This window comes from Labrus bergylta, chromosome 12, assembly GCF_963930695.1.
Source record: "Labrus bergylta chromosome 12, fLabBer1.1, whole genome shotgun sequence".
Classification (NCBI taxonomy): Eukaryota; Metazoa; Chordata; class Actinopteri; order Labriformes; family Labridae; genus Labrus; species Labrus bergylta.
Genome location: NC_089206.1, coordinates 16,640,065 through 16,766,525, shown reverse-complemented (window position 1 = coordinate 16,766,525; position 126,461 = coordinate 16,640,065). Strand labels below are relative to the sequence as shown.

General features: G+C 40.7%; 5 protein-coding genes across 18 annotated transcripts; 4 read left to right on the top strand and 1 right to left on the bottom strand.

Annotated features, from left to right (window-relative positions):
• Positions 1-18,446: 18,446 nt before the first annotated feature.
• On the bottom strand, positions 18,447-24,158 carry idh3g (isocitrate dehydrogenase (NAD(+)) 3 non-catalytic subunit gamma). 2 transcript variants are annotated; one of them, XM_020657265.3, is made up of 13 exons: positions 24,015-24,158; positions 23,719-23,766; positions 23,388-23,399; positions 22,298-22,395; positions 22,095-22,210; positions 21,896-21,956; positions 21,594-21,726; positions 20,815-20,948; positions 20,594-20,696; positions 20,359-20,505; positions 20,133-20,227; positions 19,968-20,028; positions 18,447-19,565 (listed from the first exon to the last, which is right to left on the bottom strand). In XM_020657265.3, the coding sequence occupies exons 1-13, from the start codon at positions 24,093-24,095 to the stop codon at positions 19,464-19,466; spliced, it is 1,191 nt and encodes a 396-aa protein (XP_020512921.1). In that variant the 5' UTR covers positions 24,096-24,158; the 3' UTR covers positions 18,447-19,463. The 2 variants fall into 2 exon arrangements, with proteins under 2 accessions (XP_020512921.1, XP_065817161.1); XM_065961089.1 differs by lacking the exon at positions 23,388-23,399.
• Positions 24,159-24,365: 207 nt separating this feature from the next.
• fam3a (FAM3 metabolism regulating signaling molecule A) lies at positions 24,366-29,948 on the top strand. The gene is made up of 10 exons (XM_020657266.3): positions 24,366-24,652; positions 25,147-25,178; positions 25,273-25,380; positions 26,017-26,040; positions 26,165-26,291; positions 26,640-26,698; positions 26,792-26,842; positions 26,954-27,038; positions 27,615-27,741; positions 28,736-29,948. Exons 2-10 carry the CDS (start codon positions 25,166-25,168, stop codon positions 28,832-28,834), a joined length of 693 nt encoding a protein of 230 aa, XP_020512922.1. The 5' UTR covers positions 24,366-24,652; positions 25,147-25,165; the 3' UTR covers positions 28,835-29,948.
• A 900-nt stretch (positions 29,949-30,848) lies between these two features.
• On the top strand, positions 30,849-66,853 carry wnk3 (WNK lysine deficient protein kinase 3). Of its 9 annotated transcripts, none has more exons than XM_065961225.1 (25): positions 30,869-31,476; positions 38,929-40,105; positions 47,980-48,152; positions 48,814-49,034; positions 49,522-49,679; positions 49,838-49,926; positions 50,034-50,253; positions 50,473-50,800; positions 50,932-51,050; positions 51,501-51,701; positions 52,159-55,467; positions 55,694-55,737; positions 56,298-56,433; positions 56,529-56,645; positions 56,741-56,842; positions 56,967-57,015; positions 57,118-57,270; positions 57,379-59,504; positions 59,668-59,914; positions 61,586-61,671; positions 61,772-62,103; positions 62,256-62,491; positions 62,594-62,757; positions 62,844-62,945; positions 63,720-63,856. In XM_065961225.1, the coding sequence occupies exons 2-24, from the start codon at positions 39,389-39,391 to the stop codon at positions 62,934-62,936; spliced, it is 9,420 nt and encodes a 3,139-aa protein (XP_065817297.1). In that variant the 5' UTR covers positions 30,869-31,476; positions 38,929-39,388; the 3' UTR covers positions 62,937-62,945; positions 63,720-63,856. The 9 variants fall into 9 exon arrangements, 8 of the variants coding, with proteins under 8 accessions (XP_065817297.1, XP_065817295.1, XP_065817294.1 ...); XM_065961223.1 differs by lacking the exon at positions 62,844-62,945 and having other exon boundaries at positions 30,880-31,476; positions 57,379-58,391; positions 58,431-59,504; positions 63,720-66,853; XM_065961222.1 differs by lacking the exon at positions 62,844-62,945 and having other exon boundaries at positions 30,880-31,476; positions 50,935-51,050; positions 63,720-66,853.
• Positions 66,854-71,057: 4,204 nt separating this feature from the next.
• phf8 (PHD finger protein 8) lies at positions 71,058-81,436 on the top strand. Its single transcript, XM_020634268.3, has 22 exons — positions 71,058-71,351; positions 71,967-72,268; positions 72,781-72,866; positions 72,962-73,088; positions 73,425-73,585; positions 73,749-73,890; positions 74,076-74,262; positions 74,389-74,551; positions 74,653-74,740; positions 75,244-75,350; positions 75,452-75,543; positions 75,809-75,898; positions 76,018-76,299; positions 76,402-76,484; positions 76,575-76,744; positions 76,999-77,084; positions 77,545-77,666; positions 77,998-78,329; positions 78,446-78,541; positions 78,630-78,739; positions 78,854-79,214; positions 79,764-81,436. The coding sequence occupies exons 2-22, from the start codon at positions 72,171-72,173 to the stop codon at positions 79,850-79,852; spliced, it is 3,072 nt and encodes a 1,023-aa protein (XP_020489924.1). The 5' UTR covers positions 71,058-71,351; positions 71,967-72,170; the 3' UTR covers positions 79,853-81,436.
• Positions 81,437-88,934: 7,498 nt separating this feature from the next.
• On the top strand, positions 88,935-123,990 carry huwe1 (HECT, UBA and WWE domain containing E3 ubiquitin protein ligase 1). Of its 5 annotated transcripts, XM_065960894.1 has the most exons (81): positions 88,935-88,991; positions 89,186-89,255; positions 89,534-89,632; positions 90,135-90,341; positions 90,463-90,615; positions 90,711-90,773; positions 91,521-91,598; positions 91,695-91,742; positions 91,832-92,000; positions 92,088-92,188; positions 92,281-92,431; positions 92,533-92,660; positions 92,739-92,879; positions 92,990-93,095; positions 93,208-93,315; positions 93,398-93,499; positions 93,686-93,766; positions 93,988-94,094; positions 94,485-94,662; positions 94,750-94,841; positions 94,929-95,149; positions 95,281-95,338; positions 95,462-95,638; positions 95,851-96,096; positions 97,115-97,248; positions 97,332-97,444; positions 97,534-97,716; positions 97,821-98,037; positions 98,129-98,251; positions 98,377-98,614; positions 99,009-99,356; positions 99,687-99,743; positions 100,191-100,313; positions 100,407-100,502; positions 100,929-101,198; positions 101,423-101,575; positions 101,682-101,809; positions 101,914-101,995; positions 102,992-103,168; positions 103,304-103,846; positions 104,011-104,206; positions 104,343-104,510; positions 104,609-104,757; positions 104,839-104,905; positions 105,000-105,223; positions 105,339-105,550; positions 105,681-105,863; positions 106,001-106,173; positions 106,258-106,397; positions 106,584-106,659; positions 106,900-106,998; positions 107,888-108,015; positions 108,094-108,253; positions 108,538-108,766; positions 108,897-109,075; positions 109,170-109,259; positions 109,445-109,605; positions 109,718-109,760; positions 110,604-110,972; positions 111,153-111,363; positions 112,002-112,126; positions 112,223-112,443; positions 112,556-112,947; positions 113,090-113,756; positions 113,880-114,591; positions 114,710-114,801; positions 115,105-115,261; positions 115,368-115,497; positions 115,738-115,940; positions 116,037-116,272; positions 117,250-117,352; positions 119,690-119,839; positions 119,930-120,175; positions 120,267-120,384; positions 120,478-120,618; positions 120,701-120,988; positions 121,168-121,273; positions 121,533-121,650; positions 122,021-122,202; positions 122,840-123,030; positions 123,129-123,990. In XM_065960894.1, the coding sequence occupies exons 2-81, from the start codon at positions 89,211-89,213 to the stop codon at positions 123,229-123,231; spliced, it is 13,782 nt and encodes a 4,593-aa protein (XP_065816966.1). In that variant the 5' UTR covers positions 88,935-88,991; positions 89,186-89,210; the 3' UTR covers positions 123,232-123,990. The 5 variants fall into 5 exon arrangements, with proteins under 5 accessions (XP_065816966.1, XP_065816970.1, XP_065816968.1 ...); XM_065960898.1 differs by lacking the exon at positions 99,687-99,743 and having other exon boundaries at positions 94,929-95,131; positions 97,537-97,716; XM_065960896.1 differs by lacking the exon at positions 99,687-99,743 and having other exon boundaries at positions 94,929-95,131; positions 116,037-116,119.
• The last annotated feature ends 2,471 nt before the right edge of the window (positions 123,991-126,461 follow it).

Below are 126,461 nucleotides of genomic sequence, written 5' to 3'. Positions count from 1 at the left end.
CAAAGAGAAAGGGCGTTAGCTAGAAAACCAAATCATCAAGTTCTTTTTTTTTACAAAGTTGTTTTGAAGAAGAAGCCACCCTAAAATGAAATAATCTATTTGGGAACATGTCCACCCAAGTTATATTACTATAATCTATCAACAGGTAGATCATCTCTTGCACATCATGATCGAGCACTGAGCAGCACTAAAGCTCAAAAGGAATGCCGAGACCTTTAAATATCTCAATCTATGAAGCCTTTTCCACTGAGATTTCTGGCTGGACATTCTCCCACATGTTGGGGCTTATTTCCAGCTCCTAGTATTGTGCCAGAAATAAAAAATGACAGCTGTTTGCCTCTGAGAGGGGGTCTCTTCTGTAAAGACCTTTTAGTGACTCCTCCCAGGGACCTCTTTATCCCAACAGAGGTGTTGACAATAATAAAACATCTTGCATCGGGATTCTGTGAAACTGCTCTGTGGTCAATCAGGGGCACTCCGTTGCCAAAAGAAGAGAAAGATGGAGGCTGTCCTGGAATAAACTGAACCAAGTACAAAAAAAAGTAAATCGATTAAGTTACATTTTTTTAGTCCAACGTGTTTGGATTACTGTCCAAACTCAAACATGGCCCCCAGACCTGAAGTCGGACTGGATGTTCACTCAAGAGGGACAAAAAGTTGAACAAAGTCGTTCATCTTTCTGCTGGACAGCCTGAAGTAGGACATGGCTTAGATTTAAAAGTGCAGAAAGAGAAGAACAAACACCTGGTTTGACAAAGTTGGCCCTGAAAAGTGAATGAAACATCTGAGGGAATCATTAACTGTCGGCCATCCCATGAATAACAGAGACAGATGAAGAATTTGGTATTTTTCCTTGCGTGAATCACTTATAACCCGGAAAGATTCTGTCGTAGATTAATATGCCAATAAAGAGCAGTTTTATTTCTGTCAAAGGCCCCATTATTATCATTATCCCCTGAACGGAGACTATAAGCATAAATCATTTTAACGAACTTCTTACCTATGTAAAAATAAAAACACACATTACACTTGTATTTTCTATATAAAAGTTACTGCTACGGAATCACCAAGGTGAAAAAGAAATACATTTAAGTTGATTTTAATATCCCATAAAAGTACGTAAGTAAGTTGGAAAAGGTTAAGTTCACTCCTATCACACATGACTTAAGATTTATTTATTTAGTTTGATGAGTTCCATCTGATTTTCCTACTTCTCTGCCTTCAGCTCATTGTGATAATATCAGAACACATCTTGTCCGCACTTAACATTACCTTTGAAAAATCAATGGGAGCATCTCTTTCCACAAGCAGTTTCCTTTATAAAGTACTCTAGCTTTTATCAGCGCTGCTCACAGGGGACTGTTTCTTGGTAGACAGTAGTTCCACTGAATTTTACACATCAAACTGTTTACGGGCTAAGTTGCTTCAGACTACATATGCTTCTCCTATAGCATCAAATGGTGGTTTTATGTTCGTCACAAAGAGGAAGGTGTGTGGTGAAAAACAGAATATGTCTCAGATTGTGTTCCTGCAACGTGAATCCTCGTTTAACTGTCCATTCAGAGTCCAGCATTGTTATACATGTTCTTTCTTAACCAGTAGGAAACTCATCAAAGCATAACAAGTAAAATGATTGACCAACTCCAAATGTATAAGAGTCTATTAAAAATCTCCTTCAAAGCAAAAATGCAAACACAGCAAGATTGAAATATCAAATTTGAAGTCTTATGAGACAAACAAATGCACAGCATGGTCAAACTTTCAGAAGGAAACTGCGCTGTGAGACTAATAAGGGGAAGTCAAGACTTTTATTAAAGATGAGCTTGGGCAAGACAGGATGCTGTTAATTACAATCAAATTTGAGGTCTTTGAGATACAAGAGCTCTGTAAACATAAGGCCGCTTGCTGGAAAGTGTTGACATCTTTTGTTTACTTCTTGTTCATTTCAAACCAACATGTTTGTTTCAGAAAAGTAGCCTGGAGTGATGACTTAATCTGTCACAGCAAGCTCTACATATGGTCACAGTATGATAGCCATTACACTTTTTTCAGAGAGGAATACAGCTTTTTACCTCTGTGTTCTTTGTCTCACTAATAGCTGCAGAAAACAAAAGATGAATAAGTCGCATGTAATTCTGCTGAGTTGGATGAGAAATAGAAATTTATGAGGACAGATCTGATCAAACATTGTGCATATCATGTTGAAGATAAGAGTAGTAACTAGGTAGAACATGTACAAGGATTAAACAAATGCATAAGACTTGAAAGACATGTTGACGATCCCAATAATTCAAATATTGGCTTAAATATCCCATTTTTCTGATATTTTATTTTCTCTAGATACGAAGTAGAAAAATTCTTTCCATGCATTTTTCATAGGACAGTTGCATAAGAATGTAATGAGTCCATCAAAAAAATGAAAAGTAAACTCCTGCACATTGACTTGCAAACAAACATTTATTGGCAAAGTTTCAGTTCTAGATCTTCACCAGGCAAACAGTTTGTAAAAACAGGCAGGACATCTTAAATATGAAGTGCAACCAATCAGCGTTATGATCAATAGCATTTTTCGTTTGCATTATCTAGTCTTTGGGACATTTAGTGTACTCTGAACTTAAATGTATGAATTGACATGTTATTTGAGAATAGCCTCTCAGGCTTTCCGTAGTTGTTTTGGTATGTGTGCTCTTAATCAGGAAGCTGATGTTTATCTGTTTGTAAATTTGCTAATTCAGAGATGACGTCATAATGCTGATTGGTTGCAGGCTTGTAGCCACTTCCTACATAAGATGTCCAGTTTGTTTTTACAAACTGTTTGCCTGATGAAGGTCTAGAACAGGAACTTTGCCAATAAATGTTTGTTTGCAAGTTTGACAGTGTGCCGGAGTTTACCTTTTAAGTTTTCTTCAGAAACACCAGAAGCTGACTATCTCTTATCCTCAACTCTAGTAACATCATGTATACGGCCATTCTTTCTAAATGCAGCTACTGCTTAAAAAGTGCATTCAAACTTAACTATCTAAAGAAGAAAGTTAGTCTTAAATCTGTAAAACTTTCAGACCAGGAGAATTGCACATGGACCCGTCCCACGTCTTTGTATTCTAAATGTATTATCTTGGCTTAATGTTATATCTATTTAGGATCTTGTATTCTAATACATTTTATTTCTTTATGTATTATTTTTGCTCAACGTGTCTTTTAATCCTCCACATGTTCTGTTTTTGTTGTATTATAAAATCACCTTCAAAGCATATTTGACTGATCAAAATGTACAGTTTGTGTATAAAGAGGTCCTAAGAACTGGCCTCTTCTGCAGAACGGTCTGGGATATGTGTACTTTCTACAAACTGTCAAGAATTCAAACCTTTTTTTTACTCATCTTTCTCATCTGTTTCTCCTCTTCTCTGTGGCCCCTCGCTTGGTTTATTGGTCTTTTCTTCCTACTCAATCTGTCAGTGCTGCCTTACTGCTGGGTGGCAATGATGGATTCTTTGTGTGTGCAGCAAACACACAAAAGACTCAGATAAGGGAAAGATAAACAACAAGGCAAATATATTGACGGAAAAGAGGACACGACAGAAAAAGAAGCAGGTAGAAAAATGCACAAGACAAAAAAATAAAGAATTTTAGAAGGACAGGGCAGTGAGGAAACAAGGATTTAATGGTTTTAAGCTCAGCAAAAGGATGCTTACAAACTTCTTTTGAAACTGTCCTGTCTTTTGAATCATTTTAAACGGTCAATGGGGGGAGGCTGCAACAAAAACAAACTCTGAAAGTTCTGCGCTGGGGAATATTTACCTGCATTCTTTCCTCTGCTTACACTTTTTGTCCATCCATCCTCTCTAATCCTGCATCCCCATTGAGGCAATCTAAGTGGTTGGAAACAGGAAAAACTGGATAGTTTGTAAGTAGAGCGTGTAAGACGGATAGAAGGCCAGTGGGTGGCAGATATCTGCATCCTGGAGAAATAAAAACAGACAGCATGAGGAGAAAGAATTAGAGGGATTAGCTGAAAGGAAGAGAGCAGGGTAAATTAGAGGAGGAGGGGGGACTTAGTGTCAGTGTGTACCGATGAGAAAGAAAGAAGTGGGAACACCGGTGACGTCACAGTGGAACAAAGTGCACGTCTCAGGAGTTTTGTGTGCGTGGAGCGTTGAACGTGATGGTCCAGAAAAAATAGACTGTAAGCACAACGTGATGGTGGCGGGAAGAAGGCGTGTGCTTGTGTGTGCACATGCATGTGAACATGAGTGAGAAGCGCAGTGTGGCGCATGTTTCCACACACATGGAAGTTTGTTTAGAGTAGCGTGAGTGTGAGAAGTGAGTATGCAGATGGAGATGCAGATGTGGTGAATAGCGCACTGTGCGCTTCAGGGGGACTCTTAGATAAACTGGCAGTGTCGAGATGTTTTTACCCTCCAAATGTATTCATTTTTTCTCAATGTCAGCCAACAACCCCCTGCACAATCTGGACACATGAACTGGAACGTGTGTGTTTTTGTGTGTGTCTTAGTGTTTTGCAGGATCGGAGACCTTACATTGCACCTTTATGAACGTCGTGCATGCATACATATTCATAGGCCGCTCCTTGTTTTTGACTGCATTTTTGACTGGTCTTTACTCAATCTGCGACAGAGACAACTCAGGATTTAGTTTTTAAGACTGGTCTTAGGACCACAGCTGTTGGGATAACACTGCATTTGCTCCAAAATGTGAAAATTGCATTTCTGATATTGTATGCAAAAGGTTCTGCTTTAAATCAAGTCCAATAACTTACCCTTGATAAACAATACCAAATAAGACCCCATGTAGCGAATTTTCTAACATGTACAAAGTAATCCTACATCAACTCATAAGCCAATGTCAACTTTAACATAAATGCCAGACACCACGCTACTATGAACTGAGATGTGACAGAAACAGGTGGATGAACCAATAACAACTTTTATGAAACGTTTCCATATTAAAAAGGCTGCTTTGTTTGGCCATAATGTTACTCAAGAGAGCAAATTTTGAGTTTGAATCCACAGTTGCTGGTCAATTATAAGATTGTTACCAAATCAAACACTGTCTCTCTCTCTCTCTCTGGCTCGCTCATCACCCAATCTTTCCCATACTTGGTGTTAGATACTAAAAATAAAAATACACATCTACCTCCTTTCTGTGGTTCTTTGTATAGCAGTGTTATGGCAGTAACATTATCTGGTCTAAGTGGGTTAAAAATGGTTCACATGGTTCACTTATTCACAAGCAAAGACTGTATCAGCTACTTAAATGGCAAAGAATGAGGTGAAAGGGGAGGAATCCATTTTTTAAAATGTTTTAGTGGGAATTTGGATCTTTTGAGAAATGCTTATGTTGACGCATTATAGTATAAGTGTGTCATGCAGTGTGTGATTCTTAGTGGACTGGTTGACTCAATACATTTTTAGGTCTTTGTCATCTGTCATGATTTTGGTTTGGTTGATGTTTTTTTGACTACTACACTCATTTTCTGTATTGAGTATTATGGGCTCCCAAATGCCAAGAGTCGCCTCGCATTAATATTAGTATTTCTGTTTTGTATCACCTCAATCAATGCATCAAAAGGATTGAAGGATCACATTGTGGCAAATGTGTGTTACATGAAATTGGGCTAAGTGACTTTGATTTGACTGGACATAAGTTGTATTAACTTCTAGTGTTTTTATTCTATGCAGATGAGAAGATTCTGGTACCTTTCTAGAAGCTAGGTTAGCTTAGTTTAGGAGAAACAGTGGATACATGGTAGACAGCTAGCCGGACTCAATCCAAAGGTAAGAAAATCCAGCTGCCTGGACCTCGAAGGCTAACTCAATGATATGTAATGTCTTGTTTGTTCACTCATACAAAATAATAAGGGGTAGGTTATTTCTTGGCCAGACACATGTGACCCATGTTGTACCAGTGTGTTAAATGTGTGTGCTCATTGAATGTAACCTGAATAACCATTGAAACCACCTTTGTATGCTAATCAGTCTGTTTGGTGAGGAGGTATTAATATGTAATAATTTATTTTATATTTTGCATTTAAATGTATACACTTGAGTTTATAGTTACAAAATTAACTGAAACCTTGCCATGACCTAATCTTATGACTCTGTCTTGTGGTTTCTTGTTATAGGTCCTTTTAGTTGGTATTTTGCTTACATGGCCCGTATTCCTGAATAAATTTGTCTTTGATCGCATAACCATTAAATGCACAGTCAACCTTGGGTCAGATGGTATTTCAGCAAAAGAGTAATAGTTGCTTTCTGGAGCTCTAGGCAAAATATAATTAAGCTGCCAAGTGTAGTCGGTTATGTGCTTTGTACTTGATTGATACTTGGAGGTGAAAGTGAGTGTGTATACACAATGCACAGAGAGTGGGAGGAGTAGGATTCAATAGGAGCCCATTAGCTCAATTTTGCTTTGAGTCTACCTATAGCGAGTTGTTCTGGCCATGTGCCGCTGCATGTCTAGCACAGATTTTAAAAATCGGGAACAGTAGTACGCGTGGAGAGGAGCGGCAGAGGAGAAGAGATAACCACCAGATGAGCTGAAGCTATTTGTTTAGACAGAGCTCCCTGGGTTAAGGGACATCACTCTGTAAACCCCAAAAATGGGCCGAGTTAGACATTGTTAAACAAACTGGAAGAGACGGATGAAGCCCTGCAGCTGGAAAGAAAAAGCAAACATTGACAATAGAGATATATCAATTTCACTTTGGAAATACAAGTAGTCATCAAAGAGGAAACCCAAGGACAAGCCTTCCACTCAAGTGTTTCAGTGAATGAACGCAACATAAACAGTATCAGGGTGAAGTAAATTTACCATGGAAACCATCTATGGATGTCTCCCCTACAAAGTACTGAAACTGATTTTACCCTGAAGGTGGACACACACATACAAACACAAACTAACGTCAAAATTAAGGTGTTGTGCTTTCTATCAAAACGGGCATTTGTTTATGTCATACCAAAAAACAAGGATTCCCCCGTGTACAAGGACCTGTTCAAATCCAAAATGTGTGTTTGAGTTCATTTCTGTGCACGCGCATGTACTATATGCATGTGCTGCCGCGTGCCCTCTCATGCGTGTTACATACTTATCATGCCCTGCGTGCACAAGACTGCTCACGTCATAGTGTTAATGGTGATTACGATGATGGTGTTTATTCATCTGCAGAGGTGGAAAAAGGTAGATGGCAGCTGAATGAGTGCAGTGTGAGGGGCAACAGAGATCGAAGCCTGAGCCAGGAAGAGAGGAGGGAGCAAGGAAGATGGAGAGAGGAGAAGAGGGGGTGAATAGTTCTCTGTGTGGGGAGCAGGAGAAAAGAGAGAGCCTCTTGTGGTGTGTTTACATGTCAATGTGGTTTCTTGGCTGATTAATCGTATCTGTGTGTTTGTGTGGCAGTGTGCATTTGCAAATTACACAGAATAGATTTTGAAAGACTAGGCTCCCCTATACCATAAACAAGTGGGAACATTGTGTCTATTATGTATTAAGTGCTATGAAATTATATCTCGCTGCATGTAATTTCGTAACTCATTGGACTCAGTACGTAATGACTGGCCTATGGTAGGAAGGGGGAGTGTGTTATCACCATTGTGATTTATCATGGCGTAAACCTACAAACCAGCTCCATGTGGCGGGCAGTGTAAATCCAAGCTTGGCTAGTTGCTAATTTGGACTGAGAGACACCAGTGGAGGTATATTTAATAGGAGAATGGACCAAATTTGAAGTGCATGATGGAAATGAAATGTAACCAAAAGTAATAAATCCACAAAACCCATGTATTCATATCCAAGGTTATAAAAGCTGTATTTGTATGCTTAGTCCACGTTTCCCTGAGCTGCACCAACCACCAATCAGTCACTATAATCAATCTAATTAATGAGACATATGTGTTGATGCGCCAGTGCTGCAAAGAAACAACCCATCACTGGGCATAAGATGCTCTGTTCAGCTTTGAAGCATGGTTCAAATAATGTGGGAACAATTGCTGTGAGTCGTATCCAAGATCCAATCATTTCTTGAGTTGAGGAGCTGTTTAAATCATGCTGGTTGTCATTATTCAAAAGGCGAAAAAGGTGTAGGAATAGAAGAGTTTTGGGGATGGAAGGGTTGATGGAGTATGGTGGAGTGGTAGAGACCGAAAATTAAAATCAGAGAAAGGGGAAAAGAAAAGGAGGTTTTTTTTATTTTGGTCCAGGGGAAAAGTGTTCAGTCATATGGTAGAAAATCTCTGAAATAAAAAAAAATACCCAAGAAATGTAGGAAACGTTATGAGGATGTTTCAAAAAGTGGAGGCAGAGTGGACACACACATTCAAGGACACTGTTGAGAGGCACAACCTGGGTACATTAAAGTGGATGTTTAGGCGGATGGTGTTGATCTCCTGTTACAGTTAATGAAACTTTAAGTGTGTCAGTCACCATTGTGGGATTGCGAGTATCAGGTTAGCACCCTTGCAGAGCTGCTGGTCGCATCTTAGCGTTTGCCGTGTGTGTATGTGACGTAATGAGCCTATTTCTGTTTGTTTAATGGAGCCTTCTCATGCGTAAAATGAGTCGTAACACCTGATCGGCTCAGGGTGTCAACCTGACTAAGGAGTGCTAATCTGAGAATAACTTGGTCAGACCATGTCTAGACACAGGTATATGCGGGTTAGTTTTGTTTGTGCTAAGCATGGTAGTTGTATTAAAATAGACTGTTGGCAGTTAGGCACACATCAATGAAAAGCTGAAGGTGCCAATGTTTGTTTAAAGCAATAAAAAGTACGATTTTTCACAAAAGAAAACTGTGCCATTAACCAAATTCGCCAAAATTTAAGTTGCAGACTGTAATATTGAAACTTGTAGTGACTCGCTATCAAGCAGGTGAACCAAAGATGCTAAAATGCACATTGCTTTTATATAATTGTATCTCTAGGGGGTGGGATTATGTGTTATTGAGCTCCACATTTGGGTCTGCTTGAAAAAACATGAACCTAAACGTGATGAAACGCTTTCTAACTGTCTGAATCTATAATTCAGTCTAACATAGTTCTCAGTCTTTTTCCCTCTTGTATAGGGTGTTTAGAGACCAATTTCCAAATTTTGCTTTCCAGGAACTTCAAGTGTATACTGTTGTGTAATTTAGTTTATTTGAACCTATGAATCTCTAGTGTTTAAGGGCTGGGATCTGTCAGTGCCATGGAGAGGAAACTGAACCAGCTGTGGAAATCCAGCAACAGTTTGACCATTTAAGAAATTCGCTAACCAATTTTCTATTCTTCTTCTCCTGGGACAGGAGGCGTCTTGTCTATCTATAAGCTTGAGAAAATGTTTACAGGGTGTAACAGACCGTGCATAAGTCGAGTATGGTGAAAACCCAACATGATGCCCAGCTGCAATGTTTTCTTTCATTTGTTACTGCTCAGTGTGGGATTCTGAGTTTAAAACAAGGCTGTAACAGTGAAGTATGACGCTGCATCATCCACCAAATTGGATGGACGACCAGTTTCTGTACCATTCCCAGTCTTCATCAATGCTTTGATAGTTACAATCCTGTGAAGAAGTGAATGTTGTCTTTATTTGAGGCAAGCCAGGTTAATCCTTTCACAACAGAAAGAATACACTAGGGTATGAAAATGTCTATTGCTCTATTGGGGAGTGATGTTAGTTTCTCAATACAAAGTACACCATCCCTGGGTGGCCCCTCTTCTCCTTAGCTCTTCAGCGGATGTCCTGAGTACAATAGGGCTCATATAGCGTAGTTAGGAACACAAACAACCTTTCCCACTCATAGGATCATATGTTAGTCATCATGCAGCCAATTAGCTGGCGTAAGTCCATGGTTATAAATACAAACCAATTCATTTGTCACTGATGTCGAAACATTTTCTCTAAACAAAACGGGATTGATTCACTTTGTGAAGGAGTTAGTGTATAACATTAAAGAAAGAAATAGTATCTATAGGGGGAACACTCTCCAGTGTCTTCTGAGGATTGTTTCAAGTAACAGAGCAGGGATTAGACCAGATCTTATTTCTGTATTATATTTCCATTGTAAAAGAGCAGGTGATTTAGGGAGCAAACAAAAGAAGACAACCTTAAGCTTTGGGATTGTCCTGATGGCCTGGCATTTTGTGTCACGTTATAAGATCAGTTTCTTGTATTCTACCTACCTGCTAAAATGACTCCCTCCTGTTTTTCCTCCCTATGCTGTATTTCCAAAATCGAAAAGCACCCTTTGCGTTGACACATAACACAAAGCTTGTCTGAGGTTTCTTTTCCTAATTTATTGTAATCCTTTCATTATTTAGTTTTCAGTGTTGACACAAAGGGAGCGCACAGATGATGTGTTTGTTGGCTTGTAGTTCGCTGAAATGAACCAGAACACTCTAAGTGTGCAAGCCTAAAGTAAGTGTAGGTGAAGAGATATGTTTACCCTGTACATAGACAAAATCAGTCACTCTGCATTCAGGGAACTACAACATACAGTAATTGCCTGGAAGATTACTGCATGAGGTCATCGCAAAAATCTGAAAAATAAAAGCCATATGCTGAACACTTAGTTTATCTTCAGTTGGGCTCTGAGTGTTGTTTGTCTAAGATTAGGCAATAGGATGATAGGAAGCCATGGATAAGGTTGGTGGATGAGCTTTGAAGTAGGTAAAAAGATGAAGGCAGGCAGGTATGTGGATTTGAGGGGTTGCTGAAAGAAACATTGGGTCAGTGGCAGTGAAAGAATGTGAGGAAAAAAAAAAAAAAAGTGCCAAACTTTTACCCTCAGAGCCAATAACAACAGAGCTGCTCTTGAGGATATGAATGTTGAAAATCCTATGTATTTCAAAAAGCCAGAGTGTTTATATGTGTTTGAGTTTATAAAAGAAATACAGGGGAAACATGTAGGATGTCACTGACCTGGATGGGTCCATTATTCCCTCTATATTCAATCATTACCCCCCACTCTTCCATAGGATAACATAAAATGTTGTAAAGTAAAATAACTGCCACTTTATTGTGAGAAAACATAATGGCAGCATGTTAGTTGAGAAAAGTCAAGCCAGACACAGGAAATGCTTACTATTTCATTCTCTCTGGATTTTCCAAAAGACTGCGTTGGCTTCTTTAATATGTTGATATAAAGCAGGAGATGGGGGTAGGTGATCACAAGACTATGTTTTCACTTCTTCCTTTTTTTATGGGGCTTTATAGAAGGTCACATCAGGTATGTCCCTGTCTAGCTTGCCCAGGGGCTGGGTGACTTTCTGCTTGAAATCACAAAATACTTAATGTCTGCAGACTCACAATGTTTGCCATGGATAAAGCACACAACAAATCCACTCCTGTAGCTGCTAAATATAATTTTCTCAGAAAAAAAAACACCCCCACCCCACGAAACATTTATGAGGAGCAACGCAGACAAGAATCCTGCCTGGCTGCCATAGTGAATATAGACATGTAATCAAAGTTGCGTTTTCTGGTGGATTTGCAGAAATTTGATTTCATCAAACTCTTTAGAAATGCTTCACCTGAGGAGAAACAGGAAAGAAGCTCAGACATCCATGACAAGGGAGGGAGGCAGCACAGAAGGACAGACAGAAAAGCACAAACAAAGAAGAAATATAACTTGTTTTTTGTTTTTGTTATAAATGAGATATGGGTAAAGAACTGAAAGTTTGGATTTGAACTTCCTATTTCCCATTTTAGGAAGTTTAGGAGTGATTACACGCGCCTTTTTCATTTGCCATATTTACTCTCTTAATAGAATGTGTCTGGCAACAAGTTGGAGATGGAAGATTGCACACCCTGCGCACAGATCTGAGTCACTGGCTGTAGATGGGACTCAAAGATTTATCAGATTAAACTACACGAGTGTCGCTGGGAAATATGCTTTGCTTTGGCAACCGAGAGAACACACTGTTTTCCAACCTGTGAATACAGAGCTGAAAAAGTGGGGGGTTGCTGAGCTGTCAAAGCGCCAAGAAGCTCCAATTTCAGGGGCGCAGAGTTGTAATGACATCAGGCCAGTGTAATGCAGGTTGTCATGAGTGCAGCATGCTTGCCTTGATGTAATGTAACTCTGGCAGTGCCACCTGAACTCCCAGCAAGGGCACAGACGGTAAAACATTTAATAACATAAGAGATAGATTAAAAAAAGAGAGTGAGAGCAGCAGTGCAATATCGACCAGGCTGGGAGAATTGTTTCAGATGGAACAAATATCTCATCAATAAAAAAACAATTGCTGCTATAACCTCTCGTTTCACCCTTCCTTTCTTCCTTCCTTCCCAGTATACATCTGGCCAAAGTGCTGCATTAACTCTGGAAGAGACAACTCTGTTTTAGAAGACCCAACAAGCAGCACAAGCTAGTTCATCATAAACATAAAACCGAGCAGAAATAGCTCACACGCTTTCCTCACTCATACTTTGCCAAGAGGCTTTGAGTGCCGGGGAGAGGAAGGAAAAATTGTGTTACGTGGCTGAGGAAAAGTGAGCAAGACAGACAGGTTCCTATTTAGACACAATGCAATAAAGCACCCCCACATGCATGCTGACCCCCCCCCCCTCCATAAGCAACATTTTACCACTGGACCTCTGACAGGGCAGAATGCCAGGGCAGGGCCATGGAAAGGGCTTGCTCGTGTAGCACAGGTGGAATCAGTTTCCCTGCCTGCAGCTAGGAACATGCACGGCTCCAATGAAAGTGTATGCAGATGTGTACTATATAGGACATATGTAGACATATAATTATATACACACCTGCATACACATACCAACAGCTAGGCCTGCCTGCAGACTCAGATTTCCTCCCCTGGGGATAAAATAAAAATCACTGTGGACTTACACATTTGTTGAACAAGGCACGAGATAAGTGGTGCAGTCCCATGACAGTGTGCATGTTTCTTTTCAAATATGAAGCTATGTTTTGGAAACGAGCTCTGACTGGGGAGTCCTCTGTTACTATGTAGGGCTTAGAGGGATATCCGAGGTTCAAGCACCACGTTGGCCCGCATAAGCTCTCTGGAGTCTTCTCATGTGAAGTAGTGCAACCCCAACAGATAAAGCGGAAAAAAAAAAAAAAAAAAAGAGATGGAAAATGGGAAAAATAAAAAAACATTCTATTGCATATTAACAAAGTATTCATTCACTAGAAGCAGTGCTGTGATGATTGCCATTCTATCATTTTTAAAAGGTGGTTGAAATCAGTCAGAGTGCAGCTCCAGATAAAGAGTCAGGCTTGAGTAAGATGCTCCACTGGCTCCTTCACTATGAGAGATAAGATGGTGATGATGAAGTATCTCAAAAGCAGATGGCCCAGTGAACTCCCTGGTTGTCAAACTAAATCAGCCATTTATCATACTTTTGCTTCTCCCACTCCCAACTAAAACCTTACCAATCCTCCCCAACATTAACTAGCCTGTTACCCTGCCTGTCCCCCATCTTCTTCCCCACTTTCTTCTCGATATTTCTCTGCATGCCAACCCTCTTGACCTCCTTGCCACATCCATTTTTTACCAAACAAACATCAGCAGTAACTTCTTCATACTACTTTGTTCACAATTCTTCCCCTGATAGGAGCTTTCTGAGGAAGACACTAAAGAAGCCTATAGGACACACAGAGAGGCCAGAACACAAACAGGTGGTAAAGAATAGCTATCTGCTGACGTAACTTAATGTAGTTTAGACCGAGCTTTAATGGGGGGGAAAGTCCCATTAACTGAGAGCAAAGCTGACTGACTGGATGCAGCTGTGCTCTGCAACGTCTGATCAGAGGACAACTGATAGATGACAGTGTAAAAATATTGGAGATGGTCTACATGACAATGAGTGACATGTTCATATGAAGTTGCATATACCCAACGTGTGTGTGTGTGTGTGTGTGTGTGTGTGTGTTGTGTGTGTGTGTGTGTGTGTGTGTGTGTGTGTGTGTGTGTGTGTGTGTGTGTGTGTGTGTGTGCGCGCGTGTGTGTGTGTGTGCACGTGTGTTTGTGGATTAAAATGAAAGAGGAATGACTCTAGAACAGATCAGGAGCAGGCTACAGGGGGAAATGATTGCCAATAATAGAAATAAATGTTGAAATAGCGGTGTCATTTCTTGTGGTTTGACTCAACCTTTCAGATGAGCACTTATCTTTGAGAGGCTGATGAAAATAACTCAACATGGAGTTTCAAAGACACTCAAGAGGAAGAGGAATGAAGGAGAAGGAGCAGAAACACGACAAGCAGCCTTGTTAGCGAGTGCTACCACTCCATGAGCGTACATTATATGAGAGATGTCGCATAGAGGGTTGCAAGGGAAGATGGTACAAAATAAAATGACAGAATCAGCTTTTTTTATAACTGGAACATTGGAGGCTTCACTTAAGCAAAGGTTATGAAAGGATCACCTCTAAAGTTTCAGATCTGTTGATAGCAGCCTTCTCCCAAGGGGATGTGAGTGATGTGTTGTCACCTTTGCTAAAACTGGTAAACTGGCATAGAATCACCACACGCAGCAAGGCGTTGAAGGTTTTTATTGCGAGCAGCTCTAAAATTGGCCAATTTGACATTGTTTTCCGACAGAAAAACACATGTCGCAAAGTGCCACCAATTCAGAGGCATTAAAAATAGCTGTTAAATTTGTCATTATGGAAGGTAGGTATAATTAACAATTTCAAATGACAAAATGGGCTACATGGAATATGGTTATGGAACGTGATTAGACATGTTAAATAAATTGTGCTCAATTTGGACTCTTTCTGAGTGTTTTCTTATCCTTAGACTAGTTGACTAGAAAAGGCCTAGATATTTGACGAACAAAATCTAAGCCAATCCAAGTAGACTCGACTGATGGTTTGAATTGTCAACTTTAAGGGGGATCTAATGTGCTAATAGAATTAAACGTTTGATAATAATAATAATAATAGCAACATATCCTCGCATTTTACAAAATGTCTGCAAACAGTCCTCATAGGGACTAAATCCAGCTGTGTAAATTATGGAGATAACGGGGTGATTTTTCAGTGCTTTGATCACCACAAATTCAAAACACCTCATTTGTTCTGATATGACGGCTCAAATCAATGATAGATAGCTACAAAATGGGCCACTGAAGGCTAGATTTGTTAGGCTTTTGTTTGGTTTGATATATTTTGGAGAATCACCCCTTTAAAGGCAGCTCTTTCTGCAGCTTGTGGCCCCTTCACAGATTTATAAAAGCATTGAATGGTCGCCCATAAAGATCAAGTGGCAGCTGTTTGTTGCAACATTTCCCTTTCTGGTTATCTGCCTAGTGGCCCTGCTCCAGCAGAAGCAGTTCAGAGTGAACAGTGAGACTATGAGTAGAGAGGGGGAGGTGAAGGGGGTATGAGTGAGTGGCTCCATGAACAGTGACACAAGTGACTCTTACTGATATAACAAAACAACAAACAACTCTCAATTTCTCAATTTTCATGCAAATGTTCTAACAGAGGAAACTTTCCCGCTAAATTTGACACTTTTCCTACGAGGTTTATTCTTTAAGTCCATGAAAAATGCAAGGCAGGAGCAGACAAGATGGACTTATTGATCTTATGATGCCATGCTTAAACATTTGCATGTCGATGGATTTTGTTTAACGATGTGGAATTGCAATGGCTCACAAAATACGACAAAGGCCGTATTAAAAATATATAATAAAGTCTGGTACTTTGCAGATTCAAACAAATACTTGAAAATATATGAACCAATAAATGATGGTATTCCATTGAGATAAGACACATTGATAACTGTGAAGACAGTGACAAACTATCCAGCAGCACACAGTGGGCTTGGCCTTCACCAGCTGTCATATAAAATAATCACGCATCAATCATTTTAAACCATTAATATGATACAGATTTCTCTAAATTGGGCTTTTCTCTATATTGTACTTAAGCTTCAAGCTTTTCAAGGCTCTGACGGCTTTTACTTCAAACAGAGTGCTACACTGTGGTAACATCAATTTGATATTATATTGGTACTGCTACAACCACAGAGGTACAATTTCAACTATCTTTTTTTCTTTTTAATCTTATCTTCATAAACACCCACCTCTTGCACTTTGGCCCTCCTCCTTTTTGTGTTTGCAGAGAAAAAATGTTTTCTGCCCATCCTTGCCTGCTGATAATAAATATAACTTCAGTGTTATGCTATCTATAGTGTAATAATAGTGCTGGAAAAACAACGTTTGCTCACTCCTGATCAACATAAAATGTGTAGTCTAGCTAAGTAGCCTATGCTATTAATAACATCTATTGTTAGCTAGCAAGTCAAACAACTAGGCTAAATGCTCTTCAAGAGCGACGGCTCATAACTTTTGCAGATTTTTAATAAAAACGTATTCAGTTTTGTATCTACATTTCCAAACAGATCAAAATGATTGATGCTTTAGTACTGACCACTTCAGCAACACAGCCTTAAGTTGATGCTTAGCCCAACATGTGTCACCACTTTTGGGAGAAACCAAATGTAGGAAGAAAAGGGGAAAGAGGAGACTTTTTGAGGTATGATCCGTGAAATAATTGGAGGAACACTTTATTTCTATACACTTTACTTATCACAACTGTGTAGGATAAATTAATATAGAATTTTTTTTTTTTTTAATTCTAATGAAAACTAAAATTATTTGGTGGGACACGTTTGAATGTTTCTGACCCTGATGTGAGAATAGCTACAGGTCATGTTAATGCATTTCGGTTACATTCCTTTGAAGAAATCTTTGATTAGGCTATCTTTATAGCCTATTAACTAACTAATCTAACCTAGCTCTGGACAAATATTTTTTTTACACTATAATGTTTAATTCCATACCATAAAAATTCATTTATCAAACTGGAATAAAAAATGTATTCAGGCTCTTATGTAACCACAAAAACGGAGAGCACAAGAACACTAATTATAAGGGTAGTATATCGTCAGCACATAATTAAGCTAGTTTACTTTTAATTAAATAAGATAAACATAGATCAATATTAAAATAACACCCTTTGAGCTGCTCTTAAAACTCCTTCCTTACTTCCTTGTCTGTTTTTTTAGCCGTGTCATCCAGACTGTTTTCAATCCACTCCCATATTTACTCCTCTATCTCTTCTGTAGTTTTTGACTGGACTCATCCTGTTGCTCATCCTGTTTGCTAATCTGGAAGATCTTTATGTGTCTCACAGAAAGCCAAATAGATCAACAGAGACCATGTTATATATATTTGACTTTTTTATTGCTTGCAATGCTTAAAACAACAATACAACTACAACAGATTTAACCCATAAAAAAACAATTCTGAAATAGGACCTTAAAGACATTATTTTTTATATCACATTCACTGGAAGAAAACAGAATTGGTTAAGACTCAAAATTAACTTCCTTTGTCTTACAAGGTGAGAAATTTGAATTCGGTTGCCAATAGGTAATGAATTACGGCCCAATTCAATCTAGGAATACAATGTAGTGCATCAATAAATGTTATTAGTAACACCTGTGTTAAACAGGGCTAAATATATGATTCACAAAATAGAAGTTCCATCCTCTCTCTGCCAACCAGTATTATGAATTCTCACAGAAAAGAGTTGGCTTATTTTGTGTTTTAAAGGAAAACCGAGTAAGGCTTCTGTTTCAGGCTGGGATGACTTGTTTGATATTAACAGTCTTTTTTATTCGTTATCATTGAAACATCTAGTGCTCCTTCTCCTGTGCAAGTTTCTCCTTTGAATCTGTGGAGTATTTAAAAAAAACTAATGCAAGAATAAAAGATCATTTATTAGGTTGCATTTCACACCATGACTCAGGAAAAAAAAAGAACAAAGCCAAAATCCTTTACATGTAGCCTAATCCTAACACTAGAGCCTCATTCCCATCGGTCACATGAAAAGAATAAGAATCAACTTCATTTTCCCAGTTATGTGGAACAATCTGGCTGCCAGATTGTCAGGGTCCCGTTTCTCCTGCAGTTTTTTAACTCTTAAGTCTCTGTAGTAAAACGTGCATTTCTACATTTTGTCCTTGTTAGTTATTGTCTCAAAGAGTACACTGGACTCACAAGTCCAGAATTGCAGTTTAGAGGCAACTTATGAATGCACTATTGCCCTCTTGTGATGAAATGTAAAACTGCAGCTTGTCATCCAATGTTGGAAGTAAGACATTGATGGGGCGTGAAATTGTAAAACAAACGGAAGGATCAGTTAGCTTTATCTAATTTGGAGCAAATAATCTTTATCCCCAGCAGGAAGCCAGAGCAAAGATTTCTCTTTGATGCAGATGCTCAGTCAAAATGTAAATTTCTGGACTTGAGCAAAAATAATTTTAGCATGTTTTTAATGTCGAAGTGCACAGTTTTCAGATTATCTGCTAAACCGAGCTAAAACAATGCAGACAGATACAATATTCCTGTTATGTTCATTTTTTAAACTGATTTAGAGGAGAGTTTGATCTACTTCTTAATGATTTGTGAGGGAATAGTCAGATGTCGTTCTGTTAAACTTTATTGCATTAAATAGGTGTTTTTTTTTTTATTAATACACAAGGTGACAACAAAAACGTTTGTAAATTCAAAGTCACAAAGTGACTGCTGCCACCAAAATGAGTGATTTCCAAACAATTCTTGAGTTTTATGATTGCTGTTCCCATTAACCTTGCTACTAAAATCTATTGATCTTAATAAATCCGTAGAGAAATGTTTCACATTTAAACCTCTCTGTCCATAAAGTTCCCTTTTACATAGACTATTTCTTTATTGATAATATTTGTGTTACAGTATTTATTCCCATCCACAGACATGTTACAGTATATTTTCACATGATAAAGTAAAAATGTAATAATGGCACAAACATTAAATTTGACCTTTGACAGTTATTTGATGCACACCTCTTCTGATGTTACCGTTAATATCTGACATTAAAATACGGTTGATCTGATGTGAACACATGGGACGTTACAGAGTACAACAGGCAACATATTACAATGTCAGCTTGACCAATAACAAACAACATTTAAGGCATTAAATCTAAATTGCACAACAGAACTGTAATTTAAAAAATAAATAATGATTCACAATGAAGAAGGCAAAGTTGATACCTCATGGCCATATTAGGATATTATGGATATTTCTTAGCCCAACATGTGTTTGATGAATCACATGCTGCAAGTTTTGCACATTGTTGAACATTTGTAGGAGTTCAGATTTTCAACAGACTGAACCTCATGAACTCAGGAAATACAAGAAGGCAATGCTTTTTAAATCAATAGTAAACCGTTTTAGCATCAGTTGGGAACATACATGAAACTCACAGCTGTGGACAAATGGTTGTTTGTGCGCTGAATTGGTCAGAAAGCTGTTTGAATATGAACAAATAAACAGGAACCATTCTGATGTCTGTGATAAGACGTGGCTTGATGGAAACAATCATGCATGGACATCCTCTTTGGTACTCTGCACCTGTCCCAGATACACACACCTCTTCACCTTTAATGACTGCGTGAGTTTACAGGTCAGACGTAAGCTGCCCTTTACTCTGGATGTACCTCATGATGGACTGGACCACCTCTGATGTGGTGCCCTGACCACCGATATCAGCTGTGTGCAACTGCAAGACAAAGAAACAGCTGAAATTAAAATTCTGGACTGAAAGTGAATTACCACTTGGGAAAATTAAAAATACACATCTCTCAAAATTTCTGCCAAAGCAGCTACCACTCTGCTGCCTTCAATAAAATGCAGACCAGATTTTTTTTTTTTAAACAAACCAAAGGACAGTCATGAATGCCATAAAGTGTAAAATCAGATACCATACAGTGAAGTACTTAATAAAAGCTGTGTGACATCAAAAGCACACAATGGTGCTTTGTGTAAACGTTTTGTGATGTCCACTAGGAAGCATGCCAGACCTGTCACCAGGGCCTCTAAGCCTCTGTCAAACAACAATGGACCAACAGCTTATGGCAGCGAGACAGGTGGAGGGGAGGCCTATTAGTGAAGAAAGACTTACCCGAGTTTCATTCATGGTAATAAGGACAGCGTTTCTGATTGAAGTTGCGTGATCATAGAGCCTGAAAAATCAAGAGAAAGAATTGTTTAAATTACTGCTGTGCCACATTTACAACTGCAAACACAGAGGACTTTAACTGAAAGTATTCAATCTGAAAAGACCTACTTAAGGTGGTCCAGCATCATGCAGCTGGCGAGCAGCATGGCAGTGGGGTTGGCAATGTTCCTGTCTGCAATACTCTTCCCTGTGTTCCTCGTGGCCTGAGAGTAACAGAAAAAAATAGGGCAAGAACCAGGCATAGGTCACAATGATGACTCATGTAATGTTCCACTCTTCCAAAACAGAACAGAGGTAATAGTGTGCTAATTACCATGAAGTGCAAAACACTCACCGTTTCAAAGACAGCATAGTCACGGCCAAAATTAGCCCCTGGCACAAGGCCAGGCCCTCCCACCAGGCCTGCGCACACGTTGCTCACTATGTTCCCGTAGAGATTGGGCATCACCATCACATCAAACTGCTGGGGCTTGGACACCAGCTAAAAACCCCAGACAAATAAATCCCCATTAATAAACATGCATACATTTTTTTCCAAACTCAAAATGTTCAGCCATTTCTTCGGTGACCTGCATGGTGGTGTTGTCCACAATCATGCTTTCAAATGTGATGTCTGGGTACCCAGAGGCCACCTCTCTGCAACACTCCAGGAACAAGCCATCACCCAGCTTCCTGTTAGAGCAGAAAGTCTTTACTTAACATTTCCAGACCAAAACAAAACATGTAACATTATGTAGGACTCATTAGGCCAGACAGCTCTGGCATTACATTTGCGTCAAGAGAAACTCACATGATGTTGGCCTTGTGTACAGCAGTGACCTTACGGCGACCTTTCTCCTTGGCCAGGCGGAAAGCGTACTCAGCAATCCTGAGGGAATTGTTCCTGGTGATGATCTTGAGACTCTCCACTACCCCTGATACACTCTGGATGAAGTCAGGGAGGAAGACAGAGAGGAGTAAGACTGAAATATGTCAAAGTAGACTGTGCTGTAAACAGAGTAGTAGTTGTAACATTGTTTTGAGTCAGTTGCCTCAGTATTTAGTATTACGTTACATAATAATGTTATATTATGCTTAACCATCCACTTTGTGCAATAACATGTTACACTTTATGTGCACTGTGTGCATGTCTGTGTTACACTGAATATTACGGACTCCACTTTTGTCAAATGGCTGATTATTTTTTATTTTTAGTATCTATTTTTTTGTACATTCTTAATTGTTTTATTTAAATTGTACTGTGTTCACTTTTTGTCTGCAATCTTTGCTCTTTGCTGCTGTAACAATGTAAATTTCCCCATTGTGGGATAAATAAAGGATTATCTTATCTTATATTTTTGTGCCTTGCCAAAACAAGTCTGCTCAATAGGGCTCTCATCTTTAACAAGTACTAATCAGGGACAGCAGACCATTGTTTTCATTTGGTAAACTGTGGAACTCATGAAAATGTTTTCATATTGCCTAGTTCCCATTTTGAAAGGATAAAAGAGAAGGAGCGGCAAAAAGGACTCTACTGGAGAAAGTTTCAGCAATCAATAGCATTGATTAAGTATTCCGGCTCTGTCTGACCTCGTGCTCCAGGCTGCTGTACTCTCCCTCTGTGTTCTCCCTGATGATCATGATGTCAATGTTCTTGTGACGAGTCTGGACTCCAGGGAGGGACTGACAGTGCATCACATTGGCGTACAGGTCTAAGCTCGTGCTGGTCATGCACACATTGAACAAGAGAAAGGGGAAACAGGGGGATTCCATAAAAATCAAACAAAAAAACAGTGGAGACACCAAAGGACCAAATTAAAGGAGAAATGTAAGCCATGTGAAAAAAATAGAGCTTTTACAAAGAGAACTGAGTATTTCCTTAAAACTCTTACCGAAGGAGATTATTTCTGGATTTAACAGATGGTGCCATGGTATGTTTGGTTTCAATGTTACCTACAAGGACAGTTAAGTAATGTCACAGTTTAGTTTGTGTCAGAGTCTCATTATACAATACTCATTTATCACAGCTGTTCTCTGCCTTTCATGTTTCCATGCTCTGCCTGTCAAACAGAACAACGAGGGCTTGTTTACCTTTGAGGGCCACTCCATTGCGACGGATGGCAGTAATGGCATTATTGATATCACCCTCAGTCTCCAGAGCAGAGTTCACATGCACCACCTCAAAGTCCACGGGAACACAGCTAAATCTACAGAATGAATACAAACCACATTGAGAAGGCACTCTACACTTGTGTGTTGTTCCATACTCAAGATTCAGCTTTCATTTTACCAACCTGAAAACCTCTCTGACATGATTGAGCAGCTCTGGGCCGATTCCATCTCCAGGTATGAGGGTCACAGTGTGTCTCCCTCCATACTTTGCTGGAGGAGGCTGTAACATCAGCATTTTGTTTTCATTGACTGTACTCAATGAAAAGGACAACAACAGTAATTGCATGTTTAAACTAGGGCCGTCAAATTAGTAATTATTTAAATCGTGATCAATCGCTGTATTTCAAAAGTTGATTGCATGTTTAGAATTCCATTATTTGGCATTTTAAAAGTTTTCTTCATATTTTATCATTTCAAAAGTTCAGAAGCCCACCGGCCCAAGCGTCACAGTTTTCTTTTAAAGATGTTTTTAAACCACAGCCACAGCGAGGCAGGTAAGCTGGAAACACTCATACGGAAAGGTCACTATAGGGTTGCTTGGATGAAACATGAACACTATCAAACTGTGGCAGGAGGAAAACTCTGATAGTGTTTTCATTGCTGGTCGTTAAAAAGGTTTTGGTTGGTATTTTTTTTCCCTTTTTATATTTAATTGCTCCATTTTATCTTAAAGTCATATCAAGTATTACACCATACTATACCATGTTTAAATGTTAAACTGTAACACTACTGTTTACCTCGCTGCTATTAAATCATACTGTCACTATATCACCACTTGTCACCTTACTTTGTCATTCACCAATACCCATATACCTCCAATTTTTCTTATCTATTCTTATTTTACTTTTAATCTGTATTAGAGGCTATTTTTTGTTGCTTTTATGCCAGAATTTAACCTTTGGAGCATCCAATCTTATCTTATTTATACTTAACATTGTACTGTAGGATTGACAATTATAATTCAAAATACAACTACGATGAAATCATTGGCCAAATACATTATCTGTCATTGTTTTTTGTCATGTTATATTTCATGACAAAATACTGTAATCAATGCAACTGTTGAAAGAAGTTTTTTTTCTGCTACGTGTTTTAATTGTTTTTTTATTTAAATATATTTCACAGCCTTACAAAAAAAAAAGTCACTATTCTTTCTTGTAAGTGAAATGATGCACTGCAGTCAAATAGACCACATCAGAATAAGCTACTTACAATATTTCCTCCCTGTTGTTGAAGATGAACAGCAATGAAAGCAGAAGGACAAGAATCAGTTGGACAGCAGCATAAAAGAATCCACGTAGTAGCAAGTACAGAAGCACAATGTTAATAACCTCTCCTCCCCCAAGAGGGTTGAAAACAGATAAAAAAAGCACTCCAAGGTTATTTTAAAACAGAGTTACCCATAGCCAACCCCAAAGGAATGCAGCTGGGAAATGAGTGTTTTAATGAATAGCAGTCATCCTTATTGCTTTACTAGTAAATGTCTGGCAAATTGACAAAATCACTTCTACTCATTTGAACAGAAACAGTCAGATTCACTCACATTCAGCATGGTCTTACTCCTGTGACTTGTCAGCGTTGTTCCAAACACCTGGAAAACACAAGAAAGAGACATTGTTGAGTGTGTTTATGAGCGCAATTCGTTTACAGAATTTACACATTTAAAACTTAAAAATGCTTATGATGAAGCCTGCTAGCTTGCCAATTGAATAACCAAAAAACTACATGACCTTGTGCTCGGATGAAACTGCCCCTTCGTCTTTCACATAAAGCAAACGAACAACAACAAACAAACAAACACGCACACCTGACAGATAAAGCCAACGTGTCATGTCTTACTTTGACAGTATTCCCAAGGCGTCCACCCCAAAAGGGATTCATGATTTTGGACATGGAGAGCACAGCACCGGGGGTCGCCATCTTGATGTAGAAGAAGTAAAGCAGTGCACGCACGAGGGGCGGGGACGTTGTGCTCGCGCGTCGGTTTTTAGCTTTAAAACAAAAAAACAAAAAAAATCTGTAAAATGTATTCTTAATAAATTGTGTGAAACATCTTTTTTTTATGTTTTATTTGTTATCAATCGCGTGCTTCTCGAGTCACAACAGATTTGTTCAACAATTATGATAATATATTTATTAAATCAACGTTAGTCACGTGACGCTCCTCGCGCAGACTCACTCGGGGTTGAAATTATATCCGGAAGACAACCAGATGGGGGGAAAACGAACATTTAACTGTGTTCCTTGGTAAAGCGGAATTAGAAAACTTGTGAAAATGGTACAGTAAGCATATCGACCCCGGTCTGTCATCTCGTCAAAAGACTATTTATGCAAAAAGGTTAAATGCGGAAACAGCGCAAGAAATAGTAAAAGTCCCGAGTGGCAGAAGCAACAGCTCTTCTCTTCTGTATCGTTCATTACATCGGAGAAAAGGTGACAAGAATAGGCAATTCTGGCCTGAAACGTGGACTCAGCAGGTATGACGTGTTGCGTTTTTACTTGTAAATGAATTTACGAGATTCAATATATTGTAAAAAAAAAAGGTATTTCTGCAGTGCCATCTTGTAATGCCACTGTATGGCATTGCAAGCTTACTGTTTTCGCAAAAGTTGAATTAAAATTAAATATTTAACTCTTCTAGGATTTTACGTAGTTGATTGTTGATAGTTACATGGAAACAAACTTGTTCGCGATATACATTGCGTAGTGATATTTCGTTTGATTTTATTTCGTTGCGTATTTGTAGTTTTTTCTCCTGTAGGCTACTTAACGTGTCTCTTCTTGTTTACATTTGTTTCTGCAATTTTATTCACACTCTTAAAATATTGCGTTATAATGAATGGATTGTGAAAACGTTGATACATTTGTGATTCTAAAAAAAAAAAAAAAAAGTCATTATATTAGAAAGTCATTTGCTGATAATCAAAGCATCCATATGTAACTACTTCATTTAAACTTTATCCCTCTCCAGGTCTATGAAAGGGTGAATCATGAGATTAACAGGTTTGTTGTGCTGCATTTCTCTTAAAATGTGTAAATCTGTCTCTAGTCTGTTGTGAGTTTAGCCTGAACAGTTGTTTCTGGTTTATCTGGACAGGGCCACTGAGAGCTGTGGCCGTGCTGCTGTTGGTGGGTCTCACATGGCTGCTGGCAAACTCTTTATTTGGAGGCGAGAGTGGTTCATCTGTGAGGTATTTCTTCAGTGGTAAGATACATGGCTTTATTTATGGAGGATTATTTGAAAACAATTTATCAGTGAACATAAATGTCAGGTTTGAGCGATCATATGTGTGAGGATGTTTGTAATAATTTACATAATTTAGTAATCTTTGTCCTACAAAGAAGCAAACGCAGAATAACATTTTCTAGACTAGGAAAAGAATAATTCAATTCAAAAAAAAGTTTCTAGCAACTCAAATGATTAGCTTAAAGTGTTTCTGTTGAAGAGATAGATGGTCTCAGTGTTTCCCCTAGCTTGGAGTTGTAGCAGCGGTGGTGAAGTGAAACAATGTTTTAGTTGCGTGCAATTTAAAAAAATTCTTGCCATTAAAATAATTATTAACATTTATTGGACAAAATAATAAACAAACAACCACCCTATTGTCATAATCCGGCTCATATGTAATGGCAAAAGGCAAGAGGAGTCGGAATCAAAATGAATAATTTATTTTGAAAACTCATAAAAGAAAAACGTCAGCAGCAGTGGTCATATTTTAGCAGCGGTGCACCACTAGATGCATATAGGGGAAATACTGTGTCTATGTATTACTAGATCCAATATAGCCATGCTGCTATGACATGACATTTTCAACAGTGCAAATGGTGTTTCTTTTCTTCTCAGGTGCAAGCGAGGAGCCAACACCTGGTAAGTAGAAGAACACGTATGATCCGAGCATTTTATGACCCCTCTTTCAGTGAATTGGCATGAAAAGTATGGTATTATTGCATCTTCCTTTAAATCTTTGACTACTGAATCATATTTTTTGTAGGTGAACCTCATCCCCGAAGGTATAAATGTGGCCTCACAGCTCCCTGCCCCCCGAAACATTTGGCTTTCCGCCTGGTGTCTGGTGCTGCCAACGTCATTGGGCCCAAAATATGCCTGGAGGACAAGATGTGAGATTCAGAGCTTTCAAGTTCTTTTCTTTGAATGTATGTCTTTGTCTCCCCTTCGGTCTCACTCACCTTTTTTGGGGGGTGGGGGGGGGGGGGGTTTCACACTCTGTTCTTTTTTTCCTCTTTGCTGACATAACCAGGCCTTCAAGTCTGTCTGGGGAGCTGAATGCAAGTATTGTTTCAGTCTGTCTCTCCCCCAGTTCTTTTGTTTTTTGTGTAGTCTTTGTTCTTTTTTGTTGTTTCTCAAGTACCAGGCAGTGTGGAAGTGTGGACGTGAATGCTTATGTGTTAGGCAGGGACGTGTCCCCCAGAAGTGCTTCAACCTCATTTCTTTTTTTCTGTTTACAGGTTAGTGAGCAGTGTGAAGAACAACGTAGGCCGAGGACTAAACATTGCTTTGGTCAATGGTAATAAGAGGGTCATCCTTCTCCTTTTTATTGAGCTGTGTTACTTCTGTTGATTTGAACGTTTAACATTCTTACTGGTGTTTCTTTCTCCAGGGGTGACAGGAGATCTTTTAGCCTCAAAAACCTTCGATATGTGGGCAGGAGGTAATAAAACCAGACACTAATGTATAGTCTATATTTCACATCTGGTACATATGGCTTGATAATAACATGCTGTAAACCACAGTTCATAGCTCATCTGACATTTGTTCTCAGATGTTGCTGACCTGTTGAAGTTTCTTCGGCCGCTCCATGAAGGAACTCTCGTGTTCGTGGCCTCCTTTGATGATGCAGCTACAAAGTAAGAATCCACAACTTGCCCCCAGTTGCAGTCCAACACCCTTCCCATTCCTCCTGCACTTGAAGGCAATTTCACAGATTCATTGTTAGCAAAAGATTAAGAAAATTCCCTGTTCTAACTTTGGACAATATATGGAAGCCTAAAATATTATATGGTACTGCTGCAGAGGATAGCATGCTTAAGAGCTAAACAAAAGGCCACCATGTTAGTCAGTTTGGTTTTACAGCCAAAAACAACTTGATTTATCATTACTATATATATTATTGTAATGCATGTATAGGCACCAAGTGGTCAATATATATACCGTATTGTCCTCTTGGTGCCTTTCTGTTCAGCCCAGTTAGCACAACAATAAACCTGACACTGTTCTCTGCAAAGGCCTTATCAGTTAAAACACAACAGGGTTTTAAAATGGTTAAGCCAAAGAGGGAGCCTGAAGAGAGTTGGCAACAATTTTCTGACCTCAATAACATTTAATGGAGGCCAAACACTCACACATCTCAGCCTCTTGCTTTGACTAACAGCATGCCCACTTACACACGTTAACACACGTAATACCTGCCACTGTGTCTTCAGGATGAACGACGAGGCTCGACGACTGTTTGAGGAGCTCGGAAGCACAGCAGTGAAGGAGCTGGCCTTCAGAGACAGCTGGGTGTTTGTTGGCGCAAAGGGAATCGAAAATAAGAGTCCCTTTGAGCAGGTATGTCACTGTTTCTATTGACAATCCACACAAGCTAAGGGTAGATTAGGGTCGGTGATTTCAGATGTAGTAAAAATATATCCCTCTCCGTCATCATCATATAAAGAACAATTAAGGTTGACTCACCAGATAGTTGTCTCAAGACTAACAATTGTATTATGATACATTTATTGTATTTGTTATGTTTTCTATACAATATGGAGAAATACATGTGTATATATAAATATCACAAGGGACAATTAGGAAATAATTGAGTTAGTGTGTACTATAGTTGAATGCAGCTGGATGGTAAGGCCACTATCTGCTAGCAAAGAGTTACCCTGCAGTAAGAGAAGCTAAGCTATCCTGATGACACACATTTGTTAGCCTAGCCCTATGAAACTCAGGAAAAACTTAGAGGTCTGGTCGGGTTATTTGAAGACAATCATAATTAAATCTTTAGGTTTTAAATGTCTTATAAAGGTCAGAAATGTTCAATCAATCAATCGTTATTTGTATAGCACAAATTCATAACAAATGCTGTTGCAGGACACTTTAAAAAAGAGCAGGTAAAAGACCTTACTCATTGTTATATTATCTACAAAGACACAACATCAATCCATCATGAGCACTTAGCAACATTTGGCAGAGTTACAGTAGCAAAAAAAAAAATACAGCAGCAACCTTTAGCCAAACCGGACTCATGTTTAACAGCCATCTGCTGAAACTGTGTTGGGCTTGGAAGGTGGGATAGAGGGAGATGCAGGACGAAGGATAGAGACAAACAGAGCAACAACAATGAACATTTTGATTTGAATAACTTTTGCCAGCTTTAGACAAATTCATGTGTGCTGTAACAGACCCATCCAAACAAACCCTAACTTAATGTTATTCAGTTTGTCATGTTTATTTGCGTAGTAACATTCAGTTTTTTGTTCAGCAGTCTGTATTTCCGCTGCTTTTCTCGTGTAGCTGATCTGATTCTGTATGGCTTGCCTGTGATTGTTCCCATCAGCGCATGAAGAATAGCAAGAGCAGCAACAAATATGAAGGTTGGCCTGAGTCTCTGGAGATGGATGGCTGTATTCCCCTCCGTCCACCCCTGGAAGGATGATCCTGCCTGGTGCTCTCTCACATTAACAGCACAGGAACAGCTGGAGTGGCAGCAGTGGATCCAAATGACTTAGAAAGCCATGAAGCCAAAGGACTGAAACCATCTCATATTTTGGCTATGAACAACATTGCATTCTCCCTCTTGTTGTAGAGGTATGAGCTGACGGCAAAGATTGTCTACATTGGTAATACTTCTACAATTGCTGGAACCTGTTCTAGAGGATTTGGGTTTTGAGTTTTGTGGGACACTTTTGAGCTTAAAGGAGGAAAATGTCTGTGTGAGATTACAGGAAAGTTGAGAAGCCAAATGTTGGATAACCAAAGTGTAAATGCGACTCATGAATGAAAGCAGCTGGAGGAGGTCTTCCAAAGCCAATGTTGGAAATGGATATGTTTCCTTTATGCAAGCCTGCTTGTAGGGTGTCAATATTCTTAAGCAACAGGAATATAAAGTGATGAATACTTGCACATTTCAGCAAACAAAAGACACTCCTAACTGGTTTCACACTAAGGCTTTGGAAAACCTAATCCACACCAGCATAGGAAAAATGTTTTAGGTAGTTTAAATTTCCTACTAAGTAACAGGTGTAGGTAAGATTTTATATTTAAATCTGTTAATATACTATCATCTTATGATATGTATGTTGTTGTTATACCTAATGCTTGCTGCAATTGTTTCCTTAGAACTTGATGCATTGCAGCTATTGCTTGCCACATGTTTACAGACTCTGACTTAGGATGATGTTGGCCTTGGTCACATTTCTTATAAAAATGAAAAAACAATATATATTTATTTTACTACTTAAATAGAAAACACAACAGATTCAATGTGTGGGTTCTTGAAAACACTGCCATTCGTTTTAATGTTGTCTCAAACTAGTAAGCATCTGTCACTGAGTTATTTGTTTAAAGAGTCACACTAAATGGTATGTTTGTGTATACTATTTTTAAAATGTTGAGTGTTGTTGCTTGGTATATTTCAAACATGACATGTAGGAAATGTATAGTAATAAATATAGATCAGAATAATGTTCACTTCTAGGTGGGACAAATTTCTTGAAAGCATGTCTGTCTTTATATTGTTGCAACAATGTTAATAAATAAAAATGCCTGAATATATGGGTATTTTTTATTCCCCCCCTTATTAGTCCCGAGTGGTGAGTCAACTGGCATACTTGTATAAATTCACCAGAGGGCGACAAAAGCCAAGGTCTCACTGGGGTTAGTCAGTTCATTCTGCTCAAGGCATTTGCTTTACCGAGCATATGCCATCGTTAGGATAATCACTGTCGACTTAATGTGGAAGATTTCAGGTATGACAGTAATTGCTGTCCGCGCATACGATCGCTGAATCCTCAGACTTAAACGTAATGTTCCTCAAACACGATAAATGTCATTGTTCAATTGAAATGTATTATGGGGCATTCAAATGTTGTTTGAGAAATCGTTCATTCGAGCAGTATATTGGTGAAGACTTTCACGGATTGTGGGACATACATGTTTAAGGCACTCAGTCAATTCTAGGGTCATATTGATGTTCCTCAGATTATTAGGACTTTGTAGCTCATAAATGTTTTTTTTTTCTTAAGTGTATTAGTCTACAATTTTCCATGGGTTTTTTTTTTTGCGTCAGCAGAATAAGTTCAATTGGGTATTTTTATTTCCGTATTGTAGTCTAGTAATTATTTAAATACATGACCATTACAAAGGCAATTTTCCGTAGTAAGGTTCATGTTAAGTGCATGTTTCTGATAATGCTGCCACACTTTTACTTATGAAGGATTTGAAATAGGCTCTTACCGTCAAATAAATAAGTAAAGTAAACCCATTTAAAAAAAAAAAAAAAAGAAGTGTATCAAATTCAATAAAGACTTTTAATAGTCGATTAAAGAGTAACGATTCAAACAATCGAGTGTAGATAATAGCAGTCTTGTCGCTACGTGCGTTTTCCGAGCAGTGAGTGAATGCAACATCTAAGCGACATTTCAGACCGTTAAAATAAACGTGTCTCACGAGTGCCCTCTCGTGGCCAAACAAGCCAAGTGTCGCTCTCGTGGATGATGATGATGATGAGCCCTGAGGCACGAGCAGGCAGAGCGCGCTCAGTAGACACGGGAACCTGCTGAAGGCCGTCGTACTCGTCACGTTGTAAATTATGTACATAAGTTACCGATAATATTCGGGTACACATGAATGGCCGGCCGCGGAGCTCAGAGCCGTTTAACCGAGCAGCGAAAGGGAAAACCGGTACACCGACGACAACCATCTTCTGAATTGGACCGAATACAGCAAGTGCTCCGTGCCTGACGCTCTCACACACACACACACACACACACAGACAGCCTCGACGACTCAGGCTCAAGCCGATAACACCACGGAGAGAACATCAACATGTAAAGAGAGGAGCAAAGCGGGTTTTTTTCTAAAGCTTTTTAGTACATGTATTTTTTCAGTGGGTGTATAATAGTTTTGTATGCAGAAAGCTCAGTGTTAACCGCGTTTAGCACCGTTTTTTTATATATAAAGCTACAGGAGTAATTAAGCATTCAGTTATCACTGAGTTAGCTTGCTAACTGGCTGAGCAGCTCGTCTTTAAAAAAAAAAAAACAGCTCTGGACCGACGAGTTTCGATGCCACATATGGGTAAGTGATGCTTGTTGTTATTTTAATGGCAGTAAAACACATCAGTAGTAACACGGTGGTACTCAATGGCAGTATTACGTGGTCAATCTAAGCTCTACGAAATGGCTCATTAGGTAATTATGCTATCCCATGGCTGCGTTTTATTCTGAAAATAAATGCAATGTGTAAAAACATTGGGGACAAGTGCAGAGCTGCGGGCAGTGTAGCTGTCAGGCCCTCAGACACAAAGTGTTCAGCCCATCATTTGAATGATTCGCCTGCGCACGGGGCACTAAAGGCCAGGAGGTTTGGGAGCATTTGATTTGTGGTGGTGTCAGTCACTGTGCTCTTGCCCTGTACTGTGACTATACTCTTATGTCTTTCACCGTTTGCATGGCGTTTCTAAAGTCAGCTGAGCTGCCAACTAGCCAATAGCTGCATTGCATGCTGCCTGCACATCCTGGCATCTCTGTATCTTTTGCCTATATGCCGAATCCTATAAATAACATACATCATGTCCACTTTGCTTCGGAGCCAGTGGCTACTGCACGACAAGTCACATCATTATTTCTTAGTTCAGTGATTTACAAAATATGCACGCTAGGAAATTTAAGTAATCCTAAAAAGCAACTACAATGTCAGTAATATCATTATGTATACTGTCCATTATTTATATTTCAAATAAAGCATTACCTCCTCAACTGCCATATCGTTTTCTATAGATATACATTTGAACAAAAGGCAACTTACTTTGCTAGTGGGTGAGTCAGAGGTGTACTTAAAACATTAGGGAGCTTACTTTCTTCCCCCTAAAAAATAATCGACAGCTGCAAATCCTCAAATCACACTTTGCTGATGTTCTCTGAGTGCTCTATCATTCATAAGACTCCAGAGACCATTTGCAGGAACAAAAGGGGCTCAGATGCTGATATGAGCCGCACCAGTAGTAAGCTACTTTAGGATCATGTAATCCTGATTCATCATTGGCTGATTAGGGAGCCTTTCTCTCACCTGGATTTGAGGAATCCTTCAGAATGGGTGGTTCTGCTGGCAGAGAGGGGAATACAAGAGAACACTAAAAGGGGGTTGGATAACACATATTCTTTCTGTCTTTTTTTTCTCTCTTTCAATGAACAGTGCTGTGTGTGTGCTACCTACACTGTGCTCTCACATGCTTGACCTGGATTGGACAAAAGTCCTTGTTGTGTTTCTGACTTGAGTTTCCCTAATGGGAAGGGAACAATCATTGTGTGTTTGATTCTAGCGGCAAGTGTTTGATATTTTTTCATCACATTTCAAAACTCCACCTTGACTGAAGACGCACAAGAAAGCGACATGTGCTGAACCAACTCGTGCAACCACTTAGTGGGAGGAGTAATCCGAGCAGATTTAATGACATTCGCTGTTGTTGTTTAGTTCCACATTGCTCTTAAATGACAGATTCAGATAAATAGGGCTTTACTTCAGGCTGCATGTTTAAGAGTTATTTATTTTGTTTACTTGGCATTTCCACTGACTATTACTGCTGTAAAGTGATGCTTTCTGATAAATTCATTAAGGTGTTAGCTTGTGTTTCTTGCTGTATATATTGCACTATACTTGTCTTCAACATTGTAATTAATTAATGTGCCACATACCGGTGTAAGCTGTAGCATCTCCTATTATTCAATGCTCCAGCAGTGGCAGCACAGTCAGTCAGTTCACACCTGCCACTTGCAGTATATATCCTTGTTTGTTTCTATGACATAACTCACGCCTGCCTCGTAACGAAGGCGTAGTTGACATTCGCTTTGTTTTTCCTGCCATTGCCGTCCACGGATGAGCTGCACACTTCCCTACTGATCTTCAGAAGTGTTGCAGCTTGAAATAATTTTAATTTTGGCCAGCAACTCTCAGACCTTGTGCTACCTCTGCCCGTCTCCCCACGTCACTCAGGATCCTTCTTTTATTTCAATCTCTGTGGGGTTAATGCTGTACTGAGAAAAGACTCGTTTCATCACTCATGTGAAGATGTTAAAGTTGGCATTATAACACAGGGGCATTATAATATTAGAGTCAACTTAATTCAGCACATTTTTTACACGTTTCTCTTGCACTTCACAGCCAGGTGACTCTTAGCCTGCTTTTTTGCAACCTTTTTTTTGTGTCAGAAGTTTGCCAGTGATCAACAAAAGGACAATATGCGAACCTGGCAGTAGATGAAGAAACTGCAACATTGTCCACTTGCTGATAATTTACTTTAACACCAGGTTGCGGCGTACTTTCTTATGTTACTGACAACAACAAGTTAAAAGTTTGCAAATCAACTTATATATTTTTTTAATATAAAGAAACATAATTAATTGAAAACTAATCCAAGTAGTTGATTGTCTGAAAATTGGTCAAACTTAGCCCATGGACAAACGTTGCTCTATAGTAAAAGTAAAGATTTGTAAAGTGTATATTCAAGCATCAATTAATCTTTGGATTTTATTCTCAATCAATTATCTAATCTTTAAATGTAAGGGGATAAGCATAAAATGTCCTCCTTTTATATTTAAACAAATTATACATATTTAATGGTAACAAAACACAAAACTGAATCAATTCAGTATCATTTAAATTTAAAATAAGAATTGTAAAATAAACTGATGTTTTTTTTACATTGATTAATTTACTCTTCTTTAGAGCTTCATTTAAAACATTTATTCTGGGGGGTGTTATTAATGCAACAGGAGCGTCTTACTGTTAAAGGTTCTGCACAGCCCTTCACCCTGCTCCCCCTTAGCCCTCTGCACCCTGTTTCCTGTGACACTGGACATTCCAATGGAAACTGTTTCTATGCTAATGTAGTCACCTCATGTTTTCCACCCTTTCTCCAAAGACTTAAGCATTCCTACTCTTCCTCTCTACTCATCTTCCTCATCTCCATTAAGTCCACACACAACTGTAGCTGCTGTTGTCCCGTGCAAAAATTTAGCTATAGTCACTGCTTTCATTCACACAAACATTGGCACATATTTTATCAGGCAAAATCCCCCCAGCCCCCTTTTGTCTGTGCCACCCGCTCTCTTTATCTCTCTCTTGTTCTCTTTCACACACACATTTTTCCCACCCCTTCTACTAGCCGGCCCCCTCGCTCCATCCCTCCATCCCTCCATCCCTCCTTCCCTCTCTCTCTCTCTCTCTCTCTCTGTCTCTCTCTCTGTTTGAACCTCTGCTGTCTGCCTGCTCCCATCAACTACAATCCCTTCCTGTCCCCCTCACCACTTTTCATACACTCTTTTCATCTACACATCCCCCTCGATTGCAAAAAAGACACACACACACACACACACACACACACACACACACACACACACACACACACACACACACACACACACACACACACACACACACACACACACACACACACACGCCCTCGCTCTTCCTTTGTCTACCTGCCAAATTTTCCAATAGCAGTTGGGTTCCCGTGGATTAATGTGTGTATCCCCATGAAGTTAAGGATAAAAAAAGTACAATAGAAAGACAGGGTTGCAATATTTATATTTATTAAAGTTATAGGTTGCGTAAGAGAAGAGAGGCTTCTTTGTGCACACCTTGTTTTGAAAAAGTGAGTGTATATGATTTAGAGCTTCATTTCCTCTCCTCATCTCAAAACTTTGAGCACAGATAAAAAGTTCTACAGAAAAATCAAATATGGTTTTCCTTTCGTTTTGAGACTAGAATAGATTAGAAATCACATCTTTGGCAGTCATGAAAAAAAGAAAAATGTGCCTCTATGATTTTCATTGCACACTTCAGAAATGATTAGGCAGCTGCAGGTGTTCTCAACAGAAGCCTGCAGGGCAGGCAGAGTGCAGTGCATCAGATCTTTGCTTCTCATGCACTCCAACACTGATAGAGAAATGAGCAGACAATGATTCTGACATGTGAACCTGATGTACGCCGCAAGCTGGGGTCATTCTGGTGCTGAAGAGGGGTGTCAACATTGCAAATGCAACATTGGTTGTGTTGTTTTAATTTAAGAGCACTCATTGCTTGGTCATTTGGCTGCTGCCAAGAAAATTCCTTTCAGCATTCTTCCAGTGAAAGCTAATGTTGTTAGGCTGCGGGAGTGTTTGCCTTTAATGCTTTTAATGTTTGTATGTTTTTGTCTCTTGTATAAATATGGAATAAGTGCTAGAGGGACAGAAGACAAAAAGTGCAACACAAAGGTTGTACTAGCCTATTGGTGCGTGTCTCATATCTATATCTGTGTGTGTTTGGAGGGAGACTGGGCGGGTGTGAGAGACAGGGATGGGGTTGAACATGTTTGATGTGCTGTGATAACTCTGTCCGGTATGTGGCTTCCATGGGAACTCCTTACCCTGGGGACATGGGCGAATAAGCTCCTGCCTAAAGGGCAACTTCCCTCTCTTTATTGCCTGTCTCCCCCCCCCCCCCATTTTTTTTTGTCCCCACATCCTGTTAGCCTTTACCTTTTAAACTCACTGTATACTACAGTATGTCCCCCCTAGCCTGCTATGGCTCAGATAATTTTCTTTAGTTATGCTCATGCTCAAACTCTCATATAATACATTTATTCTCTGTGGTTTGCAGGGCTGAAATGATATGTTGATTGCAAGTGGAGACATTTTAAATAATAATGAATTGAATATTGTTTTGAACCAATAGATATAAAGTGTTTAACTGGTTTTATCATCTCCATCAAATGTGAGGATTTGCTGCTCTTTCTGTGTATATTTTTATCAATTTAAAATGTACATCATTGTATTTTTCAATCTTGGTTTGAAAAATATGGAAAATCATTATCTTATCATTTTTTGATGATAAAATAAGTGTTAATATACTTAATCTATTTATAGACCGATTGAAAAATCCCCCAGAAAACAACATTAGTCACACCCTATTGTTGCAATCAGGTTGTTGCATACGTAATTGCTATATGACAATTCACACAATAGTTGATGTGGAATGAACCACACATCAGAAATGCTGTGTGGTTGAGTTTAAAGCATTTTCATGCCAATTGTGAAGTCAATAATTAAGTTCATGAAATGCTAATTACTGCTTATTTCTCAGAGCATGTGTCTGTGTCTTGGGAATGTCGCCCAACTGGAAGTCTCCCTTGTTCTTCAAGAGCCTCTTAGCAGTTGGTCTAATATCTGCCTATTGTGTTTTCAGTTTGACTGACAGCTTCTGGCATTGCATGTTAGAGTCCTCCCATTTGAGCAGGAAAGACAACAGGCTTGATGTAAAGTGTTAATGACTGTGTTATAAAAGAGATAACAGCTTCTGAGAGCCCCTATGAGCACCCAGTGGTCATGGTGGGCTTTGTTCATTAAAGTTGAAAAAAAAGGTCTAGACCTGCTGCTGTGACTTTGACTGAGCCCGGCATCTGTCAGAGAAGAACAAATTTCAGTGAGCCAAAGAGACTGCACATGTGTGCTCCTTGACGATGAGCTTCAGATCGTAGCGTGCTGTAACTGTAGAGGGGGCGGGTGAATACAGTGGCCCATAAGAGTCCTGCCTGTTCAGTTAGCAATGTAATGGGTTGAGTTGTAAACTCATATGAAAAGTGAGTTAATATTCTGACCCAGGCTGTACTTTTTCTTCCATTTATAGATCACAACACATCACTCACTTCTTCAGTGAAGCTTCGGTTGTTGGTTTGCATTTGCATGCCCAATTCCGGCAATTTGAGTTGCTGAAAATATAATCATAAATGTCGACTCTGAGCTTTAATGCAACCTTTATTGGAAGCCCAGCGCCATCTCCTAGAGCGTTTCACATTAGGCACAATTGATCGTACTGTACCTGAGCACGATTGCCTTCCCCTTCCCCTCCCCCCACTGGTCTGTGTTCACATTAGTAACATCATTGCGTGCCAAAGTAAACTTGCATACACAGTCTGATACATCAGGTGTCAGTATGCACACATAGTTGATTTGCAAATTTGCCAGAAGCAAAAATATGTATTGGTTATTTCAGAGATGACAACAACAACAACACTCTTTCTACTTCCACATCTACCGTGCAGCTCAGAGGACAAACTGGGCCTGTGCTGCACAGAAACAATGTTTTTTGAAACAACAGGAGCCATTTAGAATTATGTCATATAACCACAGTTAGATACATGCTCCAGAGTAACTTCAGGATGGCTGGTATCTTGATTAAAACATCATTGGCTGTCAGATGGCAGAGGAGATATAATACTTGGGGCCAGATCAGGAGTGATAGAGGAGAAGTGGAGCTAAATATGTTATCTGAAAGATGCCCATTGGTGTACACACACTCCTTCACATACACACAAAAACAAACACAGTGAATGAATTACAGCATTGCAGGGAAGACACCATGCCATGTCAGAGGACACCAGCTGTGTTCAGTTTCACCCTGTGCTGGCAGAGGATAACACCGAGGGCCTATTTAAAACTGTCTATTATCACCCTGCCTGAATGCTTGACTTGGTATGCACTGAGTAATACTGTCTGTGGATCATAATCATAATCAAAGTTGTGGATATTTATGAGCTCTTAGTTGAAGATGTGTTGTCGTCTCTCAAGCATAGTTGGACAATCATTCTGAGTATGAATTATTCACACTCCATTGGCCCATAGTTTATCATTAATATTGAATGTAGGTATCGTGTACTCTCTACAGAAGCTTTCTGTTGACTAATAGAGCTATTGAACTCAACTTCAGGCACAAGACGCTGATAAACATGCACTTGGAGTTTGATGAAGCCATGTTTAATTCTTGACTAGGCTGACTGGATACTATTTGAGGACTCTTTGGTTTGAATGTCAAACTTTAGCAAATATGCTCTCCGTTTTTGATATTTTTACCCTATAAGGGTACAACGATTTCACATCTGAGTTTGAGTTACATTGACCAACTAATTACCTCAGGTCACTTTGCCAAGTGGCTGTGGAAAAACATCATTTACGGATGTTTGTACTTTCTGAAGTTGTCCCCTGTATCTGATTGCTAGAAACTTTGTACCAATTATGGAGCACTTCAGTTTGTACACCATTAATGTTTGCAACGTTTTGCAATCTCTCAAGCTTAATTGGATAAATGCTTTAATTGAGGTTTAACAGGAAATCAACATTTCACATCCTCAAGAGTTTCTCTTTGCAAGAATGAGCTGTGATTTGCACTACAAGAAAGAGCTGTTACATCAGTAACATTTTCTTTTAGTGATATGTTTTATAGCTTCATATCCAATCTTGTTCAATTTACACAGACATATGAGGCCCTTATGACATATTTTCTTAGAAAGGTGTTTGGGGATTCCCTGTTAATCGGATTCATCAATGTTTGCCTGTTATGTCCCTCTGAAGTCCAGGGATCCTGTAACTGTTGTTTCAGATGATTATAAATTATCCCAGCTCCATTCTTTCGAAAGATTTGGCAACAACAGAGCAATGACTCCCCCTCCCCTGACTGTCTCAATATTAATGCAATGTCTCTTTTGTCTTGCAGGGTTTACCTGAGGATCTTCATACAACAGTTAGAAAGAAAATCCCTGCAGTTTTCCAAACAGGCTTGAAAAAAACTCCCACTTTAGTGTTTGTTTGTAAGAGCTGTGAGATATTTAGTTGACTTTGATTAGTACTTCACAAAAGTGGGGTCTAAAGAAAATGTAGGAAATGGTGAGGAGGAACATGAAGAAAGAAACAGTTTTCTTACAACTGTGGTCTCACCCTCCTGTGCCATTAAACACTAACTCATAAAGGAGACGGGGAGAGGCAGATTGGAGGAAAAGTGGGATAGGGTCATCAGTTTGAACAGAGACGGTCACCCGCAGCTCTGGAAGGAAACCCGACACACTGGCAAGGGTGAGTGGGTGACCACAGAAAGAGGGAGAGACGGGGACTGACGGAGGAGCAAAGGTTTGGAGGAGGAGGAGGTCCAGGAGGAAGAGTGGGAGAAGCCATTCCCTATGGCAACTGACCCAGGAGAGCCAACAGGTACCGGGGACACCTCGGAGAAACCTGATGGACGGATGGAGGAGGATGCAGAGCGAGAGGGCAGGGCCGACCAACAGAGGGAAAGGACACACAGTACCCCGTCGGACTTCCCCTCCTCCCAGACTCAGGAGAGGAAACTGGGAGAGGATGGAGTAATCCAAGGGGGAGGAGGAGGGGAAGCCAGTAAGGCGGCTGAGGACAACCCAGACAGACAGATTTCATTCTCCACGCCGTCCTTAATAGTAGACTCTGGCCAGAAACGACTGAGGAGGGAGAAGCGCTTCTTCAGGAAGAGTGTGGAGATTTGTGAGCAGGACGATGAGGTGGAGGTGCCTCCTGAGGCACCCCACAGTGCCCCCCATCTGGAGCTGCGCTCCTCAGACTCAGTCTTCACCAGCAGTGCCACGCAGCAAGGAGCTGCTTCATCCTGTGCTGCAATGGGCCATGACCCATCCTGCCCCAGCTCCAGCCAGGAGCCTGGCAAGGATGCCTCTTCCACTGCACTCATCCAGAGGGGGAAAGAGAGGGACCGTGAGCTGGAGGAGGAGGCAGAAATGAAGGCTGTGGCGACGTCTCCTGGAGGCAGGTTCCTCAAATTTGACATTGAACTGGGCAGAGGAGCCTTCAAGACAGTATACAAAGGCCTAGACACAGAGACCTGGGTGGAGGTGGCTTGGTGTGAACTTCAGGTAAGACAAGCTTTTCAACCTTTTACTTTATGTGATGCCAGATATTCAACCATACTTAAATTTTAGCTCTGCGTTTTATATAACAATAAACTGAAATATTTACAAAAAAGCCCAACTAATTTATGGATTGAAATAATCCAATATGTGTACAGAATCATCAGAGGTTAATACTTTATATCAATTATTAGTTGTTTTCAATCTCTGGCTTTGGGGAGCTTTTAAGCTCAACGTTGCTCTTTGAAAAATTGAATCACATTAGATGTGTGCCAGGAGCTTTTCTATTGAAATCTAGAAATCTCTGCACGTTGTCTGCTTGCTTTTCATACAGCCAGTCTGCAATTCAGTGAAGACAGAGGTGAAACGGAGGAGCATCGCTTGTAGTTGAATGACAGCACAAAGTGAAAGTGGAGGCTTTGCCTTTTCTAGGACTGTTATAAATAATAGAATCACGGCTGCCAGCGCTTCTTCATATCGTGCGAGGGTATCCTATAAGAGGAGGCTTTCTTTGTATTAGCCTGAATTATAGGAATTCACTCGTTATATGAGGGGGAATATTTGTTCAATTGATTGCATTATTTATATAATTTATATCAGGAAAGAAACATCTTGATAGTTGAAGAACAAATAAATCAGCTTCTCAAAGAAGCTAATTTTATCACTCATCAAGTAGCCCATTATGTACAAAAAACATTATGTAGGGCTTGCTATAGTACATGTCTCTGCTTTCTCTTGTCTATTATGTGCAGATATGAGGTATGAATTGGAAATAGTTACACTCTGAAGCTCTGAATGGGATGCATTTTCTGAGCACAGAGCAATAAGGAAAACTGTAGCAAATGTAGGTGTAACGACTGCAAACATTACTGTAAGAAACTCTCTGTCATGCAGTGACATTGCAGTGGGAAGATGATCATGAATTTTTATAAATGACCTACAACCAAGCACTGTTCCAAGTCGTTACACAATAAATACAGCCAGATTTATCATGAGGAGTAATGGGAAACATTGTTAGATGTTGGGATTTCAACATGTGGTGGGAGGGAGACACACTTGTGGAGGAGAAGAGAAATGCATCCCTCTGACTCTTGGCCCCTCAATAGAGAGCAGTGTTATGGTAAGCCGTCAGATTTGACTGCCGGCTTTGTGTGAGAAAAGTCAGTCATGTGTTTGGTTTGAAGCTTATTCCAAAACAGAAGCCCAGACTAATCCTTAAGATCAAGCTCTGTCTGTTGGACTAACAAGCAGCAGGTTCTTCCCCGTCACCTTTTTCTTCACAGGTGATTCAGCTTCACATAAGCAGCTCTGTATATTATATTGGAAGAGCTCCTGTTCAGTCCCACTTAAATACTTGATACGCTCTGTTTGCAAAGGTGTTCTGTTTCACCTTTGATAATAATGCTATCATAAATATATTAATGTCATGCCACCAGACAGAATTATTTCCTGACACCAGCAAAGGCACCGATCTGTTGTTCCTTTTGCTGGTAAAGCAATTTTAAAAAAGAAAAGTCAGAATGCGTAAAATGATGAGTTTGCCCATATTGAATTTGGTCACTATAAATGCATCATCAAAGTCTTGTTTATACATGAAAATTTGTTTTAGGGGTTATTTGTTGATGAAGCGGCAGGAAACACACATTGTGTAAATAGAAAGACAGCCTCTTAAGACCAATACAGACTGGGATTTTTTAAAAAGGAGCAACAGAAATAATAAGAAAGTAGGGCAGAGTGTGAGAAGAAAAAGAGAAAGACACAGGAGGTAATGGTGATTGAAAGAGAGAGACAGAGGGGGAGACGAGCAGCCAAACAGAGGATTACCATGGCATCCCTCCCAGAGAGCAGCCGCCTAGCTAATGCTAACTTACCACATGCAGGGAGACACATGGACATAAATAAACACACATGCACACACAGACACTACACAGCTACCAGGTCACAGGTCTTTAAATGAATTCAGTGCTGCATTCAAGGAAACATTGTAGTCAGCCAGGTCACGTGATCTGTCCTATTTAGTCAATCAAACCAAAGCATACATCGGTTCATTGCAAATTAATAAGTTGCATTAGAATTAACTATAGTTATCAGAACAATATGATTTAATATGATCAGCTTACTGGGTTATTTATAATGGAGTTGACACAAGTATTAACATGTAATGCTGTTGTTGGACACAAACACAAAAAACTTGAATTCAAACTATTTATTATAAGGGAAGGTCAATAAAATGAATGCACCGTTTACCAAAAAATGTAAGATGGGATAAGATACTAAATATTTAATGTAAAATGCTGCTATCCTGTGAGACTGCAGCCTGGGAGCACCTAGCTCCTCTCCTCCTGTGTCCACAAAGAGAGGGAAGCCAGGGGATTAGCTGTCCAAATGCAGCTTGAAAGAGTGTGTAATTAAAGTTCACAGTGCGGACACCATCGCTCTTATTTCCTTTCCCTTTCCCTGGGAATTCCATCCCTAAAAGGACAGAGCAGTGCATCTCCCATGATAGCAATTTTACCCCTTGTCACCTTTAGAGAATATGTTTGTATGTGCCTTGTACATTTATTATATTTCATCATGAAAGCTGTTGCTCTCTGTTCGTCTGTGTCAACATGTGCCACTGTATGTGTCAGACTCTCACCCTTCCTCTCTTAGCCTCCCTCAATTTCTCCCTCCATCACTTTTTTGTCTGTGTGAGTGAGCATGCAGAGTGATCCAGGGGAGTTAATTACAGTGGGTGCCTGTGAGGCTGGAACAAAAACCCTGCACAGACAGCATAACTCGGGCAGCAGAAACCAGACTGGTTCAACCCAGTTATCCCAGACTGGTCCAGCTCAGCTCTGCTCAGCTGTGCCAGACTCTCATGAATACAAAAAAACAGATAAACCAGAACAGATTGGGGGTGATATTGGGGTGTGATTTGTAGTTATAGAGCCTCTTGAATTTATATTGAAAGATACAGTATACGACAGCTTAGAAGGCTCACTTTTAAACAATTATTTTTGTAATGCTTATGAAGACTGTCTCATGATTTAGTAAACATTGACATTATAGTTCAGTGAGCTTGGCCTGTGAAACAGAATTTGGACACTTTGTTTGCATCTGAATTTGAATTGAGCAATTTGCAATGTTGAGAGATGTTCTGTGGTCGTTGCCAGTTTCTTCTGGTCAGAAAAATAGCTGTTTTCCTATTCATTGATAGAAACAATCTGGTCCTATGTCTTTGTCAATGTTAAACAAACAGGAACAAGAGAGGAGTTGACAATTATCTCAGTTGTTTCAGAATGTTTTTTTACACAATTGCAAAATAGTAAAGCAAAAGATTCCCTGTTCTATTAGTCAATCCATAAAGCAAACCTACATGTTTTAGCTCCCTTTAACCATTTTACATTAATTCAGTAATGGAAACATTGTTTTTTTAAACCCCCTTCAGGTTATGAAAGAGCAGTCTGGTCAGACCAGGTAAGCAAAGACAGACTATTGATGGTTGATCCAAATTAGGAGAGGCAACATTAAATGGACTACAGCGTAACGGACTAGACCGGGATGGAATCAATCCAACCATACTGACCAGCCACATTCTCAACTAGGACACTGAGAGTTGGCAAGTTTCCCTCAGGCTGTAGCCACACAAGCTAACCATCAATTCAATGGGAGATTACGAATCAATGGTTTGCACCATAACCATTGGCAGAAGCCATGTGGCCAAATCAAAATAATAAATCTGATATATATATATATATATATATATATATATATATATATATATTCTGTAATAAAATAATTGTTATATGAGTGTTATCTTTAAGCACAGGGAAGCTCTCTTGGTCAGATTGTAAGAATTTGTATGGCATTATTAATGTTCATTAGTGAACCTTGCAGACCATTCCATACAAAGACAGGTATTGTATTCACATGGGGTTTATGGGATCTACCCTAACAGAGGTTTTGTGGCTAGCTAGACAATGTGGCACCAATGTTGCCTTTGCCACAGTGTAAAAACAATGGACTGTAAATATTAATGGGTGATGCCTGAGTGACGTCACCCATCTATTACTGCAGGGGGCTCCGGAGGCTCATCGCAACAGCCGCCATTATGCTGGAAATCCTGTCTCAGCCTAACTTTCAGTCAGCCTAACTTTCAGTAAACCTAACGACAGGCTGGAACCTGTACCCCTGATGAGCGCTATAAGCCTCTTGACAAACCGATGCATCACTTCCAGCACCTGTCAATCAGGTCAGCCTTGCGCCTAACTATGGACAACGCGTATTGTTCATAAAATCAAAACGGATGCGTTTACAAAAAAATCACCCCTGTACAGTGTGTGCCCATGAGGACAATAACTAATCAGACCAATATCGATGTTTGTACCAGGCTGTAAACATGTTAATATCTGCTGTTAAAACATGCTTTTTTGAATGAAGTGTGTATGTCACTTTGGGGGCTCTTGGAGTCAGCCTCAGGCCGACCCTCGACGAACTGCAGGATTTTGTACTTCCACATTGGCTTCATTTTTCAACACTGAAGGTTGCTGCTTGTGTACAACAGATGCTGTAGCAATTAACAGGGAGATACTTTGACATCATGCTAACTGCTGTCATCTTGAAAAACATGGCTTGTGCAGTGCATTGGCTAGAGGTCTTTTTTTGAACTTGGCCTACTGGCCTGGGGTTCTAATCCAGCGTGAGGGCCAGCCCTTAACCAGAAATTTATCTTGTTAGTCTGATCTGTTATAGCTTACACTAATCTAATCCTAGCCACCCGCCACCCCAGATTTTCAAACACTGACATGCTTTCAGAGTCCTGCACTCTACACACACACCCTTATAAATAATACCTACAGTAAGAATAAGACGCACCTTTCTGTTTTCTACTGCAGTGTTGATCCCACTGTATCTGAGACACACTCCTCTTTCAGACGAGAAGGGAATCCAGTCCCTCACATGTCATGCAGGGCATCTGCTATCTGATACTCAGTGTTTGCCAAAGTAGATGTTTTAGGGCGCACGTGCTTTGAGGCTCATGACCCCAGCCTTCTACCATAAAAAGCGCTTTGACTAATCGAAAGACTAGAAAAGCGCTATTGAAGCTCAAGTCCATTGACCATTTACAATCTACCAAACATATCCTGTCCATTTCCTGTTTTATGAGGCTACTTAAGCTGCTGCTTGACCTTCTGCTCCACCAGATGTCTGATCCAAAAAAGAACTCATGGTGAACAACCAGGTCTTAGGTCTTACTCTGTTTACCAAGTTAAAGGACTAAGGCCATGGCAGGGAGGTGAAACGTGACTTCACATTATATGACCTGAGTGTTTTTATGTCTGGAAAAAGTAGCATGAACACCAATAGTTTATGTATATGATTACAGTTTCTCTGCAATTGATATAAAGGAATAAATTATATTTTGAAACTACCTGTGTTAAATATTTGCTTAGACTGGATCAAAATGTTTTTTTAAAGTTTGTCCAGAGTTTGTTCACCGACCCTAGCCAAAATAGAACTAAAAAAAATCACTATAGTTCAATATATTACAACAGAGCACTTAAATACAGTCTCAAAAGGTGCCATAGAGATAAAATCAACAGATTCAAACAAGTGAGCATCATTCATTTCCCGGACCGTATTGATTTTTTCTGGTGTTCTTGTTTAATACAGTCAGAAAAAAATTACATGTTAATTGGAAGTTGTCTTTGATGTGACTCAATTGACACACACAAGTGGACAATGGATATTAGCATTTAATAAAAGCTGAGTAGGAAGTAGCCAAGTGCAGTATGGGCAGGTTAGACAACCAACTTCATCTTTGTTTTATTTTTTTGGTAGGAATATAATTGCTGGCTGTCATTCAACTTTTATGTACAAAGTAATAACCAAGTAGTATATGTAAATATATGATTGGCATTCATTTTTATAATATAATCTATATCGTTTCAGCAAATTTTGTGTCTTTTTTTTAACTAAGGTATGTGTCTAAACACCATAGGTATTTGTCTGTGTAGGGTTGCAGAAATGGAGAAACAAAAAACTGCCAGGTTAATTTAGAGGAAGAAAGACCATCAGGCTTTGTCATGCTCTCATGAACAGCAACTTCTCTGCATTTTATGTTTTTCTTTCATTTCCCTATTCCCATTTATCTATTGGTGAAGAGACAGGTGTGTCCCTTTTTATTACATAGTTCAGTATGAGTGATGACTTGACAGCAGTGTTGGGGTGTGTTACGCAGTCTTGGCAATGAAAAGAGGACTGTTACATACTTGAAGAGCGTGTATCGTCATGTTTTTGTTGTGCCTCTGTTTGTGTGAAATGGATCTCTGGGGCCTGTAATGAGTGCTATGCGGATGGATAGGGTAGGGTTTTTTTGTGAGTCCATCTAGACAGAATCTGCCTAGCTGAACTCTATCTGAACTTTGCCCACCCTAAGGCTGTCTGATGCCACACTCAGAGGGAGATACAATAGACGCTGAGGAGGCAGCAGACAGAGACACAGCCTGTCCCAAACTGTTCCAGACAGTGAGGCAGAGTAAAGCTCTGAGTGAGGAGAACAGACGCACCAAAACTGAGCCAACATCAATTAAAAAATAAATCCAGAGAGAAGACGCATTTAGATATTTCTGTACTGACAGTCATCATTAAGATGATAAGACACACCTCCACACACTCACGCAGGTGCATTGGCATGCATGTGTCTTAAAATCTGTTGTGGTTGGTATCACAGGAATGAGAGCATGAGGGTAGATCTAGAATGGGCAACTTATTGTTAGCCTTAATAGAGCTAAGAGTAGCAGCCTTTTGTTGATAATACTACATTCCTGTTGAGAGAGGAGGGTTGGAGAGATTGCCTGTACTAGTACTTCCAGAAAAGGACACTGAACCAGTTTAGACTCAGAGAGTGAAGTGTAAAAATGAGAGACAGACTCATAGGGGAGGCATAGATAATGTTTATTTATCCAAACATCTTCTTTGGCAAGCTTTGTGTTGAGCTCAACATCAATGGAATCGATCTGTGGAAAAGTCAGTGTTATGAAGACTTCTATTTATAGTTTGTGACAGGCACTGGCTGCCTATGGACTCTATTATTAAGTGAAACACACAGTTTCTGTCATCTCTTACCACTTGCTTTGACATGAAGTTAATATTGCCATTGGCAATTACTTCTTTTGGTCTTCTATTTCTACCTTTAAGTGACATCAAGTGATGTCCGTGCATTCTTAAAACATTCTAAATTCATCATTGATGCAATTTCCCTGTGACTTGATATCCATAGAATAAAACAAATGGAGATATCTTGGCTGAGTACGCTACACAATATTCAAGAAAACTGATTAACTGTAAGAAAACTGAAAACAAAGGAATACATAAACATACACAAATAATACAAGAAATTCATTTTTTTAACTGTACAACAGAACATATTTACTGCACAGCATACATGGGTATTAGTTCTTATAAAAAACCTGTGTAACAATGTTTAACACAGTGTTATTCTTTCTGATTGTTACCTCTGTTCCTTTGACATGCTGTCTGTACCTTTGAAGTAGATTTCTGCTGCATCCACTTGGTCTGCTATGCTGAAGATATGAGGCAGGTGCAGTTAAATGTGTTTTATAAATATAAGGCTTGGGTGTTGTCTCAGCAGTGCTGCATGTCTGTATTGCTAGTACCATCTAGTGGCAGCAGGTGTTAATGAACTCATTGGTGGCTGTGCGGTGTCAGAAAAATGAATGAGCAGAATTGCAGAGCAGTACTCGTGCACAATTCGTGGACCTTAATTGAATAGTGTCTGATAGTATTATGTGTATGGGAAAGGCTATTTAGATCTATAAGTGAGAAAAGTGTTAGCAGTGCCTTACCATTTACCTTGTGTGCATTTCTCTCCTCAGGACCGCAAACTGACCAAGGCGGAGCAACAACGCTTCAAGGAGGAGGCTGAGATGCTGAAGGGGTTACAACACCCTAACATCGTCCGCTTCTATGATTCTTGGGAGTCTGTGCTCCGCGGCAAGAAGTGCATCGTACTAGTCACTGAGCTCATGACTTCAGGAACACTTAAAACGTAAGCACAACCTTCTCCTAACAATTATTTACTGTGATCACTCAGACACGGCTCCATGGTGTTTTTCCATTTGTATTAAAATAAATATTTTAGAAAGTTAGTCTGGATTGACTTAATATACAACACTGTATTTCTTGGTAAGTAAGGTAAAGTAGTGCCGAAATGTAAAGATGTTTTCTCTAACTGAAGTGCAAATATCTACAGTACATTTAGGCAACATTGCAAACCAGTAGTTGTGGACCTGTCTTCATTGTTGTTCATGAACACATGGTTTCATAGTTCAGTAAATATTTAGAAGAGCTGCTCAATCTTCCCTAAACTATAAGATTAAATAACTCTAAGCTTCATTATGAAGTACTGATGGGAGATTGATTTCCTATTTGTGTGAGTAAGTGTAACACTTTACATGCTTTGAAAATATAAACACTTTAACCAATACATACAAATCTTTATTTGGAAGCATTTGAATCTAATCACTGTAATGTCATTATTAACAACGTCATATTGAAAGTGATCAATTTACTCATTATACATTGAAATTGAAATCAATTTACAATGTTGTTTTAGCTATAGTGGATTTAATCTACCTGTCTATTAGTGGTTAATAACAATTGAACTATTAGTTTCATTACATAATCAGGCTTTTGCTCTGTCTACACAGTTACCTGAAACGCTTCAAGGTGATGAAACCCAAAGTCCTGAGGAGCTGGTGTCGTCAAATTCTGAAGGGCCTTCACTTCCTTCATACCAGGACTCCTCCGATAGTCCACCGGGACCTCAAATGTGACAACATCTTCATAACAGGCCCCACAGGCTCAGTGAAGATAGGTGACCTAGGGCTGGCAACTCTTATGAGGACCTCCTTTGCCAAGAGTGTCATAGGTAGGCTCAATAATTAGACCATCTGCTTTGGAGAATAATGCCAGGAATCTAGTACCTACATTAGCAAACTGTGAAAGGGCCTATGAATATACTCTCGTTTTGCATCAGCATTTTAAAGCTTTTAAGAGCCTCTGGTGCCTAGGAGTAAAGATTATAATTTGTAGAGTCACACTCAAATCCATATGGACAGCACTTAATGTAAACATAGACCTCTTATGAGAATGTTGGCTCTGTAAGCCAACTTAAGCTGTGCACTGAGTACCATTTAGCTCAGTTAAGTTTAACCCAGGAAGTAAGAACATATTACTGGAAGAAATAACATAAAATGTAAGTTTTATAAGTAATCTAAGTACGTGATGTTTGGATCTTCTTTGTGAATTTCTCTGTGATGTTAAACACAGATTTTAAATACTCATAGAGGTGTCGGACCATTTGGGACTTTGATTCTGCTTTTTATTGACTTTAATCCTCCATGTGGTCCAAACAGGAACCCCAGAGTTCATGGCTCCAGAGATGTATGAAGAGCACTATGATGAGTCTGTGGATGTTTACGCATTTGGGATGTGCATGCTGGAGATGGCAACATCAGAGTACCCCTACTCAGAGTGCCAAAATGCGGCTCAGATCTATCGCAAAGTCACAAGTGTAAGTCCCCTTGACTGCATAACAAAGGAAATGTAATGTATGCAGCCCTAATTTTTAAAGTAGTGCGATCCTAACTATTAGACTGCACGCTGTAAATAACTTCAACAATTGTATGAAAAAAATCCTCAAATCTAACACACTTGCTTTCTTCTCTGCAGGGGATAAAGCCAGCCAGCTTTGATAAAGTTAATGACCCAGAGATCAAAGAGATCATCGAAGGTTGCATTCGTCAGAACAAGAGCCAGAGGTAAGCAGGTTTTACTGTCTTTAAGGGATAAACAGCACTGTGACACGCATAATTCCTTATCAGTCAGCCATATATACCTGTTCCTTGTGTTGCCCTTCCTTTGACAGACTCTCCATCCGAGACCTCCTGAACCATGCATTCTTCGGAGAGGACACAGGGGTCCGGGTGGAACTGGCAGAGGAGGACACAGGCACACAGGACTGCCTGGCTCTGCGGATTTGGGTTGAAGAGCCGAAAAAGTTGAAGGGGAAGCACAAAGACAACGAGGCTATCGAGTTCAGTTATGACCTAGAGAATGACAGCGCTGAGGAAGTGGCTCTAGAGATGGTGAGACAGAGACAATTTACATCTAACCAGTACAAAGCAGGGTTTATGGCTTCTGGATATGGGATAGGGAAAGGTTCTGAAAACTTGAAGATAAATCAGGTTAGGGAAATTCTTCTGCTCATTTATCAGCTTTTTCATGGTACCTCCTTCTGACCTAGATTTACTTTAACCTACCTCTACTCATTGGTAGTGCTCTTTCTTGCTCTCTCTCTCTCTAAGGTAAAGTCAGGATTCTTTCATGAGAGTGATGCCAAGGTGGTGGGAAAATCCATCCGGGACAGAGTTAATCTGATCAAAAAGTCACGGGAGCGACGGCAGCAGCAGCTCCTCCAGCAGCAGCAGCAGGGCTATGAAGAAAGAAGAGACTCCACTCTCCCCTCCTACACCTTCTCTCATCCTTCCTGTGTGTCCTCACTGGGGCCAGTGACGGCTGGACAAACAGGAGGTGGAGGAGGACTAGGAGGGCAGGAAGGTGAGGAGCTGCCTGAAGTAGACCAGCATGTCAGGCAGCAACACATTTTCAGCGGGGCAGCACTTAGTCTTCCAGGTAAGCATGCAACTTAGGTATTAGACCATCATTGCTTTATAATTAACATGGTGGAAGAATACACAAATGATAAAGGTCTAGTGAACAATGTGACTTAACATTCATAATTTTGTTATTTGTCAATCACTCAGCAGGCGAGAGCATTGGGTCTGCCAGCTGTGAATCTTATGCAAGTGGACAGAGCCAGGCGTACTCTCAGCAAGGAGAAGCATATGCACACTCCCAGATAACTCTGCCCCCTACAGCATCTGTACGTCAATGCATTATTTTAACTTAATTCATGCACTTGGCAAAATACCGTTAGCCTGAATCATGTGTTACAAATATCAGATCAAGGTGGCAATTATGACATGAATAAGGGTAAATTGGACAGAATTGTAAGAGGAAGTATATAGCGTGATAATGTCCAGCGGTTAGAAAATATGAATCCTCATAAGAGGTGAGACTAACACTAAATTTCTGTTAATACATCCTGCATTTTACCTATTAATGGGCATTTTGTATTCTTCAGTTAATCAGATATTGTGATGTATCCTTACATGATTGTCCTACAGTATAACATTTATCACAGAGTTGCTTGTGACCCTGCATGTCTCACCCCTATTATTCATGAATAACACCAAACAGATCAATTACTCATCATTTTAAACACCTGCCTTCCTAAACTGCACTGTTCTTTACCCATTTTCTTACACTACAGAGCACTGGTGCATTGGCTCATCCTCATATGCATCCAATTGGTGAGAGCGGAAGTGTCTCCAGTGTGCCTATTGGCCAGAGAGTTAGCATATCCAGCATGTCCATAGGGCACAGTGGAGGGGGACCTGTTGGTCAGACATTTCTTCAGCCTGTTACCATGGTTCCACAGGTATCTCAGAGTGTCCCACAACAATACTACCAGGTGAAAAGAGTGAACATACTATTATCTACACCATTCAACATGATTGATAATCAATTTAAAGCTGCTCCCACTACTGTCATAGTTTGGATTCTCTTTCTTCAAACAACTTTTTATCCAACACCAAATTACCCTAATTAACCTTTGAGATTGAATCTACCTGTTTGCTGTTCAGGGTTTCCCCCAGGGAAGTTTTAAGCAGAGATGGAAGATGCTGTGGTCAACAAGCCTCTTTTATTAAATAAACTGTATTTTGGTGATGCAGCCCACCCCTGCTATTGAACCCTGTGGGACACCCTGCTGTATAAAACTTAATGTGTTTATAACTGATTTGCCAAAGCTTATTCTTACCTTTTTTTTTCTACTGCTTTCTTTTCATTCTCTATCCAATCATCTTTCTGTCATTATCATCCTCTATCCATTCATCACCAATCATCTTTATGTCATTATGAACATGCAGTCACAAACATTCCCATCAGATGCATTTCAAACAGCCACTCCCCACAGCTCATTGGCCCCATCACATACATACATGCCCCCTGTTTCCCCACAAGTTCCTTTTAATGTCCTCACTACATCCATGTCAGTGGGTGATCCTGCTGGACTAGTAGGGTCTGTTGTGCCTCTCGCTCAGCAGACCCAACCCCCTGTCACGCCCATGCAGCTCACTGACATCATTCCCCAGGCAGCACCCCAGCAAACACAGCCTGTCATGATCCCTCAGCAGACTATTGTCACACAACAACAGATAGGGATGGATCCCCATACCTCCACCCTTCAGCAGCAACAACCACAACAGCAAATGGATGCCCAGGGCACACTGCTTGATCATCAACAAGTTAGGGCAACTCAGCCAGCAACAGATCAACATCAACACAACACTTCAGCTGCAGCTGTCCAGAAACATCAGCATGAGCATCCGCAGCAGACCTACGTACAACAGCCGTTTCCTCAGCAGCACGTTTTACCTACACAAACAGGTATGGAGCAGCAAGCTTTACAATTACCACAAACAGGGGAGCAACCTCTGACTTACAAACAGCAACCAACAGGGGATACTTGTGAGCAGAACATAATACAATCTCAACGACTGCAACAACAGCTTCAGCAACAGCAAACTCTGCAACAACAAGAAACCTTAGCGCCAGAGCAGCATCAGACGTATGTCCAGCAACAGCTTGATCAGCAGCAACAAAAAGCTATGCTTCAGCAGCAGCAGGCCACACTGCAGCAGCATCAACTGGAACAGCAGCAAGTACTTCTACACAAGCAATTGATGGATCAACAACAGCAGCAGGTACTTATTAAACAGCAAGAGCAACAGCAGCAACAACAAGGTCTTCTACAACAACAGCAGTCACAACAAGCCTGTTTACAACATCAGTTAGAGCAGCATCAACAACACCTTCCTTTACAGCAACAGCAGCAGAGCCAGTTATATCAACAAACTGGAATACAAAATGAACCAGAGAAGCAACAGCTAAGTGGGCACCAGCAGCAACAAACTGTACTGCAGCAGCAACCCCAGCTGAGTCAACAGCAACAAGAACAACAATTACATCAGCAAGCCCTACTTCGACATTTAGAACAACAACAGCAACAAGCACTATTACATCAACATTTGCAACAGCAAGCTATTTTACAAAAGCAGCAGCTACAACAGAAAGCTCAGCTACAGCAACAGCAACAAGAGCAGCAACAGGTGCAACTCATGCAGCAGATAGAACAGCAGCAGCAAGCTCTTTTGCAGCAACAATTAGAACAACAGCATCAGCAACAAGTACTCTTACAACAACAACAAGCAGAGAGAATGCAGCATCAGGCTCTGATACAGCAACAGATTCAAGATCAGCAGCAACAAGCTGCGATCATGAAACTTCAGGATATTGCCCCCATTCAAAAAAATAACAGTGAGAAGCAGATACAGGAGCAACCAACTGATATACAGCGCACTTGTATCCCACAGCTAAATGCCACTCAGTTTACTTCTACTACCATGCTCACACCGCAGCAGGTGCTGGAGCACCAACAGCAAGCAGCACCCACCCAGCAGCATCACACTTCTGTTCTGGAAACTCAAATCCCAGTTGGACCTCCAGGTACTCAGGTGCTCCAGCACCAAACTCAAATTGTCTCACAAGCCCAGGCCTCCATGGCCCCTCGGACTACGCAGATCCCTGACCAGATGTGTGGTGTTGTTCAAGCTAAAGTCTTTACCCAGCAGGGACGAGGTGAGGCTCATCCCCAGGACCAGACCAATGTTCCAGCAGCTCAGGCTTTGATTGATGCCCAAGTAACTCCTCCAGCAACAGTGATCCAGGGACAGACACAGGCCAACCAGACCCAGCATGTTCCTTTACAGGCAAGTTATCAAGGACCTGTAACTCCCACACAGAGCCAAGTAGCTCCTCAACCATCAGTCCAGACTCAGTCTCTACCCCCATCACTAAGGCAGGTCCCAACACCACATGGTCAAGGCCAAATGATTGACATTCAAATGATTGGCCAACAAAGCCAATCTGCTGTGCAGTCTCCAGCTACAATAACCTCTATTCAGACCAATCAAGAGACTCATGTTCATCAAAATGCTAAATTGACAGGGCCGATGCAGCTCAAGGGCCAACAACAAAATCAAGGCCAGCCCCCAATCCAGATGCATGCTCAGGTTGCCACTGCCATTTTAGCTCCTCATTGTGTTCCTCAGCTTGCCCAACAAGCCGGCCCATCTGTACAACAGGATATAACTCTTATCATGCAGCCACAGCAGCAACAGGAGCCAGTACTGCAGTATCAGAGGATGACCCTGTCTTCTGGCCCAGCTGGAAGTGTTGGAACAACAACAGATGATCTTAGTTCTGTAGTTGACCCTGCAACCCGTATTGGCACTTCCCATCTTGTGCAGCAGACTGTACCCGCCTTTATTGCAGGTCAAACAACACCACATTCAGTTGTTCAGGCCCAGCAGCAGCAGCCTCTAATAAGCACTCCTGACTCTTCAGTCATACAGCCTATTTCCCAACCTTCTTTGCCTCAGTGTACTGGGCAATACCAGAGACCGCTACAGAAGCTTTCTGAAGTACAGCAACCACTCGCTTCAACTCCTCCACACGCTCAGTTGCTGTCACAGCCAACACAAAGTCCAATCCAACCAACATTTTCTCCTAATCAGGCTGTAATACCGTTGGAGAAGAGTCAGATGCCCCAACAGTGTTCACCTGCCTCAAATCTGCTGAATCATCCTGCTGCACCAAGAGTCCCTTATAATGTGGCTGTGACTCATTCACAGACTCTGCCCCTCAGTAGTCATCTTACGGCAGGTGCCCCTCTGTCTCCAAAACACCAAGCCAAGCAGATCCTGCCAGCCCACACACACACACAAACAAGCAGTCAGGCCCAAGCACACTCCCAAACACAGACACTCATTCAGGCTCATTCTCACACTCAGACGCACACTGAGATACCGTTTGCAGAACAGCCAGTTCCACCCAATGCTATCTTTACTGTGCAACAGATGCCTCTTAGCCCTTCTCATAACTCATGTACCCGAACAACCCTACCATCCCTACCATCCCACTATCCTGCTGCTACCCCTGTGCCAGAGCTGCCTTTATCTCCTCCAGCAACCAAGGCAACCTTTCCAGGGCAGGCAGACCTTGTACCCACCTCCCCTCCACCTGTCACTACTCTACAAACGCTTGATTCTAATGCCCCCAAACTTCCCCAAGGCTTGCTGCAAGACTGTGACCTTTCCCTGCTGGGCATTGCTCAGGTACAATAAGCATTAAAATTGCTTAATTAAGAATTATTTGTTTTACTTTGCTAACATATTGGCATAATGATTCTTTAAAGTGCTTCTAATACTATGAAATCAACTGTGTGACTTTTTGATTGAAACTAACACGTTTTTCTTGTAAAACACAACTATATTTCTTGATAGTTTTGTGGTATTAAATGTAAAAATGTACCTTTTTGTCTATGTTCATGTCACTCTACAGGATGGTCCATACTTATCAAGTACAGAACATCATTCTTCTTTGGGGTATGTCTAATATCATTAATGTCTAAAGTTTGTAAGCTCTATGCTTGTAAACAAGGAACAAGAGTGTAGATTTTAAAAGTCTTAACTTAGTTAGCGTCATGCTAAAACATGTCCATTTCCATTTTTTATTTGGACTTACTTGCTCCAAGTTCAATACATTAAAAGGACAAAGTGGCCCAAAAAATGTTTTTTATTTGTTTAATTGGCAATACCGACAACTTGGAATTGTAGAATTGGAATAGTGCTTTAAATGGTACAAACAACTGGCGGTCAGAGTCAAAGCTGAGCCTCATCGGGGGACTGACTGAGGTCCAGGAGTCAGGAAAGTAGGACCCAAGCAAAGGATTGCAGAATTGTGAAATGTATTTTAAATTGAGTGACTTGCAGGCAAGGAAGAGTAGATAAGTATTCACAGAAACGGATAACAAGAAATAGGCAGGCAGGTTTGCAGGTCAGTCCAGAGTAATGAAGCACAGTAACACGGATAATCTGGAAACCAAGCAATGGAAATAGTCAGGTAAATAGAGTGAATAACCATCCTACCACCTTACCACCAACAGGTCTGTTCCTGCTAATGGCGAAGAATCTCTTCAGATCTTGGCCAATGGGAAGATAGAGAAATTGAAAACTCAAAGAAGAGCTTCCTGTCAAAGACCTGATAAAGTTGCACATCAGTTCCAACTGAGCATGCTTCAGGTGAAAGAAATGGCTATGAATAGCAACTAATACTGCTAAACACTTCTTTGGCGTTTTAAAAACTCAAAGTACTGTTATCTGTCTTGTCCTTTAAGGTGTCCGGCAGTGGGGACAACATGGTGGAATGCCAGTTAGAGACCCATAGCAACAAGATGGTGACATTTAAATTTGACATCGAAGGGGATGCACCTGAGGACATAGCGGATTACATGGTTGACTGCTTCGTATCACCTTAGCCAGCATTTGTTACTAAAAAGTAATCATACTTTGTCAATATAAATGTTGTTTGGTTGCTTTTTGTGTGTAGGTGGAGGAAGACTTTGTTCTTGATGTTGAGAAAGAGAAATTTGTGGAACAGCTTAGGGCCATTGTCAAGAAAGCGCATGAACTCCTCCAAATGCATTCCCAGGTATGTTGATTTCCATAGTTTTTCCATCCATCACCCTCTCTTCTAGCCTATATCTGTTTTTGATAAATAATCATTATGCCCAGTATTTATTATTAGCTCAATTTTTGTTGTATTTCTTTGTCAGACTGGATCAACTGACCAGCTGCACGTGAGCACTCCAACTAGCTCAACAAGTGGGTTACTAAAATATTCTCTAAAAAGTGAAACTGCAGAGTGATTAAATGCTATTTAGTCTATAACTCACTAAACTTATAAAATATGTTTGTGATTTTTAGTGGATGCAGTCCCCCACTCCTCCCCAGTGGGACGCTGGCGCTTCTTTATCAACCAGACCATCAGACATAGAGACTCTCTATCTGGCCAGGGAGCAGCCACAACACCACCCACTTCAGAGGCAAGGATACTTCAATCTCCGAGAGCAGAGAAAGGTGAACCACACAAAAGTCAATGTCACTGCTGTAGCTTATTAACATATCATTAACAACATACTTGACTTGGCAATATAACAGAGACTAACAGCGTGTTCCTTTCTGCAGCTGTAGAAAGTGAAGGATTGCAAAGCCTGGAGTCTTTGACAGGAATGGCCTCTCCCCCTTGCACCACTCTTTCAGCCACCTCCCCTCCAGTCTCAACTGTCTCAGCCCCTGCTTCCATGGCCCCCTCAGTTACCGCTGCCCCTGCTCTTAACACTGCTTCTTCCGAAAGCATCTCTGCACCAGCATCCACACTTGAAGCTTCTATCCCTGTCACTGCTTCAGTTGGTTTTGAAAGGCCAGTTCTCACCTCAGCCTCTGCTGACAAAATTCCATGTGCTCCCTCATCCATAGCAATACCTGCTCCTGTTAACCTTCCCACCTTTTCCACTGCTCCTGCTGTTGTATCTCCTACAACCAACACCATTCTGCAAGATACTTTCACTACACCGAGTAACAACAATTGCTCCACTGTTGGTCAGTGTATGGGGGATGCAGTGAAAACTGCTCAAAGGCCATGTGTGTCTACACTGGACCAGTCTACGACCTCTGTTAATTCCCCTCCTACTGCTGCTACAGTGACCTCCTCTGCACTAAGCCAACTTTGTTTGGAGCAACAGCAGACCCTCACCCAAGTAGCCAAACTGGCCCCACCACAACCACAGCAACAACCACAACCACGGCTACAGCCTGCATTACAGCAGAAGCTACCAGCAGTGCAACAGCAGCTGCAATTTGAGCAACAGGTACAGCAGATACAAATGGCAACACCAGTGCAACAACAGCAAGGGTTCCAAGAACAACTTCAGGTGCAACAGGGACAAGCACTGCAACCGTTGCTCCAGCAGTCAGAGCATCAGCAACTAATGCAGACACAAATGCCACCTCAACAACAGCTGACTGAGGTGCAGGTGCTGCCTTTGCCAGGTCATACAGAGTTCTTGCAACATCCTGTGCCTCTACAGCAGTTTCTGCCACCAATGTCTCTACAGCAGGCCCAACAACAGCTCCCTCAACAGCAAGCAGCTCAGTATAAACAGCTGCAACAGCATCAATTACAGCAGGTACAACAGCAGGTTGTGGCACCACAAGCTGTTGTGGTGCCACAACAGCAGGCCCAAATTGATCCCCATCAGCAGCAACAGTTAAACCTACAACAGACAATACATTTACAGCAACAGCAAATGGTACAACAGCAAATACAGCAGCAACAGCCGCTGATTATGAGTGCTGCTGTGGCTTTACAGTCAGATCAAATCCAAATGCTGCCCATGTCAGTTAGTCAACAGTTTCTTCAACAGGCACAGCTTAATATTAGCCCTTTACCACAACAGCACATTCAACAACAAGCTCAAATTCCTGCTGAGCTGGCACAACAACACATACAGACACAGAAACAGGTGCAAAACTTTGAGCAGCAACAAGAGGTGGTTAAAACCACTGACACACCTCAGAAACAGCAGCCGTTTCCATTGCAAAAGCAGTCATCTTTACAGATGTCAGAGTCAGAAGTGTCCACAGGAGAGATGAGTGTCACTGAAGACACGTGCAGCTACACTGCCACCTGTCACCCTTCTTCTGACTCTTCTCTGCCGCCTCTCCAACTGGTCACCACTGACGCCCCGTTACCGTCTCTCTCCCACACAATGACACCCTCCCCTGCCCAGCCTTCCTCTGTGGCTGAGTCAGACAGTGAAGGACCCCCCAAAATTGATTTTGTAGACAACCGTATAAAAACTCTGGATGAAAAGCTAAGGAACTTGTTGTATCAGGAGTACAGCAGCGGGGGAGCACAGGCAGGGGGAGCTGCCTCAGGGCCTACAGCAGCTGCCTCCACATCAGCAGGAGGAGACGAGTCATCTGAGCAACATTCCATTCACCACGTGTCTTTTCCTCCACCTGCCTCCTCCTCCTCAGATACCTCCCCTCACTCCTCATCCTCCACTACCTCCTCCACCACTTCCCGTTCTTCCTCCACCTCCCCTGACCCGGAGATGGATGGGGGAAGAGAGGAGGCTTCCTCAGAATTTCCCAACTTAATGGAGCTTGGTCCGGTCGAGCAGCAGCCTGGCCCCTCTATCCCCTCCACCTCTGCCTCGTCCACCCCTCCTACCTCTCTTATGCCCCCAAACCAGGAGGAGCCTACTGGGCCACAACGCCCGCCCATACCAGGAGAACCAACTATTCTTGTGAGTAAATACAACAGATGATTTAAAATGCATTCTTTATTTCACTGTATTGGTTCTTTTTATGTCAGTTCGTGCTAGTTTTCAATTTGAATGTTTGAGTGCCTCTCAGTTTTTGAACATCTAAACTCCATGCAGCCACTCCTAATATTCTTAACTGTTCTAGGCTGTACCCCCACACTCTGACACCAGTACCACCGGAGACGCATCGTGGTCCCACAATCAGCACCCGATACCCCTCCAGCATGGACAGCAGAAGCACAATGCAGGAGGTGGATATTTTGGCCTAAACCTGACATGTCCTAGTATCAGAAATCCTGTTAGCAAGAAATCCTGGACTCGCAAATTCAAAAACTGGGCATGCAAACTGCGCAACTCCGCCAGCTTGTTCAAGAAGCCCCGAGTCCAAGAAGGTAGCGTCCTTTTAGGGAGCGGGCAAGCACGCAAGAGAGAGAGCGAAAGAGAGAGAGAATGGGATGTTGGGGCATGGACCTAAATCTAATACCTAGTACTAGTTTTAACATATTAAAATAACCTTCCTAACCACCAGGGATTAATACCTGTTAATGTTAAAAGAGGTTCATGTTTACAGCTAATTAATCTTGTATATAGTAATGTGACTCCATTTAACGTCAGTGTTGCTGTCACTTGTACATTATTATTTTTGCTTTCCTCTTGTACATTTCTTTTGGATTTATTTAATTTTCTTGGCAATCTTTCTTTTTGCATGGGGTACTCGCGCAGTGGGCAAGAACAGGGAACAGTAGAGAAGGGTGGAAGATTGGCACAGTGTAGGAAGAGGTTGGCATCAGAAATCTGATGCCCATCCCAGTGCAGATGAGTAAAACCCAGCTGTGCCTTTGTCCAGGACATATTCCTTCATATATCACCCCTCCCTCCCCCTTTTTTCCCCCAAGTCTGCAAGCACTGCCAGCAGCAACCATCTCATCTCCTCACCACCACCTGCTGGCCGAGTATAGACAGCAAAGCTCCATGCACGTCAACTCATAACACAGATAGGTGCTAAGTTGCTGAACTGATATTATGTGTTGGAATACATATAGGATTCCTGTGTCAGCTCAAATAGTATAGCATTGCTTCATAAGAAACTACTATATGTGGTTGCAGCAGATGCATTTATAAAGATTACTTTTTCTTACAAATTTGTTTACAAAATATCTAGACTGAGAACTAAGTACCAGTTTTCAGTGTATAATTTGAGCTTTATTCACAGTTTTGTAAAAGGGTAGGCATGCCATCTTGCATGTGTTTGATTTTATGTGTAGCAGAAGCAGACACATTTCTTTTAAAAGTGCACATGCTTGAGCATGTATTTTGTGTTCTTCATGAATGACTAATAATGGATCATTACCTGTAAGTAGAAGGAGGCTGTGTGTTTATGTGTTGCTTTATATAATACAATGATTATCCACGTACACACTTTGCTAATGTAGTATTCCCATATATCAAACACTTCAATCAATATCACTGTGGATCTGAGCCCAGATCTCAAATGTGTTATTGAGCTTTGTTGTCTGGTATATGAGTGGGAATATGGTGAGTCAGTGAGAGAGAATGAGAGAGTGGATGTGTGGGTGGGTGGGGGTACACAATTGTTAACATTGAACTGCCATCTCACAATATGTTGTTTTTTAATTTGATGACCTATTTGTGTTGTTTACCACCCCTTCCCACACGCCCATTACATGATTCTGTTAGGCATGCATTTTGACATCTGTAAAAATTGACATTTATTTTTCAATTTATTGTTGTCTAGTAGATAAATGACTGCCACAAAACTCAACACGTTTAAATATGTACATAAACCCTGCACGAAAGCCATGTAAGTCACAATATTGATGATGTATGACATTGGTGGATGGTTTTTTAACACTGTGCCTTTATGTTCTTGCCCCTTGTCTATCTGTGTGCTTATATGTTTGTCTCTGTCATGTTGGTTTTTCTATGTCTGTATTTTTTGTGTGTGTTTGCTGTTATTTATATGTTCCTATACCTATGTCTATGTGTTCTTGTTTCTGTTCTTCGTCTTCCCTTTTTGTTATTCATCCCCATCTCTTTATTAGATGGACGCTCCAGCAGTCAGACACTAAGAGAGGAGAAAGTGGCACAATCCTTTAATCCACCTCAGTCACATAGAGGAAGGTTTCAGGTCAGGATAATAGTAATTATTCCTATTTGACACTACTTTTTCAGAATCTTCATTGCAGTCTGGACAAGCAGCTAATCTGTCATACCTCGTCTGTCATCAGGTGACTCCTGTGCCCCAGTCTTGTCCTCCGAAGGATGCTCTCACGGGCCATTGTAGCACCCACAGGAAAGTGGGACGCTTCTCTGTAACCCAGGCTGAGACTAAGAAAGAGGACAGGCACACTGAGAGCTCCCCAGTGTCTACTTATGTGGAGAGGGAGAGGAGGAGATCTCGGGCTAAGGAGGGAGAGAGAGAAGAAAGTAAGAGAACCCCAGCGATGCCTCACCTGCCTCGAGGTCATGGGCACAGCCACTCACCCCTTGGCAGCAGTGATGATGAGAGTGAGATGGAGGATGAAGACCTGAGAAAAGAACTACACAAGCTCAGAGAGAAGTATGTTGGCGAGGGGAAAGATTTAACGCCTGTATTTTTGCATTAATATGTTTATTTCTCCAGTCTTGTACTTCTCTCTTATGCTTTCATTTTCTGTTCAGAATTTTAACCAACTACTTTCTCCTCCCTGTTTTGTATTTTTTCTTTTATAGGCACATCAAAGAAGTGGTTTTCCTCCAGGCTCAGCAGAACAGGGAACTGCAGGAGCTGTATAGACAGCTTCGTTCTCTCAAAGACCAAAGGCAGAGTCTGCCTGCCTCCTTGTCACGAACCCCCCCTCTTCCTGCAGCACCTCCTGTCCTCTCTCCTCGTAGGCCCAGGCCGGCTAAAACCAAGCTCCGGACTCGTCCTCACTCTCACATGGATAACAATGGAGTTTCACACTCTGGTAGACTTTTTAATCAATCACTTTTCTTATTTATATCCCTCTGTTTCCTCTATGTGAAACTGCTTGTGTAATTTTCGTTTTTTTTCTTGTTTTGTTCCACAGATAACAGCCCTTTAAGAAAAGGCACGTTCACTGATGAACTGCACAAACTTGTTGATAATTGGACAAAGGAGACAGTGGGCCCTTCCCCACCCAAGCCTTCACTCAATCAAATTAAGCAGATTCAACAAGTGCAGGAGTTGGGAGGCTGGAGCCAGTCAACCGAGGTAGGACTAGACATTAAGTAATATTTTTGACACCAATCCAGAAAAATCTCTGATTTATCAACTTCAACTTTATTATCACCCTGAAGGAAATAAGATCTGCAGCAGGAGTCAAGACACAACAGATAAACAAAAGACAACATCAGAAATACAGACATACAGAAAGTCCACAGCTCATGTGAAAAACAAAGGTACTTAAACCACACTGAGCCAGAGGCTGAAACAGTTCAGACACAGCATATACAAATGCATTGAGTCAAATGAAGTACTGTGCAAGCTAAAAAAATTAGATCAGAATACATAAACAATGAATATTCAAGGTTTAAAACCTAAAACTGAAAAAAAAAACACAAAAAATACACAAAACCCAGAAAAGTTGAGCTAGAATTAAGCTTTTCAGTGTCCGTAGGGATAAAAGAAGCGTTGGCATGTCTTGTTTTTGGTTCGAGGCATTCCAGAAGGAAGGAGATTAATCAAAAAGAGGGTGGTCGGGACAGCCTTACTGATGACATGTTTACTATAGATATCCTTCAGCTGAGCTTGCTGTACCCCAATCACCTTGCTTAACACGTTGACCAGCTTTGGCTGCCTATATTTACTAGACAATGTAAGACAACCAAACCATGACACAGTGCAATATGTGAAAACACTTTCTACAAATGAGGAAAACACAAAGTCATTAAGACATTGCACACCTTGAACGTGTTCATCTTCCTTAAGAAATACAGTCGCCACTTGGGTTCAAAAGCTATCAATAACGGTTCCCAAGTATTTATGTTGAGGAACAATATCAACATCCACATCCTCAATAACAGTATAAGTAACATGTGTATATGGTTAGGTGGATTGTATGTGTTATTGTAAATGCAGCAGATTGGATTTTGCTTCTGTTTTTTTCTGAAAAAATAACAAGCTGTTTCCTATAAGAAGGTATTCAAATGATATTTCCTTTATATTTTATATAGGTTCCTTCACAAAGTTGGTTTCCTGTGGCACCACTGAACCCCCATGTACCCCCGACCCCTGCCAGCTTGCCTGTGGTAGCCCCTTCTCATTACACAGGTGGAGGGAGCCTGTCCAACCTGCAGTCCACGGAACCACCACAACAAACACCCATGGCTCAAGTGCAACCGGTGCAGCAAAGTTTACACCTCCATCAGTCCCTCCCCCTCCAGCAGATGACTTATCAGCAGACCCCACTTCGCCAGCAGATACAGCAGCCTCAGATTGAGAGTCCCCTACAGTCTCAGTCACAACCACAGACTCATCCTGTCACCCAGCTGCCCTGCACGCCCCCTCAAACCCAACCACGGCTGCCTTCCCAAATGCCCTCATCTCCAGTGTCCACAGCTGCGTCTCTCCTGCCTGGCAGTGGCACCATATCAACTACTGATAGCACTGCTACTGCTGCTGCTGCTGGGGGGACATTTAGCTCCTGTACCTCATCTTCCACCTCTTCCTCCTCATGCTCTACTGCTGCTCTACCTTCCAGTGCCAAAATTCACCCAGCAACCCCAACCTCTACTCTTCCTCTGGGACAGAAATGAAACCAAGGCAAAGTATGAAGGTGTACAAGATGGAAATACAAAGTGGATCAGGACGTAAAGCAGATCCATGTGGAGTGTTTATGTGTATGAATGACAGAGCTGTGATTGAATGAATATATGTTTTCCAGAACTTCTGGATGAGGTGGGGCCTGAATGTAAGAGAAGATAGTTTCTAGTACGTAAAGACAAGAGGGTAAAAAATGGAACACAGCAGATGGGGTTATTGAATCATGACATGTTTGGGTGATGAGATGTATAAATTCTTAAATGTATGACTGTGTGCATTTATGAGTGAGTGTTTGTGGATTAACTGAGTACATATCCCTTTATGTAATTTTACACAAATTAATGTTCTCATTTTTGTTTTGAGACAAACTCAGTTGGACCTGATCGAAGCACAGACAACAAGGACAAAATATTTGATCTTTTGTTGATAATTTTTACGAGTGCTTAAAGTAAAAGGACTATCAATTTATAAAAGTGCAATTAGTAGTGATCATCTAAATTGATCAGCATGTATTGTATGGATTTGTCTGGAAGGCATAATATATTTTAGAGAAGCACATGGATTAAAAAAAAAAAACTAGATGCAGTAAAGATCCTCTCATGATCTGCACAGTATCTTCTCAAACTGAAGGCCTACAGCACAAGATGTTTGGGGAAAAGATTAGATATCAGCAGTCACACTGTCGAGCACGGTTAAGTTATCTAGCTATCGTCATTACCACAATTTGACCAAACCCAATGATAATCAGCATGTGCTTCATTTGTTATATTTTATGTTTAACGTTGTAACATAAAAACTGTCCAATTTAACGAGTGATGTTACATACATTTAGATCAATTCATAACATGACGGCACATTTAAATATGTCATCTACTTTTAGTGGGTACACTCAGCCCAAGACTACATTATGTTATGACTAAATTGACTTGACTGTGTATTCGTGGATCCGACATTTGAAGCCCACTGAGATGATTCATCAGTCATGAGTAAATATGGTTTCAGTATTATAGGCTTTCAAAACAACTCGGGATGTCATGCTGCACATGAAGATGAAAAGGAAAAAAACTGCCAATTATTACTTTAATCTGGGATGACCTTATGGGTTAACCCATGTTGCCTTTAAAGAACTGAAATTATGTGAGTGTGTGTTTATATTTTTTTCTGTGTGACAAAGCTGTGACAGTCCAATTGTATATTGCATTATAATTTGCACCTCTTTCTTTCATTCAAAGCAGCCTCTCAGATGTCAATGTACCCAACTGAAAATGTTTATTCTGCCCGCATGTGTTGGGTTTGTAGAGAAACTAAACAGGAAGGATAGACATACTAATGCTAAAAGTTTGATATCCAACATTGTTGGGCAATCCTTAAATGCCTGTTTAGCAAATTTTAAAAATCCTGGTTTCAATTTTGAGATTTTAGTCTTTGAGCACAAGCTGTCAGTGTGTATGCATCTGTCAGATGCTGAACTGTGGGCCATAACTGTGCTTTTTGCACACTCCAAAAGGTTTAATCTAGTCAAAAATATTCTATTGCTTTTTACTCAATTTTTACACAGTAATATATCAACAGTTGATATAGTACGGCACATTTGATTTCAGTTGTCCTTACACACTTTTGGGTAGGATGGTCCGGTGTGAATACACTTTTTGGCATATTTACTAGCATGTAGTCAAAGCAGCATTTCTGTTTTATTATAGAGAGATTGTGTGCCACTGAATACAGGACGTTGTACTAGTTGTTAAAAACTGCTAATGTCAGTTTAAAAAAAACATTAAAAAATGAAGAAAGGGTTTGTGCTTAAGGTCATGGTTGTTAAGAAACTGCAATTGCATAATAATAATCTAGGATATAACATTTTTTTCTGTATTTGTTGCTTTTCAACAAAATCCACATTGTCCCTGAGTTGTAGTTCACAAATAGTGAATGTGAGATACTGTGTGTCATGTCTGAAACTAACATGTTGGCCGCAAGTTCCAGCTTAATGATCATGATTCATGATGTGAAGCTGGCTTTGTCCTTGAAGTGTTACCAAAATGTTATCTAAAAGATTATTTTTGTATTTTGAAATGGGGTTGTACAAATTGTAAAATTGTGTTATCATTTTAAATCACAAGTTGTTTGAAACTAGAAAACACTGGTTTTCATTCCTCTTTACATGGGACTCCCCTTCCTTGATGTACCTCTTTGGGTCGTAAGAGGCCAGTGTCATTTAAGATTTGTTTAAATATTTTGTGTCATTTCTGACATCTTACGTCAGTTCTGAACCATAACAGCTTTGCAGATATATAATACAGTAAACCTTACTGTAGAGTTGCAGGTCAGATTTATTCGATGTAAAAACTTATTGCAACAAAAACCTGGGGAGTCCAAAAATGACATCAATGACAACCAATGATAAAAGGACATTTTTGGCAGAGACACCTTGAGAAATAAACTATGTTGCTGGTGATTTAGCCTCTGTAAATTGTAACTAATTCAACTGTTGATTTTATTTATGTTTTGTTACTAATCTAAATAAATGATGTCAAACATCAAACGACAACATGGCAAGTATTATTTATTATTAGTATTTAAGCTTAGCAAGCTGGGTACTTGCAAACCAAATTGACTTAATTGAAAGGTTTGAAATGGCATAAGACTTCATCACAACACCAACATTCATGTATCTCTTTAATTCAGACTTATATAAATAAAGTTTACTATGAACTGTGTCTTCTCAAACATAACATACTATCTACATTTGAAAAGATTTCCCTCCATTTAAGGCCAACAGGATTTATGTAACTGTATATGCAAAGGCCTAAGATGACCAATACTAACTGATCCGGGAATTATACAATTTAAATTAGATTACTATATTAATATAAGTAAAGTAAAAATTATGTTTTCAAAATTAGTATATTAAATAAATGTGTTCAACATGTTTTCAACATTTTATAAATATTACCTCAAATAGCTTCGTTAGGTAATATTTACAGTCTAAGGTAATAGCGAAAGACTACATTGCTTACATAGTATTACTTACACCTAAACATAGTCATTACTAAAGACATACAACTTCGGAGTGGTTTTTCAAAGAAAGAAAACTGATGTAAAAATCCTAGGATTACAACAAAGGCAAGGATAAATGCCACTGTTGTGTCTTACCCCCCCCCCCCCCCCCCCCCCTCCCTTTCCCTCTGCGGGTATGTCATGTTTTGTCTCCTCAGCTTGATAAGGATGAATTGCAGAACGTTCAGAGGTTCAAACTGATGTGTTTTGGGTCCAGGCTGCAAGGATATCAGCAGTCATGACTCTCTCCAGGATAAGCCGTGGCCCTGCATGTAAGTAGGTTCAAAAATCTCTGTGTTGATAGGTAATAGAAGAATAAAGGGGACTCTGCCAAGTAACAAAAGGCAGTTATGTGATTTTGCAAACTTGTCAAACTTGACATCCATTCCTTTTGAGCCACAACCTGTCCCAAAAACATTAGCAGATGAAGCTTCTAGGACCCTAAAGCTGGCTCTACTAAACATTAGATCACTGGCAGGGAAATCATTTTTAATCAATGATTTTATTATTGAGCACAAGCTTGATTTTATGTTTTTAACTGAAACTTGGTTAGATCAAAATAACAGTGCAGCTGTTCTTATCGAGTCAACCCCTCCCGACTTCAGTTTTGTAAGCGAGGCCAGAGTGCATAAGAGAGGAGGAGGAGTTGCAGTTTTGTTTAATGGCTCCTTCCAATGTAAACAATAATCTTTTGGAAATGTTGCTTCTTTTGAATATGTGGCCCTTCAGTCCACCCCCAGAGCCATGTTCCTAAATATTTACAGGCCACCTAAATAGTGTGCAAACTTTTTCGATGATTTCACTGAACTGCTGTCTGTGATCTGTATTGACTTTGACTTTGTTATTATTATTGGTGATTTTAACATCCATGTTGATAACCCCCAGGACAGAGGGACTAAAGAACTGTTTCACACTCTTGATAGCTTTGGGCTGACTCAGCACGTGACAGAGCCCACACACAACAGAGGGCACACTCTGGACTTAATCATTTCCAAGGGCTTGGACATCTCCAAGGTTGTTGTTTCAGATGTTGCCCTCTCTGATCACTCCTGTGTTTTATTTGAGAATACTATGTCAGTGTACAAAAGTATTCAAACAAAAGTGATCACAAAACGGTGTATCACTGAAAACACCAGTGAAATATTTAACCAGGTTTTCTCTTCCACAGCTGCCCTTTCCTGGGGCTCAGTCAGTGAGTTGGTAGATAACTTCAATTCTAAAATCACAAATGTTATTGATTCCATTGCTCCCACTAAGGTGAAGGTTGTCTCTGGTAAGAAAAAAATCTCCATGGAGAAATTCGACACTGGTAAGAAACGGAAAAAGAGATTGTCGAAAAGCTGAACGCAGGTGGCGTAAAACTAATCTCCAGATTCATTATGACATCTACAAAGAGAGACTTCACATTTATAATTCACAACTGAGGAATGCAAGGCAATCTTTCTTCTCTGACATCATCACCAGAAACAATAATAATGCTCATGCCCTGTTTGCTTCTGTCGACAGGCTAACAAACCCTCCTGTGTCAATAGCATCTGAATTTCATTTTACCAGGGCCTGTAATACATTTTCCACCTTCTTTACTGAAAAAGTCCAGAAAATTAGACAAACTGTCAGTAACTCATCATCAGGATCAGGATATGTGCAGTGTCCATTTAAAACCAACATAAGCCCCATGACACAATTTAATCAAATCAATCTTAAAAACCTGGAGGACATTATACAACAATTAAATTCCTCCTCCTGCTGTCTTGATATTCTGCAAACAGGTTTTTTCAAAAAAGTTTCCGAAGTCATGGCTCCAGATCTGTTACAAATTGTAAACCTGTCTCTTCTCTCAGGTGTCTTCCCACAGGCCCTGAAAACAGCAGTCATCAAGCCACTATTAAAAAAGAACAATCTAGACAAGTAAATAATGAACAATTACAGGCCTATATCAAATTTTCCTTTTTTAAGTAAAATAATAGAAAAAGCTGTTTTTCAACAGTTAAATAACTTCTTGACGTTGAGCGACTGTTTCGATGTCTTCCAGTCAGGTTTTAGACAAAATCCCAGCACTGAGACAGCTCTGGTTAAAGTGTTTAATGACATCTGTTTAAACACAGACAGTGGCAGAATCTCAGTCTTAGTTTTACTTGATCTCAGTGCTACGTTCGACACAGTTGACCAAAATATATTACTCGACCGACTGGAAAACTTAGTGGGAGTTTCTGGCACAGCACTAAAGTGGTTTGAATCCTACTTAAAGGACAGGGACTTCTTCGTGTCAATAGTAACTTCAAATCTGAGCAAACAAAAATGACTTGTGGAGTTCCCAAAGGTTCCATCCTGGGGCCTCTTCTGTTCAACCTCTACATGCTCCCACCAGCTCCGATTATAAAAAAACAGTATATTAAGTTATCATAACTACGCAGACGACACACAAATATATATTACAATGTCGCCAGGCAACCATGGTCCCATAAAAGCACTGGGTAAATGCATAGAGCAAATCAATGAGTGAATGCAAAATTTTTCTCCAGCTAAACAAAGAGAAAACTGAGGTTGTTGTTTTTGGAGCAAAGGAGGAGCGAAGAGTCAGCAATCAGCTTCAGTCAGTAAGATTTAAAACCACAGACCAGGCAAGAAATCTGAGCGTAGTGATGGACTCAGACCTCAATTTTAAAAGCCACATTAAGACAATTACAAAATCAGCCTACTATCACCTGAAGAACACATCAAGAATTAGAGGACTTATGTCCCAGCAGGACCTGGAAAAACCTGTCCATGCTTTTATCTTCAGTCATCTTGATTACTGCAACAGTGTCTTTACAGGTCTGCCTAAAAAATCAGTCAGACAACACAATCCAGAATGCTGCTGCTAGAGTCCTCACAAAAACCAAGAAAATGGATCACATCAGTCTAGTTCTGAGGTCCTTACACTGGCTCCCAGTCTGTCAGAGAACAGACTTTAAAATCCTGCTGCTGGTTTATAAAGCGCTTAAAGGTTTATGGCCAAAATACATTAGTGACCTCCTGATTAATTACAAACCATCCAGACTGCTCAGGTCTTCTGGGACAGGTCTGCTCTCTGTCCCCAGAGTCAGAACCAAATATGGAGAAGCAGCGTTCAGTTTCTATGCTCCTTATATCTGGAACAAACTCCCAGAAAACTGCAGGTCTGCTGAAACTCTCAGCTCTTTTAAATCGAGGTTGAAGACACACCTGTTTACAGCTGCCTTTAATTAAATTTTAAATTTTAACTCTGCACTGTAACTTTTTTAGCTGTTTTTATATTTTTACTTTATTTATTTCAATTAATTTAATTTGAATTATTTTTATTTGAAAATATGTTCACATAATTTCAGTGATTTTTAAATGTTCTGTTTTAATGTTTCTTTTCTATTCCTCTGTCATGATGCTTTTGATGTCTTGTGGGAAGCACTTTGAATTGCCTTGTTGTTGAAATGTGCTCTATAAATAAACTTGCCAAACTTGCCTTAAATGTGTATTTTTTATAAAAGTATACTTGCGTGATTATTTATGTACTTCTATAACTTCTCATATAAAAAATGTCCCGGATCCTGCAGAGCAATGGAACAATTTCTGTAACTTTGCTGTCGAAAGAACGCTCCGCAACGTTCTTTTCCTGAATGCAACTCCGCATTTTGACTGTCTCCAACTTTATTGTTCTGTCAACAGCAACAAAAGCGACGAACAACGGTCTGACGCTACCAGCCTTTGAAATGGCGTTGATGTAGTTTATTACGCCGTCATTTGTAGTTATTGTGCTCGTACAGTTCTCTTCAGGTTTATTTTTTTCTGGTCCAGTGTGAAATTCAAGGCCTGGCCTATGTATCCGGGCACAACATAGTTTTTTTTATAAACAAAAAATGTGGCACAACAAATTCTCTTTAATTTACGTTGCATAATAAGGCCGCAGCTACCAGCGAGCTTGCGTAGGGATCACAGCGGCGTTTGGATGCTTGGCCTACCGCAGCAAGATGTCGGTGAGTACCTAGCGCTATATATCAATTTTGCAAGCGAACCATATTTGTTAGTGTGACTAAAATTAGTAAGCTGTAACGGATATACGTGTACTTTATTTAAAGGGCTAAAACAAAAACAAAATGCAGGAAGTGTTTCATGTGGAAGTTAAACTTTACATCTCCTTTGCTTATTTAGCTAACGTGGCTAACGTTAGCACACTCGCTAAACGAGTAAGTGTTTTGCTAGCAATGCAACATTCACGAGTATAGCATGTTTACAAACAGCGAGCTAATGTTATGACCTGATAGTTCGCTTTCTGCTTACTGTAAAAAAATAAATAAAAAAACAGGACATATTTATGACCAAAAAGTATTGTAAGCATATAACGGTAAGGTTTTTTTTTGACTCTGCAATTATTTGTTGTGATAATATTATATATGGTGTATCGTGTCAATTATATTATATTTGTGATGATACTAAACGACTATGTTCGTTTTAGTTAGTTAGCTCTTTGACTGATATTGTGAGCATGTTTCAGCGACAGGTTCCCGGGTACTAACATCATCTACTTGTCGATACTTTTCGTGCCAAACGGGAAACCATCAACATTTGTTTTTTCTTCCACTTTTCTACAGGCTTCAAAGTGAATCCCGGCGGACATGTGTGTCAGGAATCTACAAGTGCAGTGATAGACTAAACAGTTCAGTTAAATAATTAGATTGACATTACTACTGAGTTAATCAAGCCTTTAGTATTTTGTCACTTGATTTTTTTTTTTTTTTTTTAACATCTTGACATCCATCACTGAAAGTTAGTTCAGAAAAAAACACATTCTCAATATGGCATCAGTGCCAGTGTACTGCTTGTGTCGCCTGCCGTACGATGTGACACGCTTCATGATAGAGTGTGACATCTGTCAAGACTGGTTTCATGGAAGGTAAGTTATTTTCTGTCTTGGATCATTGATCGTGCTTTTTGTCTGTATTTAATGCTTTTATGCAAATTGAATTTAAAGAATGCTTAAATCAGTCGTCTCTGTTGCATGGTTCCTGTGAGATATATACTGTATACATAATATCACAGCAGCTTAGCTGACTTTTGTGCATATTGTGATACAAGTATGTTTATGGGGCGGCAGTAGCTCAGTTTGTAGGGACTTAGGTTGGGAACCGGAGGGTCGCCGGTTCAAGTCCCGAACCAAATATGGAAGTTGGTCTGGTAGCTGGAGAGGTGCCAGATCGCCTCCTGAGCACTGCAGAGGTGCCCTTGAGCAAGGCACCAAACCCGCCTGCCTGCACTCTGACATCTCTCCATTAGTGCATGTCCATAGGATCCTGTTTGTGCATGTGTGTATATTTCAGCCTATGTGTGTGTTGCATGACTACAGAGTGTAAAAACAGAATTTCCCCTTGTGGGATCAATAAAGTTAATCTTAATCTTACTGTGTAGCTGTGTTGGAGTAGAAGAGGACAAAGCCGCTGAAATTGACCTTTATCACTGCCCAAACTGTCAGGTCACACATGGGCCATCTGTTAGTAAGTAACCATTTGTTAAGTATCCCTTTTATAACTTGTTTTGATCTTGTTGCTTGAGTTTTACACTTTCCGGGTTCTGCCTTTGCTTTCCTCAGTGCGCAAACGCCGCGGAGGCAGTAAGCAGACAGATGGTGCTGCTGCTGGAGCAAGAGATCCAAGTCGGCCTGTCAAAACCGGCAGCGTACAGTTTGTAAGGGAGCTACGGAGCCGCACCTTCCCAAAGTAATTCTCTCCCATAATCATTAAAAGACACATTTTTTAAATCTAAGAATATTAAACTCTGATTTCCATTGAATTAAGTACTTGGTAAAGTGTATATCATAAACTTTGTTCTTGTAACTGGTTGCTTTGTATTGTCGTATTGTTGATTTGATATTGTACTGGCATTACTTTATTATGAATACAGCATTTTTTAGTATTATCGGTATGTGTTTCTGTTCTTGGATTTTTTGGAGAGCCTATCTCTTACTGTAACTTAATTGTAAATCATGTTAATTTTTTCTGTCTGTAATCACAAAGCAAAACTCATGTATGTGTCTGTTTGCTCTTATACGACAGTGCGGATGAAGTCTTGCTAAAGCCATCTGGGGCCCAACTGACAGTTGAGTTTCTGGAAGAGCATTCCTTCAGTGTTCCCGTCATGGTGTTGAGGCGAGATGGCCTTGGCATGACCCTCCCTCCTGCATCATTTGGCGTCAATGATGTGGAGCACTATATTGGTAAGTTTTGACACATTTTGGTTGAAACAATCTTACTTGACCATTCTTAAAGACAATAAATATGTGTTGTGGAACTTGCAGTGTATCTTCTTTGTTGTGTAGGACATGACGAATAAGTCATCAACGCTTTTCTCAAACTTTTACATTTTTTGTCTAAATCCAGGTTCAGACAAAGAGATTGATGTTATTGATGTGTCTCGCCAAAGTGATATGAAGATGCGGCTGGGAGACTTTGTTGAATACTACAACAGCCCCAACAGAGACCGAGTGCTCAATGTTATCAGCCTGGAGTTTTCTGAGACCAGGTACTGCGCTTTTTGACTCTTCAGCTTGACACTCTGATGCAGTGTCTTTTTTTCATATGTTGCCTGTCAGTATTGCGTCAGATTCAGGTGATCTCTACAAAGGAAATGACTCTATTGGTCAAGGGAGGTTGTGGTGTTATTATCTGGTATTTTAAATATGAAGGACAACTGTGGGATTTTTTTAGGCTTTCAAACTTGGTGGAAACTCCAAAGATTGTGAGGAAACTGTCATGGGTGGAAAACCTTTGGCCTGAAGAGTCCGTATTTGAACGCCCCAATGTGCAGAAGTACTGCCTAATGGGCGTGAAGGACAGCTACACAGACTTTCACATTGACTTTGGAGGCACCTCAGTATGGTACCATGTCCTGAGAGTAAGAGGATTTTCTTTTCATTCATGATATTGAAGTTTCCTTTAAACTCAAATCACAATCAAATTTTCTTTCTTTATTCTAGAATTGACATTTTCTAATAAGAATTTGATCTCTCTTTCTATTTAGGGTGAGAAGATCTTCTACCTAATTTCCCCAACCCAAGCTAACCTGGCGCTTTTTGAGCGGTGGAGTTCCTCATCGAACCAGAATGAAATGTTCTTTGGAGACCAGGTTGATATGTGTTACAGATGCTCTGTCAAACAAGGGAACACCTTGTTTATACCAACAGGTAAGCTGTACATGTTTTGTTAAAAATAAATGGTTTTTAGAGTTGAAACAATCAAACTAATACATCTTTGAATCCCTCGTCATTTATTTTTTGTCTACCAGGGTGGATTCATTCTGTGCTGACTCCAGTGGATTGTCTGGCATTTGGAGGAAACTTCTTACACAGTCTCAACATTGACATGCAGCTGCGGTTAGTTTTATTAGGACAATAACTAAAGTAATGCTACTGTACCTCTTTGTGATTTAAATGACAAAAGGGAAGAACTTCTGAGCGAGATAGAAGGGTGTGAAATTAAGACAACATTTTACACCTACTAATTGTTTGTTTTACTGAAGTTGAATGCTAAAAGCTTCAAATTGACCTGTTACAGACACAACTGTGGAAAGTCATTGCTTCTTCAGAGACAGACAAATGTCTGTGGTGTTATGTCCCAATGCCATCGACTCCTTACCCTGGCCATTTTTTTATTTTTCACATTTTCATAACCTTTGAGCTACTGTGGAAACTCAAACATAAATCTGCCAAAGAAAATCTTAGTTGCTGAATTATTGTCATTTATTCCCTAGGCTTACATTTCTTAGGGTCATCAAGTCAAAGATGGCTAGTTCTATTTATCACATCTCTGCAAAGGTCATTTCTATATGTGTTGTCATGTATGTCTAACTTTTCCTTTGCTTTGTTGTCTTTTATAGGGCATATGAAATAGAGAAGAGGTTAAGCACAGCAGACTTGTTCAGGTTTCCTAACTTTGAGACAGTGTGCTGGTATGTTGGAAAGCATCTCCTGGACACCTTTAGAGGTACGAGAGTTCAACGATGGTTGGAATATTATGGTTTTGTCTTATGCAACAATTGGAGTGGACAGAAGTTAGTGTTTTCAATTTGCTATTCTTTCTTGTAGGTCTAAGAGAAAACCGCAGACACCCTGCCACATACCTGGTCCATGGAGCTAAGGCCCTGAATAATGCCTTCCGTGGCTGGACCCGTAAAGAGGTAGGACAAATGGTATTCAGTTACTTTAAATCAACCTTTGCATGTATTAGTTTACCCTCTTTATTGCATCATAACTTAGTTTATACAGGATGAAAAGTCCAACAAACAGAGCAGAGGTGCAACACCAAATTGTTATTACTACATCAATCATTGTTTTATGAAAATCAGTACCCCAAAGTATTACATTTTAAAAGGGCTAAAGCACATATCAAAATTATTAAAAATATATAATTTGAGATGATTGATCTTTTCTCCCCACACTCAGGCTTTAGGAGAGCATGAAGTGGAAATTCCAGAAAGCATCAATACTCAGACATTAGTGAAGGACCTGGCCAAGGAGATTCGTCTGGTTGAGGTAATATTACAAAGTGTAATCATGTGTTAGCTTTGTTTAAATGTTTTATATGGCCATACGGAAATATTACTATTCATGTTTCTTTTTTACAAGCAAATATCACTTTCACTTTTTAATAGGACATCTTTCAGCAAAACATCGGCCGCACTGGGCCCCAGTTTCCTGGCTCACCACTCTCCAAAGCTCCCTTGACCCCCTCACAGAATTCAGGACGCCCCCCTGGGAAAAAGAAGGGACCCAAGCCTAAGGAGGTCATAGGGGGTCTTGGGCCCCCTGGAACCAAGAAGAAGAACCAGAAGGGACTGCTTAAGGCTGAACCAGGCGAACTAGATCTCATTGAAATCCACACCAAACATACACTTAAAAAATTTCAGCCTGGAAAATCAAAGAACAAGAACAAGGTACATTGTGTGCAGTCATTTGTGTAAAAGTAGCAATGCTTATCCACCTTTTTTAAATCTTTTATCTTCATCTTTGCTTGCAATTCCAATTTGTCCCACTAGTTGGAGCTGCCTTTAGAGGAGTTTGAAGGGAAGCTTAATAAAAGCAAACTGAAACTTGTCCTGACCAATGGGAAAATCCAAGGGTAAGCTTTGCAGATTTTCTTTCTTCCCTTTATTTTTGTGCTCTATAGAACCTATCAAAGATTTCTTACCTACCGATAATCTGATTTTAGTAAAAAGGATGGCAGCAGAAATGGAGCAGGAAGTGTTGGAAAGTACAAACATCTTGCCATGGAGGGATCCAGTCTGTCTGACTTGGAGTCCGAGGATGAGCTGCAGATTGATGAGACTCCTCCTCCAAGGCGCAAGCCCACTGGAACTAATAAGAAAAAAAAACTAAGTGGTAAGAATTGACTTTAAATAAAAATATTATGTCTCAGGGATTTAATTCTTCAGGATTTATCGAACATTTTTAAATGTATTGACCTGAAAAGTTGACACATATAGAATTTACGTGGGCGGCTCACTGAAGTATATATGAGGAGCAGACACATCTGAATGCTTGAATTGTGAACTAAAGATCGTACCTAATACAGTTTAATAGTGTGGATTCAAAACCATCTTGTTGCTGTATCTTGTCTTCAAATTTGCCATCAGGTCTTCCACGGAAGCTGCCCAGAGCCAAACCCTGCTCTGACCCCTATCGTATCAGGGAGCCTGGAGAGGTCGACTTTGACATTGAGGTAAGATTATACTCTGTGCAAAAGTCTGTTTGTTTTTCACCTATTAAATATGCCAGCATAAACTGCAGTAGTCAGTTTTAGATGTAAGGAAGATGTCAAAGATCTTAAAAGAATTGACCTTACTGCAGTTTGTTACTATACCCAACAGAACAGTAAAAAAAAAAGCTTGTCAGTAATGGACTAACAGTAATTCATGTTCTTTCACTAATAATAACCTGTTTAAACATTTACAGAGCTTTACCCTTTTTACTGTAGAAACATTTCCTTCTTTGTAGTGGAATCAGTCGTTTTTTTATTTGTAATCAAATCCTGCTGTATTAATCATCTGTTTTTAACAGTAGACTGTTAATGTACCAGATACTCCTCTTCCCACCAGTTTGTTTGTTGTAACCTGTTATATATCATTCAATACCTCACCTGTTCATTGGTAACGATAGCATATTCGTGCATGTGAATTCAGGAGGATTACACCACGGATGAAGAGGCACTTGCTGCTCATGGAGTGAAGGGTGGTGCAGGGGGAATTCTTGATTTGTTGAAGGCCAGCAAACAAGTAGCTGGGTTGGACTCAGCAACACTCAGGTGAGATATCTTTGATCATCAGTAATTATGCTGTTGTGTTTATTTAACACTGAAATGTAGGAAGAGTCTGTTTTGGTATTTACTTTGGAGTCTACTTTTGTGTTCAGATACAACATTTTATTTGGATTTCATAATGTTTGAAGCTATGGATTTGAAACACACTTCTGATGCTTGGACAGACTAGGGAACAAATGTCTCCCTCTGTAGTTGCAAGAATGCATTAACCTTTTAAACAGGCATATTTCACATACTTGTAATAGTTCTGAGCTGACGCTTTGTACAGGTTATTTTTAAAATGGTGAGTCAATGTTCAACTCTGTTTTTCTATCAGTGAGGAAGCGCCGGCTTCTCCCAGTACCCGGGATGCAATTCAGGGTATGCTGTCCATGGCCAACCCTCCCTCCTCATCCTCATCTTCTTCGTCCTCCTCTCCTTTATCAATTTCTGGAGGCTTGACAGAGGGATTAGGGAAAGTCAAGGAAAAGGGTGGCAGGGCTGTATGGGTCACTGGAGGGGTCAAAAAGACCACCAGTACTGAGAAGAAACCCGTCATCCAGCGACCTGGAAAACGGCCTATTAAACGGCCAGCCCGTCACCTTAGCGACGATGATAGCCCAGATGAGCAAGAGACTCTGGGAACCTGTTTTAAGGATTCAGACTATGGTGAGCAATACACTCAATGACTCATTCTTGCTGCTGTACAAATCAATCAAATTACTTTTAAGAGCTTTAATTGATTAAACTAATACTAAACTATGGTTATAAAATGATTTTTTCAGTTTACCCATCCCTGGAGTCCGATGAGGAGGATCATGCGAACAAGGCCAAGATGAAGAGAAAGAAAAACTGGGATGACACACCTTGGAGCCCAAAAGGTACCTGGATAAAACACAGCAGCTAGACAGATCAGATTTGAATTTTTGGTTGGTGGTTGATCCCTTGATGTTTTCTTTTCATTTACAGCCAGGGTGATGCCCACCCTTCCCAAACAGGATCGTCCAGCCAGGGAGGGAGCCAGAGTAGCGTCAGTAGAAACTGGTCTTGCAGCAGCTGCTGCCAAGTTGGCACAACAGGTGAGTTGGGAAACAAGCCTCTTTGAAATATTTGCCTGGTGAATATTGTGAAGTAGGAGCATGTTTGTTTTAAAGACAATCACTCCTGTCTTGTTTTTCCTGGCTATGATCTAGGAGCAGCAAAAGCCTGCTAAAAGAAAATACACAAAAAAGCAGCGTCCCCCTGCTCCTGTAGTCCCTCCTTCCCCTGTTCAGACTGAGCCAGCCCCACCCTCACCACCACCTGCTCCAGAGAGTGCAGCAGACTTCAGCCCAGACAGAAGAATGGATTACTACTCTGCTAGTCTGTTGGACCATGAGTACACAGCAGGGCCAGGGCCTTTTGGTCCGGGGGGCCCTAGGGGCAGTGGAGCCATGGCCCCTGGGGTATTCCTCACTTCACGCCGCACTTCACTCTCCCCACAGAACAGCAGCTCTCACTCCAGTGTATCCCCTGCAGGTATAGCCAGCCAAGCCACAACAGGAGTTGTTCAAGGTAAGCATGACCTCTGTATCCACGAAGCGGTTCGGTTTGGTTCAGTTCAGTTTGGTACGGTAAACTCTGATCTTACTTGCGTTTCCACAGCCAAACCTTACTTGGTAGGTTGAGTGTAAGCCTGATGGCTGTAGCTGTGTTAGCTGCGTAATAACATCACATCATAGCAGCACAACACAGTGTGGCCGTCAAAATTCAAAAGGAGAAGAAGAACGTGACAAAGTTAACAATGGAGGACGTCAAGCAGAAATGGAGGATGTTGTGCCTTCCAAAGCCCTTGCATTAACAGTTTTATGACATCACTAAGGATTTGACCATAAATATTTACGGTCTACAGATGGAAAGCAAAAAAGTAGGATATTGCAGATTGGTTATTTTGGTACAACCAAAGTTTTGATAGTGTAACCACCAATAAGTGCATACTGAACCCAACTGAATCAGACCGCTCTTTGAAAACTGATTATTGACTTAAAGCATTAACAGCACCTTTTTTTTTATCCTAGTGACTGCAAGTTTTCTAATGCTCTTTAATTTTTCACTTGAATCCAGGGAAACGTCCAAAGAAAGGACTTGCAACTGCAAAACAGAGACTTGGAAAAATTTTGAAGATTCACCGCAATGGCAAGCTTCTCTTGTGAGAGATGTTGGACATGGGGCTGGCTTTAAATTGGAATTAAAGAAAGTCTTTGCAGAAGGTAATCTTAAGGAAATAGAGATAGTGAATTATATATTTGTACTCTGGATTAATTTGTTTATTGTTCTTACCTGTTATTGAACCTCATGGTAACTTGTCCTACACAAATAACCCTGCAAGCCAGATCAATGGCCTATTTTGGAACACCTTTGTGTTGAAACGTGTTGTTTTAAAATTACACATTTTGGTGAATTAATTAACCATAATGTGTTCAATTGCACATTTAATCTGGAAAATAACTAGAGATCACATACATCAAATTACAAAATCTGATATGTTGTATGGCATGGGATATGTTTCATTTAAAAACAGGTGGACATTGATTTCACTAGAATAATAAATAAATACATTCTTATTGTTTCTTTTGTTAAGGCTTTTTTTCAGTGGCTCTATTTTTGCAAAAAGAAAGTTGATTTTTTTTTTTAAAGGGAAAGTAAAACAACACAATCTGTAGGCAGGTAAAAAGTTGTCTTCATAGTCCCCCCCCCACACACACACACACACACAGTCAAGTAGCATTAGATTTGAGTTTAGTCTTGTACCTCATAGACACATTATTGTGTTGTATGATAATAACAGGGCAACGTCCTTACACACAATAAAATGTTTTGCAAAAAGTGTTTGTTCACATGTACTCATCTGGCAGTATGCCACATGTATGCATTACTTTTTTAGGAATTGGAGATGGTTTGTGACTCATTTCCCATCTTATTCTGTAGCAACACCAGAAAAAGAAAGCACTCAGCTGATGCCAAGAGTACCATCACATGATTATATTTATTTCCGAACATATTTATTTAACTAGGCAGCACTTTGCCATATTTCAGCATGTTTAACCTAGAATGTTTTTTACCACCTCATCTTATGTCCCTACTTTATTTTGTGTCAATTTCTTACTATCTGTATAAAAGTTCCAGCCATTACTTTGTCACGTTTTTTACAATTTAAGTTGTCTTTGTAAATATTTGTAATATTTGTAATTTATATAGTTACATAGAAAGCAGGAAGTATTTGGATGAAGTGAATAGATTACTGCAAGTTGCCATAATTTGTGCCCCAAGTGTTGGCAGTATTCGTAGGACGGATCTAGAGATATGCTTTCTTACCACAGAATGTACTAGTAATAACAATTTGTCAGAAGTGTAGATTTAACCATGTGGCAACATTGTGAAGGTGCAGGATAATAACTGATGTGTAAATATATGTTGTAAGTTCTTTTATATTTCAAAAACTTTGAAATATTTCTTAAAATAACTTGTAAATGATACATTACTGTATTTGGAAAATATCTGAAATAGTTCATTTTTTATATTTGTACGCAGTAATTGTTATGCATAGTTTGTCATGTTGTCTTGTCCATGTAATAGTGGCAGTGTTCTGTAAAAAAAAATGTCCTTGTTTTATTTTATCCATTTAGTTTTATATTGATTAATGTTGATTATCACTCTTGTGTTGGTGTGTACTGTGTGTTTTAAACATGATATGTTTAAATACAGCCTGGAGCAGATAAAATATACCTTTGGCAACATTTCTTTGTTATTGATTTTATTATACTTTTGAAATTTGAGGGGCAAATTGAATGTTTTTCTGGTAAAGGGCATAGCATTCACTCAATAAAATACAATCTTGTCATAAACATATAGACTTATTGACTACAATTAAAGTCTGAATGAATGCTGTCAAGGTTGCTATTACTTTTGAATAAGTTGTGTATCTACATTTTTTCTCAGGTTCTTCTTAATTCCACATCTAAACAATTTCCATCGCTTAATTTTTAATGTAATTTTTCCTGTCCAAATACAAGTTAGGTGTATTTGTTATTTAACAAAATGACCAGTGGTCATTTTCTTATTGTCAGGAAATCCAATAACACTTTTAAAATATTTAAAATAGAATTTTCTGTAGCCAGATGGATGATGATTTGTGTAAAGCTGGAAAAACCAGTTAACGGGACCTCTGTTCTCCCTTCAAGCTGAAAACGCAGTAGCGTTGTTTTGCTACAACAATTGCCTGGGAGTGCCCTGGGTAAACGCAACAACAGGTAATCTCGCGAGATCAAAACTACCCTACCACTCGCTAGTTCAAGATGGAGAAGCAAATGTAACACGCATTCGAGGTAAGCTGAAACATTTATTCTATGGTTTTCACATGGGTTTCGGCTAACTCCTGGCTATAGTGCTCCTCTCTAACAATTACTAACTATGATTAGACCCCATCACGGGGACCCAAGACCACAAAACAAGTGTCTTCTAAAGGGTAAAGTAGGGATCCTATGATGTGTAAACCGCCATTTTTAATTTAGCCATGATCCACTGATACAGCATTGTGCTGCGGAGCTCTTAATGCTAGCTAGGTAGCTCGCGCGAAACCCGCAAACATACATCCACACACACACACACACAGACACACACACACTCATGTTCTCTGTGTGGGTATGTGTGTGTGTACCTTACAACTACAAGTCAAAGCAGTTCAATGTCTTACGTTACTCGCGTTCCTTAAAGAGGAAGACATTGATAGCAGGTGAAATTAAAACGTGTGTCAGATTGTAGATGTGACTTTTGGTAATCTGCTAACGTTAGCCTTCAAAGCTGAACTTTAGCATAACTGCTATATACCTCTGCTAACGTCACCTCTTAGCTTTTAAATGTGCTTATACTGAACCGTAGCTACTTTACGTTCAGTATTTAATTACAATAATATTTAGAAACAAAGTTTTAAATAGGTCCACTAAGCGCCGGGTATAGTAAACTTTTTGTATATCTCTGTTTCACCCCCTCAGTGGTTAGTACTGATCTTAATGCTGCATTGTTTTAACTTTTTGTGTGTGAGATTTGTTTAAGTCAGAGACGTGCTGTTACTACATTTGGGAGGAGGGGATTAATTGCCTATGGGCTCGATAGTATACATCGTATTATAACAAAGTCTTGGTTCGCAGGTTGCCGCTTTATGAACACACATCCCGACTTAATTTCGAGCTTAAAAACGCAAATTAAACATTTCCTCATCCCAGTCGGGCCTGCTCACAGTCATTTACCAAAGCGATGACATTATATCAGGAGAAGAAGACTTGTGAACTATGTTGGATACAGAATTGATTCATTATGTAGCAAAACAAAGGCTGATTTTTAATTCTTGCTCGTCATTAGTTGTATAGATGAGACATCAACAATAGACCCCAAACAGTACAATGCTGAGGAGCGTCCCTGCTCATTATTTGTCATTAAATATATGTATGATCATGCAGCCAACATTTGTGGCCTGTATATTTTGTTTGTGAACACATGCATGTTTTTTATTTATTTACAATAATGTAAGCACAATATCATGAGGGGATGTTGATGGCCTGTTCCAGATGCATGTTGTATCAAATGAAGCCGTGTTTACATTTCTTGTGTATTGTTAATCAGACTTGCAGACATATACACTCCATGTGATTATACTGACCATGTCTGAAAAAAGTCTCAGTGGAGCAGCCTTGGTGGTGGTGGCTGACAAATAGGGTAAACTTCTATTAGCCCTTTTTTGAGAGTAATGATGTGCTAAATAAAACTCGCACATAAGCCCTAATTTAAAGATGCACAATTCCCATAACATACTGCTAAATAAGTTAATTATTAAGATGTCTAAATGCAGTATTTAAAATGACACACAAACAGTTGAGTTGTTCAACAACACGAGACCTTTAATATTAAAGGGAAGACAACAGGGGTTCCACAGAGTCACAAAAGCGCAAACCATTTAGACCACAAGATAGTGGGGGGGTATTTGGGTGGCGTTTCAAAGAATAACTGGCAAAGAGTGACCAACAGGTTTCTGTGTGAACATCAGGAAAACCGTGATCCTTCAAGAGTGTATAACTGATCACAAACAAACAAGTTCTAATATAATTCTGCTTCCCTCAAAACACACTGATCACACCATTTCCTAGTATAGTTGGATTGCAGATTACCATTAAAATTTATCATTTAAATTATCGTTGGCCCAAGTGAAACTTTCAATTAGGGTTTATTGCTGTGTGTTTTGGTAAAGCAACTTGTCTGATTTGATTGTTTGTGTGTTTTCAGATAGTAGAAATGAACTGCGACGCTAACCAAGGATGAGAATGGTGGAACTATTGTACCAAAGCAGTTTCTGGTATGTACCGCTAACCTGCTTTACTACATTGACTAATGCAAAAGATAAGTTGATTTGCCATCACTATTTGCTGCCAAGCTTTTACGATCCTATAAAGTAAGCACTACATAGGGTTAATATGAGCTACTTTTAATAACAGCTGACAAGGACAACATAGGATTTGCTGTTTGTCTGTGAGTTAAATAAGGCATATCTCCAGTAAAGCAAACAAGATGAAATTCTTAATATTGTTAAATAATGTAAATTAAATATTTAAACATATTTTTCCATTCTCATTGACTGGCTATAGTTAATCTTGAAAAAAGTGAGCTCAGTGGACCAGGGTTTGTGCTGCTCATAATGCCAGAAAAAAACAATTTTCACACATACGGAAATCTCCTGAAAAACTCAGGAGACTATCCAGATGGGCTGTATATGTGAATGCAAACAGCCAAATTTTTTAGCTCGGACTTTACCCAGAGTTTCTCCAGTGCCAGACCTCTAGTATTTTTTCCGCAGCAAGGGCGGATGTGAGAACGCAACAGAATATTCTCCTGGAGAATTCAGCTCAAGCCAGTAGGACCCCAGTAACGTTTATATATGGTGACTGCTGCACGGTGCATAGAGCGTCTGCATGCGACAACTACGATCTCCGGGCACGTAATTAAACTGCTGCATTGTGTTTTCTGTTCGTCAGTATGTTCTCCGCTCTTTTGTAGATGTTGTCATTCCATTGGACTACACATAGCATCAATATGAAAGCAAATATTCTCATTATAACGTTGTGTAGCGGACTCTGTTTTTTAGTCCGCTACTTCCGTGTTGTCTTTTTAAGTCACGTCTTACCTCGGGAGACCCCCCCCCCCCCCCCCCCCCCTGACAGGGATAGTCTCCCGCTGTGAGGATCATATGTGAACAGCCAGGTGGGGAGAATCTCCAGAGCAATCCCCCGAAATTATCGAGATATTATCTGGAGTGCATATGTGAAAACGGATAAAAATGAATCTTCAAAGCAGACAGGCAGGGAGTTTGTTAGGAAGTATGAATTATGGTCCCTGAGAGTTACGGAATTTTACATTAATATTCAATTTGTACAAGAAATTATTAGGGACTTATTGTTTCCCAAAAAAATACAATATTGCTCATATTTACAATATTAATGAGCTATGACCATGCATATTACACAATAGAACATTAATTTTAACAACTCCCAAGTGGTTAATGGGTCAAATGCATCTAATCAATACAAACCATGGATATACTGCAATTTAGAATTGCACTTCTGCTAATACACAAGATTATGTCAATATTTAAAACAAGCAAATATATGCTGACATTACCGCATCATCTCTTTAAAACATGGAAAACGCTTCTACTGATGTGAGGACTTAGATCAAATGAGTTCCCCCTTGTCTTACATACAAGTGAACATATATTGGTTACTTAGTAAACGTATTACCAATCATTTTGTATTGCTAGTGCATCTGAGCTCTATTAAATAATGCATCTGTCTTTAATAAAGATGGCAAATTGGAAAAGACTACCATATTCCTTCAGGTATTCAAATTAACAGCGTGTCCTAAAAGCATGCAACGCAAGTGAGTGTGTGCTACAAAATAAGTTTGATTCTATTTTTTCCTATTTGACTGTCCTAACCGGCCGTGAGCAGTGCAGCAAGAAGCAGGGCAACAACATATTTTACCCATCCGCCCGTTTCTACTTTCATTCCTGTCCCTCGCGTAGACATGGACTAGGATCGTGCAAGGAAGGGGGCTTTACAAGGCAGTGTCTAACAGGAAAACTGGTCCTTGATTATCGTTTGCTTTTCTCACTCAACAGAGCTTGTTAGCTTGTTTAACAAAGTTGAGATAGTGGTCCATTAACAATATCCACATTCTTGATAACAATGTTGTTCTTTGACTTGTGTCAACCCCCGGATTTTTTAAATAATTGGGATTACCTTAAGCTGTTAATAGGTGCACCTTTGGGTGATGTGATTTGAGTCAATAGCTTGTCAATACAAAGCACCACACTTTGGTATGTCCACCTTCAATGCAAAAGCATCACCTGTCCATTTGTTTGCGAGGGAGAAACTGAAACTCCCAGAGCAACTAAATATCACGCTGCAACAATATCTAACGCTCGCTTCCTGACACAGTGTAACAGAGTGTCTTAACTGAGGGTCTTAACAGCATGCGATGCGAGTAAGCATAAGTGACCAAATCAGCTTAATTCCATCATTTACTAACAGCCCACAAAAAAAAAAGAATTTACTTGATTTTCTCTGTTTTCCTCACTCAGCAGAGCTTGCTTTGCAAAGTTGAGATGGTGTTGCATTAATAATGTCCATAAATGTTGTGCTTTGACACTAAGGCAGAAACGTTATTCATCTTACCGCAGTCAAAGGCTTGTCAGTCATACAAAGCACAACACCTCTGTTTATCCACCTTCAAAATAAGTGCATTAGATGTCGCACTGTTTACAAGGGGAACCTAAAATTCACAGAGCAGAGAAGTAAACGTTTCACAGATGCAGTGTGGACAGCTAACCACCGATGCTGTGCGATGCAACGTTATATCCAACGCTTGCATGCTGTTAGGACACGCTGTAAAAGAGCAATAGCTTGAAATTCTTTCACTTTCAACATCCCAAGGGATGGCAAGGCACTGTTCTTGAAGTTGTGTCTCAGTTTTAATGGAATATACAGCAGTAATCATGGTAACAAGTTACCAGATATTAACTTGTGACACCCTCATAATGTTGTTAACTTGTGATTGCATAACACAAATCACATATATTCTATATTTCAGTTTAGGAGACAATATTAGTGATGTGGTTCCCCAAATAAACGTTCTTAAAATGTGTAGCCCACCCTAAAGGTCTCAATTTTTGAGTGTCCAGTCTGATCTTGATTTTTTTTATTTATTATTATTATCAATCAGGCTTTGGAAGAATTACGATAGTGCTTGATTCAGCTGTATTATGAGCTGAGCAATGTTGATTATGGCTATATAATGTGAGTGTGGCTAACATGAAATACGGAATCTGTGTTAATGCATTAACTGTTTACAATCAGTGGATGTTTAATACTTGTTATGCAAATAAAAATGACTTTTTTTTTTGTAAGATTGACAGCTAGCACATGATGTATATTGATTAAACTAACTTCAAGGATTGTGTATTTATGTTTAAGATATTAATAGCCATTTGCTGTGGTTGTTGTCAATTGGTGACTTGTGATGATCATAAATGCCCAGTACCGCAGTAAATGAGGAGATTTATTCCACAGAGGGCCACTTGCCCTTTATTCAACATGCTCTGCATTGATACCCTGTGGCTACTCACTGCCTGTCGTAACGTTATTCACTTTTTGCACACTACCCAGAGTCATCATGACTGTGCCAGCAGCTACTGCTGATGTGCTGTGGAAACAGGCGCGGATACTGTGAAAAAATAAAGCAGCGGACGGATGAGCACACTTGAATACAGTGCCGGTAGCCGGTCGTAATTTTGCCCGACCGAAAACAGAAACAAAACTCGCAGTGTCACGTTAGACTCGTCCGACAATGATTCAGCGAGTTATTAAGCGTTTCTGCTTTCTACTCAACTAACGGCAGCTAGCCGACGAGCTAACGCGTGCTACGACTGTCTTATCCGAGGAAGCCAGGGTAAGAGCCTTCAGAAAGTACCGCTGCCTGAAATCAGGTATTTGTCACCCACCATTTTACCGTCTCTGGGCGTCGACTTGGTGTTTTTATGGTTTCGTTTTTACCGAAACATAGTCTTGACGCTTGAGTGTGGATTGCGGGCTTCTTCTGCGGCCTGAACAGCACCGACCTAAATTTAGTGAAGAGTCCGGTCAGGACAGCATGGTGAATCTGTGAAATCTGGATTCACACTACTGCCACACATATCTACATTTACTTGGTTTTTGGGTTAGCTATAGTTTCGCTGTTTGTCGTTGAGTACACCATGTACTTGTTTTTGACTTGGCTTACTTTTATGATGTGGTGATATTCAGCTGCTTTGAACACCACCTGCTAGCGTTACCGGTAGCTTCCTGCTAGCTGCTCATGGAGCTAACATCAACTCCGTAGCAGACGATACTGAAATACTCGTCTTGTACGCTGGACTTTCCCAACTTGTATTGTATTGTCCACACGCCTGTGAAAAAGCAAAACGTTGTCTTCTGTGGAAAAATTAGCTTTCCAAAAAAAGTGCACAGTGGTGGGAATATTCGGTGAATAACGTTATGCTGTTAGCAGGGTTGACGTTAGCTTGTGAGCTAGGTAACTATAACTCTACCTGTCAGGGTCAAGAAACTTGAGGTATTGATTGGCACGCATACAGGGAGGTAGCGATTTGTTTTTACTGAGACACCATTTGAATTCCAAGTATGAGGATCCTTGGACAAATTATTTTGGCCATCAAAAAAGGGCCCAGCCTGATTCAATTAACTTTGTGTCGTATGTCGCTAGTTAGCCAGTAGCTAATGCTCTGCCTTGGTCAGCTTTGTGATGGTCAGCCTAGATAACCTAAACAAAAAGTCAATTTTATTACATCCTTATCACAGTTGACTATGAATAGTCATTTGTCAGATGGAATATACCGTTAAGGAAATTACCTATTATAATAAATGCTGTTGCTCATTAATCATGTGCTCTTTTGATATTTAAGAAGTTCTTGTATTTTTTTTAATTTGCACTTGCAGTCCATCTTGTAGGTCTTTCATTAGATATATTCTTACGATGCTCTTTGTATTCTCTCCAACTGGTTTTTAGCTTTACTTAATGTCTAATGTGCTTCTTTCATGACAATGTTGTATCTAATGCTTAAGGGTACACCTGTGCAAATTCTGTCTGTATTTTGGTATGTGTAGCAATGTTTCTAATTTGATTTTTACCATCATTTTGCAGGTAAAATGACTGGAAAATGCTGCTAAGTGTGGTATTGCCAAGTAATTTTGTGTAAGTATATAATAAGATGTGTACTAGTCAAGCATTTTTAATATTATATCCATTGTTTTTGGTTCTATAATATTCTGATGTTTATAGTGCAATATCTTCCTTGTTTATGACTATAAATCTAAGTAGTTCTGTATAATAGCAAACTGGATTGCACATTGATTTCTATCCTGATGGTAATAGAAATTTCTCAACAGGAGTAACTACTAGAGATTATCGACAATGAAGGTCGACAGAAGCAAGTTAAAGAAAACACCTACGGAAGCTGTGAGTATTCTTAATACTTTGTCTCTGATCCTTTTTAGCCTATTGGTAATTTAGTAATATTGACACATCTCAGTTAAGTGAATTAATTTATAAATCTTGACCCTGCTAATACACATGAGAGAAATACTGTGGGTCTGTGGGTTTCCCTCTACTCTGCATTAACAGAGGAAATGCAAATTTAAACATCTCATCATATAATACTATGATAAGGAAAGAAGAATAGGTGGTCTGTTAGCTCTTGCTTCACTAACCATTTTGTTTTATTTCTGAACCTATAGCCTGCAGACTGCAGGATACTTATAGAGAAGCTCAAGGCATGCAGTGATGAGCAACTGCTGGTTGAACTCCAGCACATCAAGACCTGGAATATTGGCAAGGTAAGCTTTGAAATAAGAACATGTTAATCGATCTCCATTCTAATGCCACTGCTCAGCTATTATTTGATATGTTTTGATTCTGTTTCTAGTCTTAGTTTGCACTGAGGCCTGAAACAGTGATACATTTTCTGCTATTTAACAGTCGTGTTGTGGATTGACTCTTGCCCACTTGGATGCTTTAATTACTTTCTAATTTACTGCAATTTTCTTTATTTAGAGCATTCTGAATTTTTATATTCTGCCTCAGCTCCATCTGAAAACCAAAAAGAACTGATATTAAAGTCAATATTAATACCCCTTAATACAAACATATTGAGAGTTTGTGGTCATTTACATCAGTTTAACTTAAAGGTATAAATGCCACAAACTTGATAGCTACTTGCTATCATCCATGTCACTCATATAGACAAAGCATTTCTCCATGTATTTGACAAGAATAGAGAAGTTTGGGTGATTAGCCTCTACTTGATCGACTGAAAATTCGATTGTATGTCTTCAACAGTGTGAGCTTTACCACTGGGTGGATCTGTTGGATCGCTTTGATGGCATTTTGTGCGATGCAGGCCAGACAGTGGAGAACATGTCATGGCTGCTGGTGTGTGACCGTCCAGACAACGGACAGCTCAAAGCTCTGCTTCTCGCAGTGCTCAACTTCACAGCCCTACTCATTGAGTATAGCTTCTCGAGGCACCTCTACAGCTCCATAGAGGTATGCTTGAACATGGGGCACTGTCGATCATTTCTCTGATATACCGGACTGTATGTATGTCACAAAGGAATGTGTGAAGCAGCTAATTAACTTCTCTTTTATCTATCACCCCTCTTTACAGCACTTAACCACCTTGTTAGCCTCATGTGACATGCAAGTGGTCCTGTCTGTGCTGAACCTGCTCTATGTGTTCAGTAAACGTTCCAACTACATCACAAGACTGGGATCTGACAAAAGGACACCTCTACTGGCCCGTCTGCAACACCTAGCTGAGGTCTAGTGAATACTATTGTTGTTCTATTGCCATCATTCCAACTGTCCCTCAAGTGAAAGAGCTTTATTGTTAAGTTGTTTTGTTCTCTTCTGTAGAGCTGGGGAGGAAAGGAGAATGGCTTTGGTTTGGCTGAGTGCTGCAGGGATCTACCTATGGGGGTAAGAATTTTACTGAATGATGTTCAATGACTCTTTACTAGCTACCAAGAGCTGTGGGACTATTAGTTTTATGTTTATTGTAGTAGAAGTTATAGCAGTATATTTAAACTGTTTACTTTGAGCTTTTTATGTTTTTATTTAGAGATAGGACAGTGGATAGAGTCAGAAATCTGGGCGAGAGAGAGTGCGGAATGGTAAAGAGGAAAGGAGCCACAGGTTGGATTCAAACTGGGGTTGCCAGCTTGAAGGACTATAGCCTCTGTACATGGGGCGCAAGCACTAACCACTAGGCTACTGGTGTCCTCTAGTAGCAGTATTTTGATGCGTAAAAGGGAACCAGGCCCATATGGACTTACGAAACAGACAAGAGCAACAACATAATAAGAGCAAAAACCATTTATCCTCCAAACCTGTCATACCTGTGTAATTGATGTCTCATTTGACAGTATTATTTGTAAAGTTTATAAATATAAACAGAAGCAACCAGTGGCCGAGTGGTCACTGCACTAGTCTAGTCCTCGAAGCAGGCAGCCCGGTTTCAAATCTGACCTGCAGCTACTTTTTGGCATGTCATTTCCCACTCTGTCTCCCCAATTTCCGACTCTTATCAACTATCCTGTCTCTCCAAATAAGGCAGAAAAAGCCCCTAAAATAATTATTAGATAAAACCCATAAACAGTATAATTATATAAATAGTATATAATTTTTTAATTATCTGTCCCTACCATGCTGCCTTCTTTGGAGCAGAAGTACCCTCCTAGTGCCACCACACTGCACTTTGAGTTTTATGCAGAGCCAGGTCCTGAGGTCAAAGTAGAGAGAAAGGTACAGTCAAACATTTATTTTATGCAATCATTCTGGTATAAATACATTGTATATCCGTGTCTATGGCTGTTTTTGACATCTGTTTTTCCCCTCCAGACAAGTAGTAACACACTACACTATATTCACATCGAGCAGCTTGACAAGGTAATGTGGATTTTTTGTATTTTACGGTAGATATTTAATATTGATATGTGGTCGTTTTCAGCATACACATGCTGTTCTTTGACTGTCAGATTTCAGAGAGCCCATCTGAGATCATGGAGTCGCTGACAGTGATGTACAACATCCCTAAAGACAAGCAAACCCTGCTGTTCACACATATTCGACTGGCCCATGGTTTCTCAAACCACAAGAAGAGGTTGCAGGCTGTGCAGGCCCGACTACATGCAATTTCTATACTGGGTTAGTAGATGCTTTTTATCGAAGATAAGATGTGAAAGAGTTTTCTGTTTGTTTGTTTTTTTATGTCTAACTTTTTTTTCTTTGCAGTGTATTCAAATGCACTCCAAGAGTCAGCCAACAGTATTCTGTACAACGGCTTGATAGAGGAGCTGGTGGATGTGTTACAGATCACAGACAAACAGCTTGTGGTAAGACAGTTGTGTCATAACACTAAATGTCTATCCTGCAGAAGCACTATTACTTACTTAACAAAATGTTTTTGGACAATTTTGTTCTTTAGGATATCAAGGCAGCCTCTCTGCGCACTTTAACTTCGATTGTCCATCTGGAGAGGACGCCCAAGCTTTCAAACATCATCGACTGCACCGGCACTGCCTCCTACCATGGCTTTTTGCCTGTGTTGGTCCGAAACTGTATTCAAGCAATGATTGGTGAGAATGGGTCCATTTATTTGCTAACTTGAAGTGGGATTCTAAAAAGAAAAGGAAATTAAAGCCTCTCTTCTTTTCAACTTTTAAATTACATTTTCTAGATCCTCTGATGGAACCATACCCACACCAGTTTGCCACTGCACTCTTCTCATTCCTCTACCACTTGGCCAGCTACGATGCTGGAGGCGAAGCCCTAGTCTCCTGTGGCATGATGGAAGCCCTCCTGAAGGTATATCCCGACTCTGCTAAAAAACGATGATGGATTACCAAATTTAAGGCTTTACTTTTAATACCTTTCATTTTATAGGTGATTAAGTTTCTGGGGGATGAGCAGGACCAGATCACCTTTGTGACACGAGCAGTGCGGGTTGTGGACCTCATCACCAACCTTGACATGGCTGCCTTTCAATCCCATAGCGGCCTTTCCATTTTCATCTGCAGGCTAGAGGTTGGTTATGCACTTTATATTTTTTGTTTTTGTCGTCAGAGTCAGACACTTTTGCTCTAGACTAAGCCATTCTTCTCTCTTTTCTGTTGTCAATTACTTTGTATTTGTAGCATGAGGTGGACCTGTCGAGGAAAGAGTGCCCTTTTGTCATTAAGCCAAAGATTCAGAGGCCCAGTGCAGCAGTGGAGTCAGAAGACATGGACACAGACATGGAGAGTAAGTCACTTAGGATAGACTAATAAAAAGTATTAATCTAATCAAAGTAATATCAACAAGTCAATTGTTTTTTATCTGACTGGTTCATTTTCAATTTAATGTCTTGCCACAGTGTCAGAAGTTGCCATGGAAAGCAGCCCTGGACCCTCAACATCTTCTGGCTCCAGACCAGAGGCGGAGCAACGAGGACAGAGCAACACTCCTAACGCGCCTCGTGCTGGTATGTACAGCAGACACACAGCAGATGAACAAACTATGTCAGGATTTTAATCCATTATTGAAATGACAATGTCTCCCCCTAGGTGTGCAGTGTATCCCCCAGCGGGCAGCTCTGTTAAAGTCAATGCTAAATTTCTTGAAGAAAGCCATCCAGGACCCTGCCTTTTCTGATGGTATCCGCCATGGTGAGTCGTTAGCATTCTCTTGGCTGTTCTATAAAACAAACTCTGGATGCAGGATTATATTAAAATTTTGTTCTCACTATAAGAATATATATGCTAAATAGTCATTATTAGTTTCTTCAAAATTAATGTGTATTTATGGAACTGTTTGATGTTAATGTGTGTATGTGCACCCTTTTCACTTTATAGTAATGGACGGGTCCTTGCCTACCTCACTCAAGCACATCATTAGTAATGCAGAATACTATGGCCCTTCACTGTTTCTTTTAGGTGAGTTCAAAATAGTCATTGAAGATAAAGTCTTCCAAATTGTCTGATCTAATTGAATTTACCGTACTTCATGTCGTAGTTTTTGAACACAATAAACTTTATTTTTATTGATTTAATATGGTGTTGAATATTTTGTCATTGTTTTGCTGTTTGTTTCTTGGATTATGATTTTTTTTATTTTTTTTCCTTCCTGCCCTTGTCTCTGCCTTTTGGGCTTTTAGCGACAGAGGTTGTGACAGTGTTCGTGTTCCAGGAGCCATCCCTGCTCTCCTCCTTACAGGATAATGGTCTCACTGATGTCATGCTGCATGCCCTTCTAATCAAAGATGTGAGTTTCCAGCATAGCTATTGTTTTTTGTTTTTTTTAATCTTTGCTTGTGCTGTGACTGTTAAACTTGGCTTTTAAATGAATGTCCAAACACAACTGGACTCAAGATAAATTGCTGTTCGCACCTTTGTTTATAGTGTATGTATAAGTTGTCCAATTTGTTCAGCTTTTGTTACTGCCTGCATCACTTTAATTTGAAGGTCAAAGAGCCAATCTATTGCCAGACATGGGCTAGATTTCTTTAGCTGGGGCTAGTTAGAAAAAAAAAAGTGGTTCAGTTGCACTCCATCAATGTACATCAGCACTGTTCTCCTTTTTTTTTTTTTTTTTTTTTTTTTTTTGTTACTGTTGGAGCAACATAGAACATATTTCATTTTTTCTTGCTTCCAGGTACCTGCTACCCGTGAGGTGTTGGGTTCCCTACCCAACGTGTTTAGTGCCCTGTGCTTGAATGCAAGAGGCCTGCACTCCTTTGTTCAGTGCCAGCCCTTCGAGCGCCTCTTCAAAGTGCTTTTGTCTCCTGACTACCTGCCTGCCATGCGACGGCGTCGCAGTTCTGACCCACTGGGTGAGTTTAACTATATGTGCAATGTAAGTAAGATCTTCCCCTGTGGAACCTTCTTAAGTGAATGACATATTCTGTATTTGATTTAAGGTGATACTGCTTCCAACCTAGGCAGTGCTGTGGATGAGCTCATGAGGCACCAGCCCACTTTGAAGACCGATGCTACTACTGCCATTATCAAGGTAGTCTACCTAGATTTTCATGTAGTTGCTCTTTCAAACGTCTCCTCATGAATTGACAGGATAATGAATGCTGTATTCATATTATAGCTACTGGAGGAGATCTGCAACCTAGGTCGAGCCCCTGAGTACATCTGTCAGAAACCATCCATCCAGAAAGCAGACGGCACTGTGGCAGTGCCACCAGCACGCTCCAGCCATGCTGCTGAAGAAGCTTCCAGTGAGGATGAAGAAGAAGAAGAGGCCCTCCACACTTTCAGCCAGCAACAGGGGGAACCAGAGAGCAACAGACAGTCAGTTCCACTTGAACTGTATGACGCTGAGTTTATAACACAATAGAATAGGACAATAAGTCATCATAGACTTTTATTTTTCAAATCATCAACAAGAATTCAAATATTTGAGCTCGTACTTGTCATTTGATGATTTTTTGTTTTTGCAGGGTGGTGGGCACTGAGGAGCGGATACCCATTCCTCTAATGGATTATATTCTGAATGTGGTGAGTTATAATTTTGACAGTTTCAGAAGTGATTTGTCTATATTGTGAAACACTTAAAGCTCAAAAGTGCTGATTACTTCTGTCCCAGTACATATGTTTATTGTCAATGCATATGTTTTCTAGATGAAGTTTGTGGAATCTATACTTAGCAACAACACAACAGACGACCATTGTCAAGAGTTTGTGAACCAGAAAGGACTGCTGCCTCTGGTTTCTATTCTGGGCCTTCCCAACTTGCCCATAGATTTTCCCACTTCTGCTGCCTGCCAAGCTGTGGCTGGTGTCTGCAAGTCAATACTGGTGAGCACCAAAACAAATCAGATTTTTTGTGTGTGTATTATTTTCATTTATTAAGAAAGGTTTACATCAATAATGGTTTTAATGTTAAACTGCCTGATTTAGCTCATGAATAATTCACACTTTCTGAGCAACTTAATAATAAAAGGCTAAAGAAATATACGTTTTCTGAACTAATATTAAATTGCTTGTCCCTCTTAATCATTCTCCTTTAGACTCTCTCCCATGAGCCTAAGGTACTCCAGGAGGGCCTGTGCCAACTGGACAGTATCCTGACGTCTCTGGAGCCACTTCATCGACCAATTGAGGTGCCTGGTGGGTCTGTGCTTTTAAGAGAGCTGGCTAACGCAGGACACGTCACCGATGCCACGTTGTCAGCCCGAGCCACACCTCTGCTACACGCTCTAACTGCAGCACATGCCTACATCCTCATGTTTGTCCACACCTGCAGAGTAGGACAGGTAAATATGGATGTTGTTTCTTTGAAGATAGAATTGATGTCCTCTCATTGTATTTCAATTACCAAAATATAATGTCCACTAAGTTGGTCTATGTTTGCCTGATATGATTTTGATGAACATCAGTGATTGTTAAGAAGTTAAGGGAGTGAATACAGGGCATTACTTTATGTTGGTAGTCAAAGGTGTCCTCTGCAGTAATTCCTCCTGCGGCTCTCTGGAGCTATTTTTTGTGTTGTCCCAGAGACATGCATATCTCACAATGGTGATACACACTCCTTTTTTCCATAAATATATATGTAGGAACAATAATTTATTCCAAATAATTTAAGTAGTTGGACCTAAACAATGAAAACAATGTGTGTTGTAGGGCTGGGTATTTCCCACAACCCCACAATACGATACGTATCACGATACAGAAGCCACGATACGATACATATCACGATATACATTGATTTTGGATAATGATCATGTCCTACACAGAATTCACTACAACAGCTGTTTTTCATTGTTGAGAATAACAACAGAGGCATGAGGATCCTACAACTTAAAACACTTCAATTTGGGTACTCAAAGATCCTAAATACATTTAAATATTTGAATCCCAGAGCTATGGTGTTATTGTGAACTGCACCATAGGCCAGCTGTCTTTAAAACTGTCATCACAGCGATTCTGTAACATCTAAATCGATACACGTATTTGCAAGGAGCACATGACGATATATTGCCGTATTGATTTTTTGAGTACGGCCCTAGTGTGTTGTTGAGTAAACCAAACTTTCCTTTGTCTATAATGCCATAGGTAACCCCCTAAATTTAGAACAATCAAAAACATAATTGAAAAGTTGATCAGTGTTCAATAGCAAATTAAAGACATGGAACTGTAAACTTGTGATATAAACATTTGCAAATTACAGAAGTTTTGGTCAGCAGATTACCAAGAATGATGTTTGTTGTTTTAGTTGTGGAGGGGTTTCTCAGATTTGTGATGCTCATCACATGTTTCTATTATTTTCTTCAGAGTGAGATCAGAGCTATCTCCGTCAACCAGTGGGGCTCCCAGTTGGGTTTGAGTGTTCTTAACAAGCTCAGTCAGCTGTATTGCTCACTGGTGTGGGAGAGCACTGTGCTGCTGTCTCTTTGCACACCTAACAGGTAAATCCCTTATACCTTATTCTCATTATTCCAACTCTGTAGACTGCTTTAACCCTCTTACTACTCTTATCTGTGCCCAACAGTCTGCCTTCAGGTTGTGAGTTTGGCCAGGCAGATATGCAGAAACTGGTACCCAAAGAGGAGAAGCCATCAAGCAGCACTGCAGCAACAGCAGCCTCTAGCTCCAAGAAAACTGGTAATATTATGTTTTACATTTGTTTATTGAAATACACCGTGCACCTGGACCACCTTCCCCTGAATCCAATTTCTTCTTCCTTTATTCAGCAGAGTCTGAGGCAGTGTCTGTGGATTCATCTGCTGGTGGTCTTTTGGAAGGCATGGGTCTAGATGGAGACACCTTGGCTCCCATGGAGACAGACGAACCCACTGCAACTGACCCTAAGGCAAAGTCCAAACTCACCCCAGCAATGGCCACCCGCATTAAACAGATAAAACCGCTTCTCTCTGGTAAGTTAATTTCCATAAAACGTTTCAGTTTTAACATGTTTTGGACATAGTCTCAAATTGCCATGAGTTTATTGAGAAATGCATAACTATGGATTTCTTTTTAGCTTCATCTAGACTAGGTAGGGCTCTGGCTGAGCTCTTTGGCCTGCTGGTGAAGCTGTGTGTTGGCTCTCCAGTGCGCCAGCGCCGCTCACACCATGCCACAAGCACAGGCACTACTCCAACGCCTGCTGCTCGGGCCACTGCCTCTGCCCTCACAAAGCTCCTAACCAAGGGTCTGAGTTGGCAGCCCCCACCTTACACACCCACCCCTCGGTTCAGGTACGATCTTACTATCTCTACCATCACATGCCATTGTTAATATATGCATTGCTCAACATAAGTGATATGGATTGGGTTTTTTTTCTGACAGGCTGACTTTCTTCATCTGCTCTGTGGGCTTTACATCTCCCATGCTGTTTGATGAGAGGAAGTACCCATACCACCTCATGCTGCAAAAGTTTTTCTGCTCTGGGGGGCATGATGCCTTATTTGAGTGAGTTCCACACTTGGCAGTTAGACATCAGGAGCAAGAACCGTATTTGAACTTGAATCGTCATCCATATGTTTCTCATGAATATGTTAAACAGGTGATTTATTGCTTGTGTTGTGTTTGTGCAGGACATTTAACTGGGCCCTGTCAATGGGCGGGAAGGTGCCTGTGTCTGAGGGTCTAGAGCATACAGATTTACCAGATGGGACAGGGGAATTCCTGGATGCTTGGCTAATGCTGGTGGAGAAGATGGTGAACCCAAGCACTGTGCTGGACTCACCCCACTCACTGCCAGCTAAAATGCCTGGAGTCACCCCCACCATGCCTCAATTCAGCGCCCTACGGTTCCTCATAGTCACTCAAAAGGTCAGTTTCTGACTCATTCATGAGTCAGAAAGTGCCTTTATACAAAGCTTTTGGGTTTGTTTTTTAGACTTGGGAAACAAATTACAGGGATACATTCAAGTGGGGAAAAAGATGGGACACAATAAAAAAAATGCTCCTGCTCTCCTTAAAAAAGAAAATTGTATATTATGAATAACAGGGTTGGGAGAACCTTTCATGACCTCTTTTAAATTCTAAAATACCACAAGTCCTGTATATAAACAACAGAGCGGTATTAAGTTAATTTGGACTGCACATGGAGCTGCCAAGATTTAAGGTTTATGCCTTTTTTTTCTGACAAGGCAATAGGTTGCAGCATTTGTCATAAATGCATGTTGGCGGTTCTGTATTATAACGAACTCATTTTTTTAACCAGGCTGCATTCAGCTGCATCCGCAGCTTGTGGAATAGGAAGCCTCTGAAGGTGTATGGAGGTAGGATGGCTGAATCCATGCTGGCCATTCTCTGCCACATCCTTAGAGGGGAACCTGTAATACAGGAGCGCCTGGCTAAGGAGAGGGAGGGCACAGTGCGTCCAGAAGAAGAGGCGCCCCCCACCGGTCCTTTGGCACCTAGTGTTGCCCCTGGAGCATCAACTACAACTGGAGAGGCACCACCAGCAACTGGAACAACATCTGGAGGTCCAGCAGGTGGAACAGCTGAAGAGTCAACCAACTCGACCCCCCGCCGTGAGCCCCAGGTTAACCAGGCCCAGCTAACACAGGTATGTGCTAGAGCTGTTAAACAGTGTGGCCCCTTTCAATAAAGTTGTTCACTTTTTTTGCTCTCAGCAAAAATAATTTCTGGATTTTTCTATTGAATTGTTTGTGGGTTAAGGGTTATCTTTCTGCTTGCAAGTTGTAGTTTATTCCAGCAGCCCTCTAAGTATTTTAACTTTTGCTATAACTGTAATAAGTTTTCACAGCAAAAACTAACTGTATGATTATTTAGCTAGGTATCTAAGAAAGCAAAAAAAAAAAGGTTCTATATGTCATTGTTCCTTCCCCATATTCTGCATGCACTGAATGCTGGGCCACCGTTTGTTTTATAACAGGAAAGAGACAGAGGGAGAGAGAGGCATGAACAGGTCCGCCAGCAGCATCTCCAGCAGGTATAAGAGGCATCAGGGAAAAGGGAAGAAATTAAGGAAAAGTTGAGAGTATGAGAGCGAAAGGGATTGTGAAAGGTTGGCTAATTTGGACTGATTAAACAGGACAGGGGAGAGAAATTTCAACCAGGTTATTGGTAATGTTTCCTTTTTACGTAGATTATCAGGGTTGTGTTATGAAGGAAAAGGGTTTGATTGTGTCTTTGTAAGAGGGATTGGGGAGGTCAATGCATTGTTAATTGGAAAAAGAGTCCAGAACAGAAATAAGCAAGAGTGTCTAATTTTCTTCTTGTAGTCAAAAAGCTTTTTTGACTTTCCCTCGCCATTCATGACATCTTTGAGTTGTCATCTTCCTCATCATTACCTCTTTCATTTGATTTGCCCTTTGTTTATCGCAAAAACTCTGTTAACTTTTCTACAAATAACTTACCTTTTTATGTTGTGTTTAAGCTGATGGATATGGGCTTCTCAAGAGAGCATGCTATGGAGGCCCTACTAAACACCAGTACCATGGAGCAGGCCACTGAGTACCTACTTACACACCCTCCACCACTTCTTGGCGGAGCAGTAAGGGTAAGGATTCATAGACAGAGAATTATTTATTTCCTTTTTATGTAACTATCTTCTGGCATCTGACATTGTCTAAAAATCCCCTTTTTTGTATAGGACATGACTATGTCTGAAGAGGATCAGATGATGAGGGCCATCGCCATGTCACTTGGGCAAGAGGTCAGCATGGAGCAGCGCTCCGACTCACCTGAGGTGTGTCATTCTTACTGCCTAATTTGGAGTCAAGTTTATATATATAGATCACATTTAATATGACAAGCATAGATTCAATGTTCTTAAACAAGTAAAAAAAAAATATTGCTAAGTAAAAGAATGAGTAATAATCAAGCGGCAACCTCCGGTCTTGAAAAATTAAGCTAATGCGGAAGTGCAAAATCCTGCAGTTGGCTCCAGGAACACCGGTAGTCACATACAGACAACAGGCAAAAAAGCTGTTTTGACAGCATATTTAACATGTTTACAGCCTGGTACAAAAACACTAGATAGGTCTGATTAGTTATTGTCATCACTGGCACACACTGTCAAGGGGTGATTTAAAAGAAATAATATTAAAAAGGCTCCATTTACAATAGGTGTTTAGCTGTGCTGCTTTTAAAATTATTTGCATGTCTGCTTCAGGAAGCCGCACGCCGACGCGAGGAAGAGGACAGGAGAGCCAGGGAGCGGGCAGAGGAGGAGGAAGCCCGCTGCTTGGAGCGCTTCATGGAGGCTGAGCCGCTAGATCCTAAGGAGCTGCATACCTTCACTGACTCCATGCTGCCTGGCTGCTTCCACCTTCTGGACGAGCTGCCTGACACAGTCTACAGACTCTGTGACCTGCTGATGACTGCCATTAAGAGGAGTGGCGCGGAGTACAGGGATGAACTCCTTGGACAGGTTGTCCACCAGGTCAGTGAAGATGAGTTTGTTGCTTGCTTGCAGTCCGACACTTGTCACACCTAACATATCCTTAATGCAAATATGGCTTTGTATGCTATTTTGTGTTTTTGTAATTTGTCAATAATTCAATTTGAACATTAGAACCTTTCAAAACTGTGAACTTGTAATCATAAAAAGAAAATAAGCAGCACAGGATTATTGTATGAGTCTGACTGTGTCCATTTTACGTGTAGGTGTGGGACGCAGCAGACGTGCTGATCAGGGCAGCTGAGCCCCTGACTACCAGTGACACGAAGACAGTGTCTGAGTGGACCCGACAGATGGCCACTCTACCCCAGGCCTCCAAACTGGCAACAAGAATTCTACTGCTTACTTTGCTCTTTGAGGTACCAGAAACACACCAATCAAAAGTTTTATGAATAGTGGATAACGTCGCAGAAAATTTATTCTTGTACATGTTCATTTTTCACACCATTTTTTTTCTTTTACAAGGAACTGAAGCTCTTTGGTGCTAGAGTGGTGCAAAACAGTGGGATTCTCGAACTGCTCATTAAGCTGCTCGAAGTTGTGCAACCCTGTTTGCAGGCTGCTAAAGAGCAGAAAGACATACAAACACCTAAGTGAGTTTTGCATAGTCTTACAAAAGCATCCCATTTGCATTTGTCATTTTTTTTAAATCTAAAATGCCAATTTCTAAAAAATAAATATGCCTTTTTTTCTGCAGATGGATCACACCAGTTCTGTTGATCATTGACTTCTATGAGAAGATGGCAGTTTCCTCAAAGCGCAGGGAACAAATGAACAAGGTATTAAAACACATCCACATTTAAAGATTACAGTGTTTCCCACAGGAAATTCCCCAATTAGGTGGTAGCTGTTTTTATTAAACACAAAATAAAGACTAAGTTTACACTGTATTTACACAATTAGGCCGGCCTTATGTACACAAAATAAATGCAAAAAATACAAGCACAATATATATAATAATATATGAATAATAATACAAGCAGTTAGGTAAACCTGAACTCCCTTTTTATTTAGAAAGTGCTTTTAAAAATCTGAGTAAAACTATCTAATATGAAATCCTGCATCCAACAATAACAGTATTTGTTCCCAAACCACTGTTACTGCAAGTAACTGCCAGCTGATACCTCTATGACACAGACACCGCAAGATAAAGCTGAGAAAAGTTGTGTTTCCGCTGTTCACGTGTGGCCTTGAACCATGGGGATCTGATCCAAACATAGCATCCAACTGAAGTTGCTTTGGGATCTCACATAGAGATGCAGTAGGATCTTAAGCAGTTTGGTTCTTCATTCACAACGGTAGCTAAAGCAGTGGGTTAGAATTGAGGCGGCTTAAGTAACTATTTCAAGAGGCAAGTAACCTACTTAATTTTGTACACCAATTGAAATGCACAGGTATAGACTTTTTTTAGACTTCAGAATTTTCTGTGAGTACTGAGTCGTTGACAGATAAGAGTAGGAAGAATACAAAAAAACCCACAAGGACAAACATCACAAGAACTGCGTCACCATGGTATATTCTTCTAGTCGGCACACATAACGTCTTTCTTTCTCTATTTAACATTTGCTTCCTGGATTGAGCTGTGTCTAGATAAAAGATAAATATTTCTGCTACTTGCAAACTTACACTTAAAACATGCAATCCCATCAAACATGGTTGCATAAATATCACCCTGTCAAGTTTATTGCGCTTTAGTTTTTGTATTCTGTATTATGTGTTATTTTGACATCCCTTTATTGATATTTTTTTAATCATTGAATTTTGACTACTTTCAGTATCTGCAGCCCAACGGGAATAATTGGCGATGGTTCGATGATCGTTCAGGCCGTTGGTGCAGTTACAGCGCCTCAAACAACAGTACCATTGACTCAGCGTGGAGGGCTGGGGAGAGCAGTGTCCGCTTCACAGCTGGACGTAGGAGATACACCGTGCAGTTTAACACCATGGTGCAGGTACACAAGAACACTGAACCATCTTACTCTTCTTCCAGAGAATAACCCTAAACTTCATTTAATCTTTAATGTTATGGTGTGTTGTAGAATTCAACTTTATTGCTTTATTTGACTTAAAACCAATCTTTGGGACAGGTAAATGAAGAGACTGGAAACAGGAGGCCAGTGATGTTGACTGTCCAGAGAGTACCTCGCCTGCCAAAGCCTGCCAAGGCTGGCAGCATCACAGACACTGAGAGAGAAGAGGGAGAGAGAAACAAAGTGGAAGAAACTCATACTGACTTGGACTCGGTGGCTGCAGTCGAGATGAGTGCTCCAAAGGAGGATTCCAGCCAGCTGAAGGAGACCCCATCAGGTCCCTCATCTTGTGTGGATTCAGACCGCGCAGATATTGTTGTAGAGGGCCTGACTGAGGACATGACCACTGTTCTTATTCGTGCCTGTGTCAGCATGATTAGTGTTCCTGTGGACCCAGACACCCTCCATGCTACATTGCGTCTCTGTTTGCGCCTAACAAGGAACCACCACTATGCAATGATGTTTGCAGAGTTGAAGAGCACACGGATGATTCTGGGGCTGACCCAAAGCTCTGGCTTTAATGGCTTCACCCCACTGGTCACGCTGCTGTTCAGACACATCATAGAAGATCCAGCCACGCTGCGACACACCATGGAAAAGGTCAGTGTCTATTCCACTCATGTTTTAAAGAGAGCTTAGTATGTGAATACACTTTTAACTAGTTAAATTGCACTTTTAAATTTAATTTGGGAAAATATGGAAATTTATGAAAACGAAGTTCTGTTGATTCATTAAAAAACTTCATTAACAATCTGTTGCCAAAGGTGGTGAGGTCCGCAGTGACTAGTGGAGCAGGAAGTACCACCTCAGGAGTGGTGTCAGGCAGCCTTGGATCCAGAGAAATCAATTACATCCTTCGTGTCCTGGGCCCTGCCGCTTGCCGTAACCCTGAATGCTTTGCTGAAACAGCGAGCAATTGTGTCCGCATCGCTCTGCCTGCACCTCGGGGAGCCGGCACAGGTGAGTGTGCAAGCTGCTCTAGGGAGATGTTGTTAAGCATTGAGTAGATAGTTACAACTATTAAAAATGTGATCAAATTATTGAGCATTATAGTTGTCTTAATCTTTCTAACCTATGTGTAACCTTTTTTTCAAAGCCTCAGATGATGAGTTTGAGAACCTTCGGATTAAGGGACCAAATGCTGTGCAGCTAGTGAAGACAACCCCTCTAAAACTGTCCCCCTTACCACCCATCCCTGATACCATCAAAGAAGTAATCTATGACATGCTCAATGCTCTGGCTGCCTACCATGCTCCTGAAGAACGTAAGACATGTTAAAATGCGCCTGATAGCTATCTTTTTCAAGGCTGTGTATGTCATTTTATTCATTTGTGTGTGTGTGTGTGTGTGTGTATGTTACAGCTGAGCGCCAAGAAGAGCGTGCAGTAGCTGTGCCTGGTGGTCAAGACCTTTGCCAGATATTGCAGGATGTTGGCGATGACGTTTACCAGCAGTACAGACTAACCCGACAGGGCAGCGACTTTGACTCCCAGTCTGCATTCCATATCAATGTGAGTGACAGGGTCGCTATATTCAAATATGTTGTGCGTCATCTCTGCAATGAGAAATAAACCTGTGTTTCTTCTCCTCAGACTCAAGTGTTTGCTGCTGATGGAGGTGTGGCTGAGTCATCCCAGTCTGGCACTCCACAAGGAGAAGGTGAGACTGTCAGACTGACCGTTGTCATAGTTTCTGTTTATTACATTTGACTGTATATTAGATGCGTAACACTGCAATAATTTTCCTTCCTCAGCCACCACACCAGAAGAGATGCGGGAGGAAAAGAAAGAACAGGAGGGAGAGAAGAGTACCAGCTCAGAGGAGAGTAAAGCATCTAAGGTGAAGGCAAGCAAGCCTTTAATGCCTACATCCACCATCCTGAGACTGCTGGCTGAACTAGTGCGCTCCTATGTTGGCATTGCCACACTAATTGCCTCCTACTGCTATACCGCCGGACAGTCAGAGCTTATTAAAGAGGTTAGTAGTTAAACTAAATCATGTCAGCATTTCACACATCTTCATTGGGATTCTTTTTATAAAAAAAAAAAATATTTTTTTTTAACTTGTTTTGACCCTCCTTCTGTCCTAACAGGATTGTAGTGTTCTTGCGTTTGTGCTCGACCATTTACTGCCACACACCCAGAACTCAGAGGATAAGGACACCCCAGCCCTGGCACGTCTCTTCCTAGCAAGCCTGGCAGCTGCCGGCACTGGAACTGATGCTCAGGTGGCCCTGGTCAATGAGGTGAAGGCTGCCCTGAGTAGAGCACTTGCAATGACAGAAGGTGCAGAAAAACATGCAAGGTAAGTAGCATTAAAAACAAGTAAACCAACCTTGTATTGACACTGTAGCCATTTAAGTCATAGTTTTAAGGACTCTGTACAAAACCCTATCATTGTTCTCCTTCTTTGTCCTTGTACATATACATCACAGGCTCCAGGCAGTGATGTGCATAATCAGCACCATTATGGAGTCCTGTCCCTCAACATCCAGTTTCTACAGCACAGCAGCAGCCAAGACGCAACACAATGGCATGAACAATATCATCAGGCTCTTCCTGAAGAAAGGTCTGGTCAATGACTTGGCTCGTGTGCCCCACAGCTTGGATTTGTCCAGGTAAAATAGTATACTATATTGATTTGGTTAGCATTAATATAAAAAGAAATGTAGATATTTAGACTAGTAAGTTAAATGGACCCTGTGGCTGAACAAAATCGTTTAAAAAAAAAATGTCTTCACATTTTTTGGTTTAGTCCCAACATGGCCAACACTGTGAATGCTGCTCTGAAGCCTTTGGAGACTCTGTCCCGCATTGTTAACCAACCCAGCAGTCTGTTTGGGGGCAAAGGAGGCTCCAGCAAGAACAAGACCGAACATGACACTGTGGGTGCTGCCAGAGACAGCAACAGCAACACTCAGGACCAAGGTATCCACACGAGTCTCATCAGTTACAATGTAGAAGTAGTTATTCTGGAAAAGTCTTGTGCTAACACGCTTCATCTATTTCTAGGTGAGTCTGGAGAGGCAGAGCCAGTGGAGGGCAACCACAGAGTGCAGGGAACAGACAGTGACCTCATGGATGGAGAGACTGAGGGAGACACTGTGGTCATTGCTGGTCAGCCAGAGGTTCTCAGCACACAGGCTATGCAGGTGATTGACATATTACACACGTACTCAAATGGTTTATAAATGCATTACATCATTTATAAAATCTATAATGAACAACATTTATATAAAAGTTGGTATAACCATAAGTAGGTAATGAGTTCTGAGGTATGACATCCATTAAGCCACAGTATCTTTCTCTGGTTTGTATTTAATTTTCTGTTGTTGTAGGTGGAAAATGAGCTTGTGGATCTGATTGATGAGCTTCTGGAAAGAGATGCCGGTGCAGTCAATAGTACAATTATAGGTAAGCCACTGGACTATTTTGAACGGTGACAGTAAGGTTAGATGGTAAACACGCATGCCAAGGTTAGACTAGTTATCTGTTTTAGAAGATAAATACATGTTAACAGTCTGCATAACCATTTTAGAATAACAGCTCCCTTTACTGCTGGGATTTATACACATAATTCCAAAGTGCAGGTACTGATGGTATTGCAAAGGGCAAAGAAACCTAAAGGGTGTGTATGCTTGTTCTTTTTATCAGTGGGACGCAGCGGTGAAGATGAATCGCAAGAAGATGTGTTGATGGATGAGGCCCCCTCAAATATTAGCCAGGCATCAACTCTTCAGGCCAACCGGGAAGGTAAGACATTTAAATATCACAACCTTGGCTGTCTAAAATCACACACTCTTCACCGTAAAGTTTAGGGCTCCCACAGATCCTTCAAAAGTCTTACAAAGTGTTAAATCAGGTTTTAATGGGATTAGTTACTTCTGATGGTCACTTTACATTGCAGCTTCTGCCCTTAGTGTGTGAATATGTAGGTGTGACCTACAGTGTAAAAGCACTATGAGTAGTCAAAAGACTAGAAAAGCGCTATACAAGCCATTGTCCATTTGTCCATTTACCATTTAATGAGAAATGTCTGAATACATGACTTAATCTACACTTGTCTATTAAAGGTTATATGATTTATTTTTTATATAATCTTTTTTTGTTGATTCACTTGTTTACATACAAATTTACAGATTTTATGGCAGTGTTTCTACAAGTGCGTCTGTCTGCTGACTTTACAGCCGGCTATTTTTTATTGTTAATTATAGTTTGGTAGCCCAAAATTTGTTTGATTATTTTATCAGAACCATTTGCTATTGCCATTGAATTTGACTTGGTGTTTTGGTGCAAAACAATAAGCAAAGGAAAAATACTGTAGACAGAAGCTATAAAACAGCAATGCATTTTCTTAAAAGTACAGAACTTTAAATAAACCTGCATTTATTGTATTTAATTGTTTTGAGAAAATAGGCTCAGTATAATATTACTTATCACTGGAATGTTATATATTTTGGATCCCAGGCCGGTGTTGCTGTACTTTTTGGGTGTGTGGCAGGATTTACGTCATTTTCAGTGGCCAGAATTCTTTATTATTATAGTACCTATGAGGTCACGTTATAGTCCCCAACCCTGGTGTTTCATGATAACTACCCTCTCAGATATCCTTGTCAGCAACACTGTGTTTCCCATCTGTCAGACTCCATGAACATCCTGGAACCGGAGGATGAGGAGCACACACAGGAGGAAGATTCAAGTGGCAGTAATGATGACGAAGACAGCCAGGATGAAGAGGAGGAGGAGGAAGAAGAGGAGGAGGAGGATCAGGTATGAATAACAAGGAGGTTGTTAAAACAGATCTCGATTGTGGCTTTACCCTTAGGCTCACTGTGTCTCTTCTTAAAGGATGATGAGGAAGGAGATGAGGACGATGATGATGAAGGTTCAGAGATGGAGTTGGATGAGGACTTTCCTGACATCAATGCGGCACCACACATCCGTTTCGAAAGGTTTGACAGGGATGATGACCTCATCATAGAGTTTGACAACATGTTCTCCAACAATGGTAAGCAACATTGTCTTAATATTAACTAGGCTTTAACATATTATTTTTTTGAATGTCCCAATCACTAATCCTTGCAGAAACACATGATCAGCCTTATTTTTCAAAGATTAATTCTGTCTATGAGATGAATGGATGGTAGCTCTTGTAACTGAATATAGATTTACAAATACACACAGAAATTATGCAGAAAACAGATTTCCTCAACCCTCATAAACATTCCTTGGGATGGTGCCAGAGCTGTCCCCCTAATGTCTGCCTACTGTCTTCTGTTGTTTTTCCATCAGCTGACATCCCTCCCTCCCCAGGCAACATCCCCAGCTCCCACCCACTGATGGTTCGCCATGCTGACCATGGTTCCCTAACCCTAGGTGTGGCAGGCACTAGCAGCCGCCTGGCACAGGGCATGGGACGCAGCCAACGCACACTGCGCCAGCTCACTGCCAACAGTGGACACACAATCCATGTCCACTACCCAGGGAACCGCCAGCCTAACCCGCCTCTCATCTTGCAAAGGTAATAGCATGTTTATTTTTGGGTGGCAGCAACACTCTTTTGGAACATCTGTTACACCGCAGCCTTTTTTTTTTTTTTTGAGAGAGAGATGCTTATTAAAAATTCTGTTCCTCTTGTCATCCTTTATTAGATTATTGGGCCCAAGTGCTGCAGCAGACATATTACAGCTGTCCAGCTCCCTGCCTCTGCAATCTCGTGGTCGTGCCCGCCTTTTGGTTGGAAATGAGGATGTGCACATCATCGCTCGTTCTGATGATGAGTTGTTGGATGACTTCTTCCATGAGCAGAGCAGTACTGGGGGACAAGCAGGTTGGGATTACCATGTGTTATCTTCCTTGTGACAGTATTTTGGTTTAGTATTATCTGGAATTCTGAACATGATTGTTACCTTGGTACTCTCTAGGAACCCTCTCCAGTATTCCCACTGCCTTAACACGATGGACAGATGAGTGCAAAGTGCTGGATAGTGAGAGTATGCACGACTGTGTAGCGGGTAAGTTGGTCTTAAAATAGTATCATTGCATATTTTACCAGACTTGGTGGAGAAAGGACTGGGACACAATCATCATCATTCAACCTTATTATCCAGAAATAAGATAATAGGTTTATGTGGCAATAATTGGAATTGAGGACCTATTACAACATTAATCAAGGATGAATTCTTACATCTGCTTTCAGTGGTGAAGGTCCCTATCCTGCAGCATCTTGAGAGTCTAAGGGATGAAGAACTAGAAGAACGTAGGGAGAAGAGAAGGAGGCAGCTGGCTGAGGAGGAGGAGTCTAAGCAGAATGAGAGGAGGGCCTCTGGTGCAGAGCAGGCCAGGGAACAGAGCCTCCAGGTTTGTTTGTTAAATGTTGTCTGTGTAGAAGTAAGAATATTCCATCATGAAAGTGCACACATCTTGGACTTTTGATTGATTATTTATTCATGTCAACTGTTTTTGTCCATAGGGTTCTGGATTGGGGGCAGTTAATGGTGCAGAGAACACTGCAGGTATTGACATTTGCTTAGATTAAGTGTACACTTCTGTAAAATAATCTTTGGGTACAGACCTTACTGAGGGACCGGCTTCTGAAGAAATTCAACCAGCAGAGCGTGCTGTGGGATGAGGTAGTAGTTTGTATAGTTTTAGGATCACACCAGATCTGGGAGATAACTATACAGTCTACTGTCTTTCTTATGGCAACGCTATACCAGCTCGACATCATCTCCTGCCAAGTCGATCCTTTCTTTATTTACAATGCTGCTTAAATCACATACAGCTTATTTACATTTTCCTCTATAGTAAAATATAATGGAGCTGGCTGTGCTGTGGTGAGGTAGTAAGTTGTGTTGTTGTTGGGGATCAGGATTGTTCACCCCGTTGCGGAGATAACTATACAACTTACTGCCTTCCTCAGCTGGGGCCCCACAGCACGATGTCGACAACTAATAATCATATTCTTTATAAGTTCTGTTTATGTGTGCTAACTCCCTTTCCCCTAATATAAGTCATGTACACCCTCATACGGTTTTAAAATAATAATTTAAATAATTTATTTATTATTTATTTGGCTACAATTTTGTAAAAGGCAAATGATTTCTAATATTTCAAAATATTCTCAGATACTTTTTGGTAGCTGGTAAATTTAAAGGAAAAAAGCTAGCTAGCTTTATTTCAACAATATTATAATCTGATTATTTTAGAGTACCAGAAAGTATTATACTGTATTTGAAAAAATGTATATTTTCTGGGGTAAATGAAAATGGATTTCAGACTGTTTCTTTTTTCAAATGTATGAATGAATTAAATGTGTATTCCTATCTCAACCTATGTTTTCTCCCTGATTGATGCAGAGGGTGAGCAGGCTCAGGGTGGTACAGTTTCATGTCTGGACCCACCCAGAGTTTCCGAGGGCTTCCTCACTGCTCCCCCTTCTGGAGAGGTCACCCCCACCACTCCTGCTCCTCATGAACAGGCCCTGGTGTCCCTGGAGACTGCGATCAGTCAGCAGGTCCACCAGCCAATTACCGACCTGCTACTGGCCGAGTCTCATGTCAGCTCACTGGCTGCTCTAGCACGGGCCGGCCTTCCACCCTTGTCAACAGGCGACAGGCCAAACAGTGAAGCAGAGGCATCTCAGATGGAAATGTCCCCGGCACCCACAATCGGTGAGAGAGTCGGAGGAGGTGGTGGAGGAGGAGCGTTGGATGAAGGCAGGGAAGGTAGAATAACTTTGAAAACTCTCTTTATTCAGATGGCCAACAGTAAGGACACACGGCTATAAATGATGTTGACAACGCTCGTAGCCACAACTGTCATTTACAGGTCATGTGCTAAAGGAAATGTTGCTACCATGAATGCCTTTAACCTTACTGTTTTTATTTTTATTTATTTTTTTCCAGCCTCCCTTAGTCCAGACATTGTGGAGACGTCAGAGCCAGCAGTAGTGGGTGTGTCACAACTTGAAGGGTCACCAATGGATACCAGCAGCCCTGCCTCTGCCACTCAGGAAGAGTCAACTCCAAACCCTGCCCAGACTGCCATATTGTCTCAGGAGCTCTCTGGCAGCAGGGAGAGTGGCCTGACCGACAGGCAGACAGATGCAGAGACTGGGTTAGTAGCATTCCCGACAGAATTAATTTTAAGAAGCATTATCATGTAGCCTGTATGTCTTGATGCAATAACCTTAAATGTTTAGAAACAGTTACACATTTTGTGGAATGCCTATCCATTTTCTGCCATTGTACTGGATTTTTCAGTTCATTAGAGTAATTTAGCCATACCCAGAATTTGATCAAAGTCTGGAGATGGGGGGCTTTAGTTACTGTGGACCCTCTCTATGGAACAAGCTACCTGTTGACATGAGGCCCACCACAACTGTCTCTACTTCTAAAGCTCAACTCAAAACCTCTTCTACCAAATACGAACAGTTATGTGTTTGTGTTTATACGAACACTTGTGTGGTTATTGATGATTGCTATGTGGTCTGGATGATTTTTAATGGTTGAGGTTAAAAACAGGAATACAATGTAAAGCACATTGAGTTTACCTGTAATGAAGTGTGACTTAAAAATACAATTTGTATTGCAATTAAAAAATGCATCTTAACTTGAAAGTAAAAGTTCAAAGGCCAACACTTCTGCTAGCTTAATTTCAGTGATTCAGTGAGCATTTTCAATACTTGTTATCAACTTTCTCTAAGGTGTCCTTTTTAAATGTATTGTTTTAAAAATGTTTTTGAATGTTTACAGTTCTACCTCTGTCTCATCACCTGGGGAGACCATGCCCAGGAGTGATAGTGCTGATAGCCAGTCTCAAGCTATCCAGGAAGAGCCCCTCCCATCCACCAGTAACGAGGACGAGGACCCACTAGCAGGTAAAAAAAAATCACTTCAGTACCTTGTCTTTTTGGATCATTACATTTTTTTGTGAGATATATCTCATAATGTTTTTGATGTTTTTGTCTTTGCAGGCATCAGTCTGCCGGAGGGTGTGGATCCCTCTTTCCTGGCTGCTCTTCCAGAGGACATACGTCGAGAGGTCTTGCAAAATCAGCTAGGCATCAGACCACCCTCTCGTCCTACTGTTGCAGCCACCCTGCCTGCCACTACTGTACCTGTACTGGGAGGACCAGGGGTCACAGAAGTCAGCCCAGAGTTCCTGGCTGCCTTGCCACCTGCCATACAGGAGGAGGTGAGCCACATTTCCTTTAAATTAATAACGATAACACCAGACATACGGCCTGATCTAGAGACCTGCAAAGCGCATCAGTTCTTTCAACAAAACATGCCATTGGTTGTCTTAGGTTCTTGCCCAGCAGCGAGCAGAGCAGCAGCGCAGGGAGCTATCCCAACAGCCCACACAGGGAGATACCCCTCTGGATCCAGTCACCTTCATCCAGACGCTGCCCTCAGAGCTCCGGCGTAGTGTCCTAGAGGACATGGAGGACAGCGTGTTGGCTGTCATGCCCCCTGACATTGCTGCAGAAGCAGCTGCGTTGCGTAGAGAGCAAGAAGCACGCCAGAGGCAACTGATGCATGAGAGGCTGTTTGGTCATAGCTCTTCATCAGCCCTATCAGCCATCTTGCGCTCACCAGCCTTCACCAGTCGGTTAGGGAGCAATCGTGGTGTCCAGTACACCCGACTGGCTGTGCAGAGAGGAGGAACTTTTCAGATGGGGGGAGGAACAAACCACAGGTGAGATAAGTCTCCAAAGTAAATTTTGTTTTTTTAAAATACATTTTTAAGTAAATAGGATAGGTTGTGAAGGTCTTCATACATGGTAGCCTTGATGAGTTAAATTAAGTATAACCTAATTTAAGTTGTTTTGTTTCTCCAGACCATCCAGTTCCAGCGTTGATTCCTTGTTGCGTCTGCGTGGTCGATTACTGCTGGACCATGAGGCTTTGTCCTGCCTGCTGGTTCTTTTGTTTGTGGATGAACCAAAGCTTAACACCAGCCGTCTGCACCGTGTGCTCAGGAACCTCTGCTACCACTCACAGACACGTGGGTGGGTCATTCGCAGTCTGTTATCAATCCTCCAACGCAGCAGTGAGAGTGAGGTGTGTGTGGAGACCTCACGATTGGAAGACTCTCGTGGCAAACGGAGCATCCCGGGAGGCTGCGGTGGAAAAGGCTCAGCTACCTCCTCTCTCTCCTCTTCATCCTCCTCTTCTTCTTCATCCTCATCTTCCTCCTTAGAGCTACTGAACAGGGTAGAGTCTCGCAGCTCCAACCAGCTTTCCTGGCTCTCTGTTTCTATGGACGCAGCCTTGGGTTGCCGGACAAACATTTTCCAGATTCAGCGAGTATCAGGTAGGAAGCATGCTGAACGACACTCAGCTGGGGGGGGTTCTACAGGATCTGGAACATTGGGAGGAGGAGTGACAGGCACTGCTGCAAGTGTCACGTGTGCTGGAGGTGGAGGGTCCACTGTCCACATCCACCCACAGGCTGCTCCAGTGGTCTGTCGACATGTGTTGGATACGCTCATCCAACTAGCAAAGGTATGAATCTAATTACCTTCATGTGTATCTGCCACATTATGAGTTGTGTATTTTTTGCTTCTAAATGGAAAAAAGTCAGGATGGTTATAAAAATTAAGGTCTTTTTCTTGTTGGTTGCTGCAGGTTTTCCCCAGTCACTTCACCCAGCAGCGTTGTAAAGATCTATCAGCCTCTGCTTCTGACCTGGACTCTCGTCTTTGTTCAGTCGCCACTGGAGGAGTTGTTGGAGGCTCCAGATCAGGGCTGCAATCTAGCAACCCCAGCTCCAATGCCTCCAACACCCAGAACTCCTTGGGCTCTTCTGTTGCTGCTCTCCAGTCTCTGGGAATCTCCACTGATTTTTGGGACCTTCTGGTCAAGCTGGACAATATGAATGTCAGCCGCAAGGGCAAAGCCTCTATGAAGACAGTGCCTCTTGGGGGGAGTGCAGAGGCTGAGGGGGCTCAGTACAGCCTGGAGACCTCCCCTCTGGGCCAGCTGATGAACATGCTGTCCCATCCGGTAATCAGACGGAGCTCCTTGCTCACTGAAAAGCTGCTGCGCCTGCTTTCCCTCATATCAATTGCCCTACCCGACAACAAGGCTACAGAGGTGCCAGCTGGACACCCCACCCCGCAGTCTGCCAATTCCAACGTGGCAACAAGCTCAGCAGCCACAGCCCAAATCATAACACAGGCCATGGTTTCAGCAGGCTCTACCCAGCCCACTGTGGCAGTTCCAGGGGCCTCTGTGGGAACTGCATCCCAGGGTACATCCTCAGGGACAAGTCTAACAGCTACTCAGACACCCTCTACAACAATCTGTATACCCACTTCCACTGGAACAGCCTCGACAGGTAGTATTTGTCCAGTCCAAAATAACATATCGTCAGTTGATTTAAGAATTACAGTTTAACTTCAATTTCAGAATAAAATAATAATGTATCATTTTTGGTGTATGTTTTGTCGAAACAGTGAAGCAGAGAGCCACTGGAAGCTGTACAGAGAGTGACAATAAGATGGCCTCCTCTGGACTCACAGAAAAACAACTCCAGCTCTCAGTGGAGGTATGAGGAAAAAGCTTTTATTAGTGTAAAAGGGTGTCATTCATTCAGTCAACAAGATGTGTTTCAAATTTTCCTGAGACTTTTTGCCGTGCTGCCCTATTCAGCATTCAACTTGTAACAGTTACAAGTTATACAACCACAACTCTGGGGTGTGTTTTTAGGCAAATTGATCAAGGTTTAAGCGTTAAATCAACGTGCAGTTTTTCGTCACACAATCAGACATTTGTTAAAATGCTTCATCTTTAAGTAAAACCATCCCCTTTCTGTATGCCCTCTAAAATCTCTTTTCTTTCTCCCGACAAGGTGTTGACATCTCACTCATGTTCAGAGGAGGGTCTGGAGGATGCAGCTAACATTCTACTGCAGTTATCCAGAGGAGACGGATCCACAAGAGACACTGTGCTCAGACTGCTGCTCAGTGGGGCTAGACATCTGGGATACACTCTCTGTAAACAGATTGGTACGTGCTTGGCGGTTACACTGATACTTGTTCCTGTGTTTGGAATTAAGCAAACACAGCTCTACTTTTTACTCATTTTCTAACATGTTTTTCTTTTATTTAAAAGGCACGCTCTTAGCTGAACTTAGAGAATACAACTTGGAGCAGCAGAGACGGGCACAAGCTGATTCACATTCCCCGGATGCTCCTGAGGATTCCTCCATCTCAGCTAGACTCAAGGGCAAGATGACTAGCAGGTTAGCCAGTGATAGCTCTGACCTGCCAATGGGCAGTAGATTTTCAGCACTTAGGAGAGGGCAGACGTTACTGAATATGTTAATCATATACTGTAGTTATATCAGCCCATGTTACCTTTACAGCATAATAGTATGTTAATACTATCTCTAGCATGATAATAGGATCTCTACTTGCATTAGTGTTAAATTTTACCACTACAATGTCCTTTACTTGGTATGCGTTTGTTGGTTGGGGCACAGGTTTGATGGGGCGGAGAGTGTGGTCATTGTGGCTGCACAAAAACGCACTCTCGGGGGACGAGAACTCCAGCTTCCCTGCATGAGTTCACTGACCTCCAAGACATCGACACAGAAGTTTTTCCTGCGAGTGCTGCAAGTTATAATCCAGCTACGCGAGGACACACGTCGTGCCAACAAGAAAGCCAAACAGACAGGACGATTAGGTGAGAAGATGTTGTGCAAACAGTATTCTCGATGCATGCAAGATCTTGAAGATAAGTTAATAATTTTTCCCCTCTCCTCTATCTGTCAATGTCCAGGCTCCACCAGTTTGGGCTCAGCCAGCAGTATCCAGGCTGCAGTGCGTCAGCTAGAGGCCGAGGCTGACGCCATCATCCAGATGGTGAGAGAGGGTCAGAGAGCACGCCGGCTCCAACAGGCCCCCCCATCAACTGCCTCCTCTGCTACCGCCGCTGTCGCTGCCGGATCCTCGATTGCCGCTCCCCATGCCCCCACTGGTGCTGCTCCCCCTGCTGGCACGGCTGCTGCTGCCACGGTTAGCATGGGCTGCAATGACAGCAGGCGTACTCACACACTGCACACACATTTATTACAAAATAAGACCAACACAGTATAATTATTCAACAAGTACTGTCATTAAGGTAAATGCCTAAACTAGCTCATAGCTCAAATTACTTTTTAAGTTTGGTTATTTATCTGTCTGATTTGGAAGAAATAATCGTAGTAACCTTTTTTGGTATTGTATCTGTTAAATGTTTTGCAGTGTGATGTCACCATATAGCTTTCTACCTCAGTTGGTATATTCATAGTGGCAGCTGCTGACATATAGGATATAAATTGCCTCAACAGAGACAGATTTGCCAGTTATCCTCTTCGTTCTTTATCAGTGTTTACATTAACAGTGTGCGATAGGAACTGAGATTCATATCCTGCTTTATTTTTATTTATTTTTTTAATGACGGTAGTGTGTAATTTTATTACATGACTTTCTCCCCCCCCCCCCCAAAGTGATCTGATGCGATACGCAACTCATTTCTGTGCATTAGACCAGAGAACGATTTTAATTTTTCATAAGTCACTGCATGTTCAGTTGTATTAAGCTGCTGCTAAAAACACATTTATAGATATGAATATTTCATATCGTTAGCCTCATAGCATAATTGTTATATTTTAAGGTTTTCAGAAAAGAAGAAAAAACACATTCCAAGTCATGTGACTTGAGTCCACACCTCTGCCGTTCATAAACTGTTAAATTGTCTCACTTGTGTTGTTTGTTTGCTTAGTGGCTGACATGGCTTCATGCTTTTGCCTCTCCCTCCCTCTTTTCCCAAGTCCAGTTCATATCTTCTCATGGTTGAATGGGGAAAATCATTATGCATGGCAATATTAGTCAAGATGCTTATAATATATTTTTTAAAGTTAATTATTTCTACCATTTCTTTCTTATGTGTTGTTCATCCTCTTTCTCTGCCACTTTGGTCCGTCCTGGTTTTTTTTTTTTTTTTTTTTTAGTCTGAAGTACAGTCAATGTCAGAAGCACAGGCGACCAACAGGGACGACTCTCCCATGGATGTAGACCAACCATCTCCTCTAGATCAGGACCCTGCACCTCTGGGTAGGACTCATTTATGAACTACTAATGACACTTTGAAGTGGATTCATGTTTCATGTTTTTCATGTTGTTGTTTGGTACTAATTGATCCCTTTCCTACTGTGACCTGCCAAGGGACACTTCTAAGCTCAATCTAGTACAATGCATCCAATGGCAACATTTAGGTTTAATATTATATACGGTCCCCTACAAATGATAAAATGAATGACATCCAGCCGACACAATGTGTCTGCACTTCTCATTATAGTATTTTTACTCTGAACCTTTTTTTGTTCCCACAGTTTAAAGCAATTTTTTGATCCAGCAGATGTCTCCCTTGAGCACCAGCATGAAACCAAAACAACTCGCGCTGCATTGTTATGTTAGCATGCTAACGCTAGTGATCTTTATTATGCTTGTATCTTCACACTGCATGTAAATTTACCCAAAATGACTGACGTGATATAGAAACACTTACGTGACATTCAATTAAGCAGTGAGTACAGTATGTTATTCTTCTTTTCTCTAGTCCCTCAATTGAAAAACTTTTATATGCGAGGGGACGAGTCGGCTGGCTGGCCTGGCGATGTAAACAAAGTGAAGCTACAGCTAGGAAAGCTCGGAAAACATCACAGACAGTGTTACACCCATTATAGACAGTCATGACTCAGTTATTTTCAGAAGATATACTTGATTTCTATTACATTTACGTGTGAAAAATCGCATATTAAGCCTTTAACAAAGTTTTATGTATAAATGGCTAATGTAATAAATAGTTTAGAAATGTCTTAGTCAGTTTTAATTTAGGTTAACAGAACAATTTCTCTACTTTATTTTGAACCAGTGCACCAAATAGCAAAAAGGGGGAAGCTTTTGAACAAATTGGAATTGAGGATTATTATGTTGGTGATAATTTCCTTCTAAATAATGGGGTGCTACAGTACAAACTCGAGCAGATGAAATGTAGTCTATAAAAAAAATGACCTTATTCACCACCACTGGAACATTGTATTCATCAGCCCAAAAACTGGTTTGATTCTATTAGCATGCAGAGGTTTTGTGTTTAAATGATATTGATTTTTAGAAGTTAGATTTACTGGCCAGAAGCCAGTCGGACCAGTACCCCCTTGCTTCCCCTTGGGCCTAGTCCGGTCTTAAAGTCTTACATACAAGATCTTTTTTCTAAAGAAGCTTTTAGAGTCTCTGTAATAATCCAGGGGCTTGAGCTGAGTGGAACAAACCCACAAACAGAAGAGCGTAGAGCTGGAGTAACACTCACACACTCAAGTTCAACACAGGGCCACGGTACCATGTAGCAGCAGACAGAGGATGTGGTCTGTGAAGCAGCAGGTTTGGCAACAGGGAAGCAGTCTGTATTTGCAAACAATGCAACAGGGGACAGGCAGAAGACATGTTGGAACCAGGTGGAGGGTCAGCAAGTCAGACGGTAGGCAGACACACTCAGGAGCAGGTGTAAAAACACAGGCAGAGACAGAGACCCACAGGGATCTACAGTTAAGTGTGCAGTTACACTCACACTGATAGATCACAGCTTAGAAAAGCCAAACAGCCAGGGAGACAAGCAGAACATTTGTAAAAAAAATTGTTAGTGTTTTAATCAGTGTTTTAGGTATCTTAGGGTGCGGTGACACTGGCCATCCGTCCCGTGCCCAAGCACGCTTCAACCCTAGTCCAATTAGTTTGGCCAGTGTGACCGCTCCGTGCTCAGGCACGGTACACTTCCTTGGCTTTGGCACACTTCAGAGAGGTGTGCTTCGGCCCGGTACACTTCGTGCACGAGCACAAGCACGCGGGTACACATCGCTGACAGCCTTCATTAAGGAGAAATCCAGAGTTTCATGGCTGTATCTGACTAAAATGACACAATATAAGACACAAAGCAGCTGTCATGTTCTCTGTTGTTCTCCGATGTGCAGCTGCGGACTCCACTGCGCGTCCCTTTTTTTTTTTCTTTTTTTTTTCCCCGAGAGTCCGCCTGTTTGTAAACTGAGAATGCGTCATAATAACATAAAGCTTAGGCACGGTTAGTCCTGGTGCAGTGTGCTGGCCAGTGGGGGGGGCATTCGTGCCTGATTACGGCATGGTACGGATTGCCAGTGTGACCGAGCCCTTAATTAATAACACAGGTGCTACATGCTTGCATTATCACTCATTAAGAATTAATTTGAACAGATTGCTGTCATAAAAACAACTAACAACTTCTATTATAAAAGCCAACTTCTAAACTTGTTCTCATTAGGCTCGGGCCCATAAATATAGTTACTCGGATGGGACAAGATGGGCACAGGTTGAGTCGGGCTGGATTTTTTGGGTCCTATCTAAGCTCTAATTGTTTTATAGATGAGGATGGAAACAGCCAGTCAGAGAGTGATGAGAGACTTCCAGACCTCCCACTACTCAGCGAGCAGCTGTTGTTGGATGAACTATGGGACATGCTTGGAGAGTGCCTGAAAGAGCTGGAGGAGTCCCATGACCAGCATGCCGTATTAGGTACGAAAGTTCATATCATAACTGTGATTCACATTTTTTTTGTCTGTTGAAGAAACATGGTTGAAATTTTTCTCCCTTTATATTTTTCAGTTCTCCAACCTGCTGTGGAGGCTTTCTTCCTGGTCCATGCCACAGAGCGAGAGAGCAAACCTCCTGTGAGGGACACCCGGGAGAGCCAACTATCTCACATCAAGGATGAGCCTCCACCGCTGTCACCAGCACCCCTTACACCTGCCACACCCTCATCCCTCGACCCATTCTTTTCCAGGGAACCATCCTCCATGCACATTTCTTCAAACCTCCCACCAGACACTCAGAAGTTCCTCCGCTTTGCTGGTGAGCCAGAAAGATATATTTGAGGAAAATGATGGAGCTTTTTCTCATGTGTGAAACAGGGTCTTAAAACTTCATTTTCGTATCCTTGTAGAAACTCACCGTACAGTGCTCAACCAGATCCTGCGCCAGTCCACCACTCATTTGGCTGATGGGCCTTTTGCAGTTCTGGTTGACTACATACGCATCCTTGACTTTGATGTTAAGAGGAAGTAAGGATGATTACTTTATCTTCTCTGTCTAATAAAAAAAAATGTTGGAATTTTAAGTCACTGACGGGCTGGTCTTTCTGGTAATCTGTGCAGGTACTTCCGTCAGGAGTTGGAGCGACTGGATGAAGGCCTAAGAAAAGAGGACATGGCTGTGCATGTGAGGAGAGATCACGTGTTTGAGGACTCCTACAGAGAGTTGCATCGCAAGAGCCCAGAAGACATGAAGAATAGGCTGTAAGGCTCTTTTGCCCTTTAATCCACATGAGTATCATCTCCATTGAGAGCCACTCAACCTGACTACTCCCTTCCATTACAGGTATATTGTGTTTGAAGGGGAGGAGGGCCAGGATGCTGGTGGCCTGCTGAGGGAGTGGTACATGATCATCTCCAGGGAGATGTTCAACCCCATGTACGCCCTGTTTCGCACTTCACCAGGCGACCGTGTCACCTACACCATCAACCCCTCATCCCACTGCAACCCCAACCACCTCAGCTACTTTAAGTTTGTGGGTCGCGTGGTGGCCAAGGCAGTCTATGACAACCGGTTACTGGAGTGCTACTTCACCCGCAGCTTCTACAAGCACATCCTGGGCAAGAGTGTCAGGTATATGAGCTGCTGTTGCTTACAGCCATTATTATTGAGAGACATGTTCAAACTGCATTTATCAGCCAACAATACATGGCTTAATGCTACAGTAAAGGCTGTCGTAATCACAGAGTCCAATGTTTTTTTGATCTCTTACATTTGTGAATAAAACGGACGTTATTTTGTCGGCTTTACAGGTACACAGACATGGAGAGCGAGGACTACCCGTTCTTCCAGGGCTTGGTGTATTTGTTGGAGAATGATGTGTCCACACTGGGTTATGAGCTGACGTTCAGCACAGAGGTTTGTCTCCGTTCCTTAAATGTTTCAATTAGCTTCAAGTGGCAAATTGAATCCCATAATGTCTTATCTTTGTGACTGTTGAAATCGGAACCAGGCCTTGAGTTTTTTTAAGCCTATATGATTATAGGCAAGTGCTGAAAAAAGAGTAATCCTATACTCTCAAAGTTGTCCTAATGGTTGCCATCCCGGACTAAATAAAACATTTTTGGTGTGAAGAGAAAGAAAAATTCTGAAAGTCTTTATTCAACTGTGTGTGTAGGTCCAGGAGTTTGGGGTGTGTGAAGTGAGAGACCTCAAGCCAAATGGAGCCAATATCCTGGTGACAGAGGAAAACAAAAAAGAGTATGTGCACCTGGTATGCCAGATGAAGATGACAGGTAAGGTTATGGTTAATTCAACAAACATTTAATATCTCATCAGACATAGATCAATTGGTTAAATGTTCAGGCTTGATGCATGAATTAAAACAAATCAATGAAATATAAATAACACTAGGTGGCAGCACTTAATGTGCATCAGGGAGTTCAAGGTGTTTTTTTTTCTGGATATAGCTGATTTATTAAAGGCAGAACTGTCCAGCTGCTACTCAAATACATTATTCACTAAAGAGTTTAATTCCAGCTCCCTTAATTGAAAAGAATAGACACTTATTTAAGTCATGAAATAATGTTAATGAGACACAAAATACAGAATATTCCCTACACCCTCTCAAAGATGCCGTAATGAATTCGTTAACTTGTTCTGTAGGTGCAATCCGTAAACAGCTGGCAGCCTTCCTGGAGGGATTCTACGAAATCATCCCAAAGAGGCTGATCTCCATCTTCACTGAGCAGGAGCTGGAGCTGCTGATCTCTGGCCTACCCACTATTGACATCGATGACCTCAAGGCCAACACTGAATACCACAAATATCAGTCCAGCTCCATTCAGGTATAAACATGAACATCTTTATTATCAAAATGTCCGCTCACAAATGTGAGAGGATTGATGCGTAGTGACGTGAAATTCATTTTCTTAAATTTTCCTCCCTGCCAGATTAAAGGTTAATTGTTTTAATATTTTTTTTCTTCGGAGCAAAATTGAAACATGTTTTGCAGCTAGTCAAAGTTACAAACATTTTTCAGAAAGTAAAGAGATGCAATAAAACAGGTATAAGACACAGTTGTCTAAACATTCTTATAAAATGAGGTGGTAATAGTGCTGAGACAAATACACATTTTGTAAAAGAAAATTCAAAGCTTGGCAAAGCCATTGTGAGTGAAAGTAATATGCCGGGATGGGTAAGCAAATAGGATTGTTGTCGTATACATAAATGTACATGTCCCCGCTTACATAGATAAACTTAAAAACATATACCTGCACACATACAAATCCACGCACGCAATCACACATTAAAGGTTAATTTTAATCAGTTATAGTGTTTGATTCTTTAGTTGTAGCCGGTGTCTTGCAATTCGTATGTAGCTCTAAATATTGTTCCCAAGAGAAAAATTCAACAGATGAAATTATAATGGAACTGCTCTGTAATGTTTTTTTTATTCTTCATTTGTTATTTTCTCTTTTTCAGATCCAGTGGTTCTGGAGAGCCTTGCGGTCTTTTGACCAGGCAGACCGTGCAAAGTTCCTTCAGTTTGTCACTGGCACATCCAAGGTTCCACTCCAGGGTTTTGCTGCTCTTGAGGGCATGAACGGCATCCAGAAGTTCCAGATCCACCGTGACGATCGCTCCACTGACCGCCTGCCGTCTGCTCATACCTGGTAAACACATAACCAGTTTACAAAGCACATGTGGTATTCATAGAAAGAACAAAAAAACTCAATTTAATTGATGTGTCTCTATTTTTTTTAACCATCAGCTTTAACCAGCTGGACCTCCCAGCTTATGAGAGCTACGAGAAGCTGAGACATATGCTGCTGTTGGCCATTCAGGAATGCTCCGAGGGATTCGGACTGGCTTAAACTATGAGACTCTTAACACACACAGACATGCATACACTTGATTTAGATTTGCCTACTCCTGACACACTCACACTGATAACCTTCGAACGCACGCACACACTATCATAGACATTACTGGATAACTTGTTGAATTGCCTAGACTTCCTGGTTTCTATTCCATGTAAAACAGTTAAAACCAGCAAGTGAAATGGACTGATTGACATTGCATACAACACAGAGAGCCTCATATTGACACAATTGTGTCTCCCTCCCCAATTTAATGGCAAATGCAAGAGTGGATTCAGAGGATAAAACATGGACTAATATAAGAGATGTTTTCTTCATTTAGTTTGATTTCTCTGTACAAAAGGTTTGGGAGTTTATTATGTTTAATCTTTTTTGTTCTCTGGCTGTGTAAAAAGAAAAAAGAGAATGTTGTTTGAACAGGATGGTTATAAAACCTTTGGGGAAAAATTGTGGTTTCTTGTTGCAAATTTGTGACCTCACAAGCCTTGATGATGGGGACATTTTTATGGGGGGTACATGAACAACTTGAGAAGTTTTGGAGCTATTCACAAAAATGCACTTTTCAAAGTTTTGTGGCATTTTTAAGGAAGGATGGTACAAAAAAATGAAGAGAAAACCTGAAGGAGATTTAAAAAAAAAAAAAAAAAAACATTAACCATAAATTCTAGAGTATTTTTGGCTATTAAATCGCTGACCAAGCCTTGAGCCTTTGAATCAGAGTGGAATAACTACATGAATAAATGCATAAAATTGCGTCCATTGTCTCTTTTAACCGTGTTCTAACCATGACGTGCAGTCAATTCAGCTCATCAAAATTGAATGTCAAATGTTTATATTAACACCAAAATAATTTGGTGAACAAAATTGTCATAGAGAATATTTTCTTTTCTTAATTCTAATTGCCATTTTATCTGTTTATACCCAAATATTTTGTGTCAAGTCGAATCAATCCCACAGTTTTCACACATTATTATTCCTAGCGATGAATGAGACAAACTGTCACTCATGACATAATCATTCATACACAGTAACAAATTTGTTATGACTGATGCCATCCTGGAGCACTTTACTCATGCAGTACCGAAAACCTAGAGGTTTTAACAAGTCGGAATAGAGAATCGTAGCAGTGCTGTCATTTTGCTTACTGACGCTGACCCAGTGTTCCTGCCTGTCTCAAGTAATGGTCTGTTCCCTTGATTATGTCACCCATACTGCAGTGTAGCAGTGATATCTCACTTCACTCTGGGGGGGCAACAGGCTTTTTTTTAAAGAGCAATTCCTGAGGGGGGGACCAAAGTAGCAATAAAAATTATTGTATTATCAAGAAAGACCGAACAAACTGGTATTAAATGTATTAAAAGGAAACGCTTAACAGACAGGCATCTTAAAACTTGAAAATAACTATAAAAATAGTTCCAATAGTTCTCATAAATACTAATATGTTAATATAGAGCTTCAATCAATAAAAGGCATCCCAACAGAATTGGCTTCTTTTAACACATGAAAGCCTAAAAAAGGTGACCTTCAGTCAAATGCATTGAAGCCTATTAAGCCATTAGCAAACTTAGATACTTTATTGATCCCAAGGGAAATTCAAAGCATCCAGTAGCAGGTTACAAAGACGTACATGACATGAAACATTTGTTACAAATTAACCACAAAACCGACACCCCCATCCCATAGATATATATTAACCTGAAAAAAGATTTAAAGATACCCATAGATGAATCAAACTTAAACTGTGCAATTAAAAATAGACTTATGCAAGAAATGTACATAACCCGTGCAGGGATAAAAATATACAAGAACGTATGAACAGTTGAGGATTTAAACAAGAACGTATGAACAGTTGAGGAAAAAATCTGTAATTAGACCTGAATATAAAAAATAAAAAAGTGTTGACCTTCTGAAGTTGTGTTGTTTAAATATGTACAGCAATGTTTAAAAAGCAGATAGTGCAAAATTATCAAAAAACAGACATTAAATAAAAGGTGCGATTTAAGTAATTGAGGTAATCATTAACGTGTCCAACTAGAGGCTGACTGTTGTCAGCTGTGCAGATGGGAAATGGAAAAAGGAAGATTTAGTCTAAGTGTGTGCTTTCCCCCTGCCATAACCGTGAGGTGTTGTACAGACGTATGGCCAGGGGGACAAAAGAGCTCTTGAGTCTGTGGAGAAGGATTGTGACAGCAGTCTGCCACTGAACACACTCCTCTGCCTGGTGAAGGTGCTGTGCAGAGGGTGGTGGGTGTTGTCCATGATGGAGAGCATTCTGTTCAGGGTCCTTCTCTCTGCCACTGTCACTAGAGAGTCCAGCTCTGCGCCCACCACAGAGCCAGCCTTCCTCACCAGTCTGTCCAGCCGTGCTGCATCCCTCTTCTTGCTGCTTCCTCTCCAGCACACAACAGCATAGAAGAGGACACTGGCCATCACCGACTGGTAAAACATCTGCAGCAGCTTTTTACAGATGTTGAAGGACCACCAGCCTTCTCAGGAAGTACAGACGGGTCTGGCCCTTCCTGCAGATAGTGTCCATGTTTGATGACCAGTCCAGCCTGTCGTCCAACTGCAGCCCCAGGTACCCGTAGGTCCTGACCACCTCTACGTCGACCCCCCGATGGAAACAGGTTGGGGATGTGGCTTGTTCCTTCGGAAATCCACCACCATCTCCTTGGTCTTGGAGGTGTTCAGCTGCAGATGGTTTGAACTGCACCACGTCACAAAGTCCCCTACCAGGCTCCTGTACTCCTCCTCCTGTCCATCCCTGACACAACCAACTATCACAGTGTCATCCGAGTATTTCTGCATGTGGCAGAGCTCGGAGTTATACTGGAAGTCAGAGGTATACTGGGTGAACAAGACAGGGGGGAGGACAGTCCCCTGTGGTGCTCCGATGCTGCTGACCTCAGATGTGCAGTCCTTCAGTCTGACGTACTGTGGTCTCTCTGTGAGGTAGTCCGTGATCCATCTCACCAGGTGCGAGTCCATCCTCATCTCGGTCAGCTTGACTCTCAGTAGGAGGGGATGGATGGTATTAAAGGCGATGTGAAGAGATGTGAAATATATAATAAGATACAAAAGAAATGCAGGGAGGGGGGTCTGGGGGGATTCTCCCCCAGAGGAAAAATTTAACTATTGTAACATGCAAATTAAGCTTTTTTAGAGCATTTTTGAGCATTTGTCCTCAGCTTTTTTCTGTCTGATTGGCACTGAGACTACATATC

Bases quoted from the DNA above. Each gene is read 5' to 3' on its own strand.
- idh3g (XM_020657265.3), bottom strand. From the start codon at position 24,095: ATGGCGACCCCCGGTGCTGTGCTCTCCATGTCCAAAATCATGAATCCC. The intron at 20,697-20,814 runs GTGAGTTTCTCT...CTGCTCTAACAG, and splicing joins GTACACAAGGCCAACATCAT to GAAGCTGGGTGATGGCTTGT. The intron at 20,029-20,132 runs GTAGGTCTTTTC...TTGATTTTTCAG, and splicing joins ATGATGCTGGACCACCTTAA to GCTCTATGATCACGCAACTT.
- wnk3 (XM_065961221.1), top strand. From the start codon at position 39,389: ATGGCAACTGACCCAGGAGAGCCAACAGGTACCGGGGACACCTCGGAG. The intron at 51,051-51,500 runs GTACGTCAATGC...CTTACACTACAG, and splicing joins CTCTGCCCCCTACAGCATCT to AGCACTGGTGCATTGGCTCA. The intron at 59,915-61,585 runs GTAGCGTCCTTT...TCTCTTTATTAG, and splicing joins GAAGCCCCGAGTCCAAGAAG to ATGGACGCTCCAGCAGTCAG.
- fam3a (XM_020657266.3), top strand. The intron at 26,292-26,639 runs GTGAGATTCAGA...TTCTGTTTACAG, and splicing joins ATATGCCTGGAGGACAAGAT to GTTAGTGAGCAGTGTGAAGA. The intron at 27,039-27,614 runs GTAAGAATCCAC...CTGTGTCTTCAG, and splicing joins TTTGATGATGCAGCTACAAA to GATGAACGACGAGGCTCGAC.
- phf8 (XM_020634268.3), top strand. From the start codon at position 72,171: ATGGCATCAGTGCCAGTGTACTGCTTGTGTCGCCTGCCGTACGATGTG. The intron at 74,741-75,243 runs GTTAGTTTTATT...TGTCTTTTATAG, and splicing joins AACATTGACATGCAGCTGCG to GGCATATGAAATAGAGAAGA. The intron at 75,544-75,808 runs GTAGGACAAATG...CCCCACACTCAG, and splicing joins GTGGCTGGACCCGTAAAGAG to GCTTTAGGAGAGCATGAAGT.
- huwe1 (XM_065960894.1), top strand. From the start codon at position 89,211: ATGAAGGTCGACAGAAGCAAGTTAAAGAAAACACCTACGGAAGCT. The intron at 97,249-97,331 runs GTAAATCCCTTA...TGTGCCCAACAG, and splicing joins TCTCTTTGCACACCTAACAG to TCTGCCTTCAGGTTGTGAGT. The intron at 98,252-98,376 runs GTGAGTTCCACA...GTGTTTGTGCAG, and splicing joins GGGCATGATGCCTTATTTGA to GACATTTAACTGGGCCCTGT.